This window comes from Mya arenaria, chromosome 11 (assembly GCF_026914265.1).
Source record: "Mya arenaria isolate MELC-2E11 chromosome 11, ASM2691426v1".
NCBI classification, from domain to species: Eukaryota; Metazoa; Mollusca; class Bivalvia; order Myida; family Myidae; genus Mya; species Mya arenaria.
Genome location: NC_069132.1, coordinates 12,339,405 through 12,483,249, shown reverse-complemented (window position 1 = coordinate 12,483,249; position 143,845 = coordinate 12,339,405). Strand labels below are relative to the sequence as shown.

Genomic DNA, 143,845 nt, shown 5'->3' with positions numbered 1-143,845 from the left:
CACAAAAAAACTAAACCTGTATACATCTAACACATATTGTTACCAAACCTTGCATCTAACACGAATAATTGCCTTAACATACATGCATCAAACATATACTAACCCAAACCTGAATACATGTAACACACAAATATGTCCATACCTGCGTACATCTAACACATCTGAAACCCATAGTTACCAAAACCTGCATACATCTAACATACATAGGTACCCGATCCTTTGTACATATAACAGACATATAGATACCTAGCCATGCATAATAATGGGGGTGTTGTCAAGACATAATGTAGCCAATAGGCTCTGGCCAACATTAACGTGCTTTTAAACTAGTAAGAACGGAAGGGAAAGTCTACATTACTGTGAAACCATACTGCAGCAAAATGGAGAGTACATAGCTGTACAAACCCTTTAACATCACCCTTCTGTATTATTAACAAGTCATAATGAAGCAAATATGAAATTGAATAACTGTATAAACACTTACACATCACCAGTCTGTATCAATCTCAAGCCTGTGAGAGCGGCATTCCTTTATAAACCCTTTGTCCGTATCTCTGTCAAGCCATAATGCAGCAAATTGGAGAGAGCATTTCTATATGAACTCTTTAACATAAACTGTCCGTATCACTATCAAGCCATAATGCAGCGAATTGGAGAGAGCCTTTCTGTATAAACTCTTTAACATAAACTGTCCGTATCACTATCAAGCCATAATGTAGCGAATTGGAGAGAGCATTTCTGTATGAACTCTTTAACATAAACTGTCCGTATCACTATCAAGCAATATTGCAGCGAATTGGAGAGAGCATTTCTGTATGAACTCTTTAACATAAACTGTCAGTATCGCTATCAAGCCATAATGCAGCGAATTGGAGAGAGCCTTTCTGTATGAACTCTAACATAAACTGTCCGTATCACTATCAAGCCATATTTCAGCGAATTGGAGAGAGCATTTCTGTATGAACTCTTTAACATAAACTGTCCGTATAACTATTAAGCCATAATGCAGCGAATTGGAGAGAGCATTTCTGTGTGAACTCTTTAACATAAACTGTCCGTATCTCTATTAAGCCATATTGCAGCGAATTGGAGAGAGCATTTCTGTGTGAACTCTTTAACATAAACTGTCCGTATCTCTATTAAGCCATATTGCAGCGAATTGGAGAGAGCATTCCTGTATGAAATCTTAAACATAAATTGTCCGTATCACTGTCAAGCCAAAATGCACCGAAGTTGAGAGAGCATTCCTGTATTAACTCTAAAACATACGCCGTCCGTATCACTGTCAAGCCAAACTTCAGCCTACGAGAGTGGGCATTCCAGTACAAACTCTTAAACATACGCCGTTCATATCACTGTCAAGCCATGATGTAGCCTACGAGATCGGGCATTCCAGTACAAACTCTTAAACATCAGCAGTCTGTATCACTGTCAAGGCATACTGCAGCCTACGAGAGCTGACATTCCAGTACAAACTCTTAAACATCAGCAGTCTGTATCACTGTCAAGGCATACTGCAGCCTACGAGAGCGGACATTCCAGTACAAACTCTTAAACATCAGCAGTCTGTATCACTGTCAAGGCATACTGCAGCCTACGAGAGCGGACATTCCAGTTCAAACTCTTAAACATCAGCAGTCTGTATCACTGTCAAGGCATACTGCAGCCTACGAGAGCGGGCATTCCAGTTCAAACTCTTAAACATCAGCAGTCTGTATCACTGTCAAGGCATACTGCAGCCTACGAGAGCGGACATTCCAGTATTAACTCTTAAACATCAGCAGTCTGTATCACTGTCAAGCCAAACTGCAGCCTACGAGAGCGGGCATTCCAGTTCAAACTCTTAAACATCAGCAGTCTGTATCACTGTCAAGCCAAACTGCAGCCTACGAGAGCGGACATTCCAGTATTAACTCTTAAACATCAGCAGTCTGTATCACTGTCAAGCCAAACTGCAGCCTACGAGAGCGGGCATTCCAGTACAAACTTTTAAACATCAGCAGTCTGTATCACTGTCAAGGCATACTGCAGCCTACGAGAGCGGACATTCCAGTTCAAACTCTTAAACATCAGCAGTCTGTATCACTGTCAAGGCATACTGCAGCCTACGAGTGCGGACATTCCAGTTCAAACTCTTAAACATCAGCAGTCTGTATCACTGTCAAGCCAAACTGCAGCCTACGAGAGCGGACATTCCAGTATTAACTCTTAAACATCAGCAGTCTGTATCACTGTCAAGGCATACTGCAGCCTACGAGAGCGGACATTCCAGTTCAAACTCTTAAACATCAGCAGTCTGTATCACTGTCAAGGCATACTGCAGCCTACGAGAGCGGGCATTCCAGTTCAAACTCTTAAACATCAGCAGTCTGTTTCACTGTCAAGCCAAACTGCAGCCTACGAGAGCGGACATTCCTGTATTAACTCTTAAACGTCAGCAGTCTGTATCACTGTCAAGCCAAACTGCAGCCTACGAGAGCGGACATTCCAGTTCAAACCCTTAAACATCAGCAGTCTGTATCACTGTCAAGGCAAACTGCAGCCTACGAGAGCGGACATTCCTGTATTAACTCTTAAACATCAGCAGTCTGTATCACTGTCAAGCCAAACTGCAGCCTACGAGAGCGGACATTCCAGTATTAACTCTTAAACATCAGCAGTCTGTATCACTGTCAAGCCAAACTGCAGCCTACGAGAGCGGGCATTCCAGTTCAAACTCTCAAACATCAGCAGTCTGTATCACTGTCAAGCCAAACTGCAGCCTACGAGAGCGGACATTCCAGTACAAACCCTTAAACATCAGCAGTCTGTATCACTGTCAAGGCATAATGCAGCCTACGGGAGCGGACATTCCAGTATTAACTCTTAAACATCAGCAGTCTGTATCACTGTCAAGGCATACTGCAGCCTACGAGAGCGGGCATTCCAGTTCAAACTCTTAAACATCAGCAGTCTGTATCACTGTCAAGGCATACTGCAGCCTACGAGAGCGGGCATTCCAGTACAAACTCTTAAACATCAGCAGTCTGTATCACTGTCAAGGCATACTGCAGCCTACGAGAGCGGGCATTCCAGTTCAAACTCTTAAACATCAGCAGTCTGTATCACTGTCAAGGCATACTGCAGCCTACGAGAGCTGACATTCCAGTACAAACCCTTAAACATCAGCAGTCTGTATCACTGTCAAGCCATAATGCAGCCTACGAGAGCGGACATTCCAGTACAAACTCTTAAACATCAGCAGTCTGTATCACTGTCAAGCCATAATGCAGCTTACGAGAGTGGGCATTCCTGTATTAACTCTTAAACATAAGCCGTCCATATCACTGTCAAGCCATAATGCAGCAAGTGGAAGCGGGAATTCCGGTTATAACTTGGAGTTTGTACAGCTTGTTTTGTATACTTACATTTCAATGATATGTGTAGTTTTGGAACTTCTGGATATACAATTGAATAATTTTATTTTCTTTGTCTTCAATAATACAAAATGTAGTTAGTTAAACGTTATCTAGAACAACACCAATATGTGTGACAACTAGATCGTTTAAGGAATGAATTGCGGGGTTGATGTCATTATCGGGGTATGAACGCAATTGGGTTGGTCAATGTGTGTGGAGTCCGAAGGACTCCACGCGTACTTTGACCAACCCAATTGCGTTCATATCCCCGATAATGACATCAACCCCGCAATTCATTCCTTATATTTACACCAATAGTTCATTATTTCATTCAAGAATTGTTAAAAAAATTCTTCATTTCATTTAAGAAAACCTTTAAGTAATCCGGTCTTACCCACTCTTTAAATAGAACGACCCGACTATAACTGGAAACATGTTTTTCAAATGACGTCACAATAACGCGGGAAAAGATCAACCACGTGAAATCACTTTAAAACGTAAAATTGAAACACTTCTGGTACCATTTTATTTAAAATATAATAAACTAACACTTTTAAAAATGTTGATCTATATTTTACGGGACCTGCAGACACAATACAACCAATAACAAGATCAAAAGCTTTCATGTATATTGTTATGCAACGAATTACGATCCGAACATATCCGAAGATGTTGCGTTCATCGATTGATGAACGCAATTGCCGAAAGGCTGTTCATTTAAGGAATGGAAGTTGAGGTGTTAATATTATAATGCAACAAACTAAATTATTGATCTTTTTCGTGATACACCTGCCATTTCGTGAACATACAGTCTAATTGCTGCTAATAAAATATTACGAATTTAGTGCTCTGTTAATACAATTTCCGTCAGTGCAATCACGACTATAACGCCAAATGCAATTTACAGGTACAATTATGTGCTAGACATGCTTGTGGCATGTGAAATCAATGTAAAAGTTGCATATATGGTTTTAGTGTTGGTTCTACTTCGATTAATGACGTACTTGTTAAAGTGTTTTCTGTTTTTCGCTGTGATATCTTTATGGACAAAACTAACTTCGAATGTCATTTGTGAAAGATGTATGTGGTCTTCAACAAATGATCAAAGATTTAAGAGTATTATATTTGAAAAACTGTAAAACTCAAGGATCAAAAATCAAGGATCTGTCATGCAACTTGATTTACATTTTACTGAACGTTCATTATATGTATTTTGTTGTTAGTGGTGTTTTATGCTGTTGTTCCATGTTCCTAGTTTGTGATTGTTTGTCGATGTGTTCAATGTCTTTTGCTTTGACTCTGTGCCATTAAACGGAGTTTTTGTTTAAACTTTCGACTACTGTACTTGCTTCTGAAGTTTTAGATATACATATTGACACAACATATAAAGTTTTAAACATTCGACAGGAAAGACCTGCACATGAAAAATACCAAACAATGGTGATAATTATATTACTGTTATGTTTGTTCTACCAATCAATGGGCAGTTTGGGTGATGGCTTTTTGCTGTGGAGCCCTCCTTTCAATGTTTCTCTTAGAAATGAAGGTTTCACACAATCTGCAAGAAATGAATTTGTTATTCTTTTTCCTGCCTTTATCGTATATGGTAGAGTTTGATTCTTGTATATGACAAGGTTATGGCTGCTTACATTGTTGTAGGTATGGCGACATAAGGTGGACACAGTTTGACCTAAGTTTGTGTAATTTTGCCGGTAGGGCCATATGTTCATGACACGCAATATATGTGTGCTTTGGTGAGATCCATCTCAATATTTTACCAAATCCCAAACAAAACATTTCATGAAAATATAAATAGGCGTTGTTGTTTTAATAAGAATTATGGATTTGCATGTGCATGTACACAATTTACAGAAAGGAGATCCGAAATAGAGACGTTCGTAATGAAACTCTTCCAGCGTCTCCTAGCACCGGGTGTCTTTTTCAAGATTAAATATGGTCCAGATATACCAGAAAATATAGAGTTTGAGAAACACTACTTGTCTAGACATAGATCAGGCACTTATGTTCAAAATCAATGATCACCATCTCAATTGAAAGCAAGCCCGTAATATTTAAAATCAAATACCAACATTTCTATCGTGATTTTGCACGTGATGTTTCAAAACAGTAGCCACAATCTCCACGTTATGTTTCAAATCAGTGACTACCGTCTCCATTGTGTTCACGGACTTAATGCTCAAAATCAGCGACTACCGTCTCCATTGTTATCCCGGACTAAATGCTCCGAATCAGTGACCACTGTCTCCATTGCGATCACGGACTTAATGCTCCGAATCAGTGACCACCGTCTCCACTGTGATCACGAACTTAATGCTCAAAATAAGTGACCACCGTCTCCATTGTGACCACGGACTTAATGCTCAAAATAGGTGACCACCGTCTCCATTGTGATCACGGACTTAATGCTCAAAATAAGTGACCACCGTCTGCTCGAAATAAGTGACCACCGTCTCCATTGTGATCACGGACTAAATGCTCCGAATTAGTGACCACTCTCTCCATTGTGATCACGGACTTAATACTCGAAATAAGAGACCACCGTCTCCATTGTGATCACTGACTTAATGCTCAAAATAAGTGACCACCGTCTCCATTGTGATCACGGACTTTAGGTCCGAATCAGTGACCTCCGTTTTCATTGTGATCACGGACTTAATGCTCAAAATAAGTGACCACCGTCTCCATTGTGATCACCGACTTAAGCTCCGAATCAGTGACAACGGTCTCCATTGTGATCACCGACTTAAGCTCCGAATCAGTGACCACCGTCTCCATTGTGATCACGGACTTAATGCTCAAAATAATTGACCACCGTCTCCATTGTGATCACGGACTTAATGCTCAAAATAAATGACCACCGTCTGCTCGAAATAAGTGACCACCGTCTCTATTGTGATCAGGGACTTAATGCTCCGAATAAGTGACCACCGTCTCCATTGTGATCACGGACTTAATGCTCAAAATAAATGACCACCGTCTGCTCGAAATAAGTGACAACCGTCTCTATTGTGACCAGGGACTTAATGCTCCGAATAAGTGACTACCGTCTCCATTGTGATTACGGACTTAATGCTCAAAATAAGTGACAACCGTCTCCATTGTGATCACGGATGTAATGCTCAAAATCAGTGACTACCGTCTCCATTGTGATCACAGACTTAATGCTCCAAATCAGTGACTACCGTCTCCATTGTGATCACTGACTGATTGTTCAAAATCAGTGACCACCGTCTCTATTGTGATTGCGGATTTAATTTTCAGATTTAGTACGCAAATGGTAGATATGCAATGAAAACATGATTGTCGAGTCGAACACCAGCGCTTGTCTTTTGTTGATTTTTTTATAATCAAAACGGGGCATACCTCTACAAATGCTTAAATAAGAGTTATTGGTCTAACACAATATCTCCAACAACTTGTCCTTAACGTATTTCGCTTGATGGCCATGCTTAAAACATTTTCGCTACGACGCCAACGACGACTTTACCAATGATATGAAAATACCTCGACACAACATTGGCCATTTTTCCGTCCACATACCAACATCAATAATAACTTTTTTGTTACCAATACTTCGAGTTTAAATCATAGGAGTATTCAAAACACAAGGGTAGGAACAAGGTCCATCGGGAGTTAAACAAGGTTGGAACAAGCTCTACCGTGAGTTGAACAAGGTTGGAAACAGGAACAACCGGGAGTTAAACAAGGGTGGGAGCAGGGACCACCGAGAGTTAGACAAGGTTGGAACAAGCTCCATCGTGAGTTGAACAAGGTTGGAAACAGGGACAACCGAGAGTTAACATGGGTGGGAGCTGAGTCCTCCGTGAGTTAAACAAGGAAGGTAGCAGGGACCACCGTGAGTTGAACAAGGTTGGAACAAGCTCCATCGTGAGTTGAACAAGGTTGGAAACAGGGACAACCGAGAGTTAACATGGGTGGGAGCTGAGTCCTCCGTGAGTTAAACAAGGATGGTAGCAGGGACCACCTCGAGTTCAACAAGGTTGGAACAAGCTCCACAGTGAGTTGAACAAGGTTGGGAACAAGAACAACCGGGAGTTAAACAAGGGTGGGAGCAGGGACCACCGTTACTTAAAGATGGATGGAAGCAGGTACACCGTGCGTTAAACAAGGGTGGGAGCTGTGTCCTTCGTGATATAAACAAGGGTGGGAGCAGGGTCAACCGTGAGGTATACTTTCCTTGATTTGTCTTATTCATTTGTTTTATTTTGAGACTCGCATAATAGTTTAGGTCAATGATATTCCAATTTACTTTCCCTGCTACCTACAATAATATTACTGAGACATCTTAAAGGATCCAATCTTCTCAAACGCCTTCATTAAACAGGTTAGGCTTAGAGTTATTTTTAGGATCTCCTGTGTATAATTCAATTTCAACTGTTCATATACGTATTACTCCTTTGGCATGCATACTTCGATTGAATTGGTGCGACTAGAAATAGCATTCCACCTACCAGACCTGAACATTGTTATTATGTTTTATCACTGACTATTTAACAACACAGATCACTGTAGAAGATTCAGGTCATTCTTTCATTTTCCGTCTATATGCTCTCCAATCAGTTATATGGTGTTAAGGGATGAGTTTTACAGCTGATCGAAGTAGTTACTGTACAATAATGTTGAATGATTTTATAGGATGTTGATAAATAAGATTATCTTTGAGAATGAGTCTATTGTTTAAATTGCAAAAAGAGACTATTGTACCAGTTTGAAAATATCAGAGGCAATTTCAATCTCTTCGATAAGTATGACGAAATTAAGTCTAAATGCAAAATGCATGCTGACGTATTTTGATGAGCAGGCTTTGGTTAAAGAATTAACTTTTATAGTTCAGTCATTTGTTCTGTCTCCCTTCGAAAAGGCACAATGCCTTTAATCTCTTTCAGATTATGTAGGAAAATGGTGGAAATAGAATACAGAATCACAGTATGAGTAATCATTGTCAAACCAATATTTGATGCCTCCTAGAAAGAACGCATGTATTGGTGGGTGATAAAGGTATTTAAGGAAATAAGAGTTGGTAAAGTAATGCGGGCGTCTGTTCAGACAGTTGATTGTTTGGTTGAACTGCAAATATCGCGATATTGGGAGTGCCCTTGGCATGCAGAGTCATCACGTTTAATCAAGTCATAAAGGTGGATAGTGAAGGCGGCAAATCCCAGAAGCTAAACTAGTACACAGAGGTGAGCCTGGTGATTTAAGGCCATCAGGGACATAATATACTCGCGACATCACAAGAACAATGAAACAGGTTTGGCTAGAGCAGTGCATAACTGAAAAGTACAATGATCAACATATTGTTTTATTAATGAATGTTATCAATATCATTGTTGATTGATATGAATCAAGGTAAAATCCAGGCGTGTTGATTAAATATTCATGTAGACGAATACTGTAAACAATTGGTAAAATAGAGTACATTATTGAAAGTAGTGTTTATATTTTATCTGTTTTTATTTTAGTAACTGTTAATTGTTGATTATTCTTTCACGAAGTAAAGTCTTTATCTTAAAGGCTCATAAGTATTAAGGCTCTGTTTATTTAATATGTATATTTACTGTTTTTCAAGGAAAATTATGAACAGTCATGGCCAAAGTTTTAGTGATAGGGCGAAAAAACACAGGACGCAAACACCACTTAATATATTCACGTAACTTTGTACTCACCTAGCAGTGCATATACGCACGTGACAAGAGGTGTGTGAAGTTGGCGCGAAGCTCGTAGATAGTACATCAACATAAAAGTAAATAAATTAGTCGACTTCGATCGTAGATCGTAGATCGACAATGCATTGTTGACCTAGATCATAAATCGTAGTTCGACAATAAAAGTAAAACAACATTAAAAATAATCTTGACCTGGATCGTTGATCGCAGATCGACAATTTATTGTCGACCTATATCATAACTCGTAGATCGACAATAAAAGTAAAACAATATCAAACATATACTTGACCTGGATCGCAGATCGTAGATCGACAATGCATTGTTGACCTAGATCATAAATCGTAGTTCGACAATAAAAGTAAAACAACATTAAAAATAATGTTGACCTGGATCGTTGATCGCAGATCGACAATTCATTGTCGACCTATATCATAACTCGTAGATCGACAATAAAAGTAAAACAATATCAAACATTTACTTGACCTGGATCGCAGATCGTAGATCGACAATGCATTGTCGACCTAGACGATAACTCGTAAATCGACAATAAAAGTCAAACAACATCAAACTTATTGTTGACCTGGATCGTAGATCGTAGATCGACAATGCATTGTGACCTAGATTATCAATTGTAGATCGACAATAAAAGTAAAACAACATCAAAAACAATGTTGACCTGGATCGTAGATCGCAGATCGACAATGTATTGTCGACCTAGATCATAGATCGTAGATCGACAATAAAAGTAAAACAACATCAAAAACAATGTTTACCTGGATCGTAGATCGCAGATCGACAATGCATTGTCGACCTAGATCATAAATCGTAGATCGACAATAAAAGTCAAATAACATCAAACCTATTGTTGACCTGGATCGTAGATCGTAGATCGACAATGTATTGTCGACCTAGATCATAGATCGTAGATCGACAATAAAAGTCAAACAACATCAAACATATTGCTGACCTGGATCATAGATCGTAGATCATAGATCCAGGTCAACAATATGTGTAATGTTGTTTGACTTTTATTGTCGATCTGCGATTGATCATCTAGGTCACAATGCATTGTCGATCTACGATCTACGATCCAGGTCGACCAATTTATTTATTTTAATGTTGATGTACGATCTACGAGCTACGCGCCAACTTCACACACCTCGTTACAAGACTTATTGCCTGCGATGAAATAAATCTCGGTATCTTTGTATCAATAATTTTCATCATTGGAATGCACCAGATAGCATTTCATACCAACATCTTTAGATCGTCTGTGTTTCGAGAAACAGTTCAAGGTCATGTGATATTTCATATCCATAGTTCATATCCATACTATGGATATGATTTAAATCAGATTGTTTTCCAGACAACTTTAGTCAAAACTTTCAGAAAATGGGGAAAACAAATTTGGAAATAAATAATGACCATACATGTATTAAACTTTCAATAATTCCTTGAACCACTTTCTCTTATAGTTTAACCTGTTTTCGTGTTTACGCGTGTAGTTTCAGTATTTCCATTCTTTAAATATGTCCTGTTAACGTCGGATTATTTTGAAAATCATTTAAAATTGTGATCATGGATAGGGTTGATCCAGCTAGGATAACGATTTTTTATAACTTCTCTTGTATAATGATATAAGATGTAAATAAATAAGAAATACTTCAGAGAAAGATCAATAATGTTTAAAGCTGTTAAACTGTTAAAAAATGAAAATATAGTGTGTGTATCTTCAGAGAGAATATAGTGACCTTTGAAACCACGGCCCATGTGTAGGAGTTACAAAAGAGGGGGCGGATACAACAAGTTTAAATGCCAAATTTGTGCCTTTGCTAGTTCTAAATGGTACTCATGGTCATGGATTTAATCTTGCGTTTATTTTTCTACAGACGTTGGATTTGAATCAAACTCGTCACAGTGAGTTGGAAACCAAATTACAAGATTTGTAATGATCGGTAATAGTTACTTTGAGCGTTGGCTTAGAACGCTAAGGAGGATTGCTCGAGGGGCATGGAGTGTCTAAAATAGCTAAGGGCAGCAGGGGAATGCTTGCCAGTGAATCATATGCGATTGCTGCGGTTGGAGGCCTCTTGGTCTATTGTGACCACCTTTTCGCTCATGTTCCTGATCTGCCTGTGTCATTGGAATCCAGCCACAATTGGTTTCTAGGATGAACTACAGACCAGAATGGTAAGGCTGTTGGTCAGATATAAGTACTTATAAGTGTCTTATGAAAAGTGGAGAATAACCACACCGTTCCTCAGTCAAATTTACCAGCGGGGGGATTGCAGGGGCCAGGGAGAGGTTTGCAGGGGAAGTACTTTGAATTTGCATCGTTCTTTGGTGCTGCACATAAGAGAGTAAAAGGCCAATCAACACAGCTTATTTTGCATCGTTCAGAACCATGCGGGAAGTCATTTAACCCAAGCAGAAGATCTAGCTGCATTGCAATACTCTGGTACACTGTATCCCATGATTCTATTCAACACCTTTTCTTTTAAACTGTTATTTTAGTATCAGTGTTGATAACTATAGGCTCCATTCCTGAGATCTTGCAGCTTGACCCACATTATGTCCACAGACTAATACTGTGATAGTATATTGGTTTTATGATTTCCTTTTTACCCAAAGTGCAGACATACATATTGCATGTATCTATATTACGAGTTAAATAAGATAGGGATAAATTTGAAAAACCCTTTTAAATGTAACTCATTAAAAATATAGAATTGTGAAAAAGTTCTATATTCGGAGGTCGCAAACATGGTGGGGAAATCAATTTAAATTTTGATTGTGACTTCAATTTTTTTTTTTAATGGGCAAGTATCTGATAATTAAACAATCATTTGTCAAAGTCAACGCATATCCACAGACTAGATATCTAAAACAAGATGCGAAGTTTTTTTAGTATAATTTGCCTGAAAAGGTGCGTGCTCAAAAGTTATGCTTTCATAATACCCTTGTAGTCCCATTATCAAATCTAAATCTGGAATTTTTTTCGAAGCAGAAGCAAAGCTAACAAGTTCAGTTATGAAATGACAGAGGACATCTCAGACCCCAATGGATATCACATTGCCATGATTTAGCGCTTCGTTTGCGCATTTCGCCTTTTTAAGCGCTTTGGTGGGCTTAACATGAAAAATACAAGTACATTATTTATCAATGTGCATTAAATTTGATGTTGCTCTATATATGGAAATATTGAATTTACATGGCATAAGTGCATTATTTATTCATACTCGTTGCTTAGGGGCGGTGATTACAGTTTTCGAGAGTTATTCACATTTTATAATTGGGCTGAAGTTTCATCTTTGGTTTTTACTCTGGCTTGGTGCATCTGTGTAGGCAAGTGTGAAGTTTGGTTGCCAGTAAGTGTTATGGTTTATATGTGGAAGATTTGAATGAAATATTGCTCTTATATATTCACCCCAGAAATTAAATTGTTTTAACGAATACATTGTGGTGTATTATTTAGTTTTTACAGACCCCATCCATAAACTTATGATACATACAATATTTACTTATTAAGCTTCAATACTGCAATAGATATAAGCTGCCAACTACAAGCCCAAATCCTAATTTGTGTTGTGGTTAATGTTTAGTTTATGGCGTCGGCGATATTTGATTAGGAAACCAATTTACTAGTAGTCACAGAAGTTATTGGTGAGGATTAAAAAAGCTGATGACGTAGGCAATGGCCGTGCTCGGTCAGTCAAAGAATGATGGTAAGTGCCTGTCATTTTCCTGTGAGTATGATTAATACCTACAAAAAGTATGCTGTGTAAGCTTGAAAGAAATTTTAAATAAAAACTGCCTTAGTAGTATGAAGCCTTCTTTTCTGAACAGTAAGCCAGGCATGGAATGAAATCATATTGAAATGCCATCTTCTGGGCTAAAGCGCTGTCCTTGGGGTAATGAAGCAGCCTGTCACCGAAACAGACATTTAAGAAGATTTTAAAGCTTGTTACATATTCTTCTCTGACTGAAATTAAGACTTACATACGCCTCAAATTATTGCAGATCGTGGATTGAATATTAACGGGAGATTGCTTGGAGGGAATAAATAATTGGAATATTTATTGATTCGACCATTATAATAACGAGATGTAGCCATGTCATCACTTAGAGATGATAGTGTAAGAAAATTCTGGTATTTTTCTCCACAACAATAATTAATTAAAATCGCATGAATATAAAATTATTTTAAGAGGTTTTAATGTTTTACGTTTAATGGAAATGATCACTGTTCGATGCACATATTTTATGTTTCATTGGCATGATTGCAGCACCTCGTTGCGAATTCTGTTTTGGTTGCTGCATGTCAAACTTCTTAATACTGTTTATAGAAAGTCATATTAAACAACAAAACAATACAGTTTCGCTTCAATCATATCCTTGCGTCATTGTTAAACCTTCTTAGAACTTATATCATCTGTATATATTTAGTTATAAAATAAAAAGTAAAATGTAATACTCGAAATTCCTACAACAACCCTGAAGAAGAGCGCAAAGGAACCTTTCGGATTGGTTCAAGTGGAACAGTTGTTGAAACATTATTTCAGATGGATGTCGAAAGACAGCCACAAAATTATTAGCTCAACGGTGTTAAATATAAAGTTAAAATGAAACCCATTCATTGTTAAGCACATCAGTGTAATGTAAGCATTTATTTTGTTGCATTTTATATGTCAATGAATGGTATTTTTGTTTTGTTAAAACCATCTTTCTTTCAAAGAAAATTAAATAGAATGTGAATGAAATCTTGTTTAAAGATCGAATACCTTAAAAATCAGTTAAGGGCGAGCGGTATAAAGTTCCTTAAAAGTATAATAGTGAATTCAACTTCAAGGAGTAGCGTCAAAGGAGAATATTTGTATATGTGTTGCTGATGCTAAGTCCTTTAACAGAAAATATAATCCCAGTTCATAGTGATGCTATTTCTGTACTTTTTATCTGATGAAGTGTTGCTTGTTGTCGCAGAGAGGTTGTTTTGATTCTTAATATAGCACAAAATGAGTGTGGAAATAGTGTTGAGATGTTATTTTTGGACCTATTACTTCCATCATTAACAGCAGCATTTCGAATAGCCTTTCTCCCGATCAACTAAATGATGCGTTTGTAATTCCAATACTTCAAGACTCCGACAAAAGTGATCTGAAAAAATCTTACTTAATCTTATATAATGTTCAGACATTGTACTGATATATTCATATATTAAGATCTACTACTTCAAAATATTCGATCTGTTGGTCGTTTCAATAAAGTTTTTAGTCGTAAATTGAAATTATCTTAGCATAAAAGTTCCATTATTTTGCTTCAAATGTAAGTGAAATGAGCTTTAACCATCATTTAAAATAAACACGAAGATGGGGAAATAAGAACAATGTGATGTATTGCCGTTTGTGACCTTTATATTGATTAAAGATAATACGTTACGACTAAAATCCTTTATTGAACCGGTCCACTGGTTTTCAACAGTATCACCAATGTCAGACCACACTAACAAGATTATTTGACTTTTGTTTAAAGGATGTCAACACGGGTATTTTTTTATAACCGATTTTCTAGATCTTCGTAAAGTCTTAAATATTGGGAACAATGCTATTCTTTTACAAACAGTTTAAAGCGGTGTTCTACAAGGATCGTTTCTTGGACCTGTTCCCTTAATATATATATAAATAATATGAACCTTTCTATAAATAAATCATTTATTGAAGTACATGCTTTTGACTTCATATTGCACACATCTGTATATAACGTGACATCATTAACTATCTTTGCAGAAAAAAATTGGATGTAGTGGTTTTTAATGCTTCAACGACAACATGTTTATTTATCCATATAAATGGTAAAACATGTATATTTCTGATTGTTATTAATCTAAGCAGATCAATTCTTTGTCGTTAGTACAACAATACAGCACTTGAAATCCTCATTAGCTATTTGGGCCACGGAGTTATGTTTGAAACGCAATTAAATAAGCAAAGTCGAATAAGGTCGGTCTTAAATTGAATTATAAAATAGCCTTTCTATTAGAATCAGTTAGTCTTTTTAACTACGACAGGAAAGCTACTGTACAATGCCCATATTGTATTTAATATGGACGTTTATTCTACAAATTAGCGCAGATATGAAAAAACACACACAACTAAAATATTCACAATTAAGAACAAAGCCGCAAAACGTATTTTACAGAATTGTTTAACTCCCATTAGTCCAGTATTCCCATTTACAGGTTCAATAGGTTGGTTATGTTTTTTAACAGATACCAATTGCCTGTTGGTATAATTATAAACGGATATTTGCTCATGCCAAAATTGAAAGTGAAATAATTCATTTTACTTACCATACAAAATACTCATTAAGGTCCGCCGCCAACAGGTGTATAATTAACTTCACTTTGCTACACAACTTACTCTTGTAAGAGATCGTTTTCTTTATTTGCAACAATTGTCTAAGACTTATATACCATTCTGCAATTGTGATAAGACGTCGTTTTTAACTTTTAAAGATGCGCTAATTTATTATTGCTGTTCATGGCAACATTCAGTATTTTTCTCAAATAATGATGGCTCGTTTTGCTATTATGAATGCCTGCTGCAATGTGAGGATTGTTGATGATTGTTTTTCATACTGATTGCATGTACATTGTATCTGTAAAGTATTGATAATTTGTATTACTATTGTAAAATAAATGCACATAGACAAATCAGCACAGACAATGCTTAAAAGCACATCACGTCGGAAATTTAATTTTAATCTTCAGAATATGCTTTTCCAAATAAACGTTAGAAAAGTGTCAGCAAGCTTTGCTTAGGCCAGAATATGTGCGGATGAAAGTGTTGTTATGAACGGCAAGTCATGCAACCGGTGGTTTGTGAGGCCAACTTCTACCTCGGGAAAGATGGACATTAGTGTATTCTTAAGTGTGATAGACAGACACGGTCATTTACCTTTTCATAATTGTGCTGCACATGTATTCTCTGTGTTGTATATCCTGCTTGCCATACCTTGTATGTATGTGCTATATACAAGGTATGGCAATGTTTATATAAATACTTTACCACGATTCACTAGCAGACACTGAAGTTGTTGACGAGGTTTTCATATAGATACGCTGAGAACGCGGGCAATGACCTTACTCGGCCTGTCAAGGAATGATAGTAACTGCCCCGTCTCCTGCCTGTCCTTTTGCAATCAGTTTATTGAATGCCTCAATAAAGTAATCTCTGCTATGCATTGTCGACAGCTTGAGAGAAACGTAAAGAAATTAACTGCCGTAATAGTATGAAGTCCTCTCTTCGAAACAGTTAGCAAGGCATAAAATGCAATCGTATTGAAGTGCTACCTCCTGGGGCTTAGCGCTGTCCCTTGGGTAATGAAGCAGCTTGCCATCGAAACAGACAATTCAAGTTTCCAAGTTTGTTACATATTCGTCTCAGCACAAGATATATTGCTGGTCGCCATTACGATGTGAGGGCGCAACCACCTCCCTTGCGTGTCAAATAATCCTGCACGTTCATCCCGAACCCTGTTTTATTCGTATATGCTGTGCACATATTGGTGTCTTTCCAGCCCTTCAATTTCATAATTTCTCAGGCTGCATAAACGCATGTATGTAAAGATTATTATTGTTTTAATAGACCAATATTCAATATGAATGACCAGTATGTTAACATAGAAGTACGGCAAATAATTTTTTTATGAATATGAACATTAAACATCAACCAATTCGAAAAAAATACTGTCATGCCATTGGTTCAAAATATATATGTATATGATTACTCACGGACGCTGATTTTTAAGCATAATTAAGTACATTCCTCACGATGTATATATTGTTGATGTACATTTATGGGGAGACGGACATCACGAACCTAATTTCAATGCTATGCTAAGTCTTGAAAAAAAAAACAAGAAGAAAAGAAAACGCTCATCATGATGTCATTTCAGCCATTTAATTTGGTATGACAGTGTTACCAAGAGCCGTTCGTGTCGTTATAAAGAGAAGAATAGAAGTTTTCTGTTTGTTTTACTAACACAGCTCTTGTCATTCTCTGACATTCAATAGGAGATCGGCGCCAAAAGTACATTACATCATTTGTTTTTAACTAATAAATGTTTTAAATTAATTTTGCGGTGTTTTTCTCGTTGTCTTTAAAATGCCAATCTTAACGTTTGTCCCGAAGTGGTTTATGCAGAGCTGTCTTCACGTTGAAATTAAGACTTACATACGTCTCAAATTATTGCAGATCGTGGATTGAATAGTTATGGGATATTGCTTGGAGAAAATAAATGATTGGAACATGTATTGATTCATCCATTGTAACAAGAAATAGTAGCCATGCCATCATTTAGAGATGAAAGTTTAAGATTTATTCCGCATGAACATACAATTATAGATAAGATGTGTTGTTTAGTGGACAAATGCTTACTTTTAGATGCTCATGTTTCATAGCAATACGTGCGGCACATCATTACGATCTCTCTTAAAACTGTGCATGGATGGTCATGTTTTAAAGCAAATCATTCGGTGTCGTTCAAACGTTGTTCAGAGGTCAAGGTTAACCCTTCTTAGAGCTCATTCTCTACAAGAAGACTTAGTTATTTTTATAAAACAGTTCTGTTTTCCTCAAGATTTCTGCAACAACCGTGAGGATGATCACAAGGAGACATTTAGGTTTGTGATAAAAGTCCAGAGTTCAAGTGGAGAATTCGTTGAAATATTCTTGCTGAATGATGATACAATTGGGTAGTTTGTGCGTTTGTGTGAACGTGCGTGCGTGCGTCCATGCGTGCGTGCGTGCGCGCGCGCGCGCGTGTGTGTGTGTGAGTGTGCGTTCGTTCATGCGTATGCGGTTGTGCGTGCGTGCGTCTGTGCGATTTTGTTGTGTGTGTGTATTTTTTACAATGCTGTTTGTTTATGCTTTTTTAATACGTCCTGGATCGCAAATCGATCAACTTTTATATAAATCATTCATTCATCCACTGTTAGAATATGCGGATGTAGTTTGGGACAATCTTACGCAAGCTAACGAATATGACCTAGAGAAAGTTCAGCATGATGCAGCGCGAATAACCTCCGTGAACTCAGTTGTCATCGAATTCATTTCTCAATATCCCCATGGGATGCACTTCCGGGAACTGTTCGTTCTGCTGTATCCATGCCCTTCAAGTACAATCTTAAGAAGAATTACTTATCAGTTCTTTTTTCTACTATCAGGGTGAACGCAAATTAAGTGTCATTCATGGAAGATGCAGATGCATTGTAGTTATATAAATGAAGAGTTGTTCTCAAAAACATTATCAAAAGCCCATCTTGCCAATGTGGTGAATTTGAGGACACCTACCATTTCTTCTTCACCTGTTCTTTACACCATGCACATCTGCATCACCTATTCGACCAATTGGCTGCTATTAGGGCTATGTCACTTTAAGTACTACTGTTTGGATAAAAAGCACTGACCTGACCATCTCAACAATATTCAACCATGTTCAGCACATTTGCTAAACTAGTCGCTTTTGGTGTCACCTATTAGACTCTGTTTATGGGTATTCGTGTAAATGGGGACTGAAAGTTGACACTAATAAAACTAAAATATGTATATTTGAAAGTAGGAAAACTGTTAACAATTTTAGATGGTGTATAAACAATGAAGCTATTGAGGTTGTTGATAATTTTTGTTACCTAGAAATTAATTTTACTCATACTGGTAACAATGCAGTCAAAATGTTACGTGAACAGGCTTTTGAGGCATATAATCATTTACTTTCCATATTTAGTAGGGTATCACATGATGTTAAAACAAAACTTTCTTTGTTTGATTCTCTTGTTGTACCAATATTAATGTATGGTTCCGAACTTTAGGGTATATACGATTTTAAAGAGATAGACTTACTACATATGAAATTCTGTAAGAAAGTACTTGGTGTTAAATCACAAACATCTAATGTTGCAGTTTTATGGGAATTTGGACGGTTTCCTTTATCATTGTTATATAAGGAACGAGCTTTAAAGAACTGGCTTTAAATAATGAAAACTCCAGATTTGCTTATGCATATAGTCCTTCTTAAACAAAGAGACATCGGTATACATAACCCACGTAATAATACTGTATGGCAAGCTTCATTAGTTAAATATATATATAGTCTTGGTCTTGGTAATATTGTTAACGTTTTCAATCCTGAAAACACTGCTTACTATCTGCATATATTAACTTAAAGAATAAGAGATCAGTATGTTCAGACATGGCATAAGGCTTTATCAAATCAAACAAAAATGCATTATTATTGTATGTTCAAAACGGATCTTATGTGCGAAGATTATCTCATTTTCGTTAAGAGTGATAAATATAGAAAATAATTGTCTAAATTCAGACTCTCTGCCCATTGTTTAGAGATAGAAACTGGTTGATATACAAATAGCGTTAGGGAAAATAGAACTTGTAAGTTATGTACTCAGAATACTGTAGAATCAGAATACCATTTTATGTTATGCTGTAAGTTTTATGAACATCTTAGAAATAAATATTTTATGAAATCAACCTGGCCGACACTGGCAAAATTTAAGTACGTTATGGGTAGTAAAAATCAGAAAACTGTTAACAACATCGCAAAATTTGTGCACCATGCTATGAAACTTAGAGAAGATAGTTTAAAAACTTTAGCTGCTTCTTAGAAAGAATCATCTGTTTAGTCAACATATTTGGTTTGAATATATACTGTGTTTTCATTGATATTTTATATACAGTACGTATGGACTAATTTACTAAGCATATTAGCACATGATATATACTTTACAATTGTAACTGTCACAATTTACATTATCATTATCATAATTTAGTATTATATTCATTTAACATATTTGACTATATGTACATATGTGTTTGTCTTTGCCATAAAAAGCTTGTAAATGATCATTGCCAATAAACTTTGAAACGTTGGTGTCCTTAAGATAAGTAAAAATAAACCAGATTCTACAACTGACCTGACGTATCCATGCCCTGCCCCGTCTTTCTGCTTCTTCATGTTTATCTCTCTTTGGCTTTTTCCATACTTCCAACGCATTGTGCCACCTTCTTCACACACATTTCCCATCCACCGTCCACCTTGTCCATTATAACGGTTACGAGAATCTTCAAACAATAACAACATTTACACCAGTACAAGCAGCCTGAAAGAGTGACAGATGCGGGGTACAGTGCAAGTCTCAATTCTGTCGTGATTGATTTTGTTTTGTGCATACATATCTTGTTTACCTTTCATGTACCTCAGAAAATCCTTAATTATTGGTTTTGCACTTACCTTTTTTGTCCAGTATATTTTCTAACCATTAGAAACATAAACAGGAATATCAGCTGGCCATCGGCACTGAAGCCACAGTAATTAAAACAGTAATTATTAGTTCCACTTTAGATCGTTATGAAGATTAAATCGACCAGAAAGAACGAATATAATTTGTAATTCAGATATTGACAAATAAAGTGTTTGATGAGGTAGGAAGTGTGTAACCGTTAGGTCTCAACGGTGTTGTTTATATTCAGCTTTTGGAACTGTGACACAACGCGTTTCCGGTTTCCGTCTTTTGCATACTGAAATGAAATACGAAAAATATATTTTTTTTTATATTAAAGTAATACTGCGTAAAAAATATCACACTTCATTAATTCAGTCGATTAATTGTCTACCGTTCCTAAACATATAACATCGGTCATTTTAAATCCGATTCCTGTTGAAATAAAAAAAATACATGGTAAAAAAAAACAAAAACAAAAAACAGTATTGCCGATGACGTGTTGTAATGCCAAGCTTATGTGTACATCGGAGACCTTAATCCATTAAGGCTAAACAGTATAAAGTTCTTCACATGGCCGGCAGATTAATGAATAACACGACAAAGATGCGCGTTAATTGGAAATGTTTTAAAACGAGTTGCTGCTGCTGCGACATTTAACCGAGAAGTGCATACAAATCCCAGTAGACCTTGTTCTTTGTACTTTTTCTGTGATCAAAAATTTTTTGATGAGTGTTTATCAATGTGGATCAAATGGTTGTTTTGATCCTCAAAGTAGCAAACATGAATGCTATGTAAATCTCTGTCTCTTAATAAATCAAAACAAAAGGTTGGGGTGAAAATGAAATACGATAAACAGTCATTTGACGAAAATTTGGTCCGAAAAAAGGTAATCCAGGGTAAAATTGCGTAAACTTATCGTTTATCCGCTGGCTATGTGTGTCGGATTTCATGACACCTTTCTGTGTTCGATTCACACGAGGCTCGTTTTATTCAACATTTAACAGATAGTTGTCTGCTGTTTATAGGAGTTTATACTTCATGAGAATGTCACTTTTTTTTGCATAATCAATATTCAATGTGTTGAATCATTTGAACAGAACTGTGTTCACATGGGAGTTTCTGAGAACATGTACATTTGTATACTCTTCGAAGTGTAGTATTTACATTGTCATCTTGTACATTGATAAAAGAGCCCGAATTTATTAACAGTTTTAACATTTAAAGCTGCACTCTCACAGATTGAACGTTCTGACAATTTTTTTATTTTTTGTCTTGGAACGAGCCATTTTTTGCGACAATCCATGGAAACCAGTTATATAAGACTGCTGACAAAAAATAGATCGCAGATTTTTATATTTAAGTTCAAAAATTGATGTTTTATGCATTTTTCTTAAACCGTAGGTTTAAGCCATAAAACAATGTACGTGAAGTTAGCGGCCTAGCGGCCTAGCGGCGTGAAGTTAGCGGCCTAGCGGCCTAGCGGCGTGAAGTTAGCGGCCTGGCGGCCTAGCTGCCTAGCGGCGTGAAGTTGGCGGCCTAGCGGCCTGGCGGCCTTATTATTTTTTCTATGTCCAAGCAATTGTTAATGCGTTTTGTTTTTTTAAAAACAATGATAAATCATGGTTTTTTATTCATAGAGTTACATAGCGGCCTTAAATTGTTATATATTCGGAATATTTTTCTTTACCTTTTATTCTTAAACAATTTTAAATTAACTGTTTTATGCACAAATTATCACTCTGAAGCGTTTTTCAAACTTTTTTCAAAAAAGTCGATCAAGCACTTCAGCGACCTAGCGGCATAGAAGCCTGAAATTAGCGGCCTAGCGGCCTAAATTGAATCCTATTTCAAAGCATGTATACATGCATTTTCTTCTAAAACAATAACATTTTAACTGTTTTTATGCACAAATTAACACATTGAAGCGATTATCAACAGTTTTTTTTCCAAAAACGTCGATAAAGCAGTCAGCTATTTCAAAGCATTAAACATGCCTGTTATTCTTAATCAATGATATATTAACTCTTTATATACACAAATTATCACTCTGAAGCGTTTTTCAACTTTTTTTTCAAAAAAGTCGATCGAGCACTTCAGCGGCCTAGCGGCCTAGCGGCCTAGCGGCGTGAAGTTAGTGGCCTGGCGGCCTAGCGGCCTAGCGGCCTAAAATGGTATCCTATTTCAAAGCATGTATACATGCATTTTCTTCTAAAACAATGACATATTAACTGTTTTTATGCACAAATTAACACTTTGAAGCTATTAGCGATTATCAATATTATTTTTTTTTAAAGCGTCGATAAAGCAGTCAACTATTTCAAAGCATTAAACATGCCTGATCTTCTAAAACAATGATATATTTACTGTTTTATGCACAAATTATCACTCTAAAGCTTTTTTTATTTTTTTTTCAAAAAAGTTGATCGAGCACTTCAGCGGCCTAGCGGCCTAGCGGCCTAGCGGCGTGAAGTTAGCGGCCTGGCGGCCTAGCGGCCTAGCGGCCTAAAATGGTTTCCTATTTCAAAGCATGTATACATGAATTTTCTTCTAAAACAATGACATATTAACTGTTTTCATGCACAAATTAACACTTTGAAGCAATTAGCGATTATCAACATTTTTTTTTAAAGCGTCGATAAAGCAGTCAGCTATTTCAAAGCATTAAACATGCCTGATCTTCTAAAACAATGATATATTTACTGTTTACATGCACAAATTATCACTCTGAAGCGTTTTTCAACTTTTTTTCAAAAAAGTCGATCGAGCACTTCAGCGGCCTAGCGGCCTAGCGGCTTGAAGTTATCGGCCTGGCGGCCTAGCGGCCTAGCGGCCTAAAATGGTATCCTATTTCAAAACATGTATACATGCATTTTCTTCTTAAACAATGACATATTAACTGTTTTTATGCACAAATTAACACTTTGAAGCTATTAACGATTATCAACATTTTTTTTAAAAGCGTCGATAAAGCAGTCAGCTATTTCAAAGCATTAAACATGCCTGTTCTTCTAAAACAATGATGTATTTATTGTTTTTATACACAAGTTATCACTCTGAAGCGTTTTTCAATTATTTTTCAAAAAAGTTGATCGAGCACTTCAGCGGCCTAGCGGCCTAGCGTCCTAGCGGCGTGAAGTTAGCGGCCTGGCGGCCTAGCGGCCTAGCGGCCTAAAATAGTTTCCTATTTCAAAGCATGTATACATGCATTTTCTTCTAAAACAATGACATATTAACTGTTTGAATGCACAAATTAACACTTTGAAGCTATTAGCGATAATCAACATCTTTTTTTTTCAAAAAAGTCGATTAAGCAGTCAGCATACATGCCAATCCTTCTCAAAAATATGTTCATAATCGCCTCAGAGTGATAGTCTGTGCATAAAAACAGTTAACATATCATTTTTTTAGAAGAAAATGCATGTAGTCATGCTTTGAAATAGGATAGCATTTTAGGCCGCCAGGCCGCTAGGCCGCTAACTTCACGCCGCTAGGCCGCTAGGCCGCTGAAGTGCTTGATCGACTTTTTTTTAAAAAGTTGAAAAACGGTTCAGAGTGATAATTTGTGCATAAAAACAATAAATATATCATTGTTTTAGAAGAACATGCATGTTTAATGCTTTGAAATAGATGACTGCTTTATCGACGCTTTTGAAAAAAAAACTGTTGATAATCGCTAATAGCTTCAAAGTGTTAATTTGTGTATAAAAACAGTTAATATGTCATTGTTTAAGAAGAAAATGCATGTATACATGCTTTGAAATAGGATACCATTTTAGGCCGCTAGGCCGCTAGGCCGCCAGGCCGCTAACTTCACGCCGCTAGGCCGCTAGGCCGCTGAAGTGCTCGATCAACTTTTTTGAAAAAAAATAAAAAACGCTTCAGAGTGATAATTTGTGCATAAAACAGTAAATATATCATTGTTTTAGAAGATCAGGCATGTTTAATGCTTTGAAATAGCTGACTGCTTTATCGACGCTTTAAAAAAAAAATATTGATAATCGCTAATAGCTTCAAAGTGTTAATTTGTGCATAAAAACAGTTAATATGTCATTGTTTTAGAAGAAAATGCATGTATACATGCTTTGAAATAGAATACCATTTTAGGCCGCTAGGCCGCTAGGCCGCTAGGCCGCCAGGCCGCTAACTTCACGCCGCTAGGCCGCTAGGCCGCTAGGCCGCTGAAGTGCTCGATCGACTTTTTGAAAAAAAGTTGAAAAACGCTTCAGAGTGATAATTTGTGCATATAAACAGTTAATATATCATTGATTAAGAAGATCAGGCATGTTTAATGCTTTGAAATAGCTGACTGCTTTATCGACGTTTTTGGAAAAAAATTGTTGATAATCGCTTCAATGTGCTAATTTGTGCATAAAAACAGTTAAAATGTTATTGTTTTAGAAGAAAATGCATGTATACATGCATTGAAATAGGATTCAATTTAGGCCGCTAGGCCGCTAGGCCGCTTATTTCAGGCTTCTATGCCGCTAGGTCGCTGAAGTGCTTGATCGACTTTTTTGAAAAAAAGTTTGAAAAACGCTTCAGAGTGATAATTTATGCATAAAACAGTTAATTTAAAATTGTTTTAGAATAAAAGGTAAAGAAAAATATTCTGAATATATAACAATTTAAGGCCGCTATGTAACTATATGAATAAAAAATCTTGATTTATCATTGTTTTAAAAGAAACGCATTAACAATTGCTTGGAAATAGAAAAAATAATTAGGCCGCCAGGCCGCTAGGCCGCTTGGCCGCCAACTTCACGCCGCTAGGCCGCTAGGCCGCTAGGCCGCCAGGCCGCTAACTTCACGCCGCTAGGCCGCTAGGCCGCTAGGCCGCTAACTTCACGCCGCTAGGCCGCTAGGCCGCTAGGCCGCTAACTTCACGTACATCATAAAACATTACTTTTCGAACGGACATATGAAAATCTACGATCTGAATTTTTGTCAGCAATCTTACATCATTGGGTTGCAGATATTTACGCAAAAAATTGCTCTTTCCAAGACAAAAAATAAAAAAGTTGTAAAAATGGTAAATCTGTGAGAGTGCAGCTTTAAATCATAATCTCAAAGTCAAGTGTGAAAAGGGTTTATTTGTGCCAACTCTTATAACTATAAATATTACGTATTAGTTCAGGTAGGTTAAACATTATTTTTTCCACCTCCATTGTTGTGCCATTTCTATAATTTCGTTATGCCAGATGTTACAGTATTAATGACAGAACATTACTCTTTTGTATTTTACTGGCCATTGTTTGCTTAACAACTGACGCATTAAAATATTCATAAAACATGAATACACCTCGTGCGTGGTGAGACCCCGCATTCTTGATGACTCATTTTGTAAGGTTTGACTTCTACATAAAACATAATGTAGCATACATAGAATTGAAAAGACAATTTATAGTTAATTTCATTTAAATCCATAACAGTTCAATTCAGTCGTGGGGAACACGTTCTAAGTAGTTCTCTATAATTTCTTAGTAGTTCTGCCTTACTCTCTGAAACACTTAGCATATCTATAGGCCATTCCTTCTATGTTGGCCAACATTTCGACAAGAACACCAACTGTTTCTAGGAGCCAATGTTTGTGCAGAGTGTCCATCATGTTACTTTTAAAGGGACTGTATACCAGATTGGCAACAAAAAAAGTTTTTTTTCTGTAACAAATCTCAGGACAATTATTTAATTAAATGTTTACTCTTTGATATCATAATTGTAAAAAAATACCAAAATGTAAAAAAAGAAATCGTGTCGGAGACCAGGTTCGAACCGTTGTCGCCAAAATTACAGTCCAGTGTAGAATCCACTGTGCTACGAAGGCTTACTCTAAACTGATGCATTATTTAAAGTTTATACCTAACTTGATGATAGCACGTGATAACATCGATTAGCCAATCACGCATAAGGAATGAATTCTACTAGGTAGACATACTTAGTAATCTTTTTAATGGAAAATACGAGGAAAATGCGAAAAATGAATTAATTGTAAACTATGTGGTACTTCAGTTAGTTAGTTTCAATGCATTGTGCACATCGATACCAAGCTCATGTCAGTTTCGACAATTTTCTTTTTTTTCTCGCTTTTTCATCATACGGAGTACAGCCCCTTTATTACCTTTTTATTTAAGGTTACGGAAGGTCAGTTTAATGTTGTCTGGAACTATTTTAATACTATGGGATAGAAGGTTTGTCAAAGATCCATAACAAAATTTGTATTTGACAAGTGTTGTTTACGAAGATGAATTCGGATGGTCACGATGCACATGCACACATGGATGGTCTTTCAAAACAGAGATTTGAATGGTAGCCAATAAATATAAACACTCATGTTATATATTATTATTCTTCTCAAATGCCATACTTTATGTGATTATGTTCTTTTTGTACTTAAACTAAATTCCAAGTCATAAGGTTTGGAACTTATATCAGCAGGTACAAAATATATTATTAATTCTTTACCAACCAGTTATTATATAGCCACATAAGCCGTTGTTTCAATACTGTGATCATCGGACGAGCTATATTTTAGAAATGTATGTATTGGTATCGGACACGTGACTTGTTTACGTTGAATCAACAAGTCTTGTCATTGTTTGTTTACACGGTGTAAACACTATTAAACGATTGACGACTATGAATTGTACTGTTATACGTCGTAATAAACACTTTCGTCTGCCTGTGTATAAATATAATAACTATCAATAATAATAATCTCGCTTCTTAGAAACTAGAATGTATTCCATTAGCACTTTGGCATCCGATGACCAATGTGTATATGACACTCGGTGGCCGATGGCTCTGTATGTGTAAATTAACAAAGTGATACTGTATTCCCTTGAAATAGTTGTCATAACAACGACATTAAGCAATCCAATTCAATGGAACTGTTGATACAGTCTATTAAAACCTGTTGTATTGATAATTTCAGGTCTAATTTTAGCGGAAGACATTTATGAAAAGTGTCAAAGTACGGTTAAGGATAATAAATTGGATATAAATACACTTTGATAGGTAGCTAGGATGCTGAAAACATCGGATTTTTTTCTTCTATATGTTTGCTATAAATAAGAATCGCTGGAATTTGTGGAAAAATGGAAACTAATTTAGGTGATGAATTCATGTTTGTAATTATTATCCGGTTATTCAACATTATCACTATGTAATTATATACTTTTTAAGTATCTATTATTTACGGAGTCACATTGATTTTGTGTAGACAGTGCCGACAAATACGAGACAAGTTATCAGCATCAGCGGCCATTCCGAGGAACCTTATCTTTTTACATTGGCACAGATGCGACGGCAATATGGCACTTTGAGCCGATATGTACACGGATCAGGCAGACGACTCTTATGTTATTCCAAACACCGTGCCTATTAAGGGCATCTTATTATCAGAAATGGTAATTTAGCCGTCTGTTAATACATTGAGCTTGGACTGTTGTAAGCGGTCGAATTTCCGCGGATAGACCAAGATACAGAGGGATAATTAGGATACGCGCAGTGATGAAATGTTTTCTGGGATGTGTTATTTTTTGTAATTAGTAAGTTAGTGTTCCTTAGTCTACCATATAAGGCAAAATGTTTACGTAATGTAAATGTATATACTTAATGCTTATACAACGTAATACATATTTATACGAAGGATATGTAAATTTAAATGATTATAAAAGTAATGTGTTAGAACTCTCGCAATAAATACGGCTTGTTAAATAATGTGTTAAAAAGGAAATAAAAATGAGATGATAAAAAGGAAATACGTCCGGTAAAACATCACCGAGTACACCGTATCTAGTGTTAGTAACAATGTTAGGTGAAAGTATATGTTAAATACTTAAGAATTTAGTTGACGGTGCTTTGGACGGGCGTCTGGAGCTGCGGTGTGGGTAGATATGGCCGTGGGTGGCCGGAAATAAGGCATGGCCAGGTCCCACAAGGGCTGCTGCTCCTCTCTTCACCTCCGCGAGGACAATGCACGCTTCTTTCTGCTCATGTTGGTAATGGTCGTCTACATGCTGATAGGAGCTTCTGTCTTCATGGTACTGGAACGAGATAACGAGCAAGTCGAGAAACAACAATACAATGAGCACGTGCAAGCCTTCTATGACAGGTACCCGGATGTTAACCACACGGACCTCGAGCGCCTGTTGCGCGTGCACTCGGAGGCTGAGTCTGCGGGTTTTGTGGGCAACAAAAGGCCTCGCTGGGATTTCTCCGGCTCATTCTATTTCGTTGGCACCGTTGTTTCCACCATAGGTAAGCAGGCTTGTTAACTTGTTTTCTAAAAAAGTAGTTTTTTTTTTTTTTTTTTTTGGGGGGGGGGGGGGGGGGGGGCTATGGAACAGACATTATATCTTTGGCATTAAAATTGGCTTCACCGTTTTGCTGAAAACATAAACGGTACCTAACATATCTTCTATATTTAAGATTTTGAATACTTTTAAGAAATGTATATAAGTAAAGTCTCGACATGGTTAAAGCCTTAAACTTATACTAAATTAAGTTAGCTCGTTTGTGTCAACAGCCATAAGCTGACATTAATCTCTCTCGATTCTGAAATATGTATAGAAACCAGCACTGACGTGATTTTTAGGGGCCATGAGAAGGAATCTCTGGTGGGGTTCAAACCACAACCTGTGAGAGGCTTAAATCTATAACACTAGAACACACTCATCCGTTTATAAACACATTGTCTTTCAAACCTAAATGCATTTGTCTGTCACAATAAATTCCACGGTTCTAAAGGACTAATTCATGCTTTTAATGTCATTTACACAAATTTAAACAAATCTTTAGAACTCTTTAGACTTATAACAATTATAGAACTTTAAATGCCTTTAAAGACTATATCAGTATAATTATACAGCAACGCAATATGTGCGTTCTTTGTTCTTGGAACCCTGATCAACATGGAGAAATGAAGGAATGTGTATGATTCAAGTTTACATTTAATCTTCGACATTTGCGTGTTGATAATCCCAATGAATATTGATTTCAGGTAGCATTGCATTTATGTACAAAAAGGCGTTTGTCACGCACATTTCTTTGAAAATCGAGGGGGCTAATGCTAAACCAAACTAGCCCACAAAAAGGTAAATTTAGGGTGACTTTCTCCTACCTACTGCTTTAAAAGTGTCCATTCAATAATGTCATTCGTCATATATGGCGGAAAGTAGGAACTTAGTGAAACAGCCAACATTCGTTCTTTTGATCAACAGTATGACCAAACGAAGAATGAGCTAAGCTTTCTTATTTAACTACCTTCGTTTCTTTTTGATCGTTATAAAATATCTTAATTATGCTTAGAGAATATAAAAAGAACACATGTTGAAGTCTACAATCCTACAGAATAGGTTAAAGTTAATATTCACTTTTGCATTAGCACCCCATCCCCCACCCTTTGTTTGAAGGGAGATGAGGAAAATTATGTCATCCGAAACTTGGTGGATAAATTTACATGTTAAATAAACCCATGCCCATCACACCATCACCGCGTGGAAATGTACCTTATGAAACCAAAATACATACCTAGAGATATAGATTAGTTTGTTATATCGATATGAACTATTGCAAGCAAACGTATTTACTGCATGTCCATTTTAACAGTTTATACATATGGTGGGTGATTTTGAGTAAGATCTGATCGTATAAATTACCCGTCTCCAGAAAATAACATATAGTTTGTGTCCCCCATCATTTGCCCGATAAAGTGGACACTTGAAACATCTAAGTACGTCACATTGACTCATTCACATTTAACGATGGTCTTGCCTTCAATTCGATCAGAAATATTTGCGTTACCATTAGTTACCGAGAAAATCCTTTTTGAAGACTTTTCAAAGTAGCCATTTCGTTCTCGTTCCCAGAAATGAAATTGCCAGTTAAATCTACATTGTCTGCAATACTTATCTCTCGTCCGATTCATTGCTGGATTTGATTACACCTATAGAAGAAATACATTAGCTTGTATTGAAATGTTCCTCTCGCTGCCTTGGAGACGCTTGAAGCTTTGCATGTGGACGGGAATAAAAGGAAAATAAATAACCAACTGAAACTGCAGACCTTAGTGTTTATGTTATAAATTACCTGATTGAGAATACAACTTTTCTGCAAAATGCCGCTGCAATAACCATTTTATGTCCAAGCTATAAAACGAACAGAGCATTTTAAAATTAGCATTGGCAAACAAATGAACAATCTTTTTTTTGCACTATATAAAAATAACTAAGGGTTGAACATGAGGTACATTTAATGTTTTCTCTTCATTTTAACAGTTTACTTTCTTTTATAAGATAATACCTTAACGAGCCGTCGATAAAGAAAAATATGTGCAAACAATTTACATATCAATATTGTCGTACCAGGTAAATATGTGTTACAACGTATGTCATGCTATTTTCGAAATATACGGGTCATTATAATACAGAATCTATGGGACAAGCCCAGTTTCCTCTATTTTAACCATAAACAGCAGTCGATTGAATGAGAAAAGGGCAAATCGACACCATGGAAGACAAGGATCTCTTTGCCATTAGACACAAATTTCATAAGAGCAATCAAATGATGCGATAGCCCACATAGAACAGTCAACGAAATCTCTGATTTTCACATTTATGTTTGTTATAAATGTAAGGAAAATGTTAAAAATTAAAAAAGCACTTGATATTCAAATAAACAGCTATTTTCGAAATAACCATTTCAACGCTGTCTTCTAGCCAAAAGAGTGATACATCGTTATATTACGTATGATGTTTCACGATACATTATAACACACGTATACATTAGAATGTCCTGTGAGACAATATCACCAGACACGCTTATTAGTATGTAATGGAGATACTTAGTAACGTTCTTGTTATTTACACCGTTGGCCGTTGGGTATCGCCATCGGTAGCCTCTGCTTTCACCTTCCTGGGTTGATAGTGATGATATCCTGTGATAATGCTGTTCAAAATAGTTCCGGCAAATGCATGCATACTTTCATTTAAGTAGCTTTATAGTGACACACTTATTCCAAATCAAAACATACACGCGTGTAACAAACATACATTTTGAGTGATGAACCTTTAACTACTTACTAATTAATGCATTTATGAACAATATTAATTACTGATAACAAGGTTGTAACCGTGTAGTTATCAGCTGAAAACGCAAAAATATTAAACTATTGGGGAGTGCTAAAAGATTTACTTCGATCTACTATCGTCTCATTAGGTAGAAATACCGTGTTTTCTGCACCTTTCTTTTAAATTAAAATCGGTATTTTTCATAAAAGCCATTGGTTTCGACATTTATTCATCCTTTTTGATGTATTAAAACAATTGTTTTAATTTTGGTAAATCTTATTTCGGAGTAATAATGAATTTAACTTTTACGCTGCTGGATTCATCTCTGTATTATCTATGTCATTCTAAAAATAACTCGTTCCAACGGAAAATGTTGCAGACGTGTTACGTGCGTTTATTCCATCAGATGGCACCGAGTCAAAGCTTGGTTATACCATATAAGTTCATGTGCTACTTTCAATCTTTATAGAAGTTGAATGGTTTGGGGATGAAAATACTCTCTAAATATCCTGTTTCTATTTGCTCTGCTTTGTTTAAATAGTCCAGTGCGTGTATACCACGTGATAAATTGCGTCATAAATGCTACGTCGGAACATTGTGTACACACCGGTCTTACTGTCTATTTTTGAGACCGGTGTGTGCACAATGACGTCGGAAGGCAATATTTTGCTTCGAATGAAGACTTTTAACAAAGATAACTTCACTATTTCTTCACCATTTTAAATTAAACTAAGCGCAATCTACGCAGCTTACGGAGCCCGACCTTCGGTCTTTTATCAGGGTTTCATTGAGAGTTTAGTTCCTTTAAACACTTCGACAAACCTTTTCACAATACGGCCGCCTGACGGAGCACTGTCAAAACATAACTTTGGAAACAGGTTTGTCGAAGTGTTTGATGAAACTAATCACCTTACCAAACTTCGGTAATAAAACGAATGCGGGACTCTTTAAGCGGCATAGACTGCCCTTTGTTTTATCTAAAATGATGTAGTAAAAGAAAAGTTTTTTTTAAATCTTTGATTTAAGTTTTCATTTTAAGCAAAATGTTGCCTTCCGACGTAGCATATATGACGTAATTTATCACGTGGTATACACACACTGATATTCGCTTAATTGGATATAGTGCAACGCCGGATCTGGGACACTTTACCGGATAGTGGTTGTATGTTCGACCAATTGTCTTTTCTTTAAGGAAACGAAAGTTATTTCTAATCTTACTTTATGTTTAATACAGAAGTGAAACTTTCTTCCCATAATGTAGAATATATAGACAATGAACTTGCAGGTCTGTAACCGAACTCATAGGATCGCCTTGGACCTTATTCATATTACATACACTACTGCGCGTTTTTAACCAGCAACACAAAACGAATGATTGAACAGATTACATTGTATTTACACTGGGGCTCTTTAAGTAAGTGTAGTAATATTTTGTATTGTAAGTAGAAGAAAAGCATTCAAACATCTGTTGCATATGACTAAGTACTAGGCATTAATAATTCCAGTCATGACAAACAACTGAAGTTGTATTACAGAGGATTATTGCCAGAATAATATGTATTTACAGAGACTGTTTGTTTTTAATAATGTTAATTCCATATATGGATCTGAAAAGGTCGTTAGCCATTTGAATGGTACAACCGCTCTCTAAATATTCTTATTTTCATGTAGATAATATATCAAATGTACACCACATCCAATACTTAATAGTCTTATAATAAGAACATGACGTCAAACTAATTGGAAGGCTTTGACGCTATGAAAACTTAATGAATCGTGCGCATGAGCAATGTCCATTACTCTTTCGTTAATACGGTAGCGAGAAACTTGGTAAGTATGCTAATTTATCAAGATTGAAAGCCATGCGACCATATAACCTTCAGACAACGAATGACGCGAGTAGGAACACAACAAGGCAATTACGTTCACACTATTTACTTCAAATCATTTTGGTTAAGGACGCCATAAACTGAAGGTTGTGTTGGACGGGGATGTAGACTACTTTTAATGAAATAATAATAACACGTATATGAAGACTGGTCCGTCAGTCTTGAAGCATATAACTTAAGGATCTAAAAAAACTGTATTAAAAACAAAACAATTACCAACTTTGTAATAATAATTGCAATAACCTATCGTCAAACCATTGTCAAATCTAGTTTTGAATCCGAGTTTTGTTTTATGCAAAATGCAGATTAAATGATGCTGTGGGCGTCCTTTCAATGTATAAATATTTGGTTTATTTAAAGCCCCATTTTGTTTTAGTGATGTGATTTTTTGTGTATTTCTAAATTACTTTCCATTACCTTTTTGACATTTTGTAACCCCCAGAATGATAAAATAATCCATTTGTCGCAATTACAATATGCATTAAAAAGGAAAGTATAATCCAAATTAAAGCGCACAACGTCATTACGAAACTTTCATATCACATGACTTTCTGAATATTTAAAATTATATGTTGCTTTATATACTAATGATTTGTTTTGTTTAACTAAAAATATTTTGGTTTGAATATTTAATATTAACAAAAAAGTCATACTTACACTGTTACTATCATGAAGTATTTAACTTCAAAGCTATTCACGTGATGGAGGTATTAAAAAGGAGAATTAGTATTGACACACTACCCGCTTATGTTTTTGTGCCAAAAAATATTTTTCTCGGTATTGCATCTGAACACACTAATTTTATCTTTATTTCCCTCTATGATATCGATATTGCAGAAAAAATTACCGTTATATTTTTAAAAAGTATTTTAGTTCAAGTGAGGGCGAACCCATGCTTGTACAGTCAAGAACAAAATAAAACATGAACGCTTTCGACACTAGGCCACCAGAACTTAAAAAAGAGAGTGATATTTTGACTTCTTAACAATACATTGACAACATCACGTGATTATGTCAATCAACCAACCACGCAACAACAAAGCTGTAATTAAGTGATTATAAGCGTTGTTAATGGTAATGAAAATCATGGTCTTCAACGACGATATTTGAGCAAATATCAACATTTGCTTAAATGTTCAAGCTGTTGGTATCTTAGTTTAAATATTTCTAATGATTTGCTACAATAACATTATCGAGTAGTATCTTTTCACTAAACAACATTGGTAATTTTTCATTCGATAATACTTGCACCATATTTTTTTAAGTAACAAGATATTAATTTTGTTCATGTAAAATTGCTTTTGAAAATGTTCAGTATGTATCAAGTAATTGCAACTGCTCAGGTACTGTATGCAAAGCGCAATGCTCCGCCCACACATCTACCTCATTAGCATATAGTGAGTCAATGGTTGAATTAGGGATGACGCGGGTTCATACATTTCTTTTAAATAAAGCATCGTGTGATGCCATAAAAATAATAATCTCCCTGAACTTACGAACTTGTCTTTTTTATAATTATAATTCATGAGTTAGTGTTCACGTATCGATTTCTTAAATGAATGTACTCATTAATTTAATTTCGGAATTACGTTAATGCCACATCCGTCCACGCAGACTTGGAACAGACGTATTGTAACATTTAGTCGCTTAAATGATCCTTGTAGCCCAAACCTGATTTTCTCTTCTTTATTTCAGACTTATTAGTTCAGTTTTAAATATGTTTTTTTAGATTGCTAAAATAAACAACTAGTAGATGATAAAACTTAGTATTTTTAGAACAGTTTAACACTGATAGTTAAAGTGACATTTTTATTAAAACTCAATGCACAATTGTAACCGTGTATTTAATAGTAGAAAGAGCAAACATATTAAATGAATGGTGAATGCTAAACTATTTACTGTGGTCTCTCATTAGGTAGATATACCGTGTTTTATGCTTATTTCTTTCAAAATTAACTCGGTATCCTTCATAAGAACCATTTATTCATCCCTTTTGGAATATTAAAACAATTGTAACAATAGTGGTAAATCTTATTTGGGAGTAAGAGTGCATCTTTAACAGTAGTTATAAATAATTCGTACATTGTGAGCTGCTATGAAGACATTTCGTTTCGTTCAGTTTGCATTTGTAGCATTAAGTTTCAATCTTTGTTCGGTTTCAGAATGATGAAAGTTGTTAAACTTGATTATGGTATTGATTGGCGGCTTCCTTTACTTGTCAGGAGTAACTAATTTAAATGCAAGACAAATGGTGGACTTGCGTGCTGATGTCACCTCGTATGTCATATAAGGCGTAACAAAACAAATTGTCTATTTCCCGTGTTGCAAAACAATCAGAATGAGCATAATAGACAAAAAACTTGACTAAACAAAGGCAAGAAATTATTTCGACCTTCCTACCGTATATGTTTTTAAATCCGAAACAACTCTCTTTTTTGCTCAATAGTTGAGACGGGCAACGCCGTAGGTGTTAATAAACTTAGTGGCTAACGCCTTGATCAGTTGTCTTTAGGCTAGTTTACATGGCTTAATGATTCGTTTATAGTTACAAAGGTATATAGGTTATGGATCATTTTTGACCAGTCAATATTATTTTGGTGTCCTTGACCAAATAACGAATAAAACAGCTGTATTTTAGAGGCTGCTTATTTAATTGTGTTTATTTTTTTTGCGATTTTAAGGGAATGTTTGTACGAAATTCTATGCGACATTTTATGATGGACCGTTCAAGCAAAATGATCTTGCCTTCAAAACCACGTCAAAAATCATGCATTCTCGGTCTCTTATTGTTATCTATAACATGTCTGAGTTCTTGAAAGACGATTTTTTATGTCAGAAAACCTCCCATATTATGCCAAATGTGAAAAGGATATTGCATGCTAGTTGAACTCTGAAATATCTCTGAGAACCGGCACAAATTGCCAATATGTATATTTGGTGAAAATATAATCATTCTGTCAAGTATTCCGTTAACAGTATAGCAGTTCGGCCATACATCACTCACAAAATGACGCCAGTCAGTATTAATATAATGTTTCCTCACAGCCAACTCAGTTTTCTTCAGTTTACAGTCGTTGGACATTGCAACAACTTCTAAGGTCTTGTCATGTCTTGTTTCCAGATAACAAATCAATTTAGTATTAAAGAACATTATGCGTGAATTAATAAAATGTATTCACATACAACAGTCATTTCATTTCAGATAATTTTATAAATAAATTATATTTCACTTCTCAACATCAACACAAGTATATTTCATAATGGCATAGAAACAAAACACTCAATAGCAGTAAACTTATCTATGTGTTTAATGGCATAGAAACAAAACACTCATTAGCAGTAAACTTATCTATGTGTTTAATGGCATAGAAACAAAACACTCAATAGCAGTAAACTGATCTATGTGTTTAATGGCATAGAAACAAAACACTCATTAGCAGTAAACTTATCTATGTGTTTAATGGCATAGAAACAAAACACTCAATAGCAGTAAACTTATCTATGTGTTTAATGGCATAGAAACAAAACACTCAATAGCAGTAAACTTATCTATGTGTTTAATGGCATAGAAACAAAACACTCAATAGCAGTAAACTTATCTATGTGTTTAATGGCATAGAAACAAAACACTCAATAGCAGTAAACTTATCTATGTGTTTAATGGCATAGAAACAAAACACTCAATAGCAGTAAACTTATCTATGTGTTTAATGGCATAGAAACAAAACACTCAATAGCAGTACATTTATCTATGTATTTAATGGCATAGAAACAAAACACTCAATAGCAGTAAACTTATCTATGTGTTTAATGGCATGGATCAAGGCGAAATATACTTTTACCGAGATACTTACAACGATCAAATTACCCTATAACGGCATGGATCAAGGCGAAAAAGACTCTTACCTAGGTACCTACAAAGAGCATTTTACACTATAACGGCATGGATCAAGGCGAAACAGACTCTTAACTAGGTACCTACAAAGAGCATTTTACACTATAACGGCATGGATCAAGGCGAAACAGACTCTTAACTAGGTACCTACAAAGAGCATTTTACACTATAACGGCATGGATCAAGGCGAAACAGACTCTTAACTAGGTACCTACAAAGAGCATTTTACACTATAACGGCATGGATCAAGGCGAAACAGACTCTTAACTAGGTACCTACAAAGAGCGTTTTACACTTTAACGGCATGGATCAAGGCGAAACAGACTCTTAACTAGGTACCTACAAACAGCATTTTACACTATAACGGCATGGATCAAGGCGAAACAGACTCTTAACTAGGTACCTACAAAGAACATTTTACACTATAACGGCATGGATCAAGGCGAAACAGACTCTTAACTAGGTACCTACAAAGAGCATTTTACACTATAACGGCATGGATCAAGGCGAAACAGACTCTAAATTAGGTACCTTCAAAGAGCATTTTACACTATAACGGCATGGATCAAGGCGAAACAGACTCTTAACTAGGTACCTACAAAGAGCGTTTTACACTATAACGGCATGGATCAAGGCGAAACAGACTCTTAACTAGGTACCTACAAAGAGCGTTTTACACTATAACGGCATGGATCAAGGCGAAACAGACTCTTAACTAGGTACCTACAAAGAGCGTTTTACACTATAACGGCATGGATCAAGGCGAAACAGACTCTTAACTAGGTACCTACAAAGAGCGTTTTACACTATAACGGCATGGATCAAGGCGAAACAGACTCTTAACTAGGTACCTACAAAGTGCGTTTTACACTATAACGGCATGGATCAAGGCGAAACAGACTCTAAACTAGGTACCTACAAAGAGCGTTTTACACTATAACGGCATGGATCAAGGCGAAACAGACTCTAAACTAGGTACCTACAAAGAGCATTGTACACTATAACGGCATGGATCAAGGCGAAACAGACTCTTAACTAGGTACCTAAAAAGAGCATTGTACACTATAACGGCATGGATCAAGGCGAAACAGACTCTTAACTAGAGACCGACAAAGAGCAATTGGAATATAGCACGATTCCACTTGTTCCATAATGGTGCTACCTCTTACTAATGATTTTGTCAAGCCACATAGCGACCAATGTTTTTAAAGGATAATTTACTAAAGGCTAAAAACGAGCAGAAAATTAGCATTAGTACGTAAAATCACAAAGAACCATCTGTCTCACCAAAGGAAGTCGCAGTATTGATCGTAGTCGTATGGAGGTATACAGCACATACTGCCGACCTCAGTAATTACGGCGGGTTGATCATGTTCACTGACATATCAACGAATACCGTATTTAGTACAAAGCATACGATTTCAAACAATTGAAAGATTGCTAACCTAAGTGGCATGCTCAATTGTTAGGAAATTTAGCTAACCAAGTTCAAGTCATAAGTTTGCGCGTAGCCTCGATGTACTTCATCGGGTCATACACATGAATTGCCACATGATTCTATATTTACAGTCCGTTTCAAGTTGTAAAGGAAGGAAACACAAACTAATAATTAGCTGATGGAAAACACAAATAGTTAGCCTTTTAAATACTTAAGAACCCACTACCAATCCAGCCGTTTTGGTACGCGGTTGTTGTTTTTTCAGAAGGAATGAGGTGCGCGGCACGCATTACGCAAAAATTAAAAAAAAATGGCATAACTTGGTACGCAGACTTTCTGACGAGTACCTGATCATACCTGACGAGTACCTGACGAGTACCTGATCATACCTGACGAGTAACTGATCATACCTGACGAGTACCTGATCATACCTAACGAGTAACTGATCATACCTGACGAGTACCTGATCATACCTGACTAGTACCAGATCATACCTGACGAGTACCTCATCCTTCGGACTCCACACTCTTTGAACAGCCCAACTGCGTTCATACCCCGATAATGACATCAACCTCGCAATTCATTCCTTAAAACAATGGTAAGAACATAGATAAAACCACTAGCAATGCGTTTTGTGAGTGTCGGTGAGACCACATGTATGCGTACAAAAACAAATACTCGCAATTGAATGTTAATATCTTGCTTGCAAGCCCTCTATTTATGCTAATAATATAGGGATATACATGAACCCATTATACTTACTAACATGTTACGTCGTTCTGCTTATCAATGTTAACTGATATTACAAAGTAGTGCAGTACATCTGATTAAAGCACGTAATTACCCTCAAGAAGGTTAAAAAAAGAAGTCATTGTTGCATGATCATACGCTTCAATAATTCGCAAAATAGTTGATGATACGTTCGTGTTTGCAATTAGCGATGCCCTAATTATATTCATTCGCGTCAGCTATTAACCAGAGACATCTTTGAGAACAGGCTAATATCTACAAAAGACACATAGACGATAGTCCCCTTGAGAACATTTAAAGAAGTGGGACGCTGATGTGAACCCATATTTGAAGCATGTTGCAAACATATTGAATTCGAATTTCACAAGTCTTGGAAATGGTTTTGTCTGTCACGTTTAAATTGATTGTTGTCTATGGGGAACATAAATCGTGATTTGCTTGACAACTGGGCTTGTCCCGGTAGTTGGCGTTGTATGATGATATAGAGTGCGTCGTTGGATCAACAGATTGTTACTAATCGTTACCAAACAAAGTGCGTGTGTGTCTAGATACTGTATTGTACAACTATAACTCATGTAGAGCCTGAAAGAAATTGTTTAATGCCGAACTTGTTCGTATCGTCTATAAATATTGACTGTATGCATCTCATTTTTATCCAATAAAACATCCGTCACCCATTTACCTTTTTGAAGTGTGCAAGACGAGGATATGTTTTCATTAAACCAGCTGATTTAATACCCCAATCCTTCTTAACTGGTTAAATCAATTACATGTTTCATATACCCGTACTCCTGACACATTTACATTTAAATGAAACAAGTAATTTATTTCCCCATCATATTAATATGATGGGAAATATCCGACCGTTTACACTGCTCAGTTTGGGGGGTTTAATACGTTACTCACCCGAAATGATTTGTCACAGCTGCCTTTCCAAGTTTAATACACCAATTTCATAATATATCGTGTCTGTGTTTTTTTTAATTAACAATTTATTACATCAATGCAAAAGTACACAGGTTCTCTCAGCGCCTAATACGCAATGCTCCTAATTCCGTTTGATTTGATTTGAATATTGCTTATTCATACCGCCGCTGGCGCTTTTTCGGAATAAATTAATTGAATTTGTAATAGGTTAATAATAAGTTCGAACTCAAAGAGTTATTCAAATCATTTATGGAAATATTGCCAACAAGTATCTTAATATATGTAAAGTTATATGTTAGTTGATAAGTCATCATGCTAAGTTTAGTTGCTGTGCTATTAACGGTTGTCATTTATGGTGTTGAGTTTTAATTAGAATCTTTGATTTTATTAAACATGCAAACATATATTAAGATGTAGTGAGATTGTGTTCTAGTTATTGCATGTCCCAGGTGTTCTAAATTTTGCTAACGTTATATCACCGCTTAAATAAGCACTGATCTGTCTAAACTTTCTCCGATATGAAGGTTAACATGTTACGAAAGAGTAATTAATCTTTCACCATGCGTCATATCCATTACTCGTGCATTGAACTGATCATTCTTATGTTATTGGCTTATTTGCAACTTGGTATATATGTAACTTGATCTAGAGGGATGGTAAATTTACCATATAAATATCAGGCAGAGACATAGCTTGTAAGAAAAAAAGAACTCTATTTGGATTCACTGCTAGGGAAGAACGATCCTTCAAAATTACAGAATACACCCGAGGTATGAACATTACGTTGTCAGTAAGTTAAACATACCAATGCCCGTAAGAATGTATAAAACAGTGCCAGTAAGTTTGATAATAGCAGGGTCTGTGACTTAAGGATGGACATAACAGTGCCAGAGTAACGCCCCCACTGCACTGCCAATACTATGATTCCGGGGAACAGAATATTACAACATCGCCACAAGAATATTGCCGAAAGGGTTTTTCCCTCCAATTTCCTTTACAGCCTAGTGGAATTTATAGAAAAGCTCAAAATTGAATGCAAGATCATATCTTAAAACAAATGACAGTTCCGAAGTTCTGGAAATGATTTCCTGAAGCGCAATGAATATAATGCCGTGCGTCTTTCAATAAACAAAGTACCAAACCTATGCTTATGCAAAAATGCAAAGCAATACTGTTATGGACGTCAGGGATCATAACTTTCGATTCCACGTTACGGCCGACGCCTGGTCGACAACAGTACACCATGTTGCATGTCAGACTTGCAGTGGTCTAGGGCTGGTATTCATGAAACATTTCATATAGAATTAATTCCCTAACTTTAACCATTTTCCTAAATTAAGTTTTACAACTCGCTATATGTTGAAATTTCGTGATCTATCAAAATACTTTTTTTTCTCAAACTTTGATAACAAAGTATACTTTTTATGTGAAATAACACTTAAAATTTGTTAATTTGACAACTATAAAACAAAAACTATTAAAACGACTAAAGTTAAGAAAACACTACAATAAAAGGGCACATGATTTTCTTCACTTTGCTTATTTTGTTTCGATACATTCTGTGTTCATTTCCAGTAAATAATCAGGTGCGTAGCTAGCCCTTTTATCATGTGGATTGATAATTGTGCTAGGAGGCGGGGACATGACCCCTTGGGAAAATTATGAACTCCATGGTGCAATCTGGTGCATTCTGGATGTTTTTAGGTGCTTTATTTAGTACTGGAAAATAGTCAGTTTTAGGATCATGTAGTCAAGTACGCATACTGCAACTTTGGCTGATTTTTTTCCGTCAGAATCGTTATGTTTCAGCCGCGTACTCGCGTATAGGCAGCTACGCGCCTGATAATGAACGTTGCTAAACCTGAGTATGGTATTGATCGTCGGCTTCCTTTACCATAAGTCGGCACTGACCAATAGTAGATAATTCAAATCCAAGACAAATGGTGGACTTGCATGTCGATGTCACATCATATGTCTTTTAATGGTTGGTGGATGCTAATGTATGTTATATAACCCATAGCTTCAAATATGATCTAACAATTTGTGTTTGGTTACCGCGTTTACGTAGGAAGATGTTGGAAGCAATTTCACTCACCAATTCTTCTGTCCTATAAGGCACATGAAGTAATATTCCACAAAATAGTTTTGTGGTTTCTTACCTCTGTGGAAATTTGTCACGCCTAAGCAATTCTAAGTTGCTCTAATAGAGTTGCATAACGGAGAAACTGTAAAATATCTCTGAGAATCGGCACATATTGACAATATGCATATTTGGTGAATATTTAGCGTTCTGTCATTCACTCCGTTGGCAGCTTGTCACTCGGCCCATACATCACATACAAAATGACGTCAGTCAATATCAGCAGAATGTGTATTAATACCAGATACATTTTATGCATTGCAACACATTTTAATTTGTATTTCAGTTTACTTTGCAAATAATCAATTTAGTACTCTGGAAACTATACTCGCGGTCAATGAAAACGCACCGAAATGTATACAAAATTATAAACATAGAAATAGGGCATACTTTAATTTGTATACATAAAAATGTTGTTTTAGCAGATTTGTAGTAACATAGCGTGGTAGTTTGAAGGATATTTAATGTCAATTACGCAAACCGTCAGAACATCAATCTTTTGCCCTGGCATGCCTTCTCTCCGGACTTTAGTCCCATTAATCATCTTTGGGACCAGCTTGGACGTCAGGTACACAGTGGACGTCACGTCATCAGCAACAAGGCCGAGCTTGTACAGACACTACGGGAGGAGTGGAATACCCCCCCCCCCCCCTGTACCATTTACAACCTCTCATTCGTAGTATGAGGCGTAAATGCCAATCTGTCCAGGATGCTAATGGCGGGCATACTAGTTTTTGAGTTTCTGAATTTCAAATTTTTTACCCTCGACGTCTTAGGTGTCACAATAATGATCAAATTACCCCCAAATCATCATTTGGAAAGTGTTACATTTCAGAATAGCCTAAACTTTATTTCACTTTATGTTTTTTTAATGGAACATCAACGTCAACTTATGGTAAGAATGTCCTCTCGTGCGTTTTCATTGACCGCGAGTATATTAGATGTTTACACTTAAATATACACACAACTAAGCAACGCTTGGTTATTTAAGAAAAAAACAAACAATAACAAGTGCATTTTAATAATGATGAACATTTTTAGGTCTGTGTTATGAAAAGTTTATTCTTGTATAAAGTGTCTTTTGTACCCAACGAATCTCAAAAACCTGAGTTTGTTTACATAAAAGCAGGTTATACACATTCTAGGTAAGTTCCTTAAACAATTCAACAGGTACTAAATGGGCAAGCTAAGTTGCCAGGGCTATATTGTTATTTGCTTAATTGCCTTGGCTATAAGGTTAATGGCTAAGTTGCCCGGACAATATAGTTATTTGCTTAGTTGCCTGTGCTACATTGTTATTTGTTTAGTTGCCTGGGCTATACGGTTAATGGCTAAGTTGCCCGGACTATATAGTTATTTGCTTAGTTGCCCGGACTATATAGTTATTTGCTTAGTTGCCTGGGCTATATGGTTATTTGCTTAGTTGCCAGGGCTATATGGTTAATAGCTAAGTTGCCAGGGCTATATGGTTATTTGCTAAGTTGCCTTGGCTATATGGTTGTTTGCTTAGTTGCCAGGGCTATATGGTTAATGGCTTAGTTGCTTGGTGTATATGGTTATTTGCTTGGTTGCACGGGCTATAATGGTTGTTTGCTTAGTTGCCAGGGCTATATGGTTAATGGCTAAGTTGCCAGGGCTATATGGTTATTTGCTTAGTTGCCTGGGCTATATGGTTGTTTGCTTAGTTGCCCGGGCTATATGGTTAATGGCTAAGTTGCCTGGGCTAAATGGTTGTTTGCTTAGTTGCCAGGGATATATGGTTAATGGCTTGGTTGCCAGGGCTATATGGTTATTTGCTTAGTTGCACGGGCTATAATGGTTGTTTGCTTAGTTGCCAGAGCTATATGGTTGATGGCTAAGTTGCCAGGGCTATATGGTTAATGGCTAAGTTTCCCGGGCTAAATGGTTGTTTGCTTAGTTGCCAGGGCTATATGGTTAATGGCTAAGTTGCCAGGGCTATATGGTTAATGGCTAAGTTGCCAGGGCTATATGGTTGTTTGCTTAGTTGCTTGGGCTATATGGTTGTTTGCTTAGTTGCCAGGGCTATATGGTTGTTTGTTTAGTTGCCAGGGCTATATAGTTGTTTGCTTAGTTGCCAGGGCTATATGGTTGTTTGCTTAGTTGCAAGGGCTATATGGTTAATGGCTAAGTTTCCCGGGCTATATGGTTGTTTGCTTAGTTGCCAGGGCTATACTGGTTGTTTGCTTAGTTGCCAGGGCTATATAGTTGTTTGCTTAGTTGCCAGGGCTATATGGTTGTTTGTTTAGTTGCCAGGGCTATATGGTTGTTTGTTTAGTTGCCAGGGCTATATAGTTGTTTGCTTAGTTGCCAGGGCTATATGGTTGTTTGCTTAATTGCCAGGGCTATATGGTTGTTTGCTTAGTTGCCAGGGCTATATGTTTGTTTGCTTAGTTGCCAGGGCTATATGGTTAATAGCTAAGTTTCCCGGGCTATATCGTTGTTTGCTTAGTTGCCTGGGCTATATGGTTAATGGCTAAGTTGCCAGGGGTATATGATTAAATTGCATATGGTATAGACAATCAAACTAGACACACGTGTAATTAAACACACAGTTTCCATTTCTTACCGTGTTCTGAGAATAGACTTGCATACCAGTCAGATATGATACATGAACAAGAAGCTTCTCCATTTTTTTCAAAATATATTCTTGTTTGTTTTTTCTTTAATTTGTTTTTGTATTTGTACAATGGACAAACTTTTCATTATGAGACTAAGTGAACGAGACGGACAGCTGTCGTTGTATGACTGCATCGTGACTGCATCGTGCCTTTAAAGAACTTGAACTGTTGCTCCGGCTGGATTCGTTCGGTTGCATGTGATATCTGTATCTGGCTGATGAGTACTTACCGTTAGTTAATATATCTGTAAGATTTCATCAATGTATTCTTCATTGTTGTCAAGGTGATGCAGGGTCCGATGGGGGTTATATTTGTATAGGTTAATGTTTGGACATGTGTAAGGTCGTGTTTAAATCCCCAGTGAAGTGTTTGGCTGACCTTTCCAAGGCGGTGACCCAAACAGTAGAACAGTTATTGATACAGATGTGTTGTTGCATGTGTGGACATTATGTGTCTTTCTGTGTCTGTCATTATTTAGCCTTGTGCCATTATTTAGGGTCTTTGTCAATGTGTTGAGGGTTACTGCCATTCTCTGTTCAGGGAAATATCAGAGTTCATTGGCATGTCAACCAATATCTAAGCTTACTGGACAATCTTGTGTAAATATGTTATAATTAAAGGACATAATGATGATCTTCCTACAATATGACAAGGCCTTGTCACCAATTAACAATATTTCTATTCGGGTTCAAAGAGCGATGATAAATTATTATTAGTTGATCATCAAGGGAAAATTATCTCTTTTACCAAAGTGAGTCGCTACAAATGTGAAAACTATTCTGATGATAAGTTTGTACTGGCTTTATCAGGGTGAGGAATCACGTGACTTCAACGGGGTTCTCACATGTGTCACCACGGTTCAAAACCGATGTTAACAAGCAAGAAAGCGACAGTTATTTCTAAATAACTTTTTTTGAGAGAAAAGATGGGAAAATACTTCTCAGCCTATAGAATACTATGCTATTTTCTGCTTCTACAAGTGTGAAATATTTTGGATTTAATAATAATAATAATAGAGGTCACATTTATGACTGTATCTTCATGAAAGTTGGTTAGAATGTTAATATTAATGATTTCTAGATCAAGGTCGAATCTGGGTAAAAAACAAGATCACCAGGTCAAATTAAAGGAAAAGTTTGTTAACACTCTAGAGGTCACATTTATGACTGTATGTTCATGAAATGCGGTCAAAATGTGTATATAAATAATCTTTAAGCCAAGTATAAATCTAGGTCATGTGCAATCAAAATCTAGGTCACCAGGTCAAATCATAGGAAAAGCTTGTTAGCACTCTAGAGGTCACATTTATGAATGTATCTTCATGAAAATTGGTCAGAATATTTATAATAACAATCGCTAGGCCAAGTTTGAATCTTGGTCATGTGCGGTCAAAAGCTAGGTCACTAGGTCAAATTGAAGGAAAAGGTTGTTATCACTCTAGAGGTCACATTTTTGACTGTATCTTCATGAAAGTTGGTCAGATTGTTAATATTAATAAACTCTAGGTCAAGTCTGAATCTTGGTGATGTGCGGCCAAAACTAGGTCACCAGGTCAAATTGAAGGAAAAGCTAGTTAACACTCTAGAGGTCACATTTATGACTGTATCTTCATGAAAGTCGGTCAGAATGTTTATAATAATGATCTCTACGCCAAGTTTGAATCTGAGTCATGTGCGATCAAAACCAAGGTCACCAGGTCAAATTGGAGGAAAAACTTGTTAGCACTCTAGAGGTCACATTTGTGACTGTATCTTCATGAAAAGTATTCAGAATGTTAATATTAATCGTTTCTAGGCCATGTTCGAATCTGGGTCATGTGCGGTCAAAAACTAGGTCCCAGGTCAAATCATAGGAAAAGCTTGTTAGCCCTTCTAGAGGTCACATTTATGACTGTATGTTTATGAAACTTAGCCAGAATGTATATATTAATTAGCTCTAGGCCAAGTTCGAATCTTAGTCATATGCGGTCAAAAACTAGGTCACCAGGTCAAATTAAAGAAAAGCTTGTTAACAATCTAGAGGTCACATTTATAAATGTTTCTTCATGAAATTTGGTCAGAATGTTTATATTTATAATCTTTAAGTCAAGTTTAAATCTGGGTTATGTGCGGTCAAACACTAGTTCATTAGGTCAAATCATAGGAAAAGCTTGTTAGCACTTGAGGTCACATTTATGACTGTATGTTTGTTTATTCACCATCTTACTTTAACTTATATAATCTAAAGTAGCTGAAATGAAGATGACCCTTTAAAATTGTTGTCTAAGGCTGATAGGGACGAGTTTTGTCACAATTGCCCTCGCCCTGAAAACACTTATTTCACACTTGAATTAGATACAGGGCCTTCAGGGCCCTCTTGGTTTTTCTTAATGCCAAACGTATAATGTATTTTTCCTTGCTTATAATGGTTAACTCACTTGTATATAAATTATGTATTTTCGATGTATGGTGTCCATGTGCAAATCCATCAGTTGATTATAGACTATACATGGAATTTATTTAGTGGTATGTACCCATGACCAGCGTTTAACCTGTTCCGACGTTGTTTACCCGAATGTTACCTATGATGGGCAAGTAAGAGTAAATATTCAGTGAGTTGACTTTGAAAAACAAAACAGATCAATTTATCCAAGACGGAACATTATTAGCATAAAAAGGCAAGTAAATTCATGCTTGATCATATCCTAGAACAGTGGTAAAAGGGTTGAGGATACGTGCGTGTTTGCAATGTTGTTATTGCGTAGGCTTCTCACAAAGGACCTTTATGATTACACGATAATATAGACAATAAATTGATTTGAAGTTGCGCATCCGAAATGGAGAAAGTGAATTAGTGAAGACAATTTTTCATACATATATAATATTATTTATGGGAGAAGAATAGCCGATATGGTATGATTTGTTTTGTAAGAAATGTCTGTCAAAAAGTAGAACGATAAATATGACCGTACTTCAATAAAACAGCACTCTCGAATTGCAAGTGTAAATGATGTAAACGAACCAGCTATTTCGTCTCGTCGACTAGGTGACAGCAATAAACCAGCGTCATGCGTTTGAATTACCAGGAAACACATATACGTTCCATTCTGGTGTCTGGTGTCGTATTTTGATGATGTTGTCTCACAGTAAATAATATAGTGTTACGTTTCCTTCAGTTTTAATGTTGAGTAAAAAATGCCATAGCACTCCGACTCAAGTACGTATACATATATTTCCCGTTCCATGCCATGAAATGGAAATAGAACACTAAAACTAATCGACTTGACAGAAATCAAAGCTGACTTACAAAGTACAGTTCGTTTGAATCGGCAATGGCTATGTTATCAGTTTATTTATCTAATTAATTGTGATTAAAGTGCAATGTGCACTTGCAAGCACAACTTTAACAACTGCGTGTTTCTCGTTGGTGTCTGTTAACCTTGAACCTGTAACAAACTCATTGTTACACTACTTGCGCCTTTAACACGATCATTGAACTAGTTTTGTTAACCTTGCACCTATGACACGACCAATGATATAGTTTTGCTAACCACGGCCTATAACATGATCTTTATATAGTTTTGTCAACCTTGCACCTTTAACAAAATCATTGATGAAGTTTTGCTAACATTGCTCCTATAACACGATCATTGATATAGTTTTGTACACATTACGCCTTTTACACGATCATTGATATAGTTTTGATAACCTTTGGTCTGTAACACGACCATTGTTATAGCTGTGTTAACCCTGCACCTATAACACGATCATTGATGTAGTTTTGTTAACCTTGCGCCTTTAACATGATCATTGATATGGGTTTGTTAACCGTGCGCCTTTAACACGATCATTGATATGGTTTTGTTAACCGTGCGCCTTTAACACGATCATTGATATGGTTTTGTTAACCGTGCGCCTTTAACACGATCATTGATATGGGTTTGTTAACCTTGCGCCTTTAACACGATCATTGGTATGGTTTGTTAACCTTGCGCCCTTTACACGATCATTGGTATGGTTTGTTAACCTTGCGCCTTTAACACGATCATTGATATGGTTTGTTAACCTTGCGCCTTTAACACGATCATTGATATGGTTTGTTAACCTTGCGCCTTAAACACGATCATTGATATGGTTTGTTAACCTTGCGCCTTTAACACGATCATTGATATGGTTTGTTAACCTTGCGCCTTTAACACGATCATTGATATGGTTTGTTAATCTTGCGTCTTTAACACGATCATTGATATGGTTTTGTTAACCTTGCGCCTTTAACACGATCATTGATATGGTTTGTTAATCTTGCGCCTTTAACACGATCATTGATATGGTTTTGTTAACCTTGCGCCTTTAACACGATCATTGATATGGTTTGTTAACATTGCGCCTTTAACACGATCATTGATATGGTTTTGTTAACCTTGCGCCTTTAAAACGATCATTGATATGGTTTTGTTAACCTTGCGCCTTTAACACGATCATTGATATGGTTTGTTAACCTTGCGCCTTTAACACGATCATTGATATGGTTTGTTAACCTTGCGCCTTTAACACGATCATTGATATGGTTTGTTAACCTTGCGCCTTTAACACGATCATTGATATGGTTTGTTAATCTTGCGCCTTTAACACGATCATTGATATGGTTTGTAAATCTTGGGCCTTTAACACGATCATTGATATGGTTTGTAAATCTTGGGCCTTTAACACGATCATTGATATGGTTTTGTTAACATTGCGCCTTTAACACGATCATTGATATGGTTTGTTAACATTGCGCCTTTAACACGATCATTGATATGGTTTTGTTAACCTTGCGCCTTTAACACGCTCATTGATATGGTTTGTTAACCTTGCGTCTTTAACACGATCATTGATATGGTTTGTTAACCTTGCGTCTTTAACACGATCATTGATATGGTTTTGTTAACCTTGCGCCTTTAACACGATCATTGATATAGTTTTGTTAACCGTGCGTCTTTAACACGATCAATTGACTAATGGGCCTGTCCCTGTAACTTCCACCCACACATCATTTACGTACTGTCCATACAGATTGTCACTTTAACTTATTCTTAAAAAGAAAAATCATTAACACTGATTTTAATTTGAATGTTTCTCATTGTTGTATTTCCTATTACCACATAATATCGGTGTAAATAGGCCAGCATTCGTTGAGGATATATTATGGTAATTCTAGATAATTGCGAGATGTTTTCACTGACATGTTACAAAAATACTGCAATCCAATTTGAAAGAATAGAAATTCGAAGGCAAAGTCCTCCAAAAGTGTAGGGATCTCGTTTACAACAGAAACGTATCTGGGGTTTCCGTACAGGGCACCTTAAGTTATTTTTGAAAAAAATCGTGAGGTGGAAATTCTCCTTGTTACAGTGTCTACACATATTACTTTGTTTACTTTCATGTAGAAATGCCATCAAAGTTCCAGTTTTGATTCACTTTTGATGTGGGGGGAATGTTCTTTTACAGGCATAACATACACCGGATCATGAGCATAGGAGTGTCGGTTTGGTTGAGATGATGCTTGTTAGTACAATGCTGTCAACGCCACTTCCACAGGCGTAAGAAGCATTCCATTACATGAATGCAACGAATTCGAATCCCCCACCCCACGCACTAAAACACAGTTACATAATGCCGTATTGGAAAGATTTATCTATTCCGAGGAACTGATGTTGAGTAAATATAATCTCAAACGAGTTTAAATAAATCAGGAATGTGGTTATGCAAACTGAAAATGTATTTATGTCGTGTGCAACCCCCCCCCCCCCCCCACCCCCAAGACATTATTTCTTTTATTTGACGTAATATGCGATTCTGCATTGGAATAATCCATCAATAGCCCGTGCTCATCCACGATTTACAGCGGTCTTGTACTTCATTTGAATACAACTACAAGAAGAGGACAAGTCGTTTTCTTCAACTTCTGGAGTAACAATTAAGTTATATCCTGTGTTCTTTTTTCAGTGCTAGCCTGATGTTATTGATTGCCGACTTATATTATCTTAAGTCGGCCCTGGCCAATAGTAGATAATTTATTTGCAAGATAAATTATGGGCTTGCATGCCGATGAAACAGCTTATGTCATTTGTCTGCTTCAGTACGAAACATTACGAAGAACGTTATTGGAGATCTGAATAGTTGCGTTTATCCTGGAAATATATTAATACAATTTCCCATATATTTAAACAGTAAAATATGATAGAACATGGCTAAACAAAAGGTTTCACTCGTGTTACAACTCTAACAAACATTTCTTATGAAAAGCATTCATATTACTCATGAAAGATTGTTTATTCTCACATCTGCTAAACTGCTATGCTAAAGAAACATAATCAGAGAGTGGTTAGGGAGGAGCTAAATATAGTAAATCTAAAATATCTCTTACAATCGGTGCTTCTGTTACAGCTATACTAGCCATTATGCATAGTTTGTGAAAGTCGTATCATAAATTCCGTTTTGGCCATTCTGCATTCACAATATGATGCCAGACATTGTTTATATATGTTTTTTTTTATGAAAAATTTCTACCGTATGCTTTCGGTATGATTGCAACAATTTCTAACGTCTTCTTTTAAAGAAGTTTACGGGTTACAGATCAGTTTGTAACACAACAAACGTCTTTTATATTTTATCACAAACATAATATTGCTTTGATAACTGATAACTCAAAATTCTGCAAGAGCATCTTATAATGTTTTGGAAATCAAAGTGACAATCGGTAGCCGAAACTAACGGTTGTACTGCTTAAAGATTTAAGGCTATTTAATTTTAAACTAATTTTTCAAGCAAACACATGAAACCACAAGCAACATTTAAATCAAGTACCACACATGTAACAAATTTTTTCGAGTTACTATAGTGAGTATGAATAGCTAGTTGGTCTAAACCAACAGCTCACTTAGGGTCTTGTTGGTTGAACACGTTTTGTGGATGTTTACCGCCCAACGTTTTGTCCATATTCGATAGTATTACTGTGCAGCTGTATACTGTAAATGTACATTCGAACATATTCAACAGCAGTGATATGTGCCGTTCTCTTACCTTTCCAACTACAATGTAAATGGCCACTGTTGTTCTCACAGGCCGATGAGAATCATGTGATAATATGGCTGCTGTTAAAGTATGGTGACTTATTAAGACCTAGAGAACAAACTGTTCAGTGTGTCATGGGATACTTCAATATAGTGCAGACATTGTATCCATGATGGAAGAGATTTAGTAAGAATCATGATAAGCAATATGTTTCATCAACGGAAGTCGCTACAAACAAGAACACTACATAAAGGAAAGTTCCTTATTGATCGTTGCTTTATTACTAACTAAAGGAGGCTAACTGCGTACATTGTCATGTTTAACGAAGGCAATACGTTCCATATAACTGACCTTTCTAGGCAATGCAATTGTCGAGCGCACCTAATTATCAAGGAAACCTACTGACAGGTTGTCATAATTTGGCAATAAGCCTAAAATGCATAACTGAACTTTATTGTAGGCCAGTCTGAATGTATTGATTCAAAATGTCAATGACTAAGACGGGTAGACTGGAGTTGAAATTATTTCCTTTATCATCACGAGTCATACATCGTGCTCCAACTGCTACTTAATTTAATTTATACACGTTTCAACTGATCGATACAATCACACGAAATACACCCTGAAACTAAGTGTTACTATCATACCATATACCACCTTTAACTGAGTGATTTGGTCATACCCTAAACACCCTTCATTTGAGCGATACTTTCATACCATATACACCCTTTAACTGAGTGGTACTATCACACCATATACACCCTTCAACTGAATGATTCTGTCGACCCTATACACCCTCCACCTAGATGCTACTAACATACCATATACACCCTTCAGCTGAGTGAAACTGTTTAATTCATACTCGTACCTCAAAGGAGTAAAATAAGCGTGCTCATTTGGTATTAACAAGTAACATAATTGTTTTCGCTCTCATAGTCTACTCTACAGTGATACATATGAAAACAAGTTATCATGTACAGACACAAATTGATATACAGTTATGCTTCCCGAACGGACAGAGCATCTTAAAAGCATTCTATTTGTTGCCAAGCAGACGTTGAAAAAGCAAATGATCTAGCCGTAATATCACATTAGACTGATACATCGCAGTATATAATGTTCTGAAACAGGCTACTTTAGTAGTCATATCGTTATGTCACGAGATATGTAACTGTACCATATTTAATTCACATACCAAAAGGATATATCAAGTTAAAGTTAAAATGACATTTATAAAAGGTAAAAGTTTCAATGGTAAATATTGTTCTGACGATGACAATTTGGATGCATTAATCAGACTGCTGTGTTCATTGTGGTGCAGACAGCATACAGCGACTTACTTCCATTAGTTTGTTGTTTGCGAAGCTGTTCAACGTTGAACAAAAATTGTTGCGATATTGAAGCATATCTATTTTAGTATTTAGATTAGTGTCTTTGAAATAGCAGTATGTCAATACCGTATTTTTGACGGATTGCCATTTAATACATTTTTAGTTCAGGACCTATAAAGTTTGTCTGTTAATGCAAAAGAAGATTCTAGACATCAAATCGATTGCCCTTATTGATTGCTTGGTACGTCTTTAACATGTCGTGCTATTTGCTATTAGTAAATTACTGAAAGAGCAATCGCCTTGTAATGAACTGTCCCTAATCTTTGCCTTGGGACAAGCTTACCTCTTTAGATCTTCCCCCAACAAATACTGTATACAGACGAGAAATGGAAAGTGCCTTTGGTCATGTGTATGTAATGACCACATAACGATTGATTACGAGCAGTTGTTAGTCATTCATTATCAATAACTACGGACTTGTTACAAAATATTTCTGGGTCGATGAAGGCTAATTATTCCTGAAATTTTGTCTCACTTCCCCCCCCCCCCATCTTGAGAATCATGATACCACTCGAACTGAATTGCTTCATCGCTCTCTTTAACGGTTGAGACAAAGACAAATACTTATGTTTAGTTTTCCGAGTACACTTAAAATACAAGAAAAACTGCAGGAACAAGCCTTATAGCCACAATCCTGTTTTCCTCCTACAAGCCATGTAGCCAGAATCCGTCTATGTTCTTACAAACCATGTAGCCACAGTCCTGCTATGCTCTAACAAGCCATGTAGCCACAATCCTGCTATGCTCTTGTACAAGCCATGTAGCCATAATCCTGCTATGCTATTGTACAAGCCATGTAGCCATAATCCTGCTATGCTCTTATACAAGCCATGTAGCCATAATCCTGCTATGCTCTAACACGCCATGTAGCCAAAATCCTGCTATGCCCTTATACAAGCAATGTAGCTATAATCATGCTATGCTCTAACACGCCATGTAGCCACAATCCTGCTATGTTCTTACAAACCATGTAGCCACACTCCTGCTATGCTCTAACAAGCCATGTAGCCACAATCCTGCTATGCTCTTGTACAAGCCATGTAGCCATAATCCTGCTATGCTATTGTACAAGCCATGTAGCCATAATCCTGCTATGCTCTTATACAAGCCATGTAGCCATAATCCTGCTATGCTCTAACACGCCATGTAGCCACAATCCTGCTATGCTCTTATACAAGCCATGTAGCTATAATCATGCTATGCTCTAACACGCCATGTAGCCACAATTCTGCTATGTTCTTTCAAGCCATGTAGCCATAATCCTGCTATGCTCTTGTACAAGCCATGTAGCCATATTCCTGCTATGCTCTTATACAAGCCATGTAGCCACAATCCTGCTATGCTCTTGTACAAGCCATGTAGCCACAATCCTGCTATGCTCTTATACAAGCCATGTAGCCATATTCCTGCTATGCTCTTGTACAAGCCATGTAGCCACAATCCTGCTATGCTCTTATACAAGCCATGTAGCCACAATCCTTCTATGCTCTTATACAAGCCATGTAGCCACAATCCTGTTTTGCTCTTATACAAGCAATGTAGCCACAATCCTGCTATGCTCTTATACAAGCTATGTAGCCACAATCCTGTTATGCTCTAACAAGCCATGTAGCCACAATCCTGCTATGCTCTAACAAGCCATGTAGCCATAATCCTGCTATGCCCTTATACAAGCCATGTAGCCACAATCCTGCTATGCTCTTATACAAGCCATGTAGCCATAATCCTGCTATGCTCTTATACAAACAATGTAGCCACAATCCTGCTATGCTCTTGTACAAGCCATGTAGCCAAAATCCTGCTATGCTCTTATACAAGCCATGTAGCCACAATCCTGCTATGCTCTAACAAGCCATGTAGCCACAATCCTGCTATTTTCTTTCAAGCCATGTAGCCACAATCATGCTATGCTCTTATACAAGTCATGTAGCCACAATCCTGCTATGCTCTTATACAAGCCATGTAGCCATAATCCTGCTTTGCTCTTATACAAGCCATGTAGCCACAATCCTGCTTTGCTCTAATGCAAGCCATGTAGCCACAATCCTGCTATGCTCTTATACAAGCCATGTAGCCATAATCCTGCTATGCTCTTGTACAAGCCATGTAGCCATACTCCTGCTATGCTCTTATACAAGCCATGTAGCCACAATCCTGCTTTGCTCTAATGCAAGCCATGTAGCCACAATCCGGCTATGCTCTTGTACAAGCCATGTAGCCATAATACTGCTTTGCTCTTATACAAGCCATGTAGCCACAATCCTGCTATGCTCTTGTACAAGCCATGTAGCCACAATCCTGCTATGCTCTTATACAAGCCATGTAGCCATAATCCTGCTTTGCTCTTATACAAGCCATGTAGCCATAATCCTGCTTTGCTCTAATGCAAGCCATGTAGCCACAATCCTGCTTTGCTCTTATACAAGCCATGTAGCCACAATCCTGCTATGCTCTTGTACAAGCCATGTAGCCACAATCCTGCTATGCTCTCATACAAGCCATGTAGCCACAATCCTGCTTTGCTGTTATACAAGCAATGTAGCCATTATCCTGCTATGCTCTTATACACGCCATGTAGCCACAATCCTGCTATGCTCTTATACAAGCCATGTAGCCACAATCCTGCTATGCTCTAACAAGCCATGTAGCCACAATTATGCTTTGCTCCTATACAAGCCATGTAGCCACACTCCTGCTATGCTCTTATACAAGCCATGTAGCCATAATCCTGCTATGCTCTAACAAGCCATGTAGCAACAATCCTGCTATGCTCTTATACAAGCCATGTAGCCACAATCCTGCTATGCTCTTGTACAAGCCATGTAGCCACAATCCTGCTATGCTCTTATACAAGCCATGTAGCCATAATCATGCTATGCTCTTATACAAGCCATGTAGCCATAATCCTGCTGTGCTCTTATACAAGCCATGTAGCCACAATCCTGCTATGCTCTTATACAAGCCATGTAGCCATAATCATGCTATGCTCTAACACGCCATGTAGCCACAATCCTGCTTTGCTCTTATACAAGCAATGTAGCCACAATCCGGCTATGCTCTTATACAAGCTATGTAGCCACAATCCTGCTATGCTCTAACAAGGCATGTAGCCACTCTAACAAGGCATGTAGCCACAATCCTGCTATGCTCTAACAAGCCATGTAACCATAATCCTGCTATGCTCTTATACAAGCCATGTAGCCACAATCCTGCTATGCTCTTATACAAGCCATGTAGCCATAATCCTGCTATGCTCTTATACAAGCCATGTAGCCACAATCCTGCTATGCTCTTATACAAGCCATGTAGCCACAATCATGCTATGCTCTTACAAGCCATGTAGCCATAATCCTGCTATGTTCTTTGAAGCCATGTAGCCACAATCCTGCTATGCTCTTATACAAGCCATGTAGCCATAATCCTGCTATGCTCTTATACAAGCCATGTAGCCACAATCCTGCTATGCTCTTATACAAGCCATGTAGCCACAATCATGCTATGCTCTTACAAGCCATGTAGCCATAATCCTGCTATGTTCTTTGAAGCCATGTAGCCACAATCCTGCTATGCTCTTATAAAAGCCATGTAGCCATAATCCTGCTATGCTCTTACAAGCCATGTAGCCACAATCCTGCTATGTTCTTTGAAGCCATGTAGCCACAATCCTGCTATGCTCTTATACAAGCCATGTAGCCACAATCCTGCTATGCTCTTGTACAAGCCATGTAGCCACAATTCTGCTATGCTCTTATACAAGCCATGTAGCCATAATCCTGCTATGCTCTTATACAAGCCATGTAGCCACAATCCTGCTTTGCTCTTATGCAAGCCATGTAGCCACAATCCTGCTTTGCTCTTATACAAGCAATGTAGCCACAATCCTGCTATGCTCTAACAAGCCATTTAGCCACAATCCTGCTATGCTCTTATACAAGCCATGTAGCCACAATCCTGCTATGCTCTTATACAAGCCATGTATCCACAATCCTGCTATGCTCTTATACAAGCCATGTAGCCACAATCCTGCTATGCTCTTGTACAAGCCATGTAGCCACAATTCTGCTATGCAATGTAGCCACAATCCTGCTTTGCTCTTATGCAAGCCATGTAGCCACAATCCTGCTATGCTCTTATACAAGCAATGTAGCCACAATCCTGCTATGCTCTAACAAGCCATGTATCCACAGTCCTGCTATGCTCTTGTACAAGCCATGTAGCCATAATCCTGCTATGCTCTTGTACAAGCCATGTAGCCACAATCCTGCTATGCTCTTGAACAAGCAATGTAGCCACAGTCCTGCTATGCTCTAACAAGCCATGTAGCCACAATCCTGCTATGCTCTTATACAAGCAATGTAGCCACAATCCTGCTATGCCCTAACAAGCCATGTAGCCACAATCCTGCTATGCTCTTGTACAAGCCATGTAGCCACAATCCTGCTATGCTCTCATACAAGCCATGTAGCCACAATCCTGCTTTGCTGTTATACAAGCAATGTAGCCATTATCCTGCTATGCTCTTATACACGCCATGTAGCCACAATCCTGCTATGCTCTTATACAAGCCATGTAGCCACAATCCTGCTATGCTCTAACAAGCCATGTAGCCACAATTATGCTATGCTCTTGTACAAGCCATGTAGCCACAATCCTGCTATGCTCTTGTACAAGCCATGTAGCCACAGTCCTGCTATGCTCTAACAAGCCATGTAGCCACAATCCTGCTATGTTCTTTCAAGCCATGTAGCCACAATCCTGCTATGCTCTTATACAAACCATGTAGCCACAATCCTGCTATGCTCTTATACAAGCCTTGTAGCCATAACCCTGCTATGCTCTTATTCAAGCCATGTAGCCACAATCCTGCTATGCTCTTGTACAAGCCATGTAGCCACAATCCTGCTATGCTCTAACAAGCCATGTAGCCACAATCCTGCTATGCTCTTATACAAGCCATGTAGCCATAATCCTGCTATGTTCTAACAAGCCATGTAGCCACAATTCTGATGTGTTTGTTCAAGCCATGTAGCCACAATTCTTCTATGCTCTTATACAAGCCATGTAGCCACAATCCTGCTATGTTCCTGTACAAGCCATGTAGCCACAATCCTGCTATGCTCTTATACAAGCCATGTATTCATAATCCTGCTATGCTCTTATACAAGCCATGTAGCCATAATCCTGCTATGCTCTTATACAAGCCATGTATTCATAATCCTGCTATGCTCTTATACAAGCCATGTAGCCATAATCCTGCTATGCACTTATACAAGCCATGTATTCATAATCCTGCTATGCTCTTATACAAGCCATGTAGCCATAATCCTGCTATGCTCTTATACAAACCATGTATTCATAATCCTGCTATGCTCTTATACAAGTCATGTAGCCATAATCCTGCTATGCTCTTATACAAGCCATGTATTCATAATCCTGCTATGCTCTTATACAAGCCATGTAGCCATAATCCTGCTATGCTCTTATACAAGCCATGTAGCCATAATGCTGCTATGCTCTTATACAAGCCATGTATTCATAATCCTGCTATGCTCTTATACAAGCCATGTAGCCATAATCCTGCTATGCTCTTATACAAGCCATGTAGCCACAATCCTGCTATGCTCTAACAAGCCATGTAGCCACAATCCTGCTATGCTCTTATACAAGCCATGTAGCCATAATCCTGCTATGTTCTAACAAGCCATGTAGCCACAATCCTGCTATGCTCTTATACAAGCCATGTAGCCACAATCCTGCTATGCTCTAACAAGCCATGTAGCCACAATCCTGCTATGCTCTTATACAAGCCATGTAGCCACAATCCTGCTATGCTCTAACAAGCCATGTAGCCACAATCCTGCTATGCTCTTATACAAGCCATGTAGCCATAATCCTGCTATGCTCTTATACAAGCCATGTATTCATAATCCTGCTATGCTCTTATACAAGCCATGTAGCCACAATCCTGCTATGCTCTAACAAGCCATGTAGCCACAATCCTGCTATGCTCTTATACAAGCCATGTAGCCATAATCCTGCTATGTTCTAACAAGCCATGTAGCCACAATCCTGCTATGTTTGTTCAAGCCATGTAGACACCATCCTTCTATGCTCTTATACAAGCCATGTAGCCACAATCCTGCTATGTTCCTGTACAAGCCATGTAGCCACAATCCTGCTATGCTCTTATACAAGCCATGTATTCATAATCCTGCTATGCTCTTATACAAGCCATGTAGCCATAATCCTGCTATGCTCTTATACAAGCCATGTAGCCATAATCCTGCTATGCTCTTATACAAGCCATGTATTCATAATCCTGCTATGCTCTTGTACAAGCCATGTAGCCATAATCCTGCTATGCTCTTATGCAAGCCATGTAGCCATAATCCTGTTATGCTCTTATACAAGCCATGTAGCCACAATCCTGCTATGCTCTTATACAAGCCATGTAGCCATATTCCTGCTATGCTCTTATACAAGCCATGTAGCCACAATCCTGCTATGCTCTTGTACAAGCCATGTGACCACAATCCTGCTATGCTCTTATACAAGCCATGTAGCCACAATCCTGCTATGCTCTTGTAAAAGCCATGTAACCACAATCCTGCTATGCTCTTATACAAGCCATTTAGCCATAATCCTGCTTTGCTCTAACAAGCCATGTAGCCATAATCCTGCTATGTTCTTTCAAGCCATGTAGACACAATCCTTCTATGCTCTTATACAAGCCATGTAGCCACACTCCTGTTATGCTCTTATTTAAAGGCACATGGATCAAAAACAACAGAGCAAGAAACCACACACAAGCAAGACGGAAAGACCTCCAACCAACACTCACATATAAATGTAGTTCGGAATGGGTTTAAAGAAAAAAAAGCCTCAGACGTCACGTTATTAACACGTCTAGCAAAACTAAACTAAGACGCTAACGTCGGAGTTTCCATTACTTTAGGAAAATCATTTTAATCCACTAACTAAACATAATTTGGTGTGTAATGCCAATATGGGGTTGAGCAATGTTAACAGATAGAAACAAATATTGAGGCGTTGAGGTATTTGCTTCCTGATAACAAAACCATGCAAATATGTTTCTTTAACGTTGTAGCTAACGCACTTTTATAATAGGCACAATACGAATTGTTGTTTGAAAAGTTTTGGCCTTTGTCTCCTTACGAGTATTTCTGCTATCGGAAAACTTCAGCGTTTTACAACAAAAGGTGATTTTGGTTTGATTCTAAGACCATTTTCGTACCTTTCGTTTAACCTTTGAACACACCAGAGCATGTATAAAATGCTATTAATGCTGTGCTTGCACTTAATGCAAAACAAATTTTGGATAAAATGATGAAGCATTTTGTGACACATTAAGTCTTTTGGGTATATAGAATCTCTCTGTGAATGTCTTGTCTAGTAATAAACATTGCCTGCAATACGACTCTTGACATTTTAAACAAATTATTCTACAAACCCACCAGGGAAATGGAATGGTTCAACAATGGTAAACTTTCTAACAAACAAATGGAATATAGCCGATGGAAACACTGTACTCCCTTTTCTCCATTAATTAAAAGGACATTTGGTCATTTACTTGAACAATGTAGGGAAAGGCTTAGTTAATCATTCCGAAAGAGGAGTTGTCTCCTCATTCGTGGTGGTGAGGGGTTGGGAAGGACTACAAATCAGTGTTATCCTGCATGCAAATTGATCAATTGACTATATAATAAGAAATTTATTAAGTAGTGTTTGATCTTTACTCAGTAAATCGCTTGTTGTATCTCCGTATCGAAACACAAACAAATACAAACTAGGGTCATAAACAAATCCGTAAATGTCAATGTTTACACTGACATCAGATCATATACCTCATATTCGAGAACACTTTTAAACAAAGACAATGTCAATAACCTGGACCTTATTGAAAAGCATGAGCAATTCAATATATGAAAGCATATACAGAAAACAAAAGACAAAGCTGTTTATCTCGGACAGCAAAAGGGAACACACGTGAAATACCATACTATGTGAACAACCATTCCGTTCAAAATTCAAAAGTTCCCATTGTCAGATACGGCACCGTCCTTTTATAATATACTCTCCTTTTCATGGCATTTTTAGATTCAATACATCCACTGATTCATGTATGTAGAAATAAAATATTAAACCATTAACCAATCAACCACACTGGACCCAGTCTTTGACGCAATGCCAATATCAAATTGTATTTCGTTGGTTAGAACTAGATTGTCTTCAGGTCAGACGGCAAGCCTCTGTGTCTAGGATGTCGAGATGTACTTAAGTGCTGTGCAAACATTAGCATCTGTTCACAGCCCTTATATTTGCCAGAAACGAAGTTCTCAGTCAAAACAGTTCGACGAGTAGAAAAACAGTTATGTTTAACATATTGTGCAGCAAAGTTTTCTTCATTGTCAAGACATTGTGTGTGTGTGTGTGTGTGTGTGCGTGCGTGCGTGTGCGTGTGCTTGTCTGTGTGTGTTGGCTTGTTTTTATTGTGTGTATCATGTTTCAAAATTGTGATTAACAGTGAGAACACTGTTGATTTTGAGAGAATATGACAGTTATGAACATCCGCGTGTCAGGTCGGTCCATGTCCAGGCGAACGTTACTGTTGTATAGCATGTGGAATCACTCAGGGGTTTTGCATACAAAATGGCGAGATTCACGTCTATCGGGGAATGGTATTTCGGTACCTCTGTAGACTGAACTTGCGCTGGAAAATTCTAGGGAACGTCTTCAATAATAACACATCATTATATGGTGAAATTAACTTGAAGGTTTTGCATTACCAGCTTTGGAAATAAAAGTTTAAAAGTCGGTTATTGTGTTTAATTAATCTAATAGCATTTAATTGCGTCAAACACGAAAAATCGAACTGCAAGTGTTTCGACACGTGTGCGCTTCTTGTATATAAGTATGTTGTAATTATATGAACATATCAATTTTTCAATTATAGTACACTTTACGGCATGAAAAGAACCTATAATGTAATAAAAGAAACAAACAAGGTGAATGTCATTTACATGAAACTATAACTTACCATTTTTAAATGTTTTGCTACTGGGCATGTTCTAGCAGTAAATATCATATTTCGAAAACACCATACATAAAACGACTAGATCCATTGATCGAGTGTTAAAAGGGACACTTATCTCAAACAGATGTTCTTTTGATTTGATATAAACAAATTATTCCAATAATTTTGCAAATCTATTTTAAAATGAAATAAATCGAATCATTACAACAGTGGGTGGGAAAGGCAAACATTTTTATTGAATTTAGAATTTAGGTACACGCCGTAAATCTTTGGCTTCACATTTGGATATTAAGGAGTTGCCCAAAATTTACATCTAAACTGAAAAGTATTACAACAATATGGGTATCATTTTGCAAAAATGGTCCAGATTATTCAAACTAAAATGTAAGGGCTTCCTGGTGATATTATTTCAAATAATATGACAATATTGAAAAACAAAAAGGCAAATTATCTGTCTACCAATAGAAGCAATCAACGTAGGGCCACAATCCATTGTTGAAAGGGTAGTCACTAGCATTTGACAACACAAATTATTCCATTCTTGTAGCACTTTTACTTTGTGCAAAATTTTTATCAAATTATTTGATCACGTACATGATCAGCCTGATATAGCATGCATGAAATTATATATGTATTGCGCTCAGCCATTAATCACATGAGTAAAACCGAAATGCATTTTTCTCCATTTTAAACACATCCGTAAAATAGGATATATTTTGCGCTCATTTCTTAGTCACATGTAAAATATGATGTATGTATTGCGCTAAGCTCTTAATCAGATGTATTAAATGATGTATTGAACTGATATATGTAAAGCGCTCAGTGAAAAATGAACCTAAACGAGACACAAAACTTTACTTTTTGAGAATTGTACGGTCCTTTAAGCGAACGTTTGGACTGTGGTGATTCAAAACATGCAGGGCAATAAGAAGACAATGACATAAACCTAACTCAAGTGATTATCACAAACAATCCAAAATAGATCAAAAACATTATTGTCTTATTTTTTTATCGTTTAACAAATTACAATAATTATATTCAAACTTAATGGGTATTTGTTTTAATTATATGAGTATTTTACCCTAGACTGATAAAATTGGACTGAGAATAAGGTTGAGTACCGAAAAACTGGTTTTAATCCAAAGTCAACTCTTGTTTGTAACCCAAGCTCTATGTATTAATGTATTTAAAATACGTCTTTATTTGTTGGTGACGTTGTGTAGCCCACGTTGAGTTCTCGTAATGCTTTATCGAAGTCTGCTTGTAAACAGGGCTACTAGTTAGATACTAGACTTGTCCCTGAATAACTTATTACATTGATTTTTTTAATTACTTAGATATGATTATGTTTGTGTACTTATAGCTTAATTTTGTGCTCAACAATAATAATTATAACCAAGATCAAAATGTGATACTTGCTGACATTTCCTGTACATATTGTAGTTCCTGGGAGACAGAACATGGAATCCTTATCATGTCATACTAATAAAACGCAATTCCCATAGCAATTGCCACAAGACGTTAGCTCTAACCGCTCCGGTGCCTGACACGCTTTCAGACGTCATTTTGTTAATGAAAGTGAGCTCAAGGATTGGATTGTGTACGAAAACCTTTCAATAGAAGGCCCTGAAAACCAGACATGCTCATCTAAATTTGTAATAGGTGTATTTCAAAGAAATGTGTTATAAACACAAAGATCTAAAGCACATCTGTAATTCCATACGTACTGAAAGGAAGTTTAATGTCAACAGCATGCATTTCAGCCCTTTTCAATTCCAACATGGGTGTTTCGTATTATAAGTCATTTTACAGTTTTTCTTAGAATTGATCCTCTTTCAATAAATAACGAAGTAAATTTGTACCAATAAAAAATCTCATAAAATGGTAAATTTAAATGTATTCTATGAAAATGTGATTTCTTTTCTGGAATTAGATCAGTGTGAAGACAACTTGTCAAAGTGTCTTGTTTTCTCATAAACAAATAAATACAATATTGAAATCGATTTTTAAATACTGATGAACGCGTTTTGCCGAACTGTTCAGAAATAAAAAAAAATAGAAACACATCACTTTTTTGTGATTTATACTAAAAATTCATTTAACAAAACAAGCAAAACTCCCATCAATTTTAATCTAAGGTATTACATTTGGCAATGATGAAAACAAGAATCCTCTCCATCAAGTTTTGGCGTGGCCTGAGAAATTTACGGGGTTTTGTTGAAATTTGCATTCAAACGGAGAATTTTCGACCACATGAATTATGAATATGCTATGTTGCTAGGTGCATTATCAAGAGACATTGTTATTTGGATAGTGCAGTTTGGCATCTTCAACTATTCAACTTTTCTTAGTCCTGTCGCACAAATGCGTCTGAAAACAATGCAAAGAATTACTCGTTTGAAAAGCTTTTAAAGCACTGAATGGGTTATTATCTTATTTCAGATTTTAGATTAGTGAGGTCTTTAAATATCTTAAACATCTTATTTGTGACGATTTTAAATTTAGTACATTTTAGTTCATGACCTATAATGTGTGTCTGTTAATGCAAATGAGGGATGTAGACATCCGAGCAAGTGTCCTTATTGATTGCTTGGTATGTCTTTGACATGTTGTGCTATTTGCTATTAGTACATACTGAAAGAGCAATCGCCCTGTAATGAAATAGCCTGATTGTTGCCTTGGGACAAACTTACGTCTTAAGATCTTCCCCCAACAAATACTTCATACAGACATGAAATGATTATTGCCTTTGGTCATTTAATTCATGTAACGTCTACATTACTATTGTATTCAAGTATTTGTTAGTCACTTATTGTCACTGACTGAGCACTTTAGATAAAAATGTTTTTCGATCGATAAAAATTAATTACTCATATTGATTTTTTATCTGCCCGCTCTTAAACGGTCGAGACAGGACACATGCATTTGGCTAGTATTCTATATAAACTCAATAACGCATATTAAGAAACTGTTTTGGAAGGTCATGTTGCCACAATCCTACTATGGTCTTGTACATGTCATGTAACCCCAATCCTACTCTGCTCTAACAAGTCATGTAGACACAATCTTACTTTGATATTACAAGCCATGTAGCCATAATCTTGCTGTGCTCTACACGCAAACTATCGCTTCAAAAGAAATAAACAGCGACCTTCAACGATGGTATGGAATTTTAAGAGACTGCTGGTGGCCTAAAAATGACTTTAAATGCTGGTATGTTTATCGAGGATTGTTAGGTACCGCCTTGGAACGGTCAGTAAAATTGGATATAAACCAGTTTACGTGCACAAACCTCACTCTTAATCCAATAATCCCAGATAAAGAAAAAAACGTAAAAGGTTATTCTTAATTCATACATGATTATACATTTTGTTGCATTATTGACACCAGAGGATGTATAAACTGATTATATTATTAATGTTCCGCTTGCAATATAATGTACAGCTAATTATAGACAACTTGATGAAGAATTTTGTGGTAAATTAGGTACCTTTGGTGTATTGATCTTTGTGTGAAGGTCATGCCTACTTTATAAATGATGTCTGCAATATGAATTTTGCCAATATAATTGAATGCTTGTACAAAACCCTTGGGGATTATGAATGGTTCGAGAATTGAATCATGTAAGTGAAACTGTAAAATAACGGACAAACATTAATGTAATATAGCCGATGGAACCACTGCATGCACTTATCTCCATTCATTTAATCACTTCGACCTGTAGTAATTTTGTCATTGACTTGAACAATGTAGGGAGACGCTAAGTAAATCGTTACAGTTCATGCTTAAATAATTAAATCGCTTGTGGTCTCTCAGTAAGAACAAAATAATACATATTTATTTGGACTGGGATTATAACGAATCTGGAAATACACAAATTTATCATGTCATTTACACTGACATCAGATCACAAAGACCATTGTCGAGAACACTTTTGAAACAATTGTTAATGTCAACAGCTTAAACGTTATCTAAATGCATTAGCAATTAAATATTTGAACCCATATAAAGAAAACAAAAGACACAGCACAGCTGTTGGTCTCGGGATAATACCGATCTGAAAACAGAATAAGAACAAGAGAGTTAAGAGATTCCATTGCCAGATAGTATATTAAGAATATGCTGAAAACAATGTTATCAGAAATGAGTGATATCGTCATAAGCTCTGCTATTCATTGCATTTGTAGATTTAATACATTGTTTTTAATGATTCACGGGTGTTGGAAAACATTAAACCATTAACCCTAAATTTATCCACACTTGTACCAGTGTTTGACGCAATGCCATTATCAAGTTATATTATGTTAGTTAAAACTAGATTGTCTTTAGGTTAATCAACATGCCTCTGTGTCTGGGATGTCGAGGGGTTCTAAAATACCTTGTAATCATACTCATCTGTTTACAGCCATTACTATTGACGGAAATGACGCTCGCGGTCAATACAGTTGGTCGTGTAGGAAAGCAATTAGTTTCAATACATTGCGAAGAAATGTGTCGCTCATTGCTAATGCATGTTGTGCTTTCTGTAACATGTTTCAAGATACATGGAAACAATTGAGAACACTATTTATATTGAGAGGAAATGGCCGTTATTCAGACAAAGTCAAACCGATATAATTGACCGCTTGAATAACCTAATGTCAGGTCGGTCCGAAAGAGATGAAAATGTCCGCTATGCGAACGTTACAAGCCAACTCACTTGCATAAAAAACTTTGTCGAAAAATCGTACACAAATGAAGACGTTTATAATTAACGCTGTAATTGAGGTTATATAGAAAAGGTTATTTTGTGTATAATTGAAAATCAACAAACAAACTATTTTATTCATTAGCACTTCTACTTTTAAATGGGATTTATTAAAATAAATTTTATTACGCCCAGCTTTTAATCATATCTATTAAATGATATTTATATTGCGCCCAACTTTGAATCATATGAATTAAATTTTATATGTATTTCGCTCAGGTCTTTATCACATGTATAGATATATATATATGTTTTGCTCTCAACTCTTAGTCAAATTTATAAAATGAAATACGTATTACACTTAGTGCAGATTGAACCTAAGAGAGACACACACTTTGTTTTGTAAAGGGTGTGGTCTGTCAAACCCACTTTTGTTTTCTTGTGATTCACCACATGCACGAAAAATAGAAGACAAATTGGTTTAAATCTAAAGTCAACTTTTGTTTTTTAATTGTTACAAGGTGGTAGCCCAGGCTTTTAAGTAGTAATGAATGTATAATTTGTCTTTGTGACATTGTGTGTTCTACGTTAAATTATCGTTATGCCTTATCATATTCTGCTTGTAAGCAAGGTTACTCATTAGCTAGAAGGCTTGCTCCTAAAGAATTCATTTCATTGATTTTTTAAGTTAATGAAATAGATATGATCATGTTTGCGAACGTGTTGCCTCATGTTGCAACAATGCATAATTATAATCTAACTCAAGTCCGAAAAGATTGCATTTTCTATAGATATCATAGTTCTTGAAAAACAGAACAACTAATTTTACCATTTAACATTCATGAAACGCATTTCTAATACTGATTGCGACAAGACTGTCAGCTCTAACCGCACCGATGCCTGACACGCTTTCAGACGTAGTTTTGCTAATGAAAGCGGGCTTAAGGAGTCATGGATTTTGCACGAAAACCTTTCACATCTAATTTCAGTGATAGGTATATTTCTGGGAAAGTTGTTAGAAACACAAAGTAGTTTAAGCCCATCTGTAATTCCATTCGCTCTGAAAGAAAGTTTAATGTCAACGGCAGGCATTATAACCCTTTACAATTCCAGCATAATGTTTTGTATTAAGAGTCCTTTGTACTGTTTTTCTTAAAATTATTATTTTACATTTTTTCTTAGAATTATTATTTTACATTTTTTCTTAGAATTGACTTCACTGCAATGAATAACGAACGGATAATTTTGCCGATAAATCCTTATAAGATTACTGAATCCAATATGTTTATAAGACTGTGATGTTTCTTTCTGGAATGAGGTCAGTGTAAAAACAACACTTAAATAGATATGTTTTTCTCTATAGAAAACTAATAAAATATTGTTATCATTTTGAGCTACTAATAAACATGTTTTTGCCGATACGTTTAGAAAAAAGCTTTAAGAAACATATTAGTTTTCTGTGATTTATAGATAAAAAAGAACAACCGCAAAGCAACTTGTGGATATCGTATGTCTTTGATTTCGATATAATACATTTTACAAAAAACAAACAGTTTTGAAGTATAATATTTCTAAAGGATAACAATAATTTTTATTCGCTTCATGTTTTGCAACTTAGCATTTGTCGGGTTTTGTTGAAATTTCGTTTGCAAAGAAACGCAATAGTTTTGACCATATGAATAATGAATATGCTATGTGCTTAAAATATCCAGACCATCTATTCAAATTTTAGTGTCGCATCTTAATGGTTTTTGTTCATAGTGTAAAATAAGATATATTTTTTCAACATTTCGCACTTTAAATAGAAGTAAATTATCACAGCTCCAAGAGGCGTTGTTATTTGAATAGTGCCAAGCAGTTTGGCATCTACAACTATTACTAGTTTTGTCCCGCAACCACACCCGAATGCTTTTATTTAAGCTATTGTTTTATTAATGTTGAACAGCTCTGAAACGCACTAAAACATGGTATATATTTGCAAAACGAATCAAACTAATAAACAAATGTATTATTTGATTTTTGAAAAAAAACGCGTTTGTCTTTGCCCTTCAAACACTTTTCTGCGCATTGTGGCTATCCCGTTTAAAAACTTAAGCAAAATAACACGGTTTCAATGTTTTATAAAATATTAAAGGTATCTTAATTTCAATATATGGATGTTCTTTTCAAATGACAGTATGCTTGCCTACAGGTCACTAGGCCGCTACTATTCATATGTATCACTAGGTCGCGTTTGCTTTGTTTCATGAAACACTGATTCATTGCCGTAATAAAGCATTTGCCCACGATGCATGACATACACATGATAAAACGACTTTAACTGTTAAGGACAGTGCAGAAAATATACAATTACTAAAATCAGGACTGTTAATTACGGGTTACCCAACACGTTATCCTAAGTAAATGGTACTGGGCTTTGTTATTGATTATACAGAGATATCTGCGTCATTGGTAAGGGCAACTATCTCTAACAACTTACTTTCTGCCGTGATTAAAAGCGATTTATTTCACGGCTGTAGTCGCCATGAATTTTCTTTCAAAAAAAACATTTTATTACGTCTTTTAACCATTTGACCGAAATCGGCATACCAAAGATCTCAACGATACGAGTATTAAACAAACCCGCTTTATTATGATTTCTTGAAGTTATGTATGACTGTTTTTTATTTGTATCATTCATTAAATGTTTCGGCGCTCTTTAACCATATTAAAAATGAAAATGATGTACGTACATTGGCAAAACATAGAGTGATTTTGATTTTGCAAATGAAAGCGTGTTCAAGGAGTAATGGATTTTGCACGAAAACCTTTCAATAGAAGAAAGTGAAAGTCAGACATTTTCATTTAATTTTAGGAATTGGTATACTTCTAAGAAATTCCGCCGATAAGAAATCTAATAAAATAACTGAATTAAATGTATTATACAATGGTAAAATTCGTCTCTTGAATAAGGTCAGTGTAAACGCTTCACTGTTTTCTCATTGAAAATGGATCAAATGTCGTGGTATTATTTAGCTACTGATAAACGTGTTTTGGCTGACCGGTTAAATAAAGTTAAAGAAAAATATCACTTTTCAGTGATTCATAGAATACACTTTACAAAAAATCAACTCCAATAAAGTCTGTGGTATAATAGTTGGCAAGGATAAAACAAGTATCATCTCCCTCATGTTTTGGCGTATGACCGAGAAACGTACTGGTTTTATTTTCGTTAAACGGAAAAGTTTCTACTTCATGAATTATGGATATTTTAAGTTTTTACGGCCCCAAAAAACATTGTTCTTTGGAAAGTTCAGTTTGGCGTATTCATCTCTACCTTTATTTTGTTGCACAACAGAGCCTAAATGCAAGGCAAAGAACTACTTGTATTAAAAGCTATTAAAGCACTTAATGGATTGTTATCTAATTTAAGATTTTAGATTAGTGTGATCTTTGCAATAAACGTATTTCAATACCTTATTTGTGACGAATTGCAATTCAATACATTTTAAGCTTATGACGTATACAGTTTGTATGTATATGCAAAGGAGGTATCTAGACGTCCAAACAAATTTCGTTGTCGATGATTTGGAAAGTAGTTGGCATGTCGTGCTATTTGCTATTAGTACATACTGAAAGAGTAATCGCCCTGTAATGAAATCGCCCTGATTGTTACCTTGGGATAAGCTTAATATCCCTTAAGACCTTCCCCAACAAATATTTTTTTTAGACGAGAAAGAGATGTTGCCTTTGATCACGTACGTTATGTAACGACTGCATAACAATTACAAACGTTAAACGTTATCACTGACTAATTACAAAAATAGTTTTTGGATTAATGAAAGTGAATTATTCCGTTAATTGTTTGCCTGCCACCGTCTTGAGATTCATGATAGTACTCCCACAGGTTTGATTCCACGCTATTTTAAACGGATGAGACAGGACAAATGCATAAGTCGACTTTTCTGAGAATACTTTAAGACGCAATATAAACTGTAATGGCAAGCCATATAGACACACTCCTGTTATTCTCTTATATAAGCAATGTAGACACAAACCTGCTGTGTTCTTAAACCCAAGTGGCTACAATCCTGCTATGCTCACCTACAGGCCAAGTAGCAACAATCCTGTTACGATCTTAAGACCATGTAACCTAGTCCTGCTATGCTCTCATACAACCCGAGTAGCAACAACACTGCTATGCTCTTACAAGCCATATAGTCGTACGCCTACAATGCTCTCAAACAGGCCAAGTAGCCATAATCCTGCTATGATCTTAAGACCATGTAACCTAGTTCTGCTGTGCTCTCATACAACCCAAGTAGCAACAACACTGCTATACTCTTACAAGCCATATAGTCGTACGTCTATTATGCTCTCATACAGGCCAAGTAGCCACAATCCTGCTATGTTCTTACAAGCGTTGTAGCCACATTCCTGTAATGTCTTTACAAGTCATGTTGCCATAATCCGTCCATGCCCTTAACGTTATGTAACCACAATCCTTCTGTGCGTTTAAAGCATGTAGCCAAAATCCTGCTCTGCCCTTATACGGACCAAGTAGGCACAATCTTGATATGATCTTACAGGTCATGTAGCCACTATCCTTCTATTCTCTTAAAGCAATGTAGCCACAATCCTTCTATGTTTTTAAAGCCATGTAGCCGTAATCTTTCTATGCTCTTACAAGCCATATAGCCACAATCTGTCTATGTTCTTAAAGCCATGTAGCCACAATTCTCCTGTGCTCTTAAAGCCATGTAGCCACAATTCTCCTGTGCTGTTACAAGCCATGTAGCCACAATCCTTCTATGCTCTTAAAGCCATGTATCCAAAATTCTTCTATGCTCTTAAAGCCATGTATCCACAATTCTTCTATGCTCTAAAGCCATGTGGCCACAATTCTCCTGTACTCTTAAAGCCATGTAGCCAAAATCCTGCTATGACGTTACACAAGCCAAGTAGCAACAACCCTACTATGCTCTTACAACAAATGTAGTTATACTCCTACTATGCTTTCAAACGTACCAAGTGGGTTAAATCATGTTATGCTCTTACAGGTCATGTAGCCACAATCCTTCAATGCTCTTAAAGCCATGTGGCCACAATCCTTCTACTCTCTTAAAGCCATGTAGCTACAATCCTTCAATGCTCTTAAATCCATGTGGCCACAATCCTTTTAATCTCTTAAAGCCATGTAGTTACAATCCTTCAATGCTCTTAAAGCCATGTGGCCACAATCCTTCTACTCTCTTAAAGCCATGTAGCTACAATCCTTCAATGCTCTTAAAGCCATGTGGCCACAATCCTTCTACTCTCTTGAAGCCATGTAGCTACAATCCTTCAATGCTCTTAAAGCCATGTAGCCACAATCCTTCAATGCTCTTAAAGCCATGTGGCCACAATCCTTCTACTCTCTTAAAGCCATGTAGCTACAATCCTTCAATGCTCTTAAAGCCATGTGGCCACAATCCTTTTAATCTCTTAAAGCCATGTAGTTACAATCATTCAATGCTCTTAAAGCCATGTAGCCATAATCCTTTAATGCTCTTAAAGCCATGTGGCCACAATCCTTCTACTCTCTTAAAGCCATGTAGCTACAATCCTTCAATGCTCTTAAAGCCATGTGGCCACAATCCTTCTACTCTCTTAAAGCCATGTAGCTACAATCCTTCAATGCTCTTAAAGCCATGTGGCCACAATCCTTCTACTCTCTTAAAGCCATGTGGCCACAATCCTTCTACTCTCTTAAAGCCATGTAGCCACAATCCTTCAATGCTCTTAAAGCCATGTAGCCACAATCCTTCAATGCCCTTACAAGCCATGTGGCCACAATCCTTCTACTCTCTTAAAGCCATGTAGCCACAATCCTTCAATGCTCTTAAAGCCATGTAGCCACAATCCTTCTTCTCTCTTAAAGCCATGTAGCCACAATCCTTCAATGCTCTTAAAGCCATGTGGCCACAATCCGTCTACTCTCTTAAAGCCATGTAGCCACAATCCTTCAATGCTCTTAAAGCCATGTAGCCACAATCCTTCAATGCTCTTAAAGCCATGTAGCCACAATCCTTCAATGCCCTTACAAGCCATGTGGCCACAATCCTTCTACTCTCTTAAAGCCATGTAGCTACAATCCTTCAATGCTCTTAAAGCCATGTGGCCACTATCCTTCTACTCTCTTAAAGCCATGTAGCTACAATCCTTCAATGCTCTTAAAGCCATGTGGCCACAATCCTGATATGCCCTTAAAAGCCATGTTTTCTAAAAGCCATACAGCCACAATCCTGGTATGCTCTCATCCATGGTTTTCTGAAATAGTAACCATGCAAATATCTTTTTAACCTTGAAACTAACGCCATTCTTAAAATACATTTTTGTTTAAAATGTTTCTGGACTCCAGTGTTTCACAGGAAAAATGAGTTAGGTTTTTATACATACTCGTACATATTGTCAAATAATTGAGCACACCGAAGCATGTTTAACCTGATTTCAATATTCCTTTTGCAAAGTAATGCGAGACAAATCTTAGACAACATGTTGATTTTGTGGTCAATTTAGTACTTTTGCTGTATTGTAATAAATAAATGTTGTCTGCAATAAAACTTTTGACAATATAACTAAAAGCCTTTACAAAATCACTGGGGATTGTGAATGGTTCGATTATTGAATCATGAAAGTGAAACTGTAAAATAAAGGACAAACATTTATGGAAATGGAGTATAGCCGATGAAAACACTGCACGCGCTCATCTCAATTAGCTAAATGACTTCGACCTGTAGTCATTTTGTCATTAACTTGAACAATGTAGGGATACGCTAAGTAAATCGTTACAGTTTATGCTTAACTCATTCAATCGCTTGTTGTCTCTTAGTATGGAAGTACAAACGAACACAATAATACATATTGATTTGGACACGGATCATAGACAAATCTGGAAATAACCATAATTACCTTCTCATTTACAATGACATCCGATCATATAACGTATTGGCGAGAATACTTTTGAATCAAATGTACATGTCAAAAACTTGGCCTTCATTTATAAGCATAAGCAATTTGGACGCATGCAAAGAAGACAAAAACACAGCTGTCCTTTGGGATAATACAGACCTGCAAACAAAACAGAACACACGTGAAATACTATGACATAAGAACAATTATCCCGGTTTAAATTTCAAGAAATCCTATTGCCAGATGTTTTTGTTTTATTTTAATGCCTCGAACAATGTTATCTGAAATGGCACAAAAATATCATTAGCTTTGCTATTTATGGAATTTGTTTATTACATACAATGTATTTAAGGAAACATTAAACCATAAACCCTTAATTTATCGTCACTTGAACTAATATTTGACGCAATGCTAATATAAAGTGTGTTTTTTTCTGTTTGTTAATACTATATTGGCTTCAGGTTAGTCAGAAAGACTGAATGTGTCTGGAATGTCGATGTTTTTAAGTTTTAAGTGCATTGTATCCAACGCATATGTTTACAGCCCTTATTATTGACAGATTCGACGTTCGCGGTCAAACCAGTTGGTCGTGTAGGAAAAGAAATCAATGTATTGCAAAAAATGTGACCCAAATGGTTTAGCCAATGCATGCTTTGCTTTCTGTCACAAGTTATAAAACGGTAATGAACAGTACTGAGAACACTTTTGTATATTTAGAGGAAAAACCTTATTTTTGTATGGCTTTTGGTACAATGTACACTTTCGGCGAAATTTACGAATATCAGGAAAACAGTTCGTTGCTTCATTTTTCGTCATAAAGAACTCGTGGTATTTCAGTACTTCAGTACTGTTTTGTCTCAAAATTAGACTGAACTTGCGCTGGAAAATTCTAGGAAACGTCTTTAGTAATTACATCTCATTATATGGTGAAATTAACTGAAAGGTTTTAATAGCTTAGGAAATAAGACAACCTAGTTCTTGAAAAGTTGTTTGCCGTGGTAAATTTATTTTATGGTATACATTTGCGATAAACAAAAAAAATGCACGTGTTTCGACATGTATGTGGCTCTGGTCTTTTATTCTGTTATAGTTATATGTACATTTCTATTTCACGACTTAAGTACACTTAACGGCATGAAGGCTTATTGTTTAAATAAGTGCATACCATTTACGTGACATAATGGCTACCATTCTAATTCGTTTTGGGCGACTGGGCTTGTTCTAGTCGTCATTATCTTATTATAAAAAGAAAACACCACACATTGCACGACAAGAGCAATTCATCGAAGGTCAAATTTTTTTAATTGATGCAATAACTTAGATATGATCATGTTTGTGTCCTTATAGCAATCATACTTAGAACCAAGATCGGAATGTGATAATTGCTGACATTTCCTGTACATATTGTAGTTCTTGGAATACAAAACACGGAATCCTTTCCATTTAACATTCATGAAACGCAATTTCAAAACTGATTGCGACAAGACTGTCAGCTCTTACCGCAACGGTGTAAAACACGCGTTCGTATGTCATTTAGCTAAGGAAAACGGGCTTAAGAAGTAATTTATTGTTCAAGAAAACTTTTCACATCTTATTTCAGTAATTGGTATATTTCTGTGATATTTGTTAGAAACACAATTTAAACCCATCTGTAATTCAATACGCTCTGACCGGAAGTTTAATGTCAACGGCAGCATTTCAAGTCTTTTCAAATCAAGCAATGGTGTTCATTTCGTATTAAATATTATTTTAAATTTCTTTCTTAGAATTCACTCTACTACAATTAATAACGAACGTATAATTAGCCGATAAGAAATCTCATTAAATGAGTCCAATATGTTGTTTTTTAATAAAACTGTGATTTTCTTTCTGAAATTAGGTCAGTGTAAAAACGACGCTTAAATGTTTTCCTTTTTCCCCAATAAAAAAATGCAATTATTTTTATATACTAATGAACGTGTTTTGCCGTTTAGAAACATAAAGCTTTAAGAAACTGTTTTCTGTGATTTATAGATAAAAAATATCAACCGCATGGAATTGTGAAGATTTTGTAAGAAGTAAAATTTCTAAAAATCGTATGTCATTGATTTCGATATTATACATTTTACAAAAGAGATCGATTAAAATCTTCTTTCGTAAGATTTGATCAGATCTTAAACGCACCTAAACATGGTGTAATAAAAACATGTAATATTCGAGCAAAACAATCGAACTAGTTAACAAAACTATCATTTGATTTATGAAAAACGTGTGTGCGTTTGCAATTAAAACAACACACTTCTGCATTGTGGCGATCCCGTTGAAGAGATTAGGCCAAATAAAACGGTTTCAATTTTTATGAAATACTGAAGGTATCTTTATTTCGATGGTTGGAGGTTCTTTTAAGGAGGCATTATTTTGCCTAAAGGTCACTTTTCCACTACTTTGTCAGATGTACCAGTATCACTACCTCGCGTTTACTTTGTTTCATGACACACTGCTATATTGCCGTTATTAACATTAGGCTCAGCGAACGATGCTTGACATACAAATTATAAACGACTAATAACTGTTACAGACAAAGGAGAAAATATAGTATCACTAAAATAGGACAGTCATTTACGGTTTATCCGACACGTTATCCTAATTAAATGGTTCGGGTCTTTGTTATTGATTGTACTGAGAGATATTTGCACCATACATGAAGTAAACTATCTGGAACAACTTATTTTCTGCCGTGATTAAAAGCGATTTAAAGGCTGTAGTGGCCGTGAATTTGTTTTGAACAGCACATTGGTATCAAACGTTTGGTGCAGAACAATTAATTCTTTCAAGCATTGGACGGAAATCGGTTTACCAAAGATCTTAACGGTACAAATAGTAAACTAAAAAAAATCGGCTTTAGCATGATTTCTAGAATTTATGTTTAACATGTTTATTTGTAACATTTTATCACTTGTTACGGTGCTGTCTAACCATATAAGAATGAAAATCGTGGAGGTACCTCGGCAACACATGAGTTGATTTTTCATTTTGCAAATGAAAGTGGCCTTAAGAAGAATTTGATTGTGTCATTAGCTCTGACCACTCCGGTGCCTGACAGGCTTCCAAATGTCATTTTGTTAATGTAAGCGTGCTAAAGAAATATTGGATTGTGCAAAAGAATAAAAGAACTTGAAAGTCATGCTCATCTAATTTCAGTTATAGGTATCTTTCTAATAAATGTATTAGAAACACAAAGTATTTTAGCCCATTTGTGATACGCCCTGAAAGTAAGTTTAATGTCAAGGATAAAAACAAGTTCCCTCTTCCTCCTGTTTTGGCGTGTTATTGCGAAATTCAACGGTTTTGTCGAAACTTCGTTTGCATCCGAACGGTAAGGTTTCGACCACATTAATTAATAGCATGCCATGTTATCACGGCTCCAAGATGGTGCAGTTTGGCATCTTTAACTATTCATATTCTTGTCGTTCAATTGCGTCTAAATGAAAGCAACTACTCGTTTGAAAAGCTTTTAGAACATTGAATGGGTTATTATCTAATTTGAGATATCAGACTAGTGAGGTCTTTAAAAAAAAAGTACTAATGTATCTCAATTCCTTATTTGTGACAAATTGCAATTTTATACATCTCTAGTTCATGACCTATAAGGTTTGTCTGTTAATGCAAATGATGGGTCCAGGCATCCAAGCAATTTTCTTTGCTGAGTGCTTGGAATGTCTTTGACATGTCGTGTTATTTGCTATTAGTACATACTGAAAGAGCAATCGCCCTTTAATGAAATGTTCCTGATTGTTGCCTTGGGACATTTCTGTTTATCTATTTGTCATATGATCTTCCCCCAAAACATATATACAGACGAGAAATAGATATTTCTGTTGGGCATTACAATTATGTAACGGCTACATAGCAATTGCATACAAGCATTCGTAAGTTATACATTATCACCGGCTAACTAATTTATACAAAAATGCATTAGTCTACTTCAAATATTAAAAAGAATACTCAAAAACGCAATAGAACCTGTAATGACAAGCCATGTAGCCACTATCTTGCTAGGCTCCTATACAGGCCAAGTAGCAAAAATCCTGCCATGCTCTTACCAGCCACGTAGACACAATCCTGCTATGCTCTTACAAGCCATGTAGCCACAGTCCTGCTTTGCTCTCATACAGGCCAAATATTAAAAATCCAGCCACGCTCTTACAAGCCACGTAGCCACAATCCTGCTATGCTCTTACAAGTCATGCAGCCACAGTCCTGCTTTACTCTCATACAGGCCTAGTAGCAACAATCCAGCCACGCTCTTACAAGCCACGTAGCCACAATCCTGCTATGCTCTTACAAGCCATGTAGCCACAGTCCTGCCTTGCTCTCATACAGGCCAAGTAGCAAATATCTAGCCACTCTCTTACAAGCCACGTAGCCACAATCCTGCTATGCTCTTACAAGCCATGTAGCCACAGTCCTGCTTTGCTCTCATACAGGCCAAGTAGCAAAAATCCAGCTACGCTCTTACAAGCCACGTAGCCACAATCCTGCTATGCTTTTACAAGCCATGTAGCCACAGTCCTGCTTTGCTCTCATACAGGCCTAGTAGCAACAATCCAGCCACGCTCTTACAAGCCACGTAGCCACAATCCTGCTATGCTCTTACAAGTCATGTAGCCACAGTCCTGCTTTGCGCTCATACAGGCCAAGTAGTAAAAATCCAGCCACGCTCTTACAAGCCACGTAGCCACAATCCTGCTTTGCTCTCACAAGCAATGTAGCCGCAATCCTGCTATGCTCTTACAAGCAATGTAGCCACAATCCTGCTATGCTCTTACAAGCAATGTGGCCACAATCCTGCTATACTCTCATACAGGCCTAGTAGCAACAATCCAGCTATGCTCTAATTTAAAGGCACATGGATCAAAAGCAATAGAGCAAGAAAACACTTAAAACCAAGACAGATGGACCTCCAACCAACACCTGCATATAAATCCTATTATCCTACTATGCTATTAAAGGCATATAGTCACAATCCTGTTATGCTCTAACAAGCCATTATACCACAATCCTGCTATACTCTTACATGTCATGTAACCACAATCCTTCTACGGTCTTAAATGAGCTACCACAATCTCCTACCACCAATATAGCCACACTCCTACTATTCTCTTACAAGCCTTGTTATCCCAATCCTACTTTATTCTTACAAGCCATGTTGCCCATAATCCTTTCATGCTTTTATATTCCATGTAGCCATAACCCTGCCATGCTCTTACAAGCCATATCGCCACAATCCTGCAATGATCTTATCTATTTAAAATCAATGATCATAAGGCACAAACTTGCAAGGGGACACACATTACCAACACACGTCATACAGCCTCCAACCAACTCAAAACTATATATGTAGCATTAATATCATTCATTTGAGTTCAACCAGCCTCACACCTTACGTTACTAACACTAGCACCATTTTACCAAGACGCTTACGTCGGAGTCAACAAAAACTTTAGAAAATACATATAAACCCCCCTTTTAATATAATATGGTGTGTAATACCAATATAGGAAGAAGGAAATATTGAGGCAATGGAATTTTGACTTTTCGATATCAAAACCACTTCAGTGTTTCACAGCAAAAGTTGATGTTGATATAGGTTTTAATACATGTTTGTAAAATTTGCTTAATTATTGAACACACCAAAGCATGTGTAATCTGATACCAATGTTCCGCTGTAGCAAATATGATGGTTTTGTGGTCAATTTAGTACTTTTGATGTATTGATGTGAATGCCTTGTCATCTTTATAAATGTCTGCAATACTACTACTGCCTATATAACTAAATGCTTTTACAAAATCACAGGGGACTTTGAATGGTTCGATAATTAAATCATGTTAGTGAAACGGTGAAATAACGGACAAAAATTAATGGAATTTAGCCAATCTTATCTCCATTAGGTAAATAACTTCGACCTGTAGTCATTTGGTCATTAACTTGAACAATGTAGGGAGAAGCTTAGTTAATCGTTACAGTTCATGCTAAACTGATTAAATCGCTTGTTGTCTCTCAGTAGGAACAGAATAATACATATTGATTAGAACTGGGATCATACACAAATATATTTACCTTGTCATTTACACTGACATCAGATCAAACACCCCATTGTCGAGAACACTTTTGATTTCAATGTAAATGTCAACAACTTGGACGTTATTAAAAGATATAAGCAATTAAATATTTGAACGCATATAAATAAATCAAAGGACACAGATGTGAGTCTCGGAATAATAAAGATCTGAAAATAATAAAGAAAACACGTGAAATACTTTGCAATGAGAACAATTATTCCGCTCAAGAGATTCCATTGCAAGATAATATATTATTGAGATGCCGGGACAATAATCAGTAATGGCTCATACTAGCATTAGGTCTGATATTCATGTCATTTGTAATTTAAATACACTGTATATATGGATTAACATGTGTTGAAAAACATCAGACCATTAACCCCTAATTAAACCAGTGCTTGAAGCAACGCCAATATTTAAGTTATATTCTGTTTGTTAAATCTAGATTGTCTTCAGGTTAGTCAGCAATCGTAAGCCTCTGTGGCTGGGATGACGAAGACTTTTTAAGTGTCTAGCAACCAAACGCATCTGTTTACAGCCCTTATAAATTACAGAATCGACGTTCGCGGTGAAAACAGTTGGTCGTGTTGGAAATATTTGTATACAAATATATTCAAATATATTACGAAGACATGTGTCCTAAATAGCTAGGACAATGCATGATTTGCTTTCTGTAACATGTTTCCAAAGGAAGATAAACAGTGCTGAGAACACTATTTATAGTGTGGGGAAATGGCAGTTATTCAGACCAAGTCAAACCCATATTTTGACCGATTGGGCAATCAAATGTCAAGTTGGTCCTTGAGAGATGAAAACGTCCGCTAGGAGCACGTTACTAGCCAACTTGCTTGCATCAAAAACTTTGCTATCGGGGCTGCTTTGTGGATATATCATCCAAAGATGAACACGTTTTAGTAAACGGTGTCATTGAGGTTATAAAGACAAGATTATTTTGTGTACATGGTTGCAAACCATTTACAAACTGATATACGTCAGTTTTGTATGGCTTGTGTTACCATTTAAAGGTTATGCATACAAATTGACAGTGAGAATCACGTCTATTGGGAAAATGGTACTTTACTTCATCTTTTTCCATAATTCGTGGCTGCAATACTATTTTAAAATAGAAATTACACATCATTATGTGGTCAAATTATTAACAAGGTTTTGCTTTAATACCTTTTGAAATTAGACTATACTATTCTTTAAAAGTTGAATATAATGATAAATTAGTCCAATATTATTAATTGTGTTAAACACGAAAAACCGAATTGCACGTATTTCGACACGTGTGCGCCTTTTTATTATAAGTCTGTTGTAATTATAAGTTTATTCCTATTTTGTCAAGTTTAATTCAGGTAACGGCATGAAAGGCCTAGTATTGTGTAAACAAAGGACATGTCGTTCAAATTATACCATGGCTACAATTCCTTAATGTTTTGCTACTGGGCTTCTTCCAGTAGTTATTCTCTTATTATTATTAACAAGAAAACACCACACAAAATAATATAAGCGCACTTGCCATAAACATATTCAAACTTAATGTATATTTGTTTATATTATTTGAGTAGAATACTCTTATTTAAGTCTAGGTTCTTGTTTGTAATGCGTTTTTTAGTTTATGTACTCTTAAATACTTTGCTGATAAAAGTTGGACTAGGAATAATATCAATAAGGTTGAGTACCGAAGAACTGGTTTTAATCCAAAGTCAACTCCTGTTTTGCTTATAGCTGCAAGACACGCCACCTTTATGTATTTATGCATTTAAAATACGTCTTTATTGGTTGGTGACGTTGTTTGGCACACGGTTAGTTCTCGTAATGCTTTATCTTATTCTGCTTGTAAACAGTGCTACTCGTAAGCTACTAGGCTTGTCCCTGAAGAAAACATTACATCAATTCTTTAAATTAATAAAATTACTTAGCTGAGATTATGTTTTTAAACTTGTAGCTTCATGTTGCGTTGAACAATCAAAATCAAAACCAAGATCAGAATTTGATAAATGTTGACATTATCTGTACATATCTTAGTTCCTGGTAAACTGACCATGGAATCCTTATCATTTATACAAATAATCGCAATTCCCATAGCAATTTCAACAAGACGTTAGCGCTAACCGCTCCGGTTACTGACGCGCTTTCAGACGTCATTTTGTTAATGAACGCGGGCTTAAGGAATGAGTCATGGACTTTGCAAGATAACCTTTCGAAATTAGACATGCGCATCTAACTTTAGTAATAGGTATAATTCTGGGACATTTGTGAGAAGCACGAAGTATACTAAGCCCAAATGTAATTTCATACGCTCTGAAATGAATTTTAACGGTAAGCATTTAAACTCTTTTCAATTTCAGCATGGTGTTTCGTATTAAAGGTCTTTTTACAGTTTTTCTTTGAACTGATACTTTGATACTTTTACAATAAATTAAGAAAGTATAATTTTGTCGATAAGAACTCTCATAAAGTGACAGAATTAACTTTGTTTTATGAAACCTCTTTCTGGGATAAGGTCAGTGTGAAGACAACGCTTAGATGTTTCTTTTTTCTCAGTTAAAAAAAATAGTAATATATTGTTATCATTTACAACGCGTTTTAGCGAACCGTTTAGGAACAAAACATATGCAACATATCACTTTTCTGTGGTTTATGGAATACATTTCAAAACAAAATTAAAATCATTTTCATCTTAGTGTAAGAAATAATATATTTGGTAATGATATCACTTTTCTGTGATACATAGAATATATTTTACAAAAAAATCAACTGAGTCTGAGGATTTATATTTTGCAATGATAAAAAAGGATCCTCTCCCTCATGTTTTGGCGTGTTACTGAGAAATTTACGGGTTATGTTAAAATTTTGTTTGGATCCAAACGGAAAGGTTTCCACCACATGCATTATGAATATGCTATGTGATCACGGTCCCAAAAGACACTGTTATTAGAGAAGTGCAGTTTGGCATCTTTAGCTCTTCAAATTTTTGTCGCACAACTGCGTCTGATTGCAGTGCAAAAATCAGTATCTTATTTCAGATTTTAGATTAGTGAGGTTCTTAAATTGAATTATCTCAATATATTATTTGTAAGAAATTACAATTTAATACTTTATTTGTTCTTGATCTGTAATGTGTGTCTGTTAATGCAAATGAGGAATGTAGACATCCAAGTAATTGTCCTAATTGATAGCTTGGTATGTTTTGACTTGCCGTGCTATTTGCCACATACATTACAATTGTATTCGAACATTTGTAAGTCATACATTAACACTGACTAAGTATATTAAACAAAAATGCATAAGGATTGATAAAGGTTATTTATTCATATGAGAAAGGACATATGCATAAGTGTAGTTAACTGTGAATACTCAATAACGCATCAGAAACTGCCATGTAGCCACAGTTCTGCTATGCTCTAAAACAACTCGTGTATCCTCAATCCAGCTATGCTTTTAATCCTGCTTTGCTATTAAAAGCAATGTAGCCACAATCCTGCTATTCTCTTATTTATTGACACATGGATCAAAAGCCATAAGCTTGCACGGAAAAGCACATACACACGATACTTTATGCACTCTCAAACAACTAGCGAGCGCACATATATGTAGCAATTCATACGGAAAGAGGTTTACTTGGTTTCCGAGTTAAACCGTCTTCACACCGTCCGTTATTGACACCAGCGAAATGTAACTAAGACGCTTTCGTCGGAGTCAACAGAAACTTAGGAAAATGCAATTAAATTCCCCCGCCCTTCTTAGTAATTGGCTGTGTTATACTTATAAAGGGTCAACCAATGTTTACAGGCCTAAACAAGTATAGATGAATTTCACTAAGACCATGGCTGACTGAACAGCTCATGAATTATTAAGTGGGGGCAAGAACGCTCTGCTGCTGATAAGCCCCCAGTAGTAAATTCAATACATTGGTGTTTGTATGGTCAGTTTATACATGTTTTCTGTAAGTAAAATTGGTGAAATGGTTAATAGTGTATGTGTTGTTGGGTGTGTAAATATAGAAAACAAAGAAAAGGGAATATCTTTGCACAGATGTCCTATATACCCATTGAGTAAACACATTGAATACATGTGTAGGCTGTTGCAGACAATACAGAAAAAAAATATTCTGAAGTAACATTGACAATATAGACAACACCAAGGTGACATTTTTTACAGGTATATCCCGTATTTTTGTGGATATATACTCAGATAGAACCCTATGTACTTAAAGTTGCACTATCTCTCTCCCAAATAAGATTAAACACAATTATAAATGTTTTGATATACCAAAAAAAGATAAATACATGTCGAAAACAATGGTTCTTATGAAGGATACAGAGTTGAGTTTGAAAGAAAGGTGCAGAAACACGGGATTTCTACCTAATTAGACAAAAGTAGATCGCAGTGAATTTTTTAGCAATCACCAATCACTTAATATTTTTGCGTTTTCAGATATTAAATACACAGTTACAATCTTGTTATCAGTTATGAATGTTTTTCATAAATGCATCATTTAGTAAGAAGTTAAAGGTTAATCACTCAAAATTTATGTTTGTAATACATGTCACGGCATGTATTGATTTTGAATCAGAGTGTCACTTTAAAAAAAGACTGGCAAGATTTTCACTTAAAGACCACCTCTTGATTGTCCTAATGAAAATTGGATTAGGTCTTTCAAACAAAGACATATCATATAGCTTAACACTTTTGGGGGCAACAGTTCCTCAAATTTGGAACACATGGGTACCAAGTTTAGCTAAATGGTTGAAACAATGAATTGTTTGGCCCGAGATGGAGGTGGCATGATCAAATATACCTGAGGCATTTGAACCTGGTTACAACAAAGTGATTTCAATAATCTATTATTTTGTATTTTTTATTGAAAGCCCGCATACTCTTACAACAAGAGCACAAACATGGAGCAACTACAAACATAACAATACAATAAAATATTTGATATCTATATATCGCCGTCGGGACGGGTGGACGTGTGTCGGACAAGCACATAACTTTGGAATCAGGATATATGTCCATCCTTTTGCTTGGTGATGAATAGTTGACAGATGGGGGGGGGGGTCCTTGTAGCCGAGGAAATGGCAGTCTCCGGCACTGTACTAAGGATTCATTCATTCACCGGGCAAAACACAACTTTCTGGCAATGAACCGTCCAGAAAATTGTCACATGTGAGAATACATGTTGAGCGTGTCATAGGGAGAATGAGGAAGTTTCTTATACTGGACTCAAGTGTTCCTGTTAATCAACTTACTTTATTGAATGACAATTTGATGCCTTCCGAATCATTACATAGATTTAGGTGTTTACATCTAACAAGAAACGCAAAGCAAATATTTGTGGTCCTAATTGTTTATTTTATGTTTATCGCTATAAACTTCCAAAATTACGATTTTTTTTTTATTTTCACTCTTTTCTGTTTATATACTGTATGAAAATACAAATACTGAAAATAGTTTAAGTTTGACTTAATTTTCTTTATTATCCCTGGAATAATATCTGACACAAACACTTCCAGTAGTTTTATTGTTAATCTTTCAAGAAAGTCATTGTCTCTCTGAACATGAACTGATAAACTGTTTGATTTACTCCCTAATACTTGCAGTTATTTTGTAAGGATCAGATAAAGTTCCTGCTCCAACAGAATATATATTGCTAAAGTACTGGATGATAATTTCCTTGCATAATCTGATAAATCAACTTGTTTAAATAACTCAAACCATTACATTCTATCATGTAAACTAGACCATTGAACTATATTGTACTATATAATGTATTAACCTGGAGGGGCTTATCAGCAATGTTTTGCCCCCAGCTAGTACACGTGGTCAGTTAATGATATGCAGAATCTATTTTTAGGTTATCTGAAATCCATCTATTGAGGCAATAATGTATTGGCTTTCTGAAATCAAAACCGTGCAAATATGTTTAAACGTAGTTACCAACGCAATTCTTAAAATACATTATTGTCTAAAATCATTTAGCACACCATTGTTTCACAGCAAAAGTTGATTTTGATTTGGGTTTTAAATACCTTATTGTACATTTGTTGAATAATGGGCAACAGAGCATGTTTAAACTGATATTCACTTTCCGCTTGCAAATTTACGCGAAGTTTATCTTGAACAACGTGATGAAATATTTTGTGGTCAATAAAGTACTTTTGGTATATTGATCTTTGTGTAAATGTCTTGTCTTCTTTATAAATGTTGTCTGCATTACGACTATTGACAATTTAACTCAAAGCTTCTATACAATAACTGGGGATTATGAATGATCCATGAATTGAATCATGTTAGTGAAATGGTAAAATAACGGACATACACTAATGGGATATAGCCGATGGAAATACTGCACGAATTTATCTCCATTAATTAAATAACTTCGACCTGTAGTCATTTGGTCATTCATTTGAACAATGTAGGGAGACGCTTAGTAAATCGTTACAGTTCATGCTTAACGCATTATCGCGTGTTGTCTCTCGATATGAAAGTCCAAACGAACAGAATATTACATATTGATTTGGACTGTAATCATACAAATCTGGAATGTCCCATGTTTACCTTGTAATTTACGCTAACTTCAGATCATAAAGCCCATTGTCGAGAACTCTTTTGATTCAATGTATATATTAACACCTAGGACTTAATAGATAAAAAAGGAAGAATGCAATATTTGAACGCATAAACAGAAGAAACACAGCTGTTTCCTTAGGGATAATACAGATCTGAAAACAAAAAGAAACACGTGAAATACTATGCCGTTAGAACAATTATTCCATTTTATATTTCAAGAGATCTTATTGCAAGATAATATTTTATGTAAATGCCGAGAACATTGTTATCAGAAATGGCTAATTACCGTTAGTGCTGCTATTTTTGGCGTTTGTAAATTAATTACATAGTATTCATGGATTTACATGTGTTGAAAAACATTCTTCCCTGAATACCACTCTATAATCTTTTATACAAAACAACCAAAATCAATACTTTTCAATGGTATTATTTTGGAAGTCTCACTCAGAGAAGCACTTGGGAAGCCGGTACACACATACAACATGAACTTTCAATATGAGAAAAGTATGTCTAGATAACAACATGCTTGACAAAAAAATATGCTTAAAGACGTGGTCGACTGGCCGAGGAAAAACACTGAGATGTAACCCTCCCGCTGGGGAAAACTCAGAAACCTCTGCCCGTTTGTCATACAGATTGACAGGATTTGTCCCGCACCACTAGATGTCGGGCCTCATCACCCATAAGCTCCTTAACAAAGATGTATAGAAAACATATCATTTTCATTATTTATGTATACGTACTATATAAGGTTATGCAAATGTATATTACATTGCTATGTTCTTTGGAGAAAAAAAAACGAATTGATATGATGAAATTGCAAAGTAACAGAAAACTTTCGCAATGAAATGTTTATTCCATAAAAATTAACAATTATTTGTATCAATATGAACGTATTGGCTCCCCAAAGCTAAACACTTTACATTCATATGCACACGAATTACTCGTGCTTATAATCCGCCAACTGGCGGTTATTTCATTTGAAACAAGGGAAAATAAGTTCCTTTTTATTTGTTTTATACAATCGTAGGAAATTAATTAACCATCAACCCTTATTCAATCCACACTTGGAGCAGTGTTTGATGCAATGCCAATATTAAGTTATTTTCTGTTTGTTGAAACAAGCTATACTACTAGATTATCTTCAAGTAAGTCAGCCTCTGTGTCTGTGATTTCCAGGGGTTTTAAATTACCTTGGAACCTAAGCATTTGTGCACAGCCCTTATTATTGACAGAAATGACGTTCGAGGTCTACACAGTTGGTAGTGTAGGAAAACAATTAATTTAAATATATTACGAAGAAATGTTTTCCAAATGGCATGTTTTGCTTTCGATAACATGTTTCAAAATGATGATGATCAGTGCTGGGATTATTTTTATATTTAGAGGCAATGATATTTAGTCAAACAAAGTCAAAATAATTAGCTCGGTCAATGAGAGTTGAAAACGTCCGCTAAGCGAACGGAACACGTGGCCGCAGAACTATTTTGGTCTTGAAAATCAAGCTGAGCTTGCGTTGGAAGAGTCTAGGGAACATCTTCAGTAATTACTTCTCATTATATGATGCAATTATCTGCAATGTCGTTACATTAACAGCTATTAACAGAAATAGGTCAACACAGTTCTTTAAAATTTGGTTGTTATGTTAAATTCATTTAATGGTAAATACTTGCGTTGAACAATATTATATTATAACATATAATCGTATAATCATGAAAATAAAACACAACGCATGATATGACAAGAGAAGTTAATTGATTGTCAAAAAGGGAAACTTCTCAAAATAAAATGATCTTTTAATTAAATATAAACAAATTATTCCAATCATTCTGCAATTACTAATCATTTACATATCCATTGCATTAAATTTTAACTGATAACATTTCTGAGATATAATTTTGTTTATGTATTTATAGAATCAAGATCAAAATGTGATAATTGCTGACATTTTCTGTAAAAAGTGTAGTTCTTGGAAGACAGAACATCGTATCCTTACCGTTTATTTTCCATACTTATTGCGACATGACTGTCAGGTCTAACCGCTCCGGTGGCTGACTCGGTTTTAGATGTCATTTTGCTAATGAAAGCGGGCCTAAGGAGTTTTGGATTGTGTATGAAAACCTTTCAATAGAAGGACCTTAAAGTTAGACATGCTCATCTTATTTTAGTAAAACGTATATTTCTGGGATATTTATGAGGAACACAAAGTATTTTAAGCCCATCTGTAATTTATAATTCGAAAGACTATGAAATAAATTTTAATGTCAACGGCATGCATTTCCACTCTTTTCAAATCAAGCAATGCTGTTTCGTATTAAAGTTCCTTTTACAGTTTTTTTTAGAATTAATACTACAACAATAAAAAACGAAAGAATAATTATGCGGATAAAAAATCACATTAAATTACTGAATCCATTGTGTAATATAAAACTGTAAAAAAACATTTTCTGGAAAAAGGTATGTGTAAAACTACAGTTAAATATTTCTTTTTTTTCATTAGAAAAATAATAAAATATTGTGATTTATTTTTAGATACTGATGAACGTGTTTTTTCTGCACCGTTTAAAAGTAAAAGTTTAAGACACATATCAGTTTTCTGTTATTAAGAGATAAAAAACACAACCGCAAATAATTGTAAATATTGTGTAGAATCCTTTTTCATTGATTTCGATATGATACTTTAAACAAAACTTAAACGCCCACTTTGTTTTTAGGAATAACAATTCCGCAATGATAACAATTATCCTTATCAATTATCCTTAACTTATGTTTTGGCGCGTTACTTACCACTTTCGGGTTCTGTTGAAATTTCGTTTGCATCCACATGAATAATGAATATGTTATGTGCTTAAAATATCCAGACTTTTTATTCAAAATGTAGTGTTGCATCGCAATTATATCCGTTCAAATAGTAAAAAAGAAATTTACTTCCAGAATACCATTATTTAAGTATAAGGAAATTACTACAGCTTCAAAAGATATTTTTATTTGGATAGTGCCAAGCAGTTTGGCATCTACTACTTAAACTATTAACTATTCTTGTCGCGCAACTGCGTCTAAACGCATTTTTTTTTTAGTTTTTGGTGTAGTTGTATCTTCTTGCATAAAATTTGATCAGCTTTCAAACGCCCCTAGAGAAGTTGTGATAAAGCATGATACATGCTTGCAAAAGGTTCTAACTAAATAACACATATTTTATTTGATCTTTGCAACATGTGTGACTTTAAACACACTTCTGTATTGTGGCGATCCCGTTTAAGATATTAAGCAAGATCAAATTTATAAAGTTTTATCGTATCTTTATTTCAATGTATTAAAAGGATAAATAGAAGCATGTTTGCCTAGAGGTTACTAGGCCACTACTATGTAATATTTATCAGTATCACTACCTCGCGTTTGCATTGTTTCATGACACACTGCTATATTGCCGTTATTGACATAAGCCTCGGCCTGACGATTCTTGACATACAAATTATAAAACGACTTTAACTGTTAAAGACAAAGGAGAAGGTATAGAGTCACTAGAATCAGGGCAGTTAATTACGGGTTACCCGACACGTTATGCTAATTAAATGGTACGGGGCTTTGTTATTGATTATACAGAGATATCTGCTTCATTGGTAAGGGCAACTTTCTCTATCAACTTACTTTCCGCCGTGATTAAAAGCAATTTTACGGCTGTAGTCGCCATGATTTTTTCTTGCAAAAGAAGCACATTGGCATAAAATGTCTGGGGTAGAACATATTATTACGTCTTTTCTTTCAACCATTGGACGGAAATTGGCTTACCAAAGATCTGAACGACACCAGTTTGAAACTCACCTACATTGGGCTTTATTATGATTTCTTGATTTTATTAATGACCCTTTTGTATATGTAACGTCTGCAATACATGGATTGATTTTCTAAATTCCATTTCAGTATATATACAATTCCTGTTATTAAATCTATCCAGTTTGAATATATTTCGTCTTGAACTCAAATTTCATTTCAATAGCAATACAAATACCGTGGCGTTATTCTCTTTCGACACCATTCAGACACTGTTTGTTTGCCTCATTCTGTTAGCGCACAAGAGGAAGCAGGACAGCTTTGTCGGTGCTCCACTGAAATAGTTCGTCCTTTATGTGGTTATACATGATAGAACTGGTAAATAATAAAGTTCGTATAAAATTCGTTAAATAAATCGCACATTTGTATTGTTCAATATCATTGAGGAAAATGTTTTGTTCTATGTCTTTGGCGTTTGCCCAGTGCCATTAAACCGGGATTATGTTTAAACGTTTTGCTACTGAGCTTGTTTCTGTAGCTTTTTGCATAAATATTTAAATATTTAATTCGATCATGAACAGATTAATGTATTTTATAGTGCATCATTTCCTTTGTTTTTCTATTTCAATTGTAAATATTTGTTGCATTCAACTTTCTGTTAATAGTTGTTAAAAAGCCATCCATCTGTAATGCAAAAGTCTAAAACGTAATAACAGATAAAAAAATTAAACAGTAGTAGCATGAAAATGAAATGTCTTTATTTTAGATTATACACATCACACACATCTACGTATCGGCATTTACTTCAGATTTCAAAGAAACAACAAAACATATCAAATAATATCGTGATACGGGTGTAGCGTTTCGCATTTCATATACTTGGCATATCGTTACACCCCTACTTGTACATATTGACTGAACGAGATCAATCAATTGGTGTCCAGTTGAACCGATAAAACAATTTTCATTTTTGGCTTGCATTGATTCCATACAATTTGCTAATATAACAGATTAATTAATTGTGCCTTTTGATTCTTTGCATCAATGGGAATTTTTGATTATGATTGAAATGCATTACTTCCTTCAGCAAACATGCTCCGAGATGGCGTGAATTATACCATCAATCGATTAGGCTTTCCGATCTTGTATTTTATATATATTAAAGCTGCGATGCTCATATTTAATTTAAAAACACGTTTTAAATACAATGTCCGGAATTCTAACAAAGGCTGTAAGCAAAGAATATACTAACCTATTCTAGACAAATCCCGATATTTTATGATAATAGGAGAATGATAATATACTGATTTGTTTGAGAAATCTTACATATAACACGTGAAGGCTTTGGTCCAAACGTCTATTGGTCCGTTTTAAACAGAATCTTGATATAATATATTTCCGAGGTCAAGGGTCTGACGTTAAATTTGATTCCTGGACAGCATACGCAGTCTGACTCTCATTCACAAAATATTGTAAGGGTACTTTGAACTAGCCATTACACTATTTGAACGCCTTCTGTTTCTAAACATGTTGATAACAAACACATGCCAGGTAGTCATTGACGTCCCGTGGAAATTGATTTGACATCGGACGGCCACATATTTTAAATTGACAAGCCAGCTATATTATTGTAAACAAAACTACAAAATATGTTTGATAAAATGCCCTTAACAAATAAACAATTGTAAAACCTGATTGAAAAAAGAAACATCAAGATGTACGTATTTTTATGCCATTATTACAAACTTTTGGTAACATTTATTAGTTACATGTATTTAATAACTTGTCCCAAAATTCGCAGGCTTCGTTTTTGATGGTTTGGTTTATGAACCTAAGGTGCTGATTCACCAAAGCTCAAAAAAAGAAATTTCAGAGTCGTTGAAACTAGGCCTTTAAAGTTCTTATATGAATTTGGAAATATGTCGTTTTTATTTATTCACGTAAGTGATTCACTCATGTGTTGGTAAAATACATTTGTTTTTATGACGATATAAAGTGAGGCAACAAATGTTACAACTAAGATACCAAAAGCAGTATCCCTTAAGGAAATGTTGATAATTGCTCAAATATAGACCTTGGAGACTTCAATTTTCATTAGTATTAATAAAGCAATTAACGGTTCTGTTGTTGCATGATTGGTTGATTGACACTATCACTCGTTGTTGTCAATGTATTGATTAAAGGTAAAAATGTCTTAAAATGTCCCATGTTTTACTTTACAGGCATTGATTTGCACCTTACCAAATCAAAAATACTTTTTGATATTTCGATATCATACAATAACAAAACATTAAATAAGTGTTTTCCAATGCATAACAAGAAAAAAACTCATTTTTGATATTAACAAATCCATTTAAATCTGAAATTTATAATTGTTATTACTACAACACCTGAGATGTTCATGCTGCAACGGATTCAATATAGTTATCTGTTCATCTATCCGTCCAACCGTCCGTCCATTCGTCCATTCGGTTTCCATCAAAATCTGAAGAACGCTTAGGCTCAGGGTTCTTAAATTGTTATGCAGGTGGTTCATTACCAGCAGATTGAGCCTTTTCATTTTGATTACCTCAGATTAGCTGAAAATTGGTTTCCGATCAATATATAAAGAAGACTAGCATGGTATGTTGGCCATGACCAAAATATAAACTTGTTTTTTGAGATCAGTGGGTCAACTATCAATGTCATTTTGACCGTAAGCTAAACATAACGCAGTTTCATATCAATCAAAAACACGTAAGTCCTCGAACTATTTTTTTGTCAAAGGTCAAGGGTGTAGTGAAAATTTGTATACAGATACCTCAAATTTGGAATGCTGTTGAACTGCTTCTGCTCCCTTTTAGTCATGTTTCGAAAACATTCGCGGCGTCTTTAATGGTTTTTTATTAAAATAAGTCTTGATATTTATATTGATTAATCAAGAAGAAATTTAATTGTACGACAATAACGCCAATCCATCAGAAACAGTAAACAAATGTTGTCAAGGCTTAATTTCTTATCATCTTCACATGTTTTACTTACCCTTTTGTTATAACCGCGGATTGATCTTTTTCTGATTTTCCATACTTGTATTCTATTTATGTAATTTTTAGAAAAAGAAACACACTGCTATTTAATCATTGTTCGAGCTGACTAAACGAATATTTAAAATATTCTAATGTTACTAAATGCATGCGCAAATATAATCTGATACTAAAAGAATGCACATATTTTCGATCTCGAAATCAATAATTGCTTTGTATATATTCAGGTTTTGGGATGACCACACCGAGGACAACGGCCGGCAAGATCCTTCTTATCTTCTATGGCTTTTTTGGATGCGCCGGGGCCATTCTCTTCTTTAACCTCTTTCTGGAACGAATCATCACATTCCTTGCATACATCTTACGTGCAATACATGACCGGGAGATAAGGAGAAAACTGGGGATTAACAACAATCACAAGAACAACCGCCGTGATTCGGGCTCCATAGGCGAAGATTCGCTCAACGATTGGAAGCCATCTGTGTACTGGGTGATGTTGATTCTTTTACTTGGCGCTGTTGTCATCGCCTGCTGTGCCTCTGCCATGTATTACCCCGTCGAAGACTGGACCTATTTCGAGGCAATATATTTCTGCTTTGTGACATTCGCTACAATAGGATTTGGAGATTATGTAGTCAGTCAGAAGGAAAATTATGTAAACGTGCATTTCTATCGATTAGGTAATTTTGTGTTCATTGTGATAGGATGTTGCTGTATATATAGTTTGTTTAATGTGACATCAATTGTGATAAAACAAGCATTGAACTGGATGATTAAGAAAATGAACTGTGAGTGCAGAATCCGCCGGAAGCAGCGTGGTCGTAGGAATGCAATAACACCTGGCCACCTGCGGCGAATGAAGGGAAACACTGTTAAGGTCGAAATAGACGCAGATAGCGACTCTGAGGAAGGTGGCAGGAGAAATTCCGGTGAAATGATTTCAATGAGAGACTTTCTTCAGACCAATAAGATATCATTAGCATTGATGCAAAAACAATTGTATGAGACCCAACAACGTTCACAGAGCGGCACTACGAACGGTTTCCAGGGTGGTGTTGGTCCACTAGCCATTCTTAACAAGAAACTTGGCCAAGAGGATTGCTGACACCACCATATATATATGTGTGATTTTGGCATTATGTGCCGTATTTAGGATGTTGATTAAAAATCATTCAAGACTTGCTCAACGAAAAGTATTATCATGAGTTAAAATAACGGAGACGACTGAATGCAACCGGATATAGCCCCTCTACTTATAGTTGGTGTTATGATTTTACCTTCGCCTTGCCTTTTCGGAAAAAAAACGACTGTCACGGCTTCATGTATATAATGTCACGGGGTTTCGAATCGCTAATTTAAAACTACATATTGTTTGACATAAACACATCGCACGACAAACTTAAATACCAAAGTTGAAAAACTAATCTTGCTAAATGTTCGATTGCTTCTTGATTTCCCTAATAAAAGGAATGCATTTACTTGCTTTGAGTGTGTGTCAAGCAGAAGAGTTAGAGTGTATTAATATGTCAAAAGGGTTTTGTGCATCAGATCACAGGCCTGAGACGAATTGATAAGAAACCGCTGGCTGTTTCAATCACTTAAGTATTTGAATTTCTTTACGAACAAAGTGTCTGATACAAGCAATATGGAAACGTAAACTTAGTTATTGAATTTTAAAAGACCCCAGGGGACCGTTTCGTCAAGAATCACTAATAGAGTAGAAGCTATCTTCAAACCAAGAACTGCACTGTCGATCATTGGTATGAAAAATGCTCCTACGATTCTTATTGAAACAGTCCCAAACTGTTGTACAGTTGAAGATAGAAATGTACATTCTATCACAAACACATCAAATAGTGGTAAGCAATTAATGACCACTAAATTTACTTTTTTGTTAACTCCACGGTAATATTAGTAAAATAATTAACAATATTTGACTAGTATTGTTTCAAAAAGAAAGGTTTACTTTATATGTTAGGACATTATTTGGTGAAATAAATATTAATAGGTTACAGACGGTATAGCATTATTTTTTTTGTAAATGAATAACGGAATTAAAAGTTTGGACGGATGGAATCATAGTTTCAGCTTCAAAAAACCTTTTTCAGGCAATAATCTGGCATAGCTTGCCAATTATCAAGGCTTGTATGACGGGATTTAAAGATTGGTTAGATGAAATCATTGTTTCGGAGTCAAAATACCTTCTATGACAAGATCCCCGAAAGGGAAGACAACGCACGTGTTTTTCAGGCAATCAAGCGACATAGCTTGCCATTTATTAAGACTTGGATTATGGGTAACTATGGTCAAAGTTCTTAATTTTGCTAGACTTATTCAGAAACTCAAGGTGGCTAGCTGGACAATTATGAAAACACTCAGATTTGCTTAATAAATTATGTCAATGACAACATAAATTCCGTATGTATATTTTGAGCGACGAGAAATGCAGTCGTTGCAATCTGACGCTATATTTCTATGGTAAATACAAGACTTTTGTACGAACAATAGAGTTTTCAGCGTTTTTGCAGCATACATAAGTAGAGATTGCCCATTTCACCACACGAAATGGCTTGATAACTAGACGGTCTCAAATCAATGAAAGAAAGGTATACATGAAATTATTTGATAAAGAATTACGACTACATTATCTAACTAAAGATATGTCGGGTTAACCAACACTTATAATTGTAATCTATATTTTTATTATATAAAGATACAGATGAAAAATTAAAAGCGATACTTTGGCTTTTTTAACCTTATATTTTGTGGTCATGAAGCTGTTAATTAAAACATTTTTTTTTTCATAAATGTTTACATTTGTTGCGAAAAATGCATCATCCTATGATGTGCACCTTTATACTTATTTATCTACTTATACCTAATTGCCTCTATTATATCTCATCGGCAATCCTTAACGACTCTTACGAAACCTGTCTCACTATCGACCGAAAGCCGTGACATAGAATCTTCCGAAAGCCCTCTTCAACGCTCATACGGACTTATCCTCTTGATCCAACTAATAAATTGTTTGGTATGTAAATGTGTAATTGTTTATTTATTTCGATTTCCATGGGACGTTTTACGAGGGGAGATGTATACGATTATGAAGTTTGTCATGTTAAAATATATTATTCCTAATGCATAAATGTTGCGGACAGGATATTTCTTTTTAAATCATCAGAGAAGTTTTAATTTATAATTATGATGTATCATGTTTCTTTGTGTTTTTGTTCTTTTTGGTAGAACATGTACATTGAATATAGAGTACATAACTTTGGACCGTAAAATTCATTTTTGCATCATTTATCCACCCTTTAAACTTCCTTGTATTTAATGTTTTCATGACTATTTGTTCTGTTCATTTCAGCTCTTGTGCATGCATGAGTATTCTTATGATAGTGTTTGTAAACAGTGTATATGTATATATATTTTACTTATGATAGAAACTGTGTTGACTGTCGATTTAGACGATATTTAGACGATATCAATGTCTTTTATATCTATGTTTTTATAAAGTATCGCATATAATAATAAAGTACCCTTTTCAGAATGCCGCACTTCCTTGTTACTTTTTCAGCTACTAAAGATTTAAATAAAACCATGTTTTCTCCATATATAAAACACCCAAAATCAATGAGATAACGATTTGTGGCAACAAACATATAATCTTAAGTATATATGTTAGAGTTCAGTTTGGCAATCAACAGAAACTGGAGCGATCGCGCAGCAGTGCCGCAGTCCGAGAAAGCTTGCGCCATTTTCTTGTAAAACGCCAAAATAAATTTAATTTATATGGTGTTCGCACTTATTTGACTCACTAGCTTCGCCCTGTTTGTAGGAAGCCACGTGGTATTTTGGCGCGAAGGTTTAATCGCCCAGGCGTTAAACATGTAATGGCTTAAATAAATCAGTAATTGAGTTCCGTGCGATGGTATATGGTAATATCTTTTAGCATAAGAATGTTTATCAAAAAAGAAATGCAAAGTTGGTACTGAATTGAGTTTGCCTGGTTGTATATTAAGAATAAACTGAATAGGTAGAACAAAAATAGAAGATTTAGTGTAAATTCTTAATTGTAATTTGAATGTTGTCTCTAAATATGTTAAATGTGTACTGAATAGTTTCAATACAATTCGATAGCTGATGAGACATCTTGTTTTAAATTCGAGCTTCCAGACAACGGTACCATTTGCTGCCAATCAAAGTGCAGGTGAACAGGGAACAGCGAGCTAGGAGAAATAGACGGCTGTACGAAATCATGTACATCGACAAAATACTCTCTACGAAAATAAAAGTTTGTATTGATCGTCAAATGAGCCCTACATTATATTTAGCTACGGTAAATGGGGGTAAATCCTTCATTGTAATTTGGCCAAAGAAATGTGCAAAAACCAATACATAATAAAACACCACTGGTCAATAAATGTTGGAATAATCAGTAAAATAGGAGTAGCTCACCGGTGAATGTATCAGGTGGTTTTAATTATAAGAAACCTAGATAGTCGTTTTGTACTCGGCTTCAGAGGATATCATAACTAAATCAGTATGATTTATCGACTGAATCTGTTTATCCTTTGTACAAATCATTAATACTGTGTAACTATCATAACTAGGGTATGTATTTTGTAAGTGCTACAGTACCCAAAACACCATTTATCTGACAAGTAGCCTAAATGACAGTCACATCAACTTTTTTCAAGTACTAATTTGAATGATGTCGTACGTGAATAGTGCACCACTACAGCACGGTAACTCCATGTCAACTGTCGTCCGTTTTCCATAAGTGGTCCAAGCTGCACAAGCAATATTTAATTAACTGTATGGAACAAATTTGTGTGTCCAATACCACTATGGAACTTACAATTTCAAGCCCAGGAGCCGAACATTTTTCCAAGATCCTGTTAGATGTCAGAAGGGTCAAGGTCTTACAAGGATAAACTAGGTACACATCACTACAAGACAACAAACGTTGCACAAACATAAATATATTGTCATTTGTAAATGCATTGGCATGATGAGTGAAAAAAGAGTAAGGCAGTAAGTTTCATATAAATTTACATCAGACCATTTCAAAAAAGAAAGACGCACTAAATATATGATTGGAAGTGTTTATTGCATAGCCTGAACGAGCTTTAATACATTTGTTTTTAATTCCCATGTCTAAATTGTCAAAATAAATCCGAATTACAACGTTGTTATGTAGTGTGTACTTGAAAAATGTTTGCGTTATTTAAATTATGATCTTAACTCGTTTGCAACTGTGCATGTCCATGCAGTTTCTATCTTATTTTTAAAGGAGGCATATTTCCTGCTAAGACATGTTGAAACAAGAGCTCGCAAGTATAAGTTTCTCTTTGGGATTGAAATGCTTGGCTTCTCCGTTGAAGATGTATAACTCTTTTAAAATACATGAACGCAAAACGTGACATTTCTATCATTAAATTGTCTGGTTTATCACAGGACCATCATACAGCTCTCGGAAAACAAAACACATATGTTAGAAATACCATTTCTTTCGCATTTTGACTCATAAGAAGCATACATACAGACGTTTCAAAGCATTTTGGGGAAACTGTATACAAAAATTATATGCATGTCGATGTAGGATAAGTGGTCGTCTTTTTGTCAGACATGTCGTAAATTATGGAAAGCCATTTGGGGTCTGCTTATATCGAGAGTTATTGGACAGATAACAATAACTTTCTTTCACAAAAAATGTCTGAAACATGAAAAGGCAGGTTTCGTCAGGGCAGAAAGCAACCCTATGTTATAAGAAAGCGTCGCTGGAACTGCATTTGATGATGCTGTATTTTCAATTGCCAATGCTGTTTGTTTTTTGTTACAATTTATGAGCGCTGTCTAGCTTTGTACATTCCTCAATTTGTTTAAATGATTAAAGTAGAAAATAATTCGCACATATTGACAAACATGAGAGTATTACGGATTAGAACAGAAGAACATTTGCCTCAAAAGTCTTGTGTATAGCATTTAATTACGCCCTTTTATAAAAGGACAATGATGAAAAAAATGTTGTCCGGAAAAAAGGCCTACCAAATGTCCTTCAGATACGAAAATTTAACTGGCGATTTAATAATGTGTCTGGCTCGAGAAAAGAACACATATGGGTTTAATAATATCAAAACAAACTACATCCCACATATTAATTCCAGAACGTTATTTGTGTGTCAAGTTTCATGAATCGCATGTTTCGTTCTTCAACTTGTTGTTGTTGTTTTGCTTTCTTTTAGTGCGGGTACCTTGGTAACTTATTGTTTGATTTCAAAATTCATTTGCTTATATACAATGTTTGTTACTCATTAAGTAAACATATTTTTCGTTTAGAAATTGAATTCTATTTGAATACCGAAACATTCATCAAATACTTTGTCATTTGAATACCGCTTCATTCCGTAAGTACAGCAGAGATGTTTACTGCTTTCGTATAATATGGAAATGGATGAATTCCTTAAGTCTTCATGCTCCGGGATTATCGCGCGGCCATCAGCCATATTTTCGAAATCAGATCAAGAACCATGCTGCGCCCATTCCGCCCATTTTTAATGATTAAGAATGTTCCTATTGCCATCTAATTATTACATAGAGGCATACATTTACTTTAATAAATCTATGTTACCATGGTGATTAAACAATGAAGTACTGAATTTCAAATGCATATCCATGGCAAAACATCAGTATAGAAGACACGACTGCTCATAACGAATCAGTAAATGCAATCCAGTTGTTTTCAATAAAAAAAATTAAATTGACTAAGAGCGCTGAAAACTGGTAAATTTTGAAGTTTGAAAACCATGACACGTACCTGGCAATGCTGTAACTCTTCCATAAGACTGCACTTATATAGTAACATTTGAGTACTAGTTATTGCCTTTCCGTATTAATAGTAACGACCTGAGAAAATTATATTAATGCTTTTATCAAGGTGACTAGTTTTAACCGCTACCGCGTCAAACGAAACAAAAAACAATCAATTCGATTCACAAATATTTTAATCCTACGTCTATTTTGTTTTGGATATAGCCTATGCTAAGCGGAAAACTGTTAAATAGACAGTTAAAATGTTTGGTTTACAAACATACTGAAATCGGTTTGAAAATCATGATAACGTTCCGTCTATCATATCCAGACAGTTAAACTTAAGTGGCTCGTTCAACTGCAATGTTGAAAAACACTAAATCTACATATTTATTGTGAATTTACCTTTTAAGATGCCGCAGACCAATACCATTATGCAACTTTGTTCATTATAATCTAAACTAACTTGTCACGTTGGCCGATACTTAATATGCCTGTACCTTAGATTACTTTCAAAATAACAATGTCTAATCTTGTTTTTGCATTTAAGTCGGTCCCTCATCACTTGCAGATACTTATTGTAAACGTGGACTCCCGTCGACTGAAAGAAACGTTTATAATGAGCATATTAAACGGTAATGCTGCAAATGATAAAATACCTTGTAACGGTAGCTCCCTTAATTTCTCGACTTTGCGCATTTGCCACGATTTAGGGACCAAACTTCTGACGATATAAGCATGATAGCCATGTAAACAGTGTTCCGCGTAGCATGGGTTATATTCTAACCAAAAGACTTAGGATAAATACTTACAGCCTTTTGGAGAGTCTAATCGATGGCTTTTTCATGATGCGGTAACTGAAAATGACGTCACAATTAAATCACATTAGTTTACTGCACCGGCTTTATAAAAGACAAAATATCACAATCACAGAAGTCTGGTATGAAATCAGTTATAATGCATATTTCAATGTACGACGTTAAGGTAAAACCTCTGGAAAACAGTACAAGTTGGCATTACTGGTATTATTATTATCATTATCATCATTATTATTCGATTCCATTTTGTAGCATTTAAATTATCTTTTTTTTCCAGTATAACGTCAGTATCAACACATAGTTTTGAACGTTTTTCACATCCGCAGAAACTAAAATTATGAATAATAGGTTTCAGCTAAATGTCACACATAAATAGTTATATTCTTATACTTCTGTTATAAATTGATCAGCCTTGACAAAGAGAGTATGACATTTAACAAGTTCTTGACAAGACATGAGGAATGCGATGTTTTCTTCGATATAAAAAATGACAATGCAAGACCAGTAGCAAAACTTTTACCAGACTTTGTGCCGCATCACGTCGCTATGACAACAGAAATAATTCTGTTTTGAGCCTACGAACATACCTTCAACTTGTCAACGCATAACTCCAGCACGTAGATACTGTTTAAGTTGAGATTTGCGTTGAATAGGGGCGGAGAAGGGCATGCATTTTCGCAAAATTGAAGATTGCGGTAGTGTTGCCATTCACAAACATTACCATTTTTGTTTCAAATACAATAACTCATTGTTCCACCCTTAATTGAACAAAGCCGCATAGCATGCTGAAAAGGAGGCAAGACAATGATGTTTAACCAGAAAACTAAATCAATTAGCAGCATTTGGTTTATGATTCCCTTTTGGTCGAATCCTTGGTTTAAAATCACTTCCATCCACCATTTGGTATTAAACTTCCTCTTCGAAAATGTCTTCGAAATATTTTACGTTGCAGGAGGAGTGCACCCGGTGCTTGAATTATGCGCTGGTTAAGTGTCAGGCTGCGAGTCTTGTGTCCCTATCCGTGAAAGTAAAGTAAATTGTTTGTGTATTATGTAGTGTCATCCCTCTTAGTTAAGGGCCAGTCCGTTCGGCTTATGAGACACCTATATTCGTGAACATCTTTACTCCGATTCCTATCCAAAATGCCAGGCGCCTGGCAGGAAGGCAATCGGTACGCCTCAATTTAACTAGCAGCTGCGTCGGCTACCGGCCTTGTCAGAACAGCCCGCTTGTGAGACTCGAACCTTCGACTTTCCTCAACGTAGGCGGATGTCCTAACCACTAGGCAACGGAGACAGATATTTGGTTTGGTATCCGTGTTTGGCTTCCTGGGCCGTCCCTACATTTTCAGTTGTTTACTTGTTCTTACGTCAGTAGTAATCATCTTTTATATTTCGTTCCGTTTTACTACATGTTTGTATTGTCTCAATAAACTGGACCTGCCGCATAGAAATTTGTAGTACTTGTGTTGATGTGATATTTGCAATGCTCTTATTCTCAGCTTCATTCGGCAATGCTAGACAGACGCAATACTCAATATTACCAACATGTTGCAACATTTAGAACAGCAATAAACAGGAGTGTTAATTACAGGTTAAGAACAACTCACTGTTTTGATATAGTACGGGTCTTGGTTATCAATTTTACATGGACATTTCTGCTTATTACCAAAGTGTAACTATCTGTAAGAACCTATTTTCAGCCCTAAATAAAGAGAATAATTTGGATTAATGCTTCGTTGCATCAATTTTCTGGTGCCGAGCATTTAGTAACGTCCCTTTTTAAACCTTATTGCCAAAGATGTTCGGAAAATCAGGTTACCAAATATCTCTTATGAATATTGTAGTAGCGATGTAATATTGTTTATGAAAATCATCAAATGAGAATAACACACACTTTGCTTTGTAGGACCATTATTTCCCCTTTCACAATTGTCACAGGTGAAAAATATAGGATCATATTCCATATCGGGTGGAAAAAACAGGATCACATTCGTCACATATATCGAACACATATGTCACAGGTGCTGAACCATTTGTAATCGAGGCCGGTTGTTGATGTGTTTTTGATGTTAAAAAAAAATCATTTTTAACCCTTGTCAAAATCAACATACATCAAAATCATGTTTTTACGAGTATTTGTATTAATAATAACTTACTTTAACTTTATTTTTTTTATCTTTACATAACTTTTAAAGTTGTTGTAGACTTTTTGGTTTTGCTGTTGAAAGAAATACTATGATAAATATCAGTTGTTTCAAAGGTGCTATTGTGTTGACAATGATGTTGTGGTTGCAATGAATGTACTGTAATGAGTTTGACTGCGGTTGTAGGCATAGCTGCGATTCACGTAGTTTCTCAAGATGTTGCTTCCGAAGGCCTTATCATGGTGGTTTAAAAACATAGATGTGCGGTTTTTTGTTTTTTGTTGTTGTTATTTTATGGTGTCAAGTAGTGGTAGCATATAACGTAATGGTGCTTGTCGGGGTTGTAGTTGTAGCAGTTTGCGTGTGTGGTTATTGTCCGCTTAGTTGTATTTTTTGTAATTGTGGAAGCGGAATTTGTATGTTGATGAAATATGCGTAGTTGTGGTAACGGTTGTTGTCGTATAAATGACTGTAAGGTTGTTGTTGGCGTAGGAATAGATGTCGTTTCGCAGTGGTAGTAGTTTTCGGAATTTCATTATTATATCTCGTCACCGCCTCGACTAGAGGGAGACACTCAGTTTTTGCCTTTCCCATTATCAAAATATACTTTTCCCAACATAAATGACATAGAGTAACAGAGTTAGCTCCCTTTTACAGTTTAAAAAAGTGATTATACAAACTAAAACTTGAAATATTCATTTGGAAATTAATTGAAACTTAATACATGTACAACACATGACAATATAGTAATTGCAAACCGGGAAAAAAGTTGTATTCTTGGTTAAAAGTTATCTCCTTTTTCTTAAAAGAAAATTTACAAAGCCTTATTAACTAACGGTAGGAAATAAATGAAACTTGGAACTTATTATGGACGGCAATGTGAAGTTGTGTATATACAGACTTATAACACTGGTGCCCTTACTTACAAAGAGGTTTGCCTTTGTTAATTTATAAACTCCGATTCAATAAGGCCATTATTGAAAAAAACTATTTACATTAATCAATATACTCTTAATACATTTATAAGGTAACATTTTATCTTGTGTTCTGCATACACATCATAACTCTTGGTCACACTATTACGCACTATTTTCCCTTTTTACGTTACTATAAATAATTATACAAACAATAGCTTGAAAAATGAAATAAACGTTTAATAAATAGTTATGTGCAATTCTAAACAGCAAAGTTAAAATCTTGGTCACCTTTTTTCAGAGTTATCTCACTTTGTATCTTATTCACCTTTATGAAATTTATTCGAGACGCTAACTGTGAACAGTAATGGTACAGATGAATAAATGACATTATTTTGCTGTATTAAAACACATATGATATCGTTTAAGGAGAGACATCCTTTCCTTATCTGGCGCCTCAAAAAAAACCATTTATTGTTGTTGTTTGTGGTTGTTGAAGGAATATTCTGAACTAAGTATTAGAACTATTGCTTTGGTTTTTGCAGCTTTGTTCATTGCTGTCAAGGCTATTGTTGTTCACGATGCAGTTGTGATAATTTAAGTAACAGTTGGCATTTGTATTGTTATCGTATTTTTTAGGATATTTGGGTAATTGTAACTTGTTAGAAGAGGTGTTGTCGTAAATATTCATGTTTAGCGATAAACATAAACTTCGGAGCTGCCCCAAATCCTAAAATGTTATCGGTTTACTTTGGTGTTCAAATGCATATAAACATACATATTTAATCTTATCTAATTATATTTAATCAAGTTGATATTTGAATCCATTTGTTGACGTATCTGGTTCATCTTGGTTACCTTCATATGTCGATGTTTGTTCATCTGCTTGGTTGTCAGCTGGCATCGCTTCAATATCTTTTGTGGCATACGTTGAAGTATTTGGTGAATTATCAATTTTTTTCTGTAAATACCGATCAATACAGCTGGTGTTAAAGTGCTTCAAACGGACTATTCCCATCTGGATTTGGGTCAGATAATATGAACTTCGACAGGTTTAACATATCGATATTGTCTTTATGCGAAAGTACATGATTAGAAATATATTATGCATCTTTTTCAATTGTTTATTCCCAGAATTCCACATTGCATCCGGCGTTGCTCTTATATTTCTGTTTTCTTTTCGGAGTGTAACACTTGTTACATTCTCGAACTTCTACCAAATGTCCAACAAATTCTTTTGAATTTTGCTTTCTGTACATCGTCCGTCAGATTTGCTTTTTTATAGAAATATTACCTTTCGATGAATGTCTCCTTCTAGGGACTCTTGACCTTGAAAATCTAAATTAATTCTTAATTTAACTTTCCTATTTTCTGTTTTTTAGTAAGGATAGCTCCTTCCACTGATCATTGGTCCATTCTGCAAAGGAAATAAAAGATTTTTTAATTAATTGTCACAGAAACATTTATTTTTGTTAAGTTAGTAATAAGTAGAAAGTTTAAATACACGGTTCATTGTCGTGTATTTTTTATTTGATAATCTGAATTATTTTAAAATCATTATGGAGCGTCTCGCAAGAATATCACAACATGTTAAGAGATCCGCGGAGAGAACGCCAACGGTTGACTGTATTTGCTCATAAAACAAAAATCCTCTCTTTTAAAATGGACAGAGATATTTCCCTTAAGGAACCCGATGACAAACATGCTTTGTATCATTCTTTCCATTGGCCGAAATATTCAAACCCCATACAATATCGGTATTATCTAAAAGGATAATATGAAATAAGGCACTGCCTTGGACGGGCTCTAGGTATGTTATCAACTGCAGAAACTGCTAATGCAGTACATTTTTCCTTAGGTAAACAAGTGTCAAAGGAAAAATTCATTTTATATGACATACTATGACTTTGACTACACCAATTAGATAATTAAGGTGCATAACAAGTAAGGTTAAGGCAGTGCAAAGCAAATTTAATATTTTAATGTTTGAAAAAACCCATAATAACAAACACAAGTATATTAATTTACCTAATACTGAATATCATACAAGCATTTACAGTACAAATAAATGATTCCTACTTTAAACATAAGAAGGTAAACGAAACAGATTGAGTTTACTTAAAACTAATTATTAACAGTTATCTGACAATTAACCTGTACTAAACTATTTCAATATGTAAAACAGCATTGTGTATATTTTAGATTTTGCAAATAACCTGGAAAAATGGTTTGACCACCTCAGCAGTTTGAAATGAATATAAATTCCCTGTAGTTGATGTTGTTAGCACCATTCCATCATTGAATATAACGATGTATGCAGAAAGTATGAAAATATTTAATTATTTAAAGTATGAGTCTTTAAACTGAATTATACATCTATAACAGTTAAAAAACAAGAGGGCCCTGAAGGCCCTGTATCGCTAATCTAATTCAATACAGATCATCAAGAATAACAATCTGATCAAGTTCCATGAACATATGGTAATAAATGTGGCCTCTAGAGTGTTAACATGCTTTTTCTATTACTTGACCTGGTGACCTAGTTTTTGACTGCACATGACCAAGATTGAACTTGGCCTAGAGCTAATCAATATAAACATTCTGACCAACTTTCAGGAAGATACAGTCGTAAATGAGACCTCAGGCCTCAATTTCTCGAAACTTCTTAAGTTCCTTATAACCGGATTAAGCTAAACTCACTATTTTTGGTTTTCAATAATTTGGGTAATATTTACTGCTTTAAGAGTTTTTATACTTTAGATAGGAATTATCTATATGTTAGTTAAATTAAACCATTTTTCATTAATCAAAATTCCATTCAAGTATGTATTTTGAGTAATTGAAATATTAAAAGCTACTTAAGTCTGTTAAGCTTGAGTAGTTTCGAGAAATTGGGGCCAAGAGTATTAACAAGCTTTTCCTTCAATTTGACCAGGTGACCGAGTGTTTGACCACACTTGACCCAGATTCAAACTTGACCTAGAGATTATCAAAATTAACATTTTGACCAAGTTTCCTGAAGATACAGTCATAAATGTGACTTCTATAGTGTTAACAAGTTTTTCCTTTAATTTGACCGGGTGACCTAGTTTTTAACCCCAGCTAACCCAATATCGAACTCGTCCAAGATTTTATTGAGAGTAACATTTTGACCAAGTTTCATTAAGATATTGCCCTAATTGAAATATCAAAAGCTACTTAAGTCTGTTAAGCTTGAGAAGTTTCGAGAAATTGGGGCCAAGAGTATGAACAAGCTTTTCCTTCAATTTGACCAGGTGACCGAGTGTTTGACCACACTTGACCTATATTCGAACTTGACCTAGAGATTATCAAAATTAACATTCTGACCAAGTTTCCTAAAGATACAGTCATAAATGTGACTTCTATAGTGTTAACAAGTTTTTCTTTTAATTTGACCGGGTGACCTAGTTTTTAACCCCAGCTAACCCTATATCAAACTCGTCCAAGATTTTATTGAGAGTAACATTTTGACCAAGTTTCATTAAGATATTGCCCAAACTGTGACCTCTAGAGTATTAACAGTCAAATTGTTGACGACTGACGACAACGGACGACTACGACGGATGACGGACACAGGGCGATCACAATAGCTCACCTTGAGCACTTTGTGCTCAGGTGAGCTAAAAACAAGCGCATAGATTATTCAACAAAACATTAGTTCTTGTTATTGATACATATATATTTATGTTGTAAACTTGTAATATATGCACAATAAAGCAATTTAACTGTTCACAACATTATCAGAACAAAAATATACTATAATTATGTTTACATTAGCTCATTCATAAGCTCATTCAGTTTAGAACTACAAAAAGTATATACTTTGCCAATACACTCAGAACTCAGAACATATAAGTCTTTGTTTTAATTTTAACAATGTCACTGTATTTTAAGCATAGTAAATTGCCTCCTCCCCCCCCCCCCAGCAAGAGTTTAGCAGCCTACTGACAAGATGACTGTAATAAACTATGATGTATTGATCTATTGATAGGGGAATACTCTCCAAGAATATTGACACATTTCTCTGCATTAGATACATATGCAATTCTTGTCTCTTATTTCAATTGTTCATGATGATTACAGTACTGAAGTCATTGATCCAAGATACATAATGCACTCTGGTATAGGGTACTGAAGTGATCGTCCCATATGCAAACTCTGGTATCCTGGATGAAATGTTAATGGTGAATACAGTACTGAAGTGATCAAATCCTGATGCCACGCTGGTATCCTGGATAAAACCTTACTGGTGAATACGGTACTATAGTGATGAATTCCGATCTGAAACAGATTAACACCTATTTTAAACTCAGAATATAATAAACAAGGGTCAATTTGTTTACATTGACGCAGATGAAGAGACTATCACACTAACAAATGAAGTAACCGTTGTTAAAAATATGTGAATAATAACGAAATAGGGATGGCAACGAGTAGTTAAATTAATACTCGAGTACTCGGACGGTCGTTCGATCGAGTACTCGGGTTCTCGATTACTCGGAAAAATTGAATATGTGTTCGCATAGACAAGATTGTGTATACATGTATCGTTAATGACGTATATTGTGCGTTGGTCGTATTATTGGTCATTTTCACCTTTAAAGTCAACTTTCATTACGTATTTTTACTATTTTAGCAAAAAATGATATAAAAAGGAAACAAATGTTGTTTCAGGCTTTTAATTTGTCTTATTCGTTTCATTTTATACAAGAATGCACTGCAGAAATGAACAACAATAAGAATTACAATAACCGAAAATTAATAGCATACATAAAAATATTCAATACGAAGTTCAGTTGTTGAGTTGTTTACTCTACAATTTTTTTTTAATTATAGTTTTTCGTACTGTGTAATTGTTGTTTACCTCATTAATATTCATAATTCTTGATTTAATATCAACCAATCAATTGTGATAATCATTGCAAAAATAGTTAAAATGCGCCCATTGAAAAATCAATTCTCGTAACGGTCGAATTGTGTAGGTGAAAGTACCGCTATCAAAACTTCGCTAATTGACATCAGTTTTAATTTGAAATAGGGGTCCTTTGTTGACAGTTTGCAACTATCATAACAACTGTCAACTAATTGATTGAGGTCAATTGTGTACACAGCGGGGATTAGAGGGACCGTAAATTGTCCTCTTGGCAACTAACCAGATCTGATATTTTGTCTGTAAATCGTGTAATTGGTGATTTTTATAGATTTTTTTATTTTATTTTTCCGAGTACTCGAGTAGTGATTTGGTACTCGTTATTCTAACTATATGTTTCATATAGACACTAACCAAGCTTACAAAGTATCTCTTCAAAACAGTATTTTCATATAATATATTTGCAAAAACAGACTTCAAAACTCCTATAGTTCAATTTCAGGCTGTATGCAACACATACTGAAAGATTGGCAATGACATATTAAACACTTTTAGGATGAGTATAAGCACCAGTGGTGTTTTCATAAAAAGCAGAAATAGCCATTTCCATCAATCGGTAAGCCGCAAACTTTTAAAGAGCCATTATTTCCTCATGCATTGGATTAATCTGACCAAGTAAAGTTTATATATATATATATATATATATATATATATATATATATAAGACAGCACCATAAAAATGGCCTGCCTAATCTATTAAGATTTTTTCAAAGCAAATTAAGATTTTTCCACTTTATCAGCTTAGCGTTTATATAAAAAATGACATAGAGCCAAACTGAAATGCTTCCAGGGACAAATGGCGCAGCAAAGAAAATGGTAAAAAAAACACCAAAACTAAAAGATTCTTGACAACTGCTAGTGTTTTCATGTATGAGATGGCTACATGATGTAGAAAATGCAGTGATAGCATAATTATGCTAAGTTTAAAAAAAATGCTTAAAGTATCTGTTTTGAAGGCTAGATTTGCCTTAAAATTAAGATTACAGCTCTTAACCAGTGTCTATAAGTTGGTTATTTACACCTGATTAGTATAAATCTCACTCTTTGGAATCATTTACGCACAAACAAGTACTACAAAGTTAACTTACATCTATTAGATTCAGAGCTGCAACTCCTGGATCTAGATTGCAGGACCACTGCCATGGGCGAAAAGCCGCAGCAAACTGGCGCTTATTGGCACATCATATTCTGCAAGCAAGACACATACATAACCTTTTATGTAGGAATTATGCTCCAGTCAATTGTAAACACCACTCAAGCCCGGGGAATAGCGGGGACTTTGACTTTCAGTCCAGCCAACCCAGGGTAAAATCCCCGCCCTGCAGGGAAGAAATGATGTTAAAATACCCACCAAATGCCTCCCGCACTACTATATTTTGCACCAAGACAAAACCACCGCATTCACCCGGCACTGCAGTGACACCTGAATGGTAAAAACACAGCCCTTTTCCCCGGCTATCCCCGGTTTACCACTGGACCTGGAGGGTCCAAGGTTACAACTGACTGGTGCATTAATGCGATAAATGTGCAGAAAAGTTCATTTATTTCAAAAAAATATAACAAAAAATAATAAATATATAGTCTTTTGGACGATTTGCAATAACTTTTTTAACAACTCAAAGGTTAATCTTTACTAATCGAGTACCCAGATGCATTTTGAAAGCCTTTAAACCAGACTTTCTTAGAAATCTTTCTTACTTGCAGACAATATTCCTTTCCAAAAATCCTTGCCAAGAACGGTAATGGAATTCCATCACTAGACCATGTTTTAATCAGGGTTGGTTCTTGTCCTTGAAAATACCTCTGTGGCTTCAGCAACCAGGATGGCTATATTAAATAAAAATTAAATTAGTGTTTTAATTGATTTAAGCTGCACTCTCACAGATTGAACACTTGAGCAAATTTTATGAAACAATTGTACCGAGATTAGCTACAGAATATAATATTTTTAGTGCCAATCTGGTGTACCCTTTAAGGCATTTTGAGTGTATTTAGTTTTTTTCTTTAATGTATAAAGGGAAAAGGTACTTATCTCAATCCCCCTGCTCACATTTTATTGCTTTTGCCATCATAGTTGAGATGCAAATTTGTTCAATGTATTAACTTCAAGTAAATGAATATATTCATGAATGATTGACAGTATGAATGAATGAAAATGGGCTATTGAAATAAACACTGATCATGATGTCATAACAAGCGAATGTTAATATCAAAGAGCAAGAAACATACTGGCAATTTATTTCAGGGAAACCTTGACAAAAGTCTGGTTTATTTCCAAACTTAGTGCCTCCAGTAATATAAAACATGGCAAAACCTGCATTGCTTAAAATCTGTCCACAGCAGTAATGTCAAAAACCAGGTGGCATGGATGCATTCTGAAATACAAAAAAAAGTCTGTAATTTGTGCTATCTTACATATCCCATTTACAAGTGATTTACACTGAAATCTAAACTATAGCAACACAACTTCTTTATGACCAAACATATTGCTATTGAGCATTAGTACACTGTATGTACATGATTTTTTTATTTTGTATGTCATGTTTCTTTGCCCCAATTTATGGAAATATTTTATAACAGGTTCAAGCTTTTTAAGTCTGTTACGCTTAAGATTTATCGAGAAGCTGGGGTCTTATGCACCTGTCAATTTTAAATACGCCCCCCCCCCCAGGTCCGGAGGTATACAGGGGATAGACGGGAAAATGGACCGTCTGTTTACCTTTCAGGAGGCCCTCATTGCCGGGTGAATGCGATGGTTTTATCTTCGCTTTAAATATAACGGGTAATGGGCCTTACCTAGGGTCCCTGGGGTGCAGGGGCATTTGGCAGGGATCTTACCATCTGTTCGTCCCCAAAGGGCGGGGATTTTAGCCAGGGTTGGCTGGACCAAATGTCAAAGTCCCCACTATTCCCCAGACCTGGGGGGTACAATTGACTGGTGCATTATCGCATGCAGATTTGAGTGAATCGCAGAGAGTGTTTACAGTATTTACTGTCAACAACACAAACTTCTTTAGGCATCTCATTAAGACTTTTTTACTTATAAACAAGCAGAAATTTTGACACAATGGCAATTTTATAACAAACTTGACCATGAAATTGAGTGTGAGCAAGCCAGTACAGTTTGACTTACCATTTGGGTGAAAAATTACTAAACGGCGATGTAAATTGAAAAAATGGAGTTGCACCTAATTTTTTAAGGTGTAGGTCTAAGAAAAGGCATGACGGTCTAAATATAGAGGTGCAGTTGTATATTAAAGATGTGCACCTCCATCTTAAATATAGAGGTGCAGTTGTATTTATGTAAGAGGTGCACCTCCATTTTAAAGTTTTAGAATATATATAGAACAGAACGTATGAATAAAGAATTGCACAGCTTGATAACATACAGGTGCACCTGTAAAGTAAGTGCATTTTAGTAACATTGGTGATTCTCTCACAAAGCCATGTTGTTTCATTGTAAGGGTATGGCAACTCTCACTCAGTCATGGAGGTTGTTTGGCAGGATGTTCGCCTTCTCCACACCCTGGACTGACTATTTAGTTACAATATTTCACACGATCTGTGGCCCACAGCAAAAACCATCAACCCGCATTTGCCGATTTGTCTTTCAATCACAATCTTGCACTCTTATGGTGTCAGCCGTCCTCTCAACATATTCAGTCACAATCTCTAATCTCCCATAGTTTTGCTTGGCACGATGGCTCACTCGGCACTATTTATTTGCAATCTTTCACACAATCTGTGGATCAAAGCAAAACCATTCATCTTTACAGTCACAATAGCTCACAAAGCCATGGTGTTGGACCGCAACCGTCCATTTATCTTTTCAGTCATAATATTGCGCTCCGCCATGGTTTTTTTTTTGGCGGGACGGGAAACCACTCCCGCACCCTCCCCTTCCAACTTTTTAATTTAATAACATCTGTCACAAAATAGTGGTACTGCATTTCAGTTACCTGGTATTTGGACTGCAGTTGTGGCCAGTCGAGCTATCTGATTGGGGCGATTCGTTCCCTTGGGTGATCTCTTGGTCTGGGAATTATAAAAAAATGTGTTTGTCACTGTGTACTCTATGATACATATAAAAAACAAATTATCCATTTTGGTCGTATATTTTTACATATTAAATATTGTAATGTTACATACAATCTTTATCATTCACATGGTGTCAGACCGCAACCGTCCATTTATCTTTTCAGTCATAATCTTGCGCTCCGCCATGTTTTCACTTGGCCGGAGGGGATACCCCTCCCGCACCCTCCCCGCCCAACTTCTTAATTTACAAAAAGTGGTGTTGCATGGCACAAGAGTTCACCTGTCACACAATTCCTGTATATCTTTTTAGTTTCAATCTCTCAACCAGCGTGTTGGTAATTGAAAGGTGTTCCCATCCTTTGATCTCAGTCAAAACATCTCACTCATCCATTGTTAAGGTTCACAGACGGTACACCCCAACCATCTTTTCAGTGACAATATCTCGCTCAGCCATAGCGATTTCTGAACTGGTCAACCGCATGTCATAAGTTTATGAAATTGATATCTTCATTGTATGATTTACTGAAAAGTGGTTTTACATTTTTACAAAATAATCATACTGTACCTGGCTGACGTGACAAGCTCTGCTATGTGTATCGGTATAATCCATCGTCGTTATTAAATCGGTAATCCAACAGGCATTAATTCTTCGCAATTTCTATCCGATCAACAACTGTCAAACATCTAAATAGTATTGAAATTGTAAAGCCTAAAATGACAACTACTAACTGTCAAGTGTGACCTTCGTATAGAATGGTAAACAATGCATATGAATATCTTTAATAAACAAGTGAAAACAAAGTATATATCTCAGACAATCTTTAGAAATATGTTTTATTTGTGTTTTTGAGTTTACCAAAAGTATTCATAGTAATTGCTTTTAAGCATATTTTGAATTATTTTAATTACTAGTAGGGCGCTATTTCGCCGCATCTCATAGTTTAAATTTCATTCTTCCGTATCGTCACGCTCTGATGACGCTGGTGTCCGGCATGCATGCGCTCAATATAGTTTATGAACAGAAAAAAACTGGTTCCATCACCTTTACGTCTTTTTTCAGGCTGATAGTATGTGCAACTTTTGAACGAAAGTAGTGCTATGTGTGACCGTAATAGGGCTCTGCCGAGCTTCGCTCGGTTTAGAGCCCGTATTAATTGCTGATTACAAATATGTAAGTATATAAGTTAATATACATTTTTGACAAAGAAGTTGCATTTTGAATTTTTGTTCAATATTTTGATCAAATTTTGGCGTGAAATGACGTTTTGGCGATAGTTGAAGGAAAACAATGAATGTTTGTAATATGTTTTCATCATTAGTTAAACATAGTCTTTCGTTACTCATGTAACTTTTTTAATTGATACCAAAATTACATTGGATCACAGGGCATAAAAACTCACTTTATTGTTCATCGGATACCCTTACAGTGTGTACCTTCATGGACAATGCATGCACCAAGTGCCATGTGAACATCTGGAATAATTTGAGTTATGATTAGGGTTAAAGTTCATAGCTAGAGTTTCCATATAGAAAAAACGGGCATCGTGCAATTATTATCACAGTTATAACCTTCGCTGTATATTTTAATATTTTCCCGCACACAGACGCCGTTGACGACGACGTAGACGCGTTGGCTGTCTAAGTAATCTTTTTTTTCCCCGGAAAATTGATGTGTTGTAGCAGTATTTGAACATTGGTCACGGAAAGTTGATTCAAAGCTGATGACATTGGTGAGTGACCTTAATGTAGCTAAACACAAGATTGTCCCAAATCGGCAAATACATTACGTCCACAATTGTCAATAATATGAGCTAGTATGAGACCGTTAATACATCTTTTTACATGATTAAAAGAAACCTTCGTGGATGTCCCAGCTGAGTTTACACGTTTAAAAATTGCGCATTTTGGTTTTTCCCAATTAACAATATACTTAGCATGTGAAACTCAGTTCATTAGTACAGAAATATATATCGATGTTACTTTATATATAAACTAGGATTTACGTGGTGAACAACCCAGTCAATTTTGAATTGAAAGAAACCCCGCAAAGGCTGCGAAAGATAAGCGATGTGATACATCAGTAAATAAGATTCAATACGTTGTACACAATGATATCAATTTTAGTTTTCTTGCAGTTGTGCTATTTGGTGTTTATTCGCTTTAATGATCGAAGCATCTTTATCGTATAAATACTTGACTCTTTCGGTGTGCAATGCACTTATCAGGTACGACTCAATTTGATCTGAATATGTGGAATTATGTTTTAATTATACACCCAAACAATTAAAAACAGAGAAGAACTGACGGTTAGGGGTTACCTTTTGTATGGTTCCATCTTTTTTATAACATTTAATGGTGGAGTTCATTTAAACAAAAGCAATTGTGCGCAATTCCCAGCAATTCTGTTAACAGTGTATAAACAGTGTTAGGGTTCGACACCTAGTCGGAGCATCTCTTACGATTATTTTCGCGACTATCATTAACAATTACAAAATAAAAGTTTCGTATTAGGATTGTTAAATTATATGATATACCACGTTAAAAGGAGTGTACTTCATGAAAGCTGATCATATCAAGAGAGCATCAGAGAGAACACAAATGCTCTTTTGTTACATCCAAGTCAAAAAAGAGGACATTAACAACTGTTCACTTCACTAGAAAAAGCAAAAGCAATGTAAATATTTGAGCTTGATCTGGAATATCTTCTGACCCGACCATGGTTCTGAACGGACCATGTTTATGTCTGCATGCACTCACGGTGAATCACCTGCAATAAATAATGTGAAAGCATTAGATACATTCACACACCAACAATTTGCATGGCTACTATTAATCTTTAAATTTGGATGCAGAGAGACGAAAATAAATATTTATTTAGTATCTATTAATGACCCAATCAGGACGTACTCAGTGCACAGAAACACATTATAGGTATGCACAGTTGACACGAGTTAAATACACCATTTTACCCAGTCAGTTCTTTTCATCAAACCAGCAGCAGTGATTTAAAACGCCTTTCATCTCTCAGTCAGATGCCAACGTGTATTGAAAATGACGTCATAAATTTAGTCATAATAAATCTTTAAATAAAGAATTGCATTTTATAAATGATCAAGTAGAGGGAAGTGGGAGGCGGAGTTCAAGTAATGGTTCAAGTGGAGGGTAGTGGGAGGCGGAGCTTAAGTATTGGTTCAAGTAGAGGGTAGTGGGATGCGGAGCTTAAGTAATTGTTCAAGTAGAGGGTAGTGGAAGGCGGGGCTTAAGTTGTGGCTCAAGTAGTGGGTAGTGGGAGGCAGAACTTAAGTAATGGTTCAAATAGAGGGTAGTGGGAGGCGGATCTTAAGTAATGGTTCAAGTAGAGGGTAGTGGGAGGCGAGGCTTAAGTAATGGTTCAAGTAGTGGGTAGTGGGAGGCGGAACTTAAGTAATGGTTCCAATAGTTGTTAGTGGGAGGCGGAGCTTAAGTAATGGTTCAAGTAAAGGGTAGTGGGAGGCGGAGCTTAAGTAATGGTTCAAGTACAGGGTAGTGGGAGGCGGAGCTTAAATAATGGTATAAATAGTGGTAAGTGGGAGGTGGAGCTTAAGTAATGGTTCAAGTAGTTGGTAGTGGGAGGTGGAGCGTAAGTAATGGTTCAAGTAGTTGGTAGAGGGAGGCAGAGCGTAAGTAATGGTTCGAGTAGTGGGTAATGGGAGGCGGAGCTTAAGTAATGGTTCAAGTAGTTGGTAGTGGGAGGCGGAGCGTAATTAACGGTTCGAGGAGTAGGTAGTGGGAGGCGGAGCTTAAGTATGGTTCAAGTAGAGGGTAGTGGGAGGCGGAGCTAAAGTAATGGTTCAAGTACGGAGTAGTGGGAGGCGGAGCTTAAGTAATGGTTCAAGAAGTGGGTAGTAGGAGGCGGAGCGTAAGTTATGGTTCAAGTAGTGGGTAGTGGGAGGCGTAGTTTAAGTAATGGTTCAAGTAGTGGGTAGTATGAGGGGGCGCTTAAGTAATGGTTCAAGTAGTTGGTAGTGGAAGGTGGAGCGTCAGTAATGGTTCAAGTAGTTAGTAGTGGGAGGCGGATGGTAAGTAATGGTTCGAGAGAGAAGTTGGTAGTGGGAGGCGGAGCTTAAGTAATGGTTCAAGTACGGGGTAGTGGGAGGCGGAGCTTAAGTATGGTTCAAGTAGGGAGTAGTGGGAGGCGGCGCTTAAGTAATGGTTCAAGTAGTGGGTAGTGGGAGGCGGAGCTTAAGTAATGGTTCAAGTAGTTGGTAGTGGGAGGCGGCGCTTAAGTAATGGTTCAAGTAGTTGGTAGTGGGAGGTGGAGCGTAAGTAATGGTTCAAGTAGTTGGTAGTGGGAGGTGGAGCGTAAGTAATGGTTCGAGTAGTGGGAAGTGGGAGGCGGAGCTTAAGTATGGTTCAAGTAGTTTATAGTGGGAGGTGAAGTGTAAGTAATGGTTCCAGTAGTGGGTAGTGGGAGGCGGAACTTAAGTATGGTTCAAGTAGAGGGTAGTGGGAGGCGGAGCTTAAGTAATGGTTCAAGTACAGGGTAGTGGTAGGCGTAATGGTTCAAGTAGTGGGTAGTGGGAGGCGTAGTTTAAGTAATGGTTCAAGTAGAGGGTATTGGTGGGCGGAGCCTAAATAATGGTTCAAGTAGTTGGTAGTGGGAGGCGGAGCTTAAGTAATGGTTCTAGTTTAGGGTAGTGGGAGGCGGAGCTAAGTAATGGTTCAAGTAGTGGGTAGTAGGAAATGGAGAAGGTAGGAGCTACCTACGCAAAACCTCTCTACAACATTCAAATGATAAAAGCTTTCTACTTTAAATTAAACAAAAATATAGCATTTAAGCATATAGCAGTTACACTGAACACATAACTTTAGTCAAACATTGTTTGAGAAGCATTATTTTGCGGATCATCGACCAATAACCTGTACATTAGTTTTATTGTTTGCCTTTAATGTTCGCCCCACAAACTACAATTTATCCAAATTGTCCTAACACACCTGTATTTTATTATAAAATATATCAGAGGCAAAAAGACAAAATTGCACTAATTGACCAATTTTGACTAAAAGTAGCTAACACCCAAAGTTCCCTTATCACCTTTCGCAGGCATTTTCAACAATGTTGGTTAACAGGAAGGGGCGCGTGTCAAAAAGGAGAGCATCCTAAGTTACGCCCCTTTTAACATAAATTCGTGGTATCATCATCTAATGTGACTTTTTCTACTTCTACTTCTTGTACTACATCAATGTTTTATTGAAAAGAAAATATTAATCAAAGTCATAAATACATTTTCAAAAATATTTTGTCTTGTTGACCCCCTTTTTGGTCAGTCACAAACGTCGCAGTTGAACATTGTGAGGAATATAATCATATTTTTCCCAGCGCTGTGAAAATAATGATTTGAGAAAATAATACAGGGCTTTGTTGTTGTGTTTAAAAAATCATTTCAGGAGCTCATTTATGGCCGTTATTTATGTACCATGCATGTTTCTTGAAGTGAACATTATGCATGTTTGATCTTAGGTACACATTTGGGAATGCTTTGGGCATGCATGCTTTTAGCCCATTAAGGACAAATAATTAATCTAGAATTTCAATCATATTTAAATACAAATCCCACGATCTTCTAACAAACACGCTTCCGACTAGTTTTTTTTTCATCTAGAATTTGACGCACTCATTCCGTTAGACCACGTTGGTATAATAGTTTCGTTTAATAATGAAAATGAAGTGTTCCTCCCGCGAATATGCTCCGGGATGACAATGCCTTATTCAGACAACCATTTGGCAAAGGCAATGCAATGAATAAGTTCGCCCACATATTTGAACATCTAGGCTTTTAAAGGATGATGAGTTGAGGTATATAGGATAATGGCAGCTTTATTTAAAAATAAAGTGCAAACTATGATAGCCAAATCGATTGTCTGATTAAGTCATTGTCATCTCGGGGCATATTCGCGGAGCTAATGCATTTCAGACGAAACCAGAGCATGATGATAATAATACAATGACAATATTAATTTTTCATGAAAAGGAAGACGATTATAGAGACGAGTTATTGAGAGTTTTGATCCTACGACTGTTGACCCTTTACATTCATGTGTCCTCTCGACTTCAATGTAAGTGTGCAAGGGTTCCTGGAAAGCCATTTGTCATCTATACAGAGCTAATACATTTTATTTCCAGGAAGGAAGGGTCTGGCGACAATTTAATTATTGAACAGAATACGCAGTCTGGCTTGTAATTACAGACCGATATAAAACATGGAGACATGAAACTGGCCCTTAGGGAGTTTTGAATGTATTGTCTTTGTAAACATCTTGTTCAAGTATACTCAGTGCGCCGTTAAATACAAGACTATTTGTTTAAAAACTATTGTTAAAGACAAAATGAAAAATTTAAATTATCGTCTGAATGATAAAAAGATTACACTCTATACTATGGAAAAAATGCATGAAGTAGTAAGCCTTTAATTTACCAAAAACCATTCACACTAGAATTTGTTACACTGAAGCATCAACATGCTAGACTTTCCTACGGATGCATTGTGGTTGGCAAGCTACAGTAATCTTATAATCTTAAACCTGTGACAAACAGCTGCAGTTGGTTTTGTCAAACGACCTTAGTAAGTGGTTCAAGGATTTAAAACAGGACTCGGATCTCTACCTTGGTGTTTCATCTAGAGCATCGATAGATAGACGCAAAAGCAATCGGCAATCACCGATCGGATACATATTTTGTTTTAAAATGTTGTGTTAAAGCGTGTGCTATGGCACTGTCATAGGCTCGCTTACTAACACATTTCCGGAGCTCGTTGTATTGAATGGTGATGACTCGTAACAGATCTTTATAATGATATATACCTCGACGGGTTGCATAAAAGCATGTATGCTCACTAACAAATTGTGTGGCTTTTGAAGTATGTACTGCAAGAAAAACTTATTGAAAATGCCAGAAAACCGAACAATTAAACCGCAAACAAATAGCAGAAATTGGGTTTTCGTCTACTTGATAAATCAGTTACCAATTTAGCTGCCTTTTAGTCAAAGACAACTTAACACGACGTCTGATTTAAACAAAACCTTTTCGATACAAACTTTATAATAATTTTCACAGATCGTCGTTGAATCCTTACATTATAGGATTAATAAACCTTTTTGAGGTTGTTACCATCTGCAAAGGCCCTCAAAATGGTTTACAGTCCGAGTACGGAGCACAATGAGTAACTGTTGTGTTAAAAACAGAGCTGTTAAATGTCACGGAAATGCAAAAACAGTTAGTTCAAAATAACCTCAATAACAGGTTCAACAGGTTCAACATTACTTAAGCTCCGCCTCCCGCTACCCTCAGCAACATAATTCGACAGTTGCAGTTTTGTTTCGACGCCATTTTTTTCAGTCTTCAATCGATCAGAAAGTGTTTTTTTTTTAGAAGTTCTCTAGATTACTTGGATAATTTACACACAATACCTATCCGGTAATCGTAACCGTAATTACCGATATATTCCTTCTTTCACATTTATATGTCTTGGCAACTAATTTAAACCGGAATAAATGTTAAAATGTTCTGGATAAAAGGTTCAGCATCTTCAGCATCAGAGAAAAAAAAGATATTTGAAAATTCTTTGTTCATTGCATACGACGATATGGAATCATTTTAATATGAGTCGTTTGTTCTGCATACAATCGACAGATATAACTCAAGTCAGACGTTTTAGACTTCATTTAGTGCTTTTACATCAAACAAATAATCGAAACAACTGCAGAAATTACTATCTAGTAAACACCTCAGCTTGCCAGGAAAAGACAACTCAGAAGAAAATATGTAAGTTTAATGCGGTTTATTTAGTTTAAACATATTTATTGAGGAAAATAACACAAGACAACATATATACATCAATGAAAAACAAAGAATTTGATCGAAAGCATAGCTTACATAGATCATTTTCGTATGCATGTATACTTTACGAATCAGAAAAAGGTTGTCGCACAAAATATCATTTATTATATTTACCAAGAAGATGAATATGTCTAAAATAAATGTAGAAGAATAATGCTATTATGAAATTTAAGTATTGTAATAAATCAAACATAGAGCAAGTTTTAAGTTGAGTGGTACTACAAATGAATATTGCTATAGTAAAATGTAAATATTTTAGTAAGTCAAACATATAGATAAAATGAGTTAAGCGCTCATAATACAAAATCATTAGAAACAGTAGAAGATTATGGGAATGATGTGTCTCAAAGCAAACAGATTACTAATAGATGAATTTCAACGCACACATAAGCTGTTTAGAGAGTTAGTACTCAAAGAAACCTCTCGGTAGAATCAATGTATGAGTAAACAATAGAAAAAAGCTGCGAGTAGACGGGATCAGTAAATCGAACGTTACCCTTTAGCAATAAGTCGAGCGTGATAGCTGTACCAGGGACGAGCAAATTTATTGACTCGAACATATCCTCTCTGTAGGAGGTATAAAGGGGACAAAATAACATAAAATGGCGGACAGATTCAGAGTCACCACAGAGACAAGCTTGTGAGGAAACAATATTCTTCCGGTAAAGATCATAATTAAGTAGACTACAGCCTAGCCTAAGCCTAGTGTGATGGACTTGTAAACGCCTAGGTCCTATGTTAAAATAATGAGGAACCTTAGGAGTATTACTAATCACCCTTTTAAAACTTTGTATTGAGTCAGCGGACTTGAAACTTGAATCGAGAGTATTCCAAGCACGAATGGCAGACGGAACAAGAGAGTTATAGTATAGTGTGGATCTGCAATGTATAAGTGGAATATCCGAAGAGTTTCGAAGATTGTACCTAGGATCGGCTGGGCGTAAAGGAATGAGATTAACAAGGTATGTAGGACTAATATTGGATTTGATTTTAAACATAAAAATAAGTTTGTGGTTGGTGCGGCGATCTGAAAGGGGCTGCCAGTTCAGGTCACTGTAAAGTTTATCAATAGAAACTAGCTTTGTTGCACCTGTGACGATTCTCGCAGCCTCTTGTTGTATTTTGTCAAGTTCCTGCTTTTCCCCTGCAGTGCAGTTGTCAAATATAATATCGCCGTATTCAAGCAATGGTCGGATAAAGGTCATATAAATTGTCTCAAGGGTGAGACGATCAAGAGTAAACTTGAGCGAACGTAGAATATTAACACGGGACCATGCTTTGTCTTTGATATAATCAATATGGGCAGACCAGGAGCAGTCACTAGAAAGAAACATACCGAGGTGTTTATGGGAGGAAGTCTCTGAAATGTTATGGTTAAGCATAGTCAAAGGGGGATGTAGGGGTCGGTGGAGTTTCCTGGAAATCATCATTGAGTTGGTTTTCTGGGGATTAAAGGAGACTAACCAAGTATCGGCCCAACGGCTTATCTTCTGTAAGTCCGAGTTAAGAACAGAAGCAGTATTGTTAGGGGTATCGACTACCATAGATAGGCTAGTGTCATCAGCAAAAAGACTGATGTTAGCTTCGATGTCGCGAACAATGTCATTAATATAAATGATAAAGAGCAAGGGTCCTAAAATGGAACCTTGAGGAACACCTGCTTTAATGTAACGAAGGGAAGACGAAGAATTCTGAAGTATAACACGTTGTTTGCGGTGTTGTAGGTAACTACCAAGCCAGTGAAGCAAATGATCTCGGACGCCAATAGCATGCAATTTCGAACAAAGGCCTCTATGCCAGACACGGTCGAAGGCTTTACTTATATCACAAAATACGATACGCACCTCCTTACCGTTGTCAAGTGCTTCACAGAAGCTGTTATATATAAAAGATAGTTGATTCACAGTTGAATCACATGGTCGGAAGCCAGACTGAAAATCCGTCAATATATTGTTGTCTACAATATGGTTAAACAAGTGCTTATAGACTGCACGTTCAAAGACTTTACCAAGTGAGTCAAGTAGAGATACAGGTCGATAATTAGCGACAAGATTAGACTCACCCTTCTTAAAGATAGGGCAAACATTAGCAATCTTCCAGGAATCAGGAAAGGATAGAATAGACATCGAATAATTGAAAATATCACTAAGTGGTTTTGCGAGGACGGCAGATAGTTCAATAAGAACACGATTATTAATCGTGTCTGGACCTACAGCTTTCCCTAGTTGCAAAGAACGAAGGAGAGGCTCTATATCCGAGGGTCTAAAAACGACTGTTGCTAGTAGGGAGGATATATGGTATGTCGGTGGTACAGGTTCACTGTTAGGCTCTGTGAGATGTGTTTGATTGGCGAAAAAAGTGTTGAAAGCATCAGCCTTATCTGCATTGCTATGAATAATACCAGATTCAACAACTAAAGGTGGAATCGAAAGAGAACCAGAGTTAGGGGACATGAATTGTTTAATGGTAGACCACCAGCCTTTGGAATGTTTCTTTTCGAGTAGAGATTTAGAGATAGAGTCAATATGCAAAGCCTTGGCTTCTCTAATTTTAGAAATAATATGATTCCATAGCTCTCTAAATTTCCTCCATGTAGATGGTATGTTTGACCTCTTCGCCTCTTTATATAAGCGTTTGCGACGACGAATGAGCCTCTTGATATCCGATGAAATCCATCTGGGTTCTTGAGGTCTGATAGTGATCATACGATTAGGTATATAGCGCTTGGCACCATCAAGAATAGTAGAAGTAAAACGAGACACCCATGTATTAAGATCATTGGAGCGAATCGAGTCCCAATCAAAATCATACAGCCATACAAGACGACGATAAGAAATTAACTTTGGCTTACAAAACTTAAAGAAGACAAAAGTGGGACAGTGATAGCGAACTTGTTGATCAAACAAGGGATCTCCAACTTCACAGAGAAGCAAACTTCTAGTATTTTTTAAAAATACCAGGTCAATAATAGACGAAGAATGTTCGGTAAAATGAGTGGGCTCATCAATGCATTGGGTAAGACCATATTGCTGACATAAAGACACTATTTTAGGACTGATACAATATGGAGTAGCATTCAAGTTAAAATCACCCACCAAAACAATGTTAGAAATATCAGTGTTTACAGCCGTGTCAATAGACTCCTCAATACGTGAATCCAAGACAGCAGAAGTGTTTGGGGGTCGATAAAACAATCCAACAAGCATCTTCAAGTTAGGTTTAATAGCCAACTCGATCCAAATGCATTCAGTGTCCATTCAGTGTCCAGAACTTCTAGATCAAATCTCCTCTTATAAAATATATTTTCCTTGACACATAAAATAACACCTCCATAATTGTTGGTTGCCCGATCTTTGCGTTCAGGAGCCTGAAAATGTGGAAGAAGAATATTGTTGGTGTCAACTGACTGTGATAACCAAGTTTCCGAAAACGCTAAAACATCGAAGTCTAGAAGTTCAGCTTTGATTATGTCAAGTTTTGGTAATATGCTTTGGACATTGTAATGAACCAAGGATAAATTATGGGACAAATCTAACGATGATCGTGATGAGTGATCTGCAGGGCCTGGATTAGGATGGATGTCACCACTCTGGTTAAGAAGTACTGCCAACCAGGGGCAAAGAGTACATACGGATAGTGTGAGTATACAATTCCTAATAAAAGTGTTATTACACTGGAACACTCGGCTTCCTGCTAGGTCATACTTCTTGGATTGCAGACCACGGTATATCTTACCACAGGTGTCTAGTGACTTTAAGTTCACAAGCACTGAGAAAGCGAAGATGGTGTTGAACAATATTACCAGTGAAAACAACAGGGTTAAGAGACGAGTAAGTCTTGATCCTATGTCAAAGGTTTGTAGGGGAATGAACAAACTCAAGGGGCATATTTAGGTTATATGTGAAACAAGTGTACAGAAGAGACGCAGTCGCATAAGGAAGTATACAACAGTGCGGTCGCTGAATTCATATCTGTTTACAGAGTAAAGTGTAATATCTTGGAGACACAATGAGTGAACAAAAATGGAAGTAAAAAGAAAAACGGAACAAAAATATAATGTTCCACGATACATGATAATGGTGAATTGGTCAAAACAATAGTGCATAAAATATCTTACAAATAGGACTTGTATTGTTTTCTCTTAAAATTTGGCAACAAAAGTACTTTATCTACACTATATATATTATAGTTATGAAAAATATTATGTTGGTATAATCCAAATGTTTAAAAACAAGTAACAATATCTTCAATATTTTATGGATATTACCAAATATATCTTTAAGGCTATATTTAAATATCAAGATCGATAATTTATATATTTAAACATAGCTTAGAGTGAATAGCTTATTATTTAATCAGTACGATGCATGTTATACCAGTTTATAAAAAGCATATGGTGACATAATAACACTGCTATTTTTCAAAAAATAGTAACGGATTATCTGTTCAGTCGTCACTAAGATAATTTATCAGTATTACAATCACTTTATAATAATAAAAGATAAATGATATGTTGAACATAATTGTTTAACTTAATATTATAGGATCACGGATGCAGAACGGCCAGTAAGACAAGATTACAATGAATATGGTACAGGTGAACTCGCCAGTTGACGAGCAAAATAACGATCGAAGTATACTGCAGAACAAAAAAGTCTGTGTCATATGACGAAAATGTGTATTATTTCTGCACCGCTGAGGCATAGGACATTGCAGGTAGAGCAGCGTACAGTTCATCAGGACAGTTAATAGCATGTAATGCGGTTTATTTAATTTCTTTAATATTAGTATTCAGCTATATATGCGGAATTATGTTTTGTGCAAAAGTTTTCATCATTGACCCACTTTCGGTTAGAAACCATGTCGCTCAGCGTCCATTGTTATATGGGCCCTGATACCGCTTATGTTAAACAAAAAGCCGGCCATTAACGGCACGTGAATTTACTGAATAATGCACGTTTTCTGTGTCTCTGGTGTACTTTTATAATGTTCGTAGTAAGGGATGGTCGTTTGCGAATTCAATAAGACCCTAGGCAGAGGTAATATTAGAGGTAATATTACCTCTCATAGATGTGACGCTGCATGGAAATCTTTATAGCTGAAATTCAAACTAATAGCCTAATCTGTAATATATATATTAAAAATGATAAAAAGAATCATGAAAATTTCCTTTAAAACCTGATTGTAAACAAATAGCCTAATCTGTAATATATATATATATATATAAACATTTGTATATATAAACTGATTGTAAACAAATAGCCTAATCTGTAATATATATATATATATATTACAGATTAGGCTATTTGTTTACAATCAGGTTTTAAAGGAAATTTTCATGATTCTTTTTATCATTTTTATTTTCCTGCATCCCAAAAATATTGATCTTAGTGGACCGATTGCTTGTGTCTTTTAGATATGTGTGCGACTATAAATAAATGTTACTGATTAATCAGATATTATAATAAAACGCGTACGTGAGAATAATACCAACGTAAAGGACCACAACCGGTAATGTCCTTTATATCTTCTATGACTCCCTTACATGCATCGTAACCGGACGGAAAGCAACACCTGTTCACATGTTCAGATGGGTAGAAACACATAACATGCATTCTGTGTGAAGTTGAAGACATATTTATACTCTAACTTTCTAGCAGTTTAAACTGACGGGATGCAGTAACAAACCCCTACTGGTAAATATATGAGGGTGCTATTTCCTCATCATGGTACGCCGGAGTCCGTTCCATTTTGGCGGTATTTCCGGAGTTGGGCTAAGGTATTACGATTGACATTCCCCTTTAGAAATTTTAGAATGTTCATGCATACTCACCGAACATTTTGTTTGTTATGATCTCTCTATTTTTATAAATAATAAAATACTACATTCGGTTTTGAATTAACATACTCTCCAGACCCATGTTTAGAGGCACCACGTAAGGTGCCAAAAGACACGAGAGACACAGAAAACACGTGCATATGAAGAATGCTTTATCAATAAATAACTTCTTGAAAGGAACGATACAGTATTTCCGCATTTGTCTCAGCAAACTCATAGTTTAATAATAAATGCATTTTAGAAGACAGGGCAGTCGTTCAAAGCTCGCTTTAGAAAGTTCAAAGTTTAAAAATATGTCCTCAGTATAGCTTCATAATAAATGAACCAGGTGGTAAAACAAAATGAAGGTAAGCTTAAAACAACAGTAAAAATAAATACTGTCGAAATTATTCGTGCATCGAAAGCGTACAAATAGTCTCCTATATATGAGGCGGCATCAGATGGCATTGGTTTTTGTACTGAAAACGGTTTTAATGATAACACTTAATCTCAGTGTAAACCAGCCGCGAACTCCAACGGTCAATTCGGTCAAAAACGATTGGGGAAAATTCTATCGGTGATAAATAATTCAATAAAAAAACCCATTCAAGACACTAATACGTTAAGAGTAGAAGAATAAAAGCATTATTTTTGGAAATCTAACGCTTGCCTTTGTGTATAAATTCGTGTTAACGATAAGTTAATTAATGTTGCAAAGCGTTAGGTCAACATGAATTCATTCTCTTAGAAACTCTTTTTCAAATAATAACATACATGTACAATATAAAATAATACCGTTATAACATCGGTTTAAATAAGTATTTAAGTACATTGGGAAATTCCCGTGCAAGAGAAGGGTAATTCATAATTTTAAAGTTGAAATCATTCTGATTGTCATAAATTTTGATAATAAATTTCTTGTTTAAGATCTAATATTTAAACATCTTAATCAGACGGGTTTGGTTTATAAATGCTTAGTTTATAATAAATTATCATAGTTTGATTCTGACAAAAGATGATAGCTTATAACATCACTTTTGAGTCCGTTTCCTGGGCAGAAACCAGGACTCTGTCCACATTTCAGTCGAAGTTGTTTTAACCGTCCATTACGGTGGCCATATTTACAAATCATTGTCATGAACGTTAATATCAATCTATATATAACAACGTCCTTTGATTAAATAAATATTAATCAATTAAAACAAATCTTAATTTAACGACATATATTTTTTACATCATTTCACTGTTTTTGAGGTATACTACTTCAAAGCCAAAGAACTTTTCATTGTCATTACTTTTTACAATTTCTAAGCTCAAAGATAGGTCAAACATGCTATATCACGTTTAACATATTTTTTACGAGACCTTAAAGACACAAGGCTTATAGCTCAACAGACTCCCACCGAGAAACACAAGATCACAATTATACAGACACATACATCTTCAGAAGTCCTTGTCGATAACATTTACAACCTTGGAATCTTCCGTGTAGATAATCTGAGCGTTTAAATGTTTATAGAGATTACAACGTAACAAAGCTGTTCCATTCTTCCAATTGTATACGTCTCAGTTCAGTTTCCACGTAGAGATATATGTAGACGGGACCACGTGCTTTGGTCTTGCAAATGCTGCACTAAAGAAATGTCTGACTTTATTGAAAATCTTATAAAATTGGTACTGTTCCAAGGTAATATTTTGTGCAAATTTGGGGTTTCTTATCTTTTTGTCTCACACAAGTCTCAAGATATTTCCACCCATTATTGAGGTTGTTTTTTTGTATATTTTGAAATCAAAAGCAATGCAACTTTGATGAAAATGTTTTCTGGGGGAGCAAACAGTTACAACTTAACTGTTCATTGCCATCTTTGTCCAGTCTCAAAATACATCAAATACCAATATTTTTGCCTTAAAAAAGTAAATATAGATTTTAAAAACTTTCTGTCACGACAATACTCCTTTTCGTTGAATTTCAAGATAAAAAAATAACAATGTAGTGATTTCAAATTGACAAGAAAGAATGACAATTTCTACATGATTTACAAATAATTAACTCATACTTATTTCGATTTTATATTTGAGAAGCCGTTGAGGTTTAATAACCATTATCTGGAACGAAACGGTTGAGTACACAGTGTTCTTCAGAAAGATCATTTCTTGTTGAAGTACACGAGCTCGTTGTTGGTTTTGTCATCCGTTCACAACATTGCAGAAAAACAGTTATTTTATTCAAGTGATATTGCCTTTGCTTTAAATAATCCCCTGTTTATGAGCCGTTTTAATTTTTTAAACAAAGATGACAGTGGGGAATCTTTCTGACTCTCTCAGTAGTTAAAACAACCCAAAATGGTCGCAGTTTTTGCTCGTTGCTTTTTGTCCCTTCTTTGTTCTCTCTTTGCCATCGTTTTATGTACATTTTAACTTGCTTCTTCTTGATCTAAATATGGTGTTGAAGACCTATACTTTCTCGCACGTATATTGACTACAGCCTTTTTTCTCCTTGTGTGCTTTTTGACGATTTTAAAGTGGGGTTTACAATCTTTCTCTGTTATATTGAGTATTTTATGGGTATGCAGGAGATGTCAATGTAATCTCATGCTGTCTATCTATATTTATATGTACTTTCACCGCACTTTTTTCATGTAGCGTTGTTTCTGTTTACTTCAGCATCCAGCTGACATTTCGTCGTTTTACCTCCTCCTCTAGATCCTCGTGGTACTACTTTTTCTTCTGGTACTGATTTTTGTTGGATTAGAATCTAATCGCATGTGGTACAGATGTTGGTGTTCAGCAAATAAAAGCGCGATTTTGGTAAAAGCAATGGAAGAATTAAATAACGTATCAATATACAATGAGATGGGAACTATCACATCTCAACACGCTGCTTTGTTATTTAGGACACTTTCAATTAAAACAAAAGGTTAATAGTGAAAGTGACTTGTGTTTTAACTGTTTCCTTAAATTAGAAATGTTCTTAAAAATGCGTTCTAAAATGTTTTATAGATGTAAGCTCTTCACTCTCCTAGTACAATACAATCATTTAAACTAAAAGACATACTTAAGTAGGTGCTTAAAAAGAAATATTCAATGATATGAACGTTTGGATGTTACATTTTAAACCAATGAAGTTAATTACCAAAACCAAATGAAGTACCTCAGTATAGTTTAAATGTATAGTTTAAATTTTTTGTCCCTGGCTTAACGTAACTTATCTGTAGTCAAATATGGCTTGTTTAACAACAGACCTATACACCATATCCATGTTAAGCTTTCATGACAAAGAACAAATCCCTTTGTACAATAAATTTTACTTTTGGTTTTATCCCAATTTATCAAACCAATTAATCTTCAGAAAATAAATAATTGGCCAAAACACACAATCTTTTTAGATATGCCTTCTGAAGTATGAGTTATTACATGTATTGATAAAAAGGTAAAATATCAAAAGAACATCAAACAAACACAATTCTGTATACTGTAATCATTTAAAAGCAAAACTTGTCAACTTGTTATTATTTGTATAATTCAGTTGAAAATATAAATTGCACTGATATATTTTATTTCGATACTTGTAGAATTGGGACGAAACTGTGCAGTTAACTAAGGATTTTGGCCGAAATTGTGCTCCTGCTTAAATTAAATGTTGCATTTTTTTGTCAAAGCTAGTTCAACATTGCCGTTTGGTTGGCAAGGCCACCTCCATCTTACATTTCTCAGATCTTTAAAAATCCTTGCAAGCGCTTTTGTTCTAGGCGATTGTCTCCTTTGAACATAAACACATTCTTTGAAGTAACATCGCGTTTTTACTTTGATAGTTTTGTGAAATTATACCTTGGATAAAAACATTTCCTGCAATTATGTATCTCGTTCATCACGCACCAGTCATTACGTTCGCAAAAAAACAAACAGGCTTGCATAACATAGCAATAAATCTCTTTTGTGCTTAAGAAACCTTCCAAACTTCTGCCAGTCTCTCCAGATGGTTTGCTGTACGCAAGCAGATCTTAAAATACGGAGATAGATCTTGTCAGGTCTTTTTATATCGAGCGACATTTGATATATAACATGTACACAGAAGATGAATGTTAATGCAAGGCTTGGAAGACGTGGCAAAATAGGTTTTATTGAAAATTAAGCTATTTTTTTGTTGTTCATGTGAGGGTAATCACTAGTGACCCCAAATGGTTTTTGCGTTATTTTGTAAACGTTTCGAATAAACTCGGAAATAAATAAGCGATTAATCACATGACAAAATAGCGTTATCTTATTGGTGCGGACAATTGATTCCACATACTGGCATGCCTTCTCACGGAAACGACTATCTAGACGTGTACCTTGCGTTTTCGTCGATACAGTTAAGTGGTGTCGGGCCGAACCGGCCTAGTAATTGTTTCGGCCTGGTTCTTTAAGAATGACTATTTTTTTTATAAATGTTTGTTAAATCGTATTTACTCAGCCATCTACGACATGCGTAATCACGGAAACGAATATCTAGACTGGTACCTTGTGTTATCATGGATAAAATGCAGCAGTGTCGGATCGATTCGGCGCAGTTTTTGTTTCGGCCTAGTCCATAAAGGCCTTTTATTTTATCATTAATGATTGTTAAGTGGTGTGAATTAAAATTTAATCATTCATTATATCAGTTCAATTTAAATTTGGTCATTTTTTGTTTGTTTGCCACTTTTTTTTGCTTAAAAACATGTGAATTAAGCTTTGAACTTTTATTTGATATCACTTAATATTTATGCGAAAAGCTACAGAAACAAGCTCAGTAGCAAAAAGTTTAAACATAAACCCGGTTTAATGGCACTGGGTGAACGTGTTTATGCACTTTTTATCAAATGCCAGTATTTGCTCAGATGCTTATTGACTTTCACAACGGGGAATTAAATCGTTATTATAGCAAGAGAATATTTCCAAACTTCTGAACTCGTATGACCGGCGACCAGCTAAATTAATAAAAAGCGAATAACATTTGACAGTTTCTCGTTTTAATCAATAGTCTCATTCATGTTAAATGCCGTTTAGCAAGTTTTACACCCTTCAACACAACATTTATGTAAAGTTGAATGAGGGTTGTTTTTCTTGTAAAACTAAAACTAATATATAGACACTTGTTATTGCAAACAAGTATCCCTATAGACGTGGTCGCGGCTAATACTGAATAAAAATTAGAAAACGCTAAGTTTACCAAGTATTGCTAGATTTATTTTACCTCGACGAGCTGCATTTATACGTCGCTCGGTATGGTATTTAAAGGGGTAGGGGTGACAAATGTATAACATTCTCGATATTCAACGTCAAAAGCCTCGTGACAAAGTAGAAAATAATTGGCATGTCGATGAAGGATTGCCACAGAAATAAGTTTAATAAGTGTGATCAAGTTTGTTTTGCTATTCGTCATGAGACTTACTTAATCAGTGACTTTGAGTTATACAATAATCTAAATGCATTGGTCTATTCCACGATAAATATTCACTGATATCCTCTGATACAAGTCATCTTATGAATTATGTTTGTTTGTTTGTTTGCTTAGTTTTGACTGAACCTGCCCGGGCGGTCTTCTCAACATATACAAATGACGATATGTTGATATTTGTGAACGTTTATATTTTACGACTAGAAGTCGTGGAGGAAATGGTTTTCACAGTGGCAGTGGTTAGTGGTAACGGTAGAGGTAGAAGTAAATGCAAATCTTGTTAAATGTAACAGATAAATTAACACGTATACCTGTAACCACTGGAAAGGCATTTTTGACGACCATCTCCATCTCAAGCAAACATTTATTTGAAGTAACATCGCATGATTTCGTAGAGCACTTCCCTACAAAATAGCCATAATTTCCAACATTAAACTGCTTGCATTTTCTCTGTTTCATAGCAATCGCTAAACATAATCATATATTGCATAATTACATTTTGTGACGCTTTTTGACATGCCGAGTATTCAAAGCCTTACCAGACGTATTAAAAAACTTCAATGTTTGTTTCGTATGTGGTCAGGACTCGCCTTAAAACTGTCTCTTTTAAAGATGTGAAAATACTGTGATTTTGAGAACAGCTATACAGACAATAAAACGTCTGTCGATGAATGTGTACGTTTGCAATTAGACAAATCATACACTATTTGCCAGATAGCAATATCTGTGTACAAATGATGTCTGAAATAAGAAAACTCGGTTAAAGGAGAGTTTCGTATTGGTATATAAATCAATCCTTTTCATTTGCGAAGAATTAAGGTGACAATCATCATCTGTTTTTCGGTAAAGTTGCTGGGAAACATTGATATGTCTTCGTCTTTTGTTTGATCAAAGCGTTAGCAAGCTACACGTTTACATGAAACAGTATCATTCACACTTAAGGGAAATGCAACAAGAAAGGCTTTGGCTTAGCGACAAATTCGATAATAGATTACATGCATTGGGAAGTTGACTGACAGAATCAAATCACGCAGTGTGAGAAAGTTATTTTGTCATCCATTAAAAATGTATGGCAAGTGAAAGCCAGTACGGCAGTAGCTCTTGGTAACATAAATGTCGCTCTTTTCACGATTATAACTTGTTTGATCATACACGAGTCTACTTCTACAATACCTTTATTCGAAATGCCCTATCAATTTTTGTTTGTATATTTCATTTGTTTAAACTAGCTTGTCATATTTTATGTTTAGGTGAAATTGCTAATCACTTCATGAACATTTATGCGTACGTGTCAGGTAAGTCCTCCTGAGGGCTACATCACTATAAACGAATACAATCTGTAAAGGCAGGTCTTAGAGGAAAAAGCAAGTTTTATCTCATCACTTTCATACAAAGCACCTGGTGACATGGTGCCTGATAAATTTGGCTTTTATTATCTTTGACTAGTTTGATACGTAGCCACTTTTGCGTCTATTACAAAAATAGATTCAGGTTTATGTAGTATTTATTTTCTTTAAAATAATATAAAATAAATAACCGGTTCCTAGGAATATGATCCAATAAATTTGTCTAGCCCACGGTATGTTCTTCCATTTTAAGAGGATGACGTCGATTAATGGCACAGTAACGATAAACAAAATGTCAGCGTCCATTGAACAAATGTTTAAATGCGAAAAAAAGACATACGACGTGTTATATCGACATTTTAGATATGTTTATAAGTATGTTTGGTTATAAATAATACGTTTATGTTTTTTCCCACGATGATTTAATTTAAAGGTTTTTCCCTTTGTTTATTTATGACCCTTGAGCCTGAAAGCCGAAATTATCAAATGGAGTTTTAAAATATGTTTAACTGTAAATTGATTGAATTCTGCTGAACTATGTCAATGATATCAGAGCATGTAAAGTATGGTAAATAGTTCTACGGCAAGTTTGCATTTAGTTTGTCAAATTTGCTGAACTATTTCTTTTGTGTATTTTGACACGTAAAGTGTCTGTTACAAGGGAAAATACGTTTTAAACCGAAAGGTTCAAATGGCTCGGATGCGAATGTTGTCGGGCGAGCCTTGTCAGATTAACCGTCCACGGAACTAACTTTTTAATATCTACGTATTACTTACTCCTAACTTGAAGGAACAAACCTCGGCTGGATGTTCACAATGGAATCAATGCAATCAAAGATGTAAAGATGCTGCAGTTGCTCTGCTTTGCAAACCGTGAGGTAGCTCTGACATATAATGTCATAGGTATTTTAATGCATGGGGTGTCTGTCTGTGTTGTTTTGTTTGTTTTGCATCTCTGATTCGGTGTCTCTTAGTCTTCTAACGTGTCTCAATACAGGGTGTTTAGTTTAAAGTCTTGACAATTCAGTTTGTTCATTAAGTTTCCATTGGACTATTGTGAAATTAACTAATATCTTAATCAGTTCAACCTTTGATATTGTAAAGGGTTCGTCGAAATTGTAGAACAAAACCCTATTACCATGTTGATGTCATCTAAGCTCACGGCCAGGAGTAATTAGTCTGAATGACGGCAAGGCTTCGTTTTATAACTTCTGTTTATAAAATGGATAATGTTATTTATAGAAACGAGAGAAGCAACATAACTGTGCCATGGTAATAAGGGTTAATGTCCCGTTATTTTATTACGTTGCCCGTAGGAATCTGTTAATTATGAGCGCAATGACATTTCAAGAGAATGTAATAAAATACCCATGTATTCTCTTTCTTTGTTTTCATCGGTTATTGTGCCCAAAACATTTCAACAGATGACATAAATTATATTCCAGTTTGCGTATTCTACAAAATCACATACTGGAGCAAGCAATTATCTATGATTTTAAAGAAAGAATATGAACAGATTGCGAAATATAAAGATGATATTTGTTTATTTCTGTAAAAGATCGTATTTAATTTCACGAGGGTCGTAGAAAAGCATATTTTCACGAGAGGCGAAGCTGATAAAACTCCATATTTCATCGGAAAGCATGAAAGAAAATACTGTATTAATTTCTCATAAAATGAAACAAATCATTTATCAAAGAACGAAGAATTTACATGCTATATGGTTCTTTTGATTCCAGTTATACGATTTTATCACTTCATCTTCTTGAAAGCGTACTTTCAGACATATGATAAATGTGTTATTCAAGGGCAAGATTCTAAACAGGGAATGTTTCTACAATAAGACCAGCATGCTAAATAGCGTTTGGAACGTAACACCTGCTATTTCAACGTTGTTTGTAGTTTGTACCTCCGAATCCGTATTCACATTCACTGCAGCGTATAAGTAGCGGCGTTATACCAGCGATGGATGTGGTTTGTCCATCAATAATGTATAACCTTTCACTACAGCAGACGTTAAGTTCTCATTAGCGGCTTTACTCGAATTTTGGATGTTGTTTAACCAAAAAGAATGAATTACCATTCACTTAAGCAGGCGTTTTGTTCTCAGTAGCGGCTTAGGTTGATCGTTGGATGCAGTGTGTCCATACAGAATTAATTACCTTATATTGCAGCAGGCGTTCAGCTCTCAGTAGTGGCTTAGGTTGACCTTTGAATGCAGTGTGTCAGAATGCATTACCTTCCACTACAACAGGCACTCAGTTCTCAGTAGCGGCCTAGGTTGAACTTTGGATATTGTTTGTCCATCAATAATGTATATTAGTTCACTACAACAGGCGTTAAGTTCTTATTAGTGGCTTTATTTGAAGTTTGGATGTTGTTTGTCCAAGAAGAATGTATCACATTTCACTACAGCTGGTGTTATGTATTCTGCTACGGCTAAGGTTGAACGTTCGAGTGGGCGTCAACAGGACATTGAACTACCGCTATGCACGTGTGTCGCTAATATTTTTAGCTTTACTAACCCTTTAAAAGTCGAGCACATATTATATATGGTATCATGAACTCTAACAAACAAAGTGGATGCACAATCATTCATCTTTGTTTTTTAAGGAAAGCGCATTAATTCCTTATTTATACCATACCTCTCAAACCCGAACATATTTCTGTTGATACCAGTATGCACGAGCATGTGTCCTTTTCTTTTTCTATTTTCTTTAAATCTGGAGTCAAACACAACAACACATATTTTATATTTGTCAGAATAATCATTATCATCATTTCAGTATTATTGTAATTGAAATTGTATAAGCGTACATAAGTTCAAAACAAATATCTTTAAATAAATCGCCCAATCAGGATTCTTGCTTGTCTCTGAGCCTGCCAAGCCATTTAGCCCAAAATATGTTTATTGTCTTGTGACGTTGTGTATCTCCCCTTTGGTGTCTGATCATTGTTCTTTTAAGTAGGCTCTTGGTTAACATTTTAGGCTTCTTGGCTTGTCCCTATAATTTCCTTTGTGCTATAAGAATTATATATTATGTATCTTAAGACAGCCCGAAGTAACAAAAGTTTCTCATGGTTGGTAGGAATATATAATATGGGAACCTGAAACTTAATATACTCCGAAATTAGATAACAATCTGAAATCTCATTTTGACGGCCATTCCTTTGAAGTAAAAAGGCATTCTTTGTACTCGACATTATAGCTATCGTTTCGCAGCATTACGGAACATCTGGTTTCTTTTTTCTGTTTAAGTAAAGAATTGCTGTGGATCGGACTACTAAATAGTGTAAAACAACCATTAGCAAGCTGAGATATAACAAGAGATAAAAAGGCACATACAAAGTGTATTCTATGGAACGAGCAATAAGTAAATCATCATATTTGGGCTTATCACCTTTAAACGGGTTTGATAGCATGTAATTGACGCGTGAAAGGTTGAGCGTTGTGACTTTGTGACTTGCAAGGGGGGGATGCCATGGAAATACGGTAATGGTCAGGCAACCTAGCTTTAAATGTAGGAATATGTTCTTATTACTTAATATAATTGTTCAATAATTCAGTTGTATACTTATGTTTGATGGACATAAATAATATGTTTGTTTCCTGATAATTTGGGTCGTTGTGAAGGACAGCGATACAATGACAACTACAAGACAGGCCCAGAAGTCAAAGAAATTAGTTAAACAATGAGCTTGTTTTAGTTCACAGGGTCAAATGCCTTACGGCCAATCCTAGCTTACAGCCACTCCTAGCTTACGGCCACTCCCCGCTTACTGCCACTCCCCGCTAACAGCCTATCCAAGCTAAGAGCTACTCCCCGCTTACAGCCACACAAAGCTAGCAGCCACTCAAAGCTAACAGCCACTCCTAGCTTTCGGCCACTCCCCGCTTACTGCCACTCCCCGCTAACAGCCTATCCAAGCTAAGAGCTACTCCCCGCTTACAGCCACACCAAGCTAGCAGCCACTCAAAGCTAACAGCCACTCCAAGCTAACAGCCACACACAACTAACAGCCACTCCATGCTGACAGCCTCTCCAAGCTTACAGCCACTCACCGCTAACAGCCACTCCAAGATGACAGCCTCTCAAAGCTTACAGCTACTCAAAGCTAACCGTCACTCCAAGCTAACAGCCATTCGCCGCTTACAGCTACTACCCGCTAACAGCCACTACCCGCTTACAGCAACTCCAAGCTAACGCCCGCTCAACGAGAGATACATAACATTGCAATGCATTAAAGACAGATCACACGTTAACAGTTAAATATTGAGAATGTTAAACCAATTACTTTTGTTTAGGGAATACAGTTAAATCGACATATTACCCTTTGTTTTCATACATCTTCAAGTGGGGTTATTTGGACAATAATGTTGTATTTTGTTTCTAGGCTATACCGGTTGTTAAATGTACGTGAAGTTAGCGGCCTAGTCCCCAAAGCAACAATTATATTCATGCTTTCAAAAAGAAAACAATTTTAGGCCGCTAGGCCGCCAGACCACCAATTTCACACCGTTAGGCCACCAGACCACTAAGCCGCTAACTTCACGCCGCTAGGCCGGTAGGCCGCTTACATCACGCTGCAAGGCCGCTAACTTCACGCCACTAGGCTTTTTATTTCACGCTGCTAGGCCGCATACTTCACACCGCTATGCCGCTAGACCGCTTGCTTCATGCACATGTTGTATGTACCATGTTAATGCCTATTTCAAATAAAAGCGTGTATACACATACAACCTCTACATCTACCGATTACTTCCGGATCGCCGCAGTTGTTAACGAGCTATACAAGAGTTAATAATGTCGATGATGTGGACGTTTGTCAGACGAATCCTAAAATATGTAACGAGGTCACTTAGAGTCTGCTCATATACAGAGATATTTGACAGATAACGATACATTTACTTAACGAATAATGTTGGAAAAAAAGATGTCCGGCGTGTTTCAGAGAAAATGAGGTCATTGAGGTTATCATGTTACAGGACCCACTTATGTCTAATACTTTTTTCCAGACCGATTTCGATACCGTTTCTTAAAGAGACTCGCTAAACTGTTTGGACCAAAAATAGTTTTCCCGGTAATGCATCTGAAAGCACATGTTTTATCATTACTAACTCTGTGATATCGAAATTGCATTAAAAATACAATTTAAGTCTAAACAAATATTTCGGTTTTAGTGGGGTGGTAACCCTAGCCGGTAAAGTGAAAAAATAGAAGAGAACCGACGCCTTAACCACTATTCCATTAGAAGTTATACACCAGAAAAGGAGATAAGAGGCAAAGGGATTAATTACTTCTAAGTATATACTATAGCTAAGACATTTACACATATACAATATAAAGCACTTTTTAATATCTTCCTTAACTTACGTGCAAATATATTTACAATCAAAAAGCAGAACACGAGTCGTTCGTGCTTACAGGTTTGTCCGACCATAAATTACACAAGTCATTCGTGCTTGCAGGAATGTCCGACCATATATTACACGAGTCATTCGTGCTAACAGGAATGTCCGACCATATTTAACACGAGTCATTCGTGCTTACAGGAATGGCCGACCATATATTACACGAGTCATCCTTGCTAACATGAATGTCCGACCATATATTACACGAGTCATTCGTGCTAACAGGAATGTCCGACCATATATTACACAAGAATGTCCGACCATATATTATTACACGAGTCATTTGTGCTTGCATAAATGTCCGACCATATATTGCACGAGTCATTCGTGCTTACAGAAATGTCCGACCATATATTGCACGATTCAGTCGCGCTAACAGGAATATTCGACCATATATTACACGATTCATTCGAGCTTACAGGAATGTCCGACCATATATAACACGAGTCATTCGTGCTTACAGGAGTGTCCGACCATATATTACACGAGTCATTCGTACTTACAGGAATGTCCGACCATATATTACACTAGTCGTTCTCTCTTACAGGAAACTAACTTCAAAATGCGCGGTACGATTAAGGATCATTGGAAGTTTGTTCAATATTGGTGAGCCTTGCTTCTACATATAAGGGGGGCGTGGCTGGGGGGTCGAGGGGGACAAACACTTGATGTTGGCTTTCCGTTGACAACCATGTGATTACGAATGACCTGCATACATGTATCCGTCCAAGTAGACCAGGCTATGACGTATAACAACCACGCTGATTGCTTGATATCAGTGCGTCTACAAATGCGACGAGAGTCACAAGCGTGACTTATAAACAAAACAGCAAAATCCCTGCAACTAAAGATATTGTGCACCAAAACAAGTGTTCTTTCGTAACCTCCCTATGTAACGCATGAGGATATTTAGCGCTAGGAACCCCGGTTCAATATTCAGCCACACTGTCTCTATGTAGTCGTTAACACCAATTTAGATTAATTTATAAATGTGTTTTCTCTGTCTTATGGATGTTGGTGATATAGAAGTTCACCTACGTTTTTCCTTACTTGCATATTATTATTTGTAGTTATTGCAATTCTTCGAAAATCTTGAATGTGGTTGACTGTCACCCACGTTGTCAATTTGAGTTAAGGAATGACTTACATAATATGCAAATACACCTATATGCCTGCAAAAAGATACTTGGGTGAAAGATGGTGTTCCGCAGATACAAAAAATGTAGTTATGAAAAGTTTTTGGAAGTAGTTGGCCAAGAACGGAAGGCTGGCTGATGGTCTGGTAACCTTACTCTACTGTGAAAATAGGGCTTTTCATGTTCTTATCTCTAGATAATAACTGTCCATACGATTAGGTTTGCTATTTATATATAGGAGAGCCGCAATAAGTCTTTTTCCTGGTAATAAGGGCTAATATGTTGTAATTGTATTACGTTTCCCGTAGGGATTTGTTGATATTATTAACCCGATGGCTTTTCCAGGAAATGTAATTGCTTATCCGTCTGTTATATTTCTTAGTTTCTCGTCTGCCTGTTTGATGGATACATTTTAACAATGATGGGAATATAAAAACTGTTCGCAAATTTCAATTTCAGTTTCAAGGTTCTGTTTTAGTGTATATGAGTGTTTATTTCAAATCGCTCAGAGACGTAAAGCGTCGAGGAAAATGGTTTTCTGTGGTTGGACACATTTCAGTAGAATAGTTGATGCCAACAGTTCGATATTCTTAAAGATAGAAAATACGCAAAATGAAAGTTAATGCTAGTCTCCTTGTGAAACCGTTTTTATCAACATATATTTGATTTTACCTACATGAAAGATGGCATTTCAGTCACTCATTATCATCAACATCACATTAGTTCAAACTTAATTTGTGTACCAACGATTGTGATGAGCGTGCTTAATCACTCATGTTGGCATAATGCTGCGCGAGATTATGGTCTCGCACTGCAAGGGAAACAGAAATCCTCGGAGAAAGTCCATTCGTCCGGCTTGGTGATCCCAAACCAAACTAGTATATGCCCAGGCCGGCAATCGAACTAGGAACGCCGTGGTGAGAAGCGAGTGCTATACCCATGGCGCTAACCTGACAATATGGCATTAAGTTTTGGTCTCTGTAACCTCTTAACCTCGTACAGTTAGTATGATAAATGTGTTTGGTACAAGGAAAGTACCAAATATAAATATTCACTACAAGCGCATGATGAATGGAGTTTTGTACTGAATGCCAATTATGGTTGTCTCTGTTGGTTTTGTTATTCAGGTTTCGTGTATCATTAACCCATATGAAGCAGATGTATTAGGCGCCATACAAATCATATAAAAACAAATACTATTAGATTCGGAATCATTTATGTATACTAGTTATCGTTCATCGATAGTCATTGATGGACAGCGCATAACTTCTTCATCATTACCATACCCCCTCTGAGACAATTGATATTAAGGTTGCACGTAATCTTCATCTACATTGGTCAGTTTAGCAGCACAATGTTGTACACAAAAGATTGACCAAGGATAGTTGGTGTAGCCAGTGTTAGTCATATCGTTTTTATTTCATTTCAGCTGAACCTTCAAAAATTCAACAGCATTATGTAGTCGAGTAGTTTGACTTATAGTGAGTAAAGTAAGGGTAGCAGCATCAGTAGCAGCATCAGCAGTAGAAGTAGTAAATAGTAGTAGTAGTGGTAGTAATAGTAGTAGTAGTAGTAGTAGTATTAGTAGTAGTAGTGGTGGTGGTGGTGGTGGTGGTGGTGGTGGTGGTGGTGGTAGTAGTAGTAGTAGTAGTAGTAGTAGTAGTAGTAGTAGTAGTAGTAGTATAGGTAGTAGTAGTAGTAGTAGTAGTAGTAGTAGTAGTAGTAGTAGTAGTAGTAGTAGTAGTAAGTTTCTTTTTACATAAGTTTTGTAGCCAATCAAAACGGAGGAATCTCATATTGGCGGAGTTTGGGTGATATTGGCCGAGTTTGGTCGATATTGACCACAGTTTTGAAATACTTATATAGTCTTCAAATGTCTGGTATTGATACCGCGATTATCTCCGTATCGCGTCAAATACGTAATTGTTGATTTATAATGAGTGATATTCTGTTTGTTAAAACAATATTGGCTTCAGGTTAGTCAGTAAGACACTGTGTCTGAGATGTCGAGGTGTTTGTACGAGCATTGTATCCAAGGCTTATGTTTACAGCCCTTATTATTTACATATTCGACGTTCGCGGTCAAACCAGTTGGTCGTGTAGGAACACAATTTCAATATATTACGAAAAAATGTGTCCCAAATGGTTAAGCTAATGCATGCTTTGCTTTCTGTAACTGGTTATAAATGGTGATGAATAGTGCTGAGAACACTTTTTAGAGGTAATGTCAGTTATTCGGACATAGTCAACAAGATAAGCTCGGTCCAAAGCGTTACACGCGAACTAGCATCAAACACGCCTTCTTGGCTGCTTCGTGTACAATCGTCCACAGAAAAACACGTTTTTAATGATCGGGTTTATTAAGGTTATATATACAAGGTATTTTTTTTACATGATTGCAAACCATTAACAAACGGATATACCTTATATTTGTATGGAGTGTGGCACAATGTACACTTTCGGCGACATTTGCGCACACCGGGAAACAGTTCGTTGCTTCATTTTTCTTCATAAAGAATTCGTGGTAATTCAGTACTTCAGTACTAATTTCTCTCAAAATTAGACTGAATTTGCGCTGGAAAATTCTTGGAAACGTCTTCAGTAACTTCATCTCATTATATGGTGCAATTAACTGCAAGGTTTTAATAGCTTTGGAAATAAGACAACTAAGCTCTTTAAACGTTGTTTGTTTTGTTAAATTTATTTAATGGTATACATTATATATTCTATGTAAAAGCCGATAACAATGTTATCGGATATGGCACATAAATGTCTTTAGCTTTGCTATTCATGGAATTAATATACTATATACAATGTATTTATGGAAACATTTTACCATAAACCCTTTATTTATCCTTATTTGAACCAGTGTTTGACGCAATGCCAATATAAAGTGTTTTTTTCTGCTTTTTAAACTATATTGGCTTCAGGTTAGTTAGTTAGACTCTGTGTCTGGAATGCCGAGGTTTTTTAAGTGCATTGTATCCGAAGCATATGTTTACAGCCCTTACTACTGACAGATGCGACGTTCGCGGTTAAAACAATTTGTCGTGTAGGAAAACAATTTCAACGAATTGCGAAAAATGTGTCCCAAATAGTTAAGTCAATGCATGCTTTGCTTTCTGTAACAGGTTATAAAATGGTGATGAACAGTGCTGAGAACACTTTTTATTTTAGAGAAAATGTCAGTTATTCAGACAAAGTCAACACGATAAGATCGGTCCAAAAGTTGAGAGTTGAAAACGTCCGCTACGCGAACGTTACACGCCAACTAGCATCAAAAACGCCTTCTTGTCGGGGCTGATTCGTGTACAAATCGTCCACAGATGAACACGTTTTTAATTAACTGGTTTATTAAAGTTATATAGAAAAGGTATTATGTACACGATTTCAAACTATTTACAAACGGATATACTTTTGTTTTTATACACTTTCGGCG

General features: G+C 36.0%; 1 protein-coding gene across 1 annotated transcript; it reads left to right on the top strand.

The window, feature by feature from the left end:
* The first annotated feature begins 27,674 nt into the window (after positions 1–27,674).
* On the top strand, positions 27,675–97,234 carry LOC128209317 (potassium channel subfamily K member 13-like). Its single transcript, XM_052913300.1, has 2 exons — positions 27,675–28,658; positions 93,946–97,234. Exons 1-2 carry the CDS (start codon positions 28,322–28,324, stop codon positions 94,821–94,823), a joined length of 1,215 nt encoding a protein of 404 aa, XP_052769260.1. The 5' UTR covers positions 27,675–28,321; the 3' UTR covers positions 94,824–97,234.
* Positions 97,235–143,845: the final 46,611 nt, after the last annotated feature.

What these genes read in the sequence shown, in the direction of transcription:
- LOC128209317 (XM_052913300.1), top strand. Translation starts at nt 28,322, where the DNA reads ATGGCCAGGTCCCACAAGGGCTGCTGCTCCTCTCTTCACCTCCGCGAG. An exon ending in CACCGTTGTTTCCACCATAG is followed by an intron (nt 28,659 to 93,945) that starts GTAAGCAGGCTT and finishes GTATATATTCAG; the next exon opens with GTTTTGGGATGACCACACCG.